Below are 123,951 nucleotides of genomic sequence, written 5' to 3'. Positions count from 1 at the left end.
TCCTATCTTTTCCAATTCCCTTTTTCATATAAACAGTTCTCAACTATTATCAGATATGTTATTGTTAGGGGGAAAAGGATGTCCTAAAGCTAATTCCATACAGGCTTTGTGGACTCCACCCCCACCCCAGGCCAAAGCCAAAGACACTGGGAACTCCAAATCCCATCACCACCAAAGGGAAGGTGGCTGGGACCTGAGGGTGGGGTTAAGCAGCCAGGTTGGTATAAAGCCAGACACGTGGGCTTTGGAAGGGTCCCCCATTTTGGCTCTCCGCCAGCTTGCAGTGACCGGCCAGCTCTGAGAGTGCCTTTGGGTTTCCAGGTCTGCGGATCGGGTAGGACGCATTAAAGACTTTATTTCCCTATTTTCTCCCTGAGTAGTACATTTTCCTTATTTCCTTTTCCCTTGTAAATAAACCTTTTATTAACCTTTTGTGTGTGCCTGTAGTGGAGTATTAAGAAGTCCCTTTTAAGCGCGCGGGTGAGGACCCACAGCCAGGAACCCGTTCAATATCGGGGCTGCCCTATAGCATTATGAGTCTTATATTTTCAAGCTGAACCATATTTATGTTCTGTTTGGTAATTACATTTATTTCTTCTATATTGATCTGTAGGTTGATTCTGAACATTTAAATTCAATAAAGAGTTTTTATAAGTATTTTATAAATTTTTTTCATAGGAGTAAATTAGTTTGATGGGATCCGTAGAGAAGATATCACCTTTTTTTTCTAATAATTTTTTTAGTGAGGTGACTTTGGTCTACATCGTTGCTTGTGTTTTGGAAGAATGGGATCCCACTTCGGGTATTGTCACCATAGGGCCCCCACTACCAGAGCACTATAGTCCACCGAAGCAAGGAGGGAGCCCAATGAATGATGGAGAAAGCTGTATTCATCTTACTGTCACGAAACTTGTGTTGTTCAAAAAGAATATTTTAAGCACAAATTTCCAGTGCACTTTTATTTTTCTGACACTGGCAATCATCCAGAATAATGCCACTGTTTATTTGGACTTCATTCTTTTTTACATTAGCTTCCTCATATACTTTTTAGTTGTTTTTCTTTCTTTCTTATTTTTTTTTTTTATAAGAAAGGCATCGTATTTTAAGATTGCCCAGTGGCTTAATCATAATATTATTTTAATTTGGGTTAAACATACTAGGTATTTATTAGAACATAAGAGATAAACTTTCTCAGTTTTTTTTTAAAAGATTTATTTATTTATTTATGCATACAAGATCTGGTGTATAAGCCAGAGGTCGGGGGGCGGTGAGAGGATTCACCAGAGACAGAGTGGGGAAGAGAAGAGGCAGATCTACTGAAATACACTGCTAAGGGGAACAGTGGGCAAGACAGGAGAGGTCTGCTTTGCCATGTGGGTAGCTCCCTGGCAAGAGATGGAACTCGTGCTGCAGTGGCTACCGGATAGCTTCAGAGTGCTAGACTTTAACCCCTTGTGCCACCAGGGAGGCTCCTCTCAGGTTTTTTGTTTTTGTTTTTTTATCTGAAGATACATCTCTCTCACTCTCAAATTGATAGGATTCACGGATATGAATTTCAGGTTAAAAATTTTTCCTCTGATTGCTTCTTGGCCTTTTGGCTAAGATGAAGTGTAAAAATTTTTCTTCGGAATTTTGAGGTCCCTATTTAGCTATCTCCTGGTATTAGATATAGCAGATGGCAAATCTGAGTCCATTGTGGTTCTCATTCCTACGTGAGAAAACTGTTTTTTGTTTTTGTTTTTGGTTTTTTTTTTTTGCTGATTTGTTTCATCTTCAAGAAGACCTTGAAACTCCCTCTTTATCTGTGAAGTTCCTAAATTTCAGAAGGATTTGTTCATGTTTTCTGCTTGATTCTCAGTAGGACTTCCAATAGAGATTCACGTCCTTCTTCACCTATGGAAGACTTTCTTCAACTTGAAAATTTATTTAATCTTTTTTTCCCCCTAAATCTATTACTAGGTAAATTTGTATACTTGGGGATTTGTCTTCTGTATGTCAGCTTTCCTTTCATATTTTCTTTTTATTGTTTGAGTATATAAATTTGTGATTTTTAAATAATTATCAGTCATAACTTCAATTTCCACAAATTTGTTTTCTATTTCCTTATTTGGGAGATATTGTAATATCATCTCAAATATTTCTGGAAATAGTATGTGACTTTCTTTCATATTGGGTCAATTTCTTTGGCCCCTTATTCTTGGTTCTTTTAGATTGTTGTGGTTCATCAGATACTGCTAAAGGTAATTATCTGCTCAGATTTATGAATAAAGAATAAGATTATTAATATATCGTACTGAAGTTAGTTTTCATTAAAATTGTGGTAATGCACTGATTTTTAAAAAATCAAGTTTAATTGAAAAATTAATGTATATCAAGACTAACAATCCTAAAACAATGAATACATTTAGAGTCCTCATTCTGGAACCTGCTCAACTGTCCACCAGAGTTAAGTTTCCTAAATTTCTCTCTAGAAAATCTCTAGGTACAGAGTCTTTCTCTCTCTCCCCTCCCTCATCTATCTATATTTTCTGCTTTTTACAAAAATCGATAATATGCTACACATGTTCTTTTTGCTTTAAAAATCAATTTATCTTGCAGAGTATTTTGCATGTGGATATACTATGCTTTTCATAGCTGTAGATGTTTACATTGAATGGATATCCTAAAATTTAGTGAACTAATCTACTCATTTAATCTTGCATTGCAAACATTATTGTACCACAAATCCTTATATAGACTTTGTGGTGCTTATTTGCAAATATATATAAAGAGGAGTTTCTGGGTTATAGAGTATGTGTATTTGAAGCATGGGTTTTAAAATTTCCTGTTAAAATTAATTTATTATATATGTAATAGGTGTATTCATTGGGAAAGATGTCCAAAGATAGCAAAAGATACAGTAAAAATGAAATCTTTTCCAAACCCTCCTTGTCATTCCTCTGCCACCACTTTAGTCTCAACTACTATTAATACATGAGAGTGTGTGTATGTGTTTTTTCTCAGTAAATTCCTAGAAGTGGGGCAGATGAATCAAAGATTTAAAAAACATTTCTTTTTAAAATGAATAAAACACTTTCTACGATAAATCTTCATGTTTTTAGCCCCGCCAGCAGGGTGCCACGAGATGCGTCCTGAGACCTCATCCTCAGCCCTCTTCACTCAATTCATGTGTTTCCAACCTCACAGCCATCTGGTGCCAAGAGTTTTTCCACAGACACACCTTTATTTTCACCAATATTAGAACAGAGTAGATTCTTGTTTTTGGTAAAGATTTATTTATTTATGCATGGAAGAACTAGGGTACAGGCCAGAGGTGTTGCGGGGGAGGGTTGAGAGGACTCACCAGAGACAGAGTGGAGAACAGAACAGGCAGATTGACTGAAAACACTGCTGAGGGGAGCAGCGGGCAAGCCAGGAGAGGTCTACTGTGCCATGTGGGTAGCAACCTGGCCATCCAAGGATCGAACTCCTGCTGCAGTGGCTGCAGACAGCTTCATAGACTGCATCTTAACCACTTGTGCCACCAGGGAGTCACCCTGATTCTTACAGTTTTATATACTTTCTACTTCTTCCTTCTAGTGTTGGAATGTAAGGCAAATGATAATAAAAGAAAATGACACTTGGCCATTTTGGTCTGTCTTCAGCACTGTGGATGGTAAATGGTATAATTAGATTTTGCATGACAACATAAAGAGGCCATCATCTATTTGGTGATGGACAGCTTTCTGTGCAGAGCAATGTCATTGCTGAAATGTTGTTTGTTTTCCTCCCTTTCATTACTGTCATTTTTGTTCAATTCCAGTGCCTTTTACAAGATTTCATTTCTCCATCTGTGGACAGTCGTGGGTATAGAGGCTTCTAATGACACAACTCTACAGAGAGGTATATACCTTTTACTTTGAGCTCTGAAAAAGTCAGAATGGTCCCATGAATGCATGCTTTTGATTTGAAGTTCTCAAACACATGCAGTTAATTTTATTAATATTCATTGAGTTTTGCTGAACAATTGGAGATTTGCATTAGTAAATAAAACAAGACTAGGTGGTAGAAGGTTAATGGGATTTTTAAAGTAGAAGATATGGGACTGAGGACCATCTGTGCCTCTCACAAACTGTGTGGCCTTAGGAAAATCAAAATATTATCTCTGTGTGTCCATTTTCTTTTTTTTTTTAAGATTTATTTATTTTATTTATTTATACAAGCACTGGGTACAGCCAGAAGCGTGGGAGGGTGAGAGAATTCACCAGAGCCAGAGCGGGGAGCAGAGCAGGCAGAAGGACCAAGGTACACTGCTGAGGGGAGCAGCGGGAGGCAGGAGAGGTCTGTGCGCCATGTGGGACCCTCCTCTGGTGGCCGGGGAGCAGCTGGGGATGGAACCAGCACTGCGGAGGCTGCAGGCAGCTTCGCAACCCAGAGCTCAACCGCTGCACCACCGGGAAGGCCCCTGTGTGTCCATTTTCTAATCTTCTAAAAGTTCACAAGATTATTGTGTGGATTTAAGAGATAATTCAAGGAAAGTGTTTTGTCAAATGCTATCAAGTGTAGGTAAACCTGTAATCATAAGGTTAGAGATGGACAGAACATATTAAAATCAGCCAGAATAATTCGCTTTCAGCATTGCACATTCTGCTGGAATTTTAGTTTCAAAAATATGTTTTTATAGCTCAGTAAATGGAAAATATGAAAGGTCATACCCTTTTACTGGTTGGGGCATCTCAGTGATTCAAATTCTTCTCGGCTTTAGCTGCCCATGGGGCAGAGCTCAAGGTAGCAATTTAGATGTAGTGGGAGACAAGGCCAGGAGGCCTGGTGGAGTCAGATTGGGAAGGGTGTGAAATGCCAATCCTAAGAAGCATGGGTCTTAGTGGTTGAGTGTCAGAGATCTATGAGGCTGTCACTTTGGGAGGATGATGGGGAATATAGAAAGGTGACAATAGACATAACAAGAGGCTGAAAAGTTATTCAAGACAAAGGATTCAGAAATAGATCCACTTAGAAGTAACTGCATAGGGCAGGGGGCAGTTTGGCATACTCCCCAGTGAGACATGGACCTCCCAAAGTTCCATAGGCAGAACTGCTGCTGTAGATACTATTTCTGTGGGTGAGGATTTGGCTAGGAAGTGAGAGGCTCACCTTTATATGGGAGTTCTATAGCCTCCTTTCATCTGTCTGATTCTGCTGTAGACTCTGTTTTGCCTGTTCACCAGGTATAAGAACAATTCAACTGTTCCAAAATGAGCTCAGCATATCCCTGAGTTTTACTCCAGAGACCTTGTGTTATCATGAACCACTCAGCAGACCCAGGAACAGGCCTAGGTCTATTCCTGAAGGGTTCAGCAAGGTCTGTAAAAAAGGAGGGAACACAATCATAGAGCATGATGGACTGGTTGAGAAAGATGCTTGGAGCATGGAGAGCTCAGAGATTCACTGCTATAGATAAACATGAAGTAGTGCTCAAGAAACACTTTACTTTCACTGAAAGTTTATTCAGATAATAAAAGATACAATCAGAGAGAAGATGCCCAACAACCTGTGCTAGATCACCTGGAGAGCTTTTAAAAAATCCTGAGTTCAGGCTATAACCCAAACCAATTAAATTCATCCCCAGTGATTTATTTCCTCCCTTCCTTCCTCTCTCCCTCCATTACTTCCTTCCTTTTTTTCTTTCTTGGGAATAAGTATAGAAAGCTAGGGAGAGACATACAAATCTATCTGAAGGAGTCATAAAAGACCCTCTGAAAAAGTACAAATCATGCAATGATCGTTTTTTAAAAATTGACATTATAATTAACAGATAGCATTATATTAGTTTCAGGTATACAGTACAATAATTTGACATTTGGGCCTCCCTAGTGGCGTAGCCGGTTTAGTGCAGTGCTGTGAAGATGTCCGCACCTTCTGGGTTCAATTCCCAGCCGGCCAGGGAGATACCTACATGGCACGGCAGACCTCTCCTTTCTTGCCCACTGCTCCCCTCAGCAGTGTATTTCAGTCAGTCTGCCTGTTCTGCTCCCCACTCTGTCTCTGATGAATCCTCTCACCCCCTGCATCTGCTCCCTGCTCTGTCTCTGGTGAATTCTCTCACCTTCCCACGCTTCTGGCCTGTACCCCAGTTCTTGTATAAATAAATAAATATTTTAAAAAATCCTTCACCTTAAAACCTTTAAAAAGTAATAATTTGATATTTGCATTTATTATGAAACAATCACCACAGTAACATCCATGACTGTACATAGTTAAATTTTTTTCCTTGTAATGAGAACTTTCAAGGTGTATTCTCTTAGTAACTTTCAGATATGCAGTATAGTAATTTTAAACTGTCACCATGTGTGGATTACATGCCCCAGGTGATTTCAATGTGCATCAATGACCAGAAACACTACAAATACCATGTAAGCACCTTAGGTGCTTACCTAAGGTGATTTGTCTCTAGAAAACTTCACTTGAAGAGTGTGTTGTGCAGATGTTCACTGCATATGAGCTTCTCACACTATCCTGCAAGGTAGTGTGAAAGGACTTGGAGATGAAAAGGAGGAGGATGGATCAGAGAAGAAGTAGAAGAGGAAAGTAAGGAACCAGGAAAACAGTTTGTCGTGGACACCAAGAAGTATGTGAATTGGTCATTGGTCATCAGTTTCAGTAACTTGGAATGAGACACTGTTAGATGGTGAGCTTGGAGAGGAAGTCAGAGGGTTGCACTGAATTTCAGTGGAGTGGTGCAGCTGGTAGTGAGACAACAAAACACCAAGACACGAGGTTGCCAGTGTAGACAAGGCAACAGGGAGGTTGTGCATGGGCCTCTCAAATGTGCTTTGATTGACTTACAGGTTACTATTCTCCACAGCAATGAAAGATGAAAAGATTACCTTTCAACAATTATGAATTGGAAGGTTTTATGTAAAACATATTTGATTTTCTTGGAAAATTGGGAGATGTGCTACCAATGGGTCTTCATTCCCTCTTGGTAACAATTGGGTGACCACCTTAGAAATAATGTACATTCTTTTGTTCACCTCACAGTCCCCTACCCCATTTGTTATCCTTCCTACCCAGCTCATTTCTCTCATTTGCATGACTTCCTTGGCCTTTGTAGGCAAGTGAATTTGGATTTGACCCAAATGTTGCTAGGTGGTTGGACAGGGGCAGTGGAAGGAGTGGCCCCGTGCACCCTTAAAAGTGTTTGGGAGGTGTCTGTGAGGAGGCCGTTTTCATGGGGCAGGGAATTGGAATAAGCGAGGGGGAAGTTGTACTAAAAGAAGAGCTTCTTGGGATTAGTCTGGAATAGGAAGAATCCAAAAGTAGGGTAGGAAAGGAGAATGCACAAAAATAGAGGGATCTCAAGGAGGAGAGGAGGGAAGATGAGAGCTTATAATTAGTCTTAGTAACATGAGTTCATCACTGTGTGTTGCCTACAGCACTAGGGACTGAGCAAAATGGAGTTCATCACTGTGTGTTGGCTACAGCACTAGGGACTGAGCAAAATGGAAAAGATTTGGAACAGTTGTTGAACAGATGAAAAGAAAACTTACAGTCAAAGGTGGGGGAATTGGCCCTGAACAGTACTAATTACATAAGGGTTTCTGATGACTGATTTAGAAACAGCTTTCCAATATTTATTTGCAGACAACTGCTTTAAAATAGAAAATTATATTTTGTAGCATTTGGAGTCATGTTATTTTAAAACCCATCTTTTAAAAAACATATAATTTCAAGGTCATTAAGGAATACAACCGTACAAATCATTAGTAGCATAATAAAGCTTAATTGTTCTTATAATGTTTACATTTTATGGTAACTCATTTTATGTTGCAAAGTTTTCTATTTCATTATTTTTCCAATGGTAGTGCCATTTTTATTAAATCATGTAAAAGAATGGTTTAAAAACACTTCTGCCAAATTATTCAAATGGGTGTGTTTCAAAGCCAATATTTCTGTTTGACTGAACCCTTTCAGATAACATAAAAACAATTTGTTTTTATTGAATGGAACAAATGTTTGCTTCTTAGGGATTTTCTTTTATATTCAGGTCTGCTTATTTTTAGAAATGGAAGACATTTTATAAGCTGAAATGATGTTGTATCAAAATTATCCTCCATCAATTTGTTTTACACCACTTATTTTTAATTGATTCTGGCAGCTCCTATGTTGCTCATGAGTAAATTTGTTTTGCTGATATAAGTATTTAGAGATTGTTGCGTAGAGCCTGGAGAGCATTACAAATCCTGAGTCTGTATTCAAGGAGACTATGACTTATAGAAAAATAGGAGGGGAAAAAAATCACATTGTTTTATTGAAGACTTAATGATTTAGGGAGAAAATTAATTTTCATACAAAGAGTGAAAATTCTGTATATATCTTTTTCTACACAGAATCATGTCACAAAATTTTGTACCATTTAGTTTTCTTCATAAGGAGGATAAACTTCCTATGATTCAGAAGGCAATGTCTTAAATAGATAAATTATATAATTGGAGGAATGTTAGATACTGGAGTTTGGAGGAGCCAATCAACTGAAACATGGACACAGGAAGTGGACACTGAGCACAGACATCGAATACGGAAATAGACATCAGCATTTTATTTTGCATAAAACTGAAAGTGGCTTGCATGTGGAGCCCAAATGGTCTTGGGACTCCCCTCCCTCCGCCACACGTTGGTGGGACCTTCATGGGGGACGAGATGGGCCTGCCTGCAGAGTGCTATTTCTCTGGCTACCTTTGTGTAGGCCTGTAGCCCAACTCACACCGCTGGGTTCAAAGAACCTAAGTGAGAGGTCTTGAGTCCATTGATTCCCCTAACAATGAAGATTGAACCAGTGGTCATCAGTGTCTCAGCACAAAACACAGAAAAATGTTCTTCCTACTGGAAGCTGGTAAGTAGGATCCAGGTAGCTACACAATATTTTCATGAGAATAGAAGTTCTTGTTTTGTGAGCCAGCAAGAATGTGAGGACTTGAAAGGAAGATTCCACTTAAACTAAGAAACTCAATTCCTTGGGATTTCCAGTGAAGTGCTGTACAGCATAAAAATTGTTTTTTAAAGATTTATTTATTTATTTATACAAGCACTGGGTACAGTCAGAAGTGCGGGAGGGTGAGAGAATTCACCAGAGCCAGAGTGGAGAAGAGAACAGGCAGAGTGACTAAGTACACTGCTGAGGGAAGCAGCGGGCGGCAGGGGAGGTCTGCATGCCATGTGGGTCCCTCGTCCGGCAGCAGCAGGGGATCGAACCAGAGCTGCAGAGTCTGCGGGCAGCTTCACAGCCCAGCGCTCAACCGCTGTGCCACCAGGGGAGGCCCTACAGCATAAAATTTTACGATTAGGGATTAATTTCTCTGTGCATAATATTCTTTCTTTTATTCCTGGGATTTATTTAAAATGAATTTGATAGCATCCTACATAAAGTCAGAAGCACCAAGCTATGTTGTATGTCAGGCAGTTTTTCACTTGTTAGAAGAGAATAAGCCCTGGGCCTCCCCGGTGGCGCAGCGGTTGAGCGCTGGGTTGCGAGGCTGCCCGCTGCCTCTGTGGCGCTGGTTCGATTCCCGGCTGCTCCCCGGCCACCGGAGGAGGGTCCCACATGGCGTGCAGACCTCTCCTGCCGCCCGCTGCTCCCCTCAGCAGTGTACTTCGGTCCTTCTGCCTGCTCTGCTCCCCGCTCTGGCTCTGGTGAATTCTCTCACCCTCCCGCGCTTCTGACTGTACCCAGTGCATGTACGAACAAACAAATAAATAAATAAATAAAACATGCCTCTATAAAAAAAAAAAAAAGAAGAGAATAAGCCCAAAGCTCATTTCTGTGCTCTGGTAAGGGAGTCATGGTATATAGTGAGGTTTTTATTCTTGCCTTGGCTGAATAGTCATCATGTGAAGATACATAATTTTGCGAATGAATTTGCTATGAAAATTTTATTTGGCAAAACATGATCTTATGAGCAGCTGAGCAGACTTATCCTGTGTCTCCTAGCCTCCAGACTAGCCCCCTTTGGTTCCTCTTCCACAGTACAACAGAAAAAGCTACTGTGTTAGACGGACATGCAGGAGAAGACTTACTACAAAGTTCATATTGGTTACGCTCGGGTATGGGCGGGGAAGGATTTGGGGAAGGCCTTCCTTAGGATGCCATTTAAGGCACTGGTAGATATTTAAAAATTGAGTAGTAAGTATATACATATTCATTTTTATTGATATTCTTTCTACTATTCAGAAATATTTAAACCTTTAAAAATATTTTATAATTTGAAATTATAAAAAAAATTTAACAAAGATTCTGGGTGACCTTTCTTCTTGACTCTCTGAAGTGTCTGTTCATTAGTTTCTAGGAGTATGAATTTAAAAGCTCTCTCTGTGCTCAGCCCACAAAGCTGTATTAGTCAATCCTCTGGTCACAAGCATTCTTACTAGACCAGTGAAACTGCTGTACAAAAGAAACTCAACTGTTTTTTTTTTTTTAAGATTTATTTATTTATACATACAAGAACTGGGGTATAGAGCAGAGGTGTGGTGGTGGGGGGAGAGAATTCACCGGAGACAGAGTGGGGAACAGAACTGGTAGATTGACTGAAATACACTGCTGAGGGGAGCAGCAGGTGAGTTAGGAAAGGTCTGCTGCATCTTGTGTCTTAACCCCTTGCGCCACCAGGGAGACTGGAAACTCAACTGTTTTTATGTCACTTCTTGATATACTTACATTCTACCAATGCTCATCAGCTTACCGATAGGTAAAGAAAGGATTGAAAGGAAAAAGAAACATGAGTTGCTCTATCTTACCTTTCCTTTCCTTTTATGCCTTTGTTTGCACTGCTTATCTTATAGAGGGAAGTAATAAATGTAAGAAAGGACATAAATGATGAAGTAATTCAGTCTTGTTTCTTAAGACATCATTGCCTCCTTTCAATTGGAAACAATTCTGGTTTAAATACAATAGAAAACATGTCAGTTCCCCCATTAATTCTGTTATAAATGTAACGTACTTAGTTACCTTGTCCTCACCTAGAATCTCACAGAGCCGCCATGTACTGTGGGTCCACGGGAGTGCTGTGCGCATGGGGCATTATAAGTGCTGTATTGCAAGTGGAGTGTATTTTTCCTCTGTTCAAGTGTGTGCCTCATGGTCCCTTTGGATTTCACTTACGAAATAGAAGTTCAAAGATGAAATGAGTAAGATTTTTGGATGGCAGCAACAGAACATTAAACCAAATGCTGGACACACAAAACCACAGGTCCTTTGTGACTGAACAGGTCTCACACACAAAACTGGGCCTTGTGATAGCCCTAGTGAGGATCCTGATTGGCTCAGTTTGGGTCATGCATCTCTAGCTTGGAGGGATGGACTGTGTTGTCTTTTATCCATTTTTTTCAATGCCCATGCATCTCAAGCTACCACTTGGTCCAGATATATGGCGTAATGTAATTGGCCAGGACTGGTTCACCTGTTTACAGCAGGGGTCCCAATCGGGGTGTTGTCAACCTCCCTAGCTGAGAGAAGTTAAGGAATGCTTCCTATGAAGACCCAACAATGGGTGGACACTGTGTTTCTGCTGCATGTGACTATACTACTGTCAGCTTCACTTTCTTCTCTTGACAGTATTTTAATCCTCAAACATCCCACACTATTTTCTCAGGGACCTTTTCATCATTCCTAGTTTATATCAGTTTCTTGCGTGACTGAACTTTTGCTATTGCTCTTCCTTCTTCTGGTAAAATATTTCCTCTTCTCCTGGAAAACTTTCACTAATTCCTTTAGCAGTCAGTTCAAATTTACTTCCTCATTGCTCATAGGACAGACCTCCCTGGAGTCTGCTCTGACTTCCTTATGCTGGATAATTGAGTAGATCATAAACATTTATAGTTCTTGGTTTGTTGATGAGTCATAGCACGATTGCTTCTACCCAAAGTGTTTTTTTTTTTGTTTATTTTTTACTTCTCCCTCTAAACTCTGGCCTCCCTAGAGGAGGGACTGTGTTGTCTTTTATCCATTTTTTTCAATGCCCAGAGTAAAGCAAATGCCTGTTGTGTAGTAGGTTCTGGGTAAGTGTTGAGTAAAACAATCAAATCTGGTATTATAAAACAGTGTTTTCAGATTTCCTTCTCTAATATTAATCTTGTACCACATAAGGGGGCTTTCATAAACGAACTCCATATTTGGAATAACACTGGGAGCATCAGAACATTTTCAGATTTGTTCTTAAGGACTATGCTGTTTTCGGAACAAGAAAAAGCCTCTGTGGTTAAAATTCTCAGAGGAAACCAATTAAATGGAAAAGTCAGAAAAATAATATTTGGGTTTCAGATAAATAATCTGAGAGTCTATTTTCTAAGCTCAAACACAGTGTCTAGGGGGCAGTATTTGAGCATGGTCTTGGACAGGTAGTGGACATTGTTTCCCACCAGGGGCAGATCAGCCTGGGCTCCAGGAACTCAGAGCTCACCATGAATAGGAGACGAGCCATACATCACCTTTGGTCTTCGTATTTGTTCTCACATAATTATGCTCTTTGTAGCAGTGCTGTCTTGGGGGTGTGGGAAAACACATGATATGATCCTGTGCTTATCTTGAGATCCCCTTCCCAGTCCTTTGTTTTTAAGTGCTTTATTCCAGCACATGTCAAGATGAAAGAAATTTTGCTTGAAATCGGCCTTTGGAAAATTTGCTCCAGGGAAGTAGCAACCAGTGGAACAATGTAGGCATTTCCTCACGTTACAGGCAGGAGTAAGCTGAGATGCTCCTCTGAAATGGAATGTGTATAATTTCTGGTTCCCAAAAAGATGACAGAAAATGGAACTGAAGTATATAGGATGAAAATAGGAATAAGCAAAATTGTATAAGAGTCAGTTCAAAACAGCAATCAGATACCCTTAAGATAATGGTATTAATTTGTGAATTAGGCTGAAGAGGAGAAACAACAAAAACAAATGTGTTAATTCAGAATTGTGAAGATTGAGATAATATTGTCATATTATCTCTATTCTGCTTAGCAACATCTTGATCCATTTATTTCTACCATATTTTAGGTTTAATTTTTAAGTCTTGACTGCTCTCCAAGGAAATCAAACCATATACATTTTATACAGTTCTACTTAACATAATTTCTCTGGATAAATCACATTACCAGCTATTATTTGCAGCTTGACAATGTATTGAAGTGCACAAATAGCTCCACATTTTTGAACTTGTTTTCTGTTGCTCCATGTGATAAAAGCAAGCTGATAAAAAAGCCTTATATAGAAACTAAAATGGAGTTTTTAATTAAGAGACTGATGGAATTACAAAGTATATAAAAATTGAGTGTATTGTTGCACCAATCTTTGGTGCATATATATACATGCTGCACCCACAAATCTAGCTCCTTGACCAAAATACTTTTTTTGTCAGTTTATAGACTTATAAAATGTTCTCTATGCATCATACCTATAAGAAAACTGCAAATTATGATTAATGTATCTTGTAAACATTATATTTGATTGGTCAGGGTGCTGTGTTATCATAGGAAAATCAATCATTTAAATCAATATTGAATTGAGATGTATGATTAGGATGTTTAAAACTCTTTGTCTCTAATCATTATTTGATGATTTTTCTAATCCTGAGAGAAGATGAATGTCGGATCAGTGAATGACATTTGATTCAGGGCATCTTGTAACTAACAGTGCCAAGGAGAAAAAGTCCACTAAAGGAGGTCATGTTATAAAGGGTAAAAGAAGGAATATGACAAAAAAATTAGAGATGCCAGAAAAAATAGCCTGTAAATTGATGAAGGTGATAAATGTGAAGTTTTCCTCTCATTTGGCAACAATAATCGATCACCTCCCACACCCATTTCAGATGAAAAAACCTAATTGGCTTTGGAGAAAATATCTGCTACATGCAGTGTCAGAAAAACAGGTACTTAGGAATACTGTTAAATTACTTAAATTAATACCTATGCATATTCAAAACCTTGAAATATCTACTATTGAATGGTCACATACATTTGAAGAAATTTGCAGCTCTTTTGGTAATGTATAGATAGTCTAAATTCAAACATAATAGAAAATTCTCATTGATGTAAAATTGACAATAACAAAAGTAAAATTTACAGCTTAATTTTTTGGTACTCATAATCAGAAAAAGAAAGGATTCTTGGAGAGTGAACTATTGATGCTCATAGGTTTATATCCACATGTAGAATACATGCAGTGAAATATTCAACATTGTTCTACTGTTATAACATTTAACATATGTATGAATGCCCATCATTCAATACAGGGGTTCTGCATCCCAGTTTGACATCCTGGAGTCTGGTATTTCTATGCTGAACTTACATAATTCAAGTCATCCATTTACTAATACAAGCAAATGTCAGCACTTGCTTTTGAAAAGGACTGATCTGTTTTACAAAATTGGTTTAAGGGGAAGGTTGAATTCTCTAATGCCACCTGGTTTTGAATGCAGAATGCTTATTCACAGATATGTTGCTAGTAGTGGGGGCTCTCTTGAAAAAGTGTTCTGTGTGCTACTGATTTTGTAGAAACACCTGGCAAAACAAAGTTAAACATGTTTCTCCAATATGTGCTTTCTTAGAGTTTATGATATTACTGAAGTGCATTAATTTAAATGTTTTCACCATGCAACTCAGGACAGCAGAATCTGACCTTGGGATGGAGAGATGTAGTTCCTGATACCAGTTTCCTTATTCGTGAAAGTCAGTGTATACCTCAGACCTAATAGACCAGGTCAGGGACCTGTTCTCAGGGGTCCAATGTGTATTTCCTACCACATAGGAGGGGCTTTGGAAGGATGAGATGACCCAGACAGGTATCCTGAATAGCACAAGGCCAGGCCTGGAAGAGGCTGGGTGAGGTGCCTGGAGGTGCTTCCTCCATATCACGTTTTGAGCTATTCTTTCAGTTTTGTAGAATTTATTCAGTGATATTTACATGCATTGTCTCTTATTTTTGACATTAACCTATCAATTGATTAATTCATGAAAGGACACAGGGTAAAGGAAACCAGAGCTTGATGTTCATGGAGGATGTGAAGGCCACAGCCTTTGGTCTGGGAAGCTTGAGGAGCTGTCCCCCGAACAGCCTTTCACTCAGTGCATCGATGTCCATGTGCCAGAGACTCAGAGTCCTCTCATCCAAAACATCATGAGATATATTTGGAGAGGCTTTCAGTTCATTGCTACCATATATGTCCCCTTTACTAAGAACTTAAATGTATTTGATGTTTCTCCAATATTATTTCAACCCTGGTGGTATAAGTGGCAGTGACTTATGTCACTGTGTTATCAGGAAGCACACCTCTTAGTTGGCCCCCGCAGTGGCCACCAAGGACAGTAGTGGGAGCCACCACCTCAGGTGCCTCCAGTCGGGGGCATTGTCTGTAGAGAATTCAAAAACAATCATAAAACGAGGTCCATCTGCCTTCTATTGTCATGCTCCAGTGGATTTAAACAATGCTAGTAATAAAATACTCCTATCTGCAGGGTCAGATGCCGCCCCCCACCAATGGCTCTATGTTGAAGACCTGTGTTGGGGAAACTAATCATACGTTATTTTTATATTTTATGCTTTCTCCTCCTAACCTCTCTCAAGGATAATTTAGTGGCTCTTATTTGGCAAAAAAGGATTATTTAAAATTAGAAATTTTATCCACAGAAATTTTAAACTGGTTTTTTCATTGAGTTGCTTCCTCTTGATTACTTTAGTGAAGGAGAAAAATGCCTGTGTAAGAAAAACCACTGGACTTTAAATATGTTAAATCCTACTTTTTTTTTGTCTTAAGGGAGGCAGTATCATATTGTATGATTTATTATAGAATGCAAAGACCTAGGTTGTAGTGGTGACTCTGAAACTGATTAACTATTAGACCTCAGGCAGGGCATTAACTCTCTGGGCCTCACTTTCTCTCTTTTTAAGTTAGGCTGGTGTATTTAAAGGTCATTATGAAAGAACTAGGCAGGTTACTTAACAACATGGTCATTTAAACTAATTATGACAAATGAAGATGATTTTTAAAAATCTGGAATAAAGGAATAATTGATCATACAGCCATCACAATCTTGCTAATTTTCAGAAAAATAAATGTGTAAGGTTTGTCAACTCTCAAATAGTAAACTCTGGGCACTTGAATGTGACCTCTCAGATTTCTAGGATTCCTATATGAGAAGAGACCCAAAAATGCTCTTGCAGGTTTTAGGAAGTAAAGGCATAGCAAAACAAAACCAAACCAAACCCCAGAAAGGCAAGATGCAATGCTTTATAATCAGCCGAAATTAGCCCACTATAAGGATTTTGCTATTCCTGCTGCCTTGGAGTTGTACTCATTGTATTTTTTAAAGTTCTCTTAGGCGGTCCCTATCTTGGAACCCTGTGGAGTATACAAAAGCATTCACAACCCATGGTGGACATAATTTAATCTGTCACCTGGGGAGTGGGTATTTTTATACATGGTCTCCAATGAGCTGTAAATGTCAACCACTTTTTCCAATGCTTGAAAAGACTGGTTATTATTATTATTATTTTTTTAATTGTGGTAATGTAGCTTTACATTATTATTTGTATTTTGGAAGTATAGGATCCTTCCCCTTCCAGTGCTGCTACTGCAGCTCTCCCGCCACCAAAGCGCCAAAATCCACAACCATCGTCCATGATGCTCCCTCCCCACTTGGTGCTCACCCTACTCCCTCCCTCTGTCCCTCCAAATATCTCAGTTCTATAGTCTGCTTTCTTTCTTTCTTTTTTTAAAGATTTATTTATTTATGATTACAAGAACTGGGGTACAGGCCAGAGGTGTGGGAGGTGAGAGGATTCACCAGAGACAGAGCAGGGAGCAGAACAGGCAGATGGACCAAAAGCACTGCTGAGGGGAGCAGCGGGTGAGACAGGAGATGTCTGCTGCACCATGTGGGTATCTCCCTGGCCTGCCAGGATCGAACTTGTGTTGCAGTGGCTGGACAGCTTCACAATGCTGCGCTCAACCCCTTGCACCACTGGGGAGGCTTTATAGCCTGCTTTCAAGGGCTAGTTTTTGAGTTTGACTTTATCTGACCCTTTGTCTGTTTTCTCTATATTCCACATATTAAGTGACACCATCTGGTATTTGTCTTTCTCCTGATTTATTTCTCTTAGCATAATCCCTTTCATTTCCACCCATGTTGCTGTGAATGGCATGAGTTTATATTTTCTGATCTCTGAGTAGTATCCACTATGAATATATGCCATATTTTCTAGATCTACTACTCTATTTTGAGGGCATTTTGGTTGTTTCCATAGTTTGGCTATTGTAAATAGTGCTGCAGTGAACATGGGAGTGTGAAAGGACTGGTTATCATTCATTCATTTATGTATTAATTAAAAACATGCTTGCCTTGTCTGTACTGACACCACTGTGGGACCTGGGATAGAGCAGGGAGCAAGTTCTGTGCCTTAAGGAAGCTGACTTCTCCCCCTTGGGAGAAACAGATGGAGTCAAAATGTGAAATGTGATATTCTGACACATTAAAAATCTTTGTATAATAAACTTCTTATTTTAAACATGGAGTATAGCAGTATGAGAGTGATGTACTTTTAAGGGTCAACAGGTCCTTCAGAGGTCAATTCGCCCTTAGAATTTTAACTTAGACTAAAGAGTCTCTCTGTCTTTCTGGTCAGAGAGTCCATATACTCCCTAGATCTGGACCTCATCATTCTCCCTAAGCCAAGCCAGTTGGAGGCTTCCATTTCTTCCATCTTCTATAGTGGCGCTTCCCAAACCTGGTTGTGCCTCAGAATCATGTAGGAAATTACTTTAAAAGAAAAAAATATTATATAAACTTACATAATATATATCCTTACATATATATTATATATAATTGCCAAATCTCCTAGACATATTAGTTTTAGAAATGAATGAGAATGACCTGGGATCTGTATTATTTATAAAGAAGTCCAGGTGATTCTTTTTTTTTTTAAGATATATTTTTATTTATTTATTCAAGCACTGGGTACAGTCAGAAGCGTGGGAGGGTAAGAGAGTTCACCAGAGCCAGAGCAGGAAACAGAACAGGCAGATAGACTGACGATACACTGCTGAGGGGAGCAGGGGGCGGCAGGAGAGGTCTGCGCTCCATGTGGGACCCTCCTCCAGTGGCCGGGGAGCAGCCGGGGATCGAACCGGTGCTGCAGAGTCTGCGGGCAGCTTTGCAACCCAGCGCTCAACCGCTGCGCCACCGGGGAGGCCCATGAAGTCCAAGTGATTCTGATGACATTTGGCACCGTTTTTCTGACCAGATTTTAGAACCATGACCAGATTAGTCTTTGTAACACAAGGGTTTCTTCAACCTGCTCTTACAAATGCTCAGGAATTTATAATGTAAGGTATAAGGTATTTGAGAAGTCTGCTTACCTTTCTAACTCCATCTTTCGTTGTTTCATTACTGGTATCTTCTGCTTTAGCTAAATGTGCTTACTCTTCTCTGGACGCAATTGGCCTTTCTGCTTCTAGGTCTTCTTTGATAATTTTCTCATGTCCTCAAGTTCTCTTTCCTCTTCTCCAAATCTCCTCCATTCCTTCAAAGACTGACTTACATCCGATTTCTGACACGAGAGCCCCCTACCCAACAACTAAGCACCCTCATTTTGGATTCTTCAATTTTTTGTTGGGTCAGGAGTTTTTTTCATGTACATTGTAGTCATTTGTGATCACAAAGTCTCGTTCAACTCTTGGGAAGGTTTCTAAGTGTCTGGCACATGTGACATGTCCCTTTGTTAATGTTTGTTAACAGTAAAGAATACTTGCCAGTGCTCTTTAGAAACTTGTGCTGCTATTTAGTATTTTAGAAGACATTTGTAAATTCAGTGAAGGTATGTACCACACCTGTCTTAATCACTGAAACCACCCACATCGCCTGGCACATAAAAGTCTATAATTATTTGTTGAACAAAGTTGGAATAGAGACTACATTATTGTCTCAAAACCTTTGGTGTTGCTTTTTGTTAATGGTTTGGTGCCTGCTATGATGAGGGCTAGAAGCTCTGCTCTCCACACCTGTGTTTTATCATTTCCTTGTTAGCACACGTTAGTTTAAGCTCTTCACTTGACACTGTGCCTGTTCTTCTCCCAGAATGAAGCTGTTTATTATGACTGCACAAGGCAAGTAAAATAACGTGAATTATCCTGTTATTACAGTAATGTATAAACCTAGAGGCTATTCCATGGTGAAACTTCCACAACTCAAAAACTCACTGGGTGCCATAAAACTGATGTTATTTGCTATCTGGGCTTATTTATTTCTATGGGGTTTAGGGCAACTTGATCTGACCCTAGGTCACTTGTGGACTTCTAGTGAGTCCTGGACCTGGGATGCGATGGTGAGGGAAATCAGACACGGTGCACTGTCATGTCCAGCATGCAGTAAATCTTTATTGTCTTAGTGCTCATTATGTACTATTTTAATTGCAGCAGGTGTAACATCAAAGCATACTATATAATGATAACACCTATGAATGATTAGTCTACTTTCTTACTATTAACTATTTACTTCAGACAGTAGGATACCAGGTGGTTAGTTCTCATGCACATAATCTTATCGCCCCCTAGCTAGAGCTTGGTAAGTTTGCTCATTATTTTTTAATTTTTTAATTTTTTTTTAAAGATTCTAGATTATTTATTTATTTTTAAAAAGATTTATTTATTTATTTATACAAGCACTGGGTACAGTCAGAAGTGCAGGAGGGTGAGAGAATTCACCAGAGCCAGAGCGGGGAGCAGCGCAGGCAGACCGATGAAATACACTGCTGAGGGGAGCAGCGGGCGGCAAGAGAGGTCTGTGCGTCATGTGGGACCCTTACCCGGTGGCCGGGGATTGAACCTGCACTGCAGAGGCTGCGGGCAGGCTTGTGAACCAGCGCTCAACCACTGCGCCACAGGGGAGGCCCCACTCATTATTTTTGTTATTCTCAGACTGTGGAGACGTAGAGGCCTGACTCCACGCAGGTCACTTTCCGGGCACTCAACACCAGGTCCTGTCACCCAGAGGTTTTCCTCCGAGACACATGTGTTTTCACATGCTTTTGGGACTCAGGTCAAGGCCCTTCTGCTCACTGCGCGGGGTCTCTCCCAACAGTCACTAACTATGTCTCTCTCTCTATTGTATTCTTCCCAATAACACTAATTTAAATTCTTCTTATTTTAATTTTGTTAATGCATCATGATTCAACTCTATCTTCATTGTTTATGGTTTTTGATAACTATTAGAAATATCTATTTTGTCTACAAGTAAACATTCCATTGATTCCAACAGTAAAGCTGTAAAAAGGAAAATGTGGCAAAGCAGTAGCCTATTCATATCTGGATTTAGAAGGCATCTTCTGCTGTCAACTCTGTAGTTGGAAATATTCTTTGTTAACAAACATACCTTGTGTTAGCAGTAGCCATATTTTGCTTACTTTCATGTAGATATTAGCTGGAAGCTGAAAACTGGTTCCTTGAGATATTTTGCATGTTTACTAAACTACACAATGAATACGGTTTGATTCTAAATGAACCTTTAAGATTCAGGTTGTTTTATCTAGTACTGAAAGAATAGATGTGGATATTTCTACTTGCAACAAGTAAAGACTTTATTGATTCATTCATTTAATATGGATAATTTTTTTATTGAGCATCTTTTATGGGTTAGATACTATAGGAACACCCAGTGTGCAAAGATGAACAAGACAGGTATATCTGTCATATGGAGGTCATAGTTCATTCAGTTGGGTAAACATTAAATGGAGGCTTATACTGCAATTAATTTAATTTTGGTTGTGGTAGTGGTATACAATGAAAATCTATTTTACAATGAGACAATATAATAAGAGCTCTCACCATAGTATGAGATGGGAGTGGTGAAGAAGGACAAGAGTGGGAAGTATTCAGAAAAGTCTTCCCCAATATGGCTGTGATTTAATATAAGACCTGAAGAAAAAAGTGAGAATTAGCAAGGCAAAGAAAGTAGTTAATGCCATCACAAAAATAAAAATAATGAACTCTGATGGAAATGACATACTTATGATAACATCTCAGTTATGGTCATCTGATCCCATATTTGTCCTGTCACTGACACTAGATCAAAAGAACTGTATGATCTGTAAGACCTGGCTAAAGGAAACTTGGAAGATCAGGAGAGGAGACAGAGATTGTCAATACTTGCAAGAAGAAAATGCCAGTTCGTTGCAAATACCACATGAGGGTAATAACTCATTCCAATAATCATTGGATAATTATATCCAAATTATAAATTATCATTTATGCTAAACAGAAGAAATGCTTTCTTTGATATATTTCTTTTTTTTTTTTTAAGATTTGTTTATTTATTTATACAAGCACTGGGTACAGTCAGAAGTGCGGGAGGGTGAGAGAATTCACCAGAGCCAGAGTAGGGAGCAGAGCAGGCAGAAGGACCGAAGTACACTGCTGAGGGGAGCAGCAGGTGGCAGGAGAGGTCTGCGCGCCATGTGGGACCCTCCTCTGGTGGCCGGGGAGCAGCCAGGAATCGAACCAGCGCTGCAGAGGCTGCGGGCAGCTTCGCAACCCAGCACTCAACCGCTGCGCCACCGGGGAGGCCCTGATATATTTCTTGACATATATAGGGTATGGCATATTTTAATATCACATATCAAATTATATCTGATATGTTATCTAGTGAAAAAATACTTTTTCAGTGTTTAATAAGGTAATGATTTCATTCTCCACATCTAAAATAATGCAAACCAGAAATGAAGATAGAAGGAAAATTAGGCAGATATGAAATGAGCAAGATGGATAAATTTGACATAAGTCATTTTATGAAAAATGTGTTTAAAATCAAGTGACATCATTTTTTCCATTTTCCCTCAGACAGTCAAATGCACATTAAGAACTGGAATCATTCTATATTGGCAATAATAATAAAAATGTTGACTGGAAGACAATATTGTCTGTTTCTCTATTTGGAGACTTTAGTATTTTGTATGACTTCAAAATACAGTTCCTATGTGGAATTTACTTATGTTTCATTCCAATTATAGACATGCCATGTGTAGGGGCCGAGAGAGAGAAGGAAACTAACTCTGTAGTTGTAGTCAGATTTTAGTTGGGGCTTTGGCCATCTGAGCCAGCCGCTTGACTGATTGAATTCAATTCTATAACAACCTTTTATTTATTTATTTATTTTGGTACATGTGGGAAAACTAAGGCTCAGAGAGCTTAACTAATTTGCTGAAGTATTTGAACCAGTATTCAAACAACATCCAAAGCCCATTGTATTTCTTCTAAATTAAAGAAAAAATATTTCTCCCCCCTAGAGAAAGAAGGTCTGATTTTCTTTATTATTTTGGATTAGTGGTTGTCTATAAAATGCTGAAAGATCTCATAAAGGGTAAACTTACATCTGGAGTGTGGTTCAAAGAGAAATTTCTTAACTACACGGTAAAATGTTTTTTAAAATAGCTGAGTGTAGAAACAGAACTGGGCTTGTTAATGAGTTTCTCATTCATATTTACTTTATAGTTTTATTTTCTTTCATTTAAAATGTAAAGATGTTTATTCCTGAAAATTAGAAGAATATATAAATGCACAAAGAAAAAAAATTCTAACATGTCAACACCCAAAGACAACCTTTTAATTATTTATTTATTGTTCATTTTTATTTATTTATTTATTTATTTATTTTTTCACTGAATCAACAACTATTTTTATTTCGTACTCAGAAAGTAGGGTGCAGTGTGTAAATACACATAGATGAATATGGCACAATTAATCTTATTTAAGAGTTTCCAGGAGCCTCCCAGGTGGCTTACGGATTAAGTCTCAGAACTAGCAGCACTAAGGCCTGAGTTCCATCCAAGGCAGGCCATATGGCGCAGCAGACTTCTCGTTTTGCGTGTTGCTCTCTTTAGCAGTGTCTTTCAGTAAAATTCACCTGTTCTGCTCCCTACTCAGTCCACATGAATCCTCTCACCTATGGCCTACACTCCAGTTCTTCTATGAAAAAAAAAGTTTCAGCCAGTTGAATAGGTCAGCGAGTTTTGCTTTTTTTTTTTTTAAATAATAAATTTTATTTTTATATTCCACATGCAATTTGCAGCAACATGGATGGCACTGGAAGGGATCATGCTCAGCGAAATAAGCCAGAAAGAAAAAGAAAAATACTGGATGGTCTCACTCATAGCAGGAATCTAGAAAACTTAAATAAGGGACCAGGAAAATGAGTAACTATAAGAAAGTGAAAATCAGAATCAACAAAAAACTATGAACCAGAGACACTTTTTGGGGGGTGGGGGGCGGGAGGGGAGGGACTGGGGTCAGAATGGGGGCGTTGCAATTGTATTGTTCATTTTTAAACAAATGTTTGCTTTGCTTTTTTTCCCCACTGCCTCAGGTGTAGTCCACATAGAATGTCCTCCACCAGTTCACCTGTGCACCATCACCTCAGTCCCCTTGCTCCTCCCTCCTTCCTTCTGATCCCCCTCCCTCCTCCTCTCCTGCAGGATGTCTCTGGTTTATAATTGTCTGTTTTTGTTTGTTGTGTTTTGTATTGTTACTTTTTTACCATGATGTCTTATTTGGTTCCCCTAAATTCCTCCTTTAAGTGAAGTCATCTGATATTTTTCTTTTTCCTTCTGATTTATTTCACTGAGCATAATTCCTTCTAGTTCCATCCATGTTGCTGCGAATGGCATTAGTTGATCTTTTTTGTTTGATGAATAATATTTCACTATGTGTATATACCACATCTTCTTGATCCAGTCATCTATTTTTGGGCATTTGAGTAAGACAACCTTTTCATTAATGTTAAAATTTTCTGTGTCTATTTTGTATGAATAGTTATTCCCAGGGATGTATTCATACAAAATATAAAATTATGTACCATTTTTCACTTAATACTATAGATAAAACTTGTAATCTCTTTCTAAAAACTAATTACTGATTGATGCATATTATTCCACTGTGTAATGTGGAAGTAAACATGTGAAATATTTACTTTGTTAATTATTATGACCCATGTTTAGAACTGTTAAGGGAAATACAAAATACAATGAGATTAAATATTTTATTTCAGTGAAAACTCTTCCAAAATAATTAATTTTCTTCAAATTTAGATATTTGTCAAAGGGGATCAATTCACTTTAAACTGTTATGTCAGGCTGTGTATCTTTCATCTAGACTTTTTGAGACTATTTTGATCCAATTCTTTAAACTTTACTGTATTTTGGACAAGTCATTGCTCATGTTTCCTGTATCTGATGATTTATTTGATAAGAAAGCTATTATTTTTTTGCTTTTAATCAGTAAATATCTGTCTTGGAAAATCTGAAGCATTGTGATCTACTTCACACACACACACACACACACACACACACACACACACACACACACACACACACACACACACAGAGTTCTATCTCTAACAGGACATTCCCTACCTTGCTGCTGAGTTCATAGAAGCAATTCTGCAATTAGATAGCTTGAGGTCAATTGTAATTCTATTACTTAGGCACTGTGCAAATTTGAGCAAGTTACTCAAATAACCTCTCACTTCCTTTTTCTTACTTTCAATGTGGGCATAATAAACATGACCTACCTTAGAGGGATTCTGTTGTAATAGTAACAGCTGACATTTATTAAGCACTTGCAGTGTACCAGCACTTTCTAAATGATTTATATGTATTGATACATTGAATCCTCACAGGAGCCTTCCGAGATAATGATCATGCTAGTCTGGTTGGGGCAAAGGGCTTGCTATGGAGAATATATGATAGAAACAAATGTTGGTTGGCACTAGATAATGCAGATCTCGAATGATTGGGTAAAGCCATTGGGTTCTATTCTTTTTAGAGGGAGTGCTTTAGAAATTCATTTTGCTATGAATGTCTGAATTCTATTCTTTAGGTTATGGATTGAACAGGATAAAAGGGCATTTGCCTAAAGAACCCAAAGTATAAGTCACCAGTCTATACTGCAGGTTCCCCAATTCTTATCTACTTAAATTTGACTTACTTATTTCTCAGAGTATGTAAGGAGGGCATTGTCTTCACAGTCTCACTAACAATCAAGTAGCTTAGTCATTGAGGAAGATTTTTATTTTGGCAGATAATTTTCCCCAATTCTCAAGTCATTCTGTGCAGACGGTTGTCTCTATAATTCCTGTAGTGTTGGTCTGGCTCCCAAAGATTTTTTTGTGGCATTTCTATTCCTTGAGAGCTCAAAAATTGAGATTTGATTGTTTTAGAAGCATAATCACCAGAGTTATAACACTTTAATCCCTTAACTATAATAAATTTTACTCATACGAATAGTTATTTGTTAGTCTACACAACACACACATGCAAAACAGATTCTCTGTTTTTCCTAAGTAATCAGAATCCCTCAGAGTTGTGCCCAGCAGTAAGTGGTCACCTTAGTCTAAAAGGTTAATTCTTTTATCAGATAAAGAAGTTTTCAAGCATCTTCCAGAACACAAATGCCTATGTAACAAAGCTGTTGGATAATGAGGGGAAACATTTTCATTAATAATATAGTGCGGGAACTACTCAGGCAATTGCAATGAGGTTATAGGGTAAGAACAAAATGCCAGAGGGATGTTGTTAATCGAAAGTCTATCTAATTTTTATTGTGTTTTGCAACAGATTTTATGTACCACCCTAGACAGAAATTAATTATATTCAGATCTGGATTTCCACAATTTATTCATGCCCTCATTTTAGCACTTTGATATCATGTAATTAATTGGTTTTATATCTGTCTTTTCCACTAGGCTTGATGATACTTGACATCGGGGGTGGGTCACTTATCTTCTGGTCCTCTGCACCTGACATAGGCTGGCACATTTCATGCTTAATAAATGCTTGATTCATGTTGAGTGAGAAAAGTCAGTATAAAGTAATGGATGTTTGCCGCCAGTCATTGGTAGCTTAAAAGAAAACAATCCTTGTTACAGAGAGTCACACTTAGAAAAGAAGTATTCCATTGGGACACGATAGCAATGACAGGGCCAAAAATGACGTGATCTATTCTCTATCACTGATAAGAAAACCCACAGAGTTTTTAGTGAAAGTGTAGTGTGAGTAACATAATAGATGAATGGATGGTCTTTCACTGATCACTGATAGAAGCCTAAGAGTGGATCTTAGGTGGATCAGGATTTGACTTCCTTTGCTAGGTAGCAAAGAGGCAGCAATCAGAGGAGAAAACAGCGGTGGCCTTGTCCCATATCTAGATTTCCTTACTCCTGCATGATACACTTTCTGTCTGACCCAGAGAAAAAGGTCACATTCCATACTGCAGTGTAGTAACGTACTTTTGTGTCTACCTGTACCCTTGATTTAGGTGCCAAAAATCTGTGCTAGGCATGATAGGCCAAGGAGAGGGAACTAGCTGTTACAGAGTACTTCAATGGACCAAAAAACAAAGTCCACAAACTTTTTGCCCTTTGATTCCATCTCCACTACCAGTTTTAATCCTGTTCACCATAGCTGCCCAACTGCTATATGCAAATCTTATGACTCCTACATTCAGATCACATCATTTAGGAAGATCTCAAAAATGCAAATCTAATCATGTCACCACCAACACCTCTTACCTGCCCACTCTTAAATTCCTTCCAGCTTTCCTAATCCAAACACTCTGGCAGCAATCCCTGCATGATGTGGCACCTGGATACCTTGACACCTCAAGTCCTACTATGCTCCCTCATCTCTAATCATTTCCTCTGGTGCATCATGCCCCCTCACCACAAGACCTTGTATAGATAGTTCCTTTTCCCTGGATTAACCCCTGCCCTAGTCCTCTTTGCTTAATTAACTTCTCATCCTTCAACAGTCAGCTCAAATGCTTCTTCCCCAGAGTGGACTACCATGCTTATTTATGTTTTCATGAAATTGTTCACTTCCTTCAAAACACATATTTCAGTTTTCAAGCACACATTTATCTAGGTGGTTATTTGATTAATGCTTACCTCTCATTTACACTCTAAATTTCATGAGTGCAGGGATCAGGTCTGTCTTTGTATCCTCGCTGACTAGCAAAGTGACAAACACACAATAAATATCTCATTCCTCAGTGAAAAATGGCAACTCTTACCATAACTCTCACTTGTAGCCTTGCAGACACTCTTCTGAAAGTATTGATGACTCATTCAATTCTTACAACCATAGTAGGTATTTCTACTACCATTAAACCAATTTTATAGATGGGGAAACTGAGACATAAAGAGATAGCACTTCTGGGATGAGTTTTATGTATGTTATATTATTTAATCCTCACACCGAAGCTATGAACTAAGTATTAATGTCTCCATTGTACGAACAAACTCATTAAGTTATAGTAGCAACCAAGATCATGAGTCTGTTTAAGTGATGAAGACAAAAGTTGAGTGTAGGTCCACTAAATACCATGCAGTTTCCTTTGTGGCAGTCTTTCTCTAAGTGTATCACAACATACTGAATGAGAAAATAAATTGAAAAAAGCTAATTATGGTAATATCAAAATAACTCATAGCTTAATGAGTACTTGCTATATGCGAGTTGCTGTGTGATATTCTTTATGGGGTTGGCTTCATTGAATCGTGACAAGGCCCATGTGGAGGAGAAGTCCCCGGGTTCTTTAGGAGCTTGGTAAAATCAGCTAGTGTGAGTACAGGGAGCAAGTAGTCCCCCAAAGAATCAGAAGATTAAAAAGCTAGCATGGTCTGCTCTTTGTGTGACTGAATGCTGGTGGCTGGATTCACTTTTGAAGCTCACGTGAGGTTATAGCAAATGAAATAGCAGGAAAGGACATTTGAACAGGAGAAAAAGCTTGTGATTTATGTGTTTTTCTCTTTTCATTTAAATAGTGCAGACACTGATTAGGATGGAAACCACGCAGGGAAACCCTGGACTGAAATGTCATTTTACTCCGGTCTCTTTAGTGATATGCAGAGTGGTTGCAAGATATGCTAAAATGGAAATTTAGTGCTACTGTATTCTGAGATGTTTTTACATGGTATTTTTTTTTTTTGTAATCTGTGCATGTAAGTTCTGTTTATTACTAAATAAGCTCTATATTCATCATTGTTGATTCAATCAAAGACTGACACACTGACATTGAAAAGATGAAGCAAGATTATATGTCACAGTAAAACAGGCAGCCTAGAAAATGAAAACTTAGAAGTAAATACTGATATCTGTGAATAAAAAAGCAATTTTCAGAGTTTACTTTACATGGTTTTTAAGGAGCCTATAATGTCTATATCTGTGTCCATTATTTCTCACGACACAACTAGTGAATGCTTGTTTAATATGGTCAGATAAGAGTGAGGTTTCATTGAGGATGTGATTCTTCTAGAAAAGCCAAGAATAACAAGAACAAAACAAATGTAACAAATTATTACCTGCTTGATTACAATACTGTTTTACTCAAAACAGGTTTCTGGTTGTGGCAATCCTAGATCAAAGGAATTCTTTTTTTTTTTCAGAGCTCTCATTTGTGGTATATGCCTTTAAATTATGGGTTAAAGATGTATCAGAACCTGAATGGAATTATCTTTTTTGAGAAATGCATGTTCGTGTTCCATATGTGATTTGAAACATGGCTATTGTCCTATAGATTCTTTCTTTTTCTCCATTAACCTCTTCTCTTTGTTTCAGAACTACCTATAAAGAAATAAAATGGAATTGTATTTTATATCAAAAATGATGGGCATTTCTTTTTTCTTTTATAGAGTTGAAAGATTTTTTTTTTCCCAGACAGAAATATTTGCTGCTACCTGTATCTTTGGGCTTTACATAGCTGATAAACAGCCCATGGATAATACAATCATAACTGCATTTCCATTATCTATCCCCGACAAATTACAGCCTGCCAATAGAACAGCCGTAGCAGAGAGCAGGCATTTGGTTTTTAAACTGTCTTCTTTTTCTTAAATCCTTAAAACAAGGCCATGATTCTTCATATTCAGTTGAAATAGAAAATGCTGAGGCTCAATGCACACAAGGAAATTGCAACCCCACTCTCTCCCTCTCCCGCCTCCTTTCATTTACTGAGACCCTTTACTGCATTGCAGTCCTGCAAAGCTCTCAGGGAGCCGGAACCATGGGCTGGGGGTGGAACTGCATGCTGAGCACCACCGCCTCTTTTATAGCCAAACCACAGAGCCTCGCTTGAGGTCATCTTTTACATTGTATTTCGATTTTATAGAGCTGCTCTCGATAAAGAGAAGACAGACACTTTGCTGAGATGTGTGCAGCATGACAGTTTTATGAGAAGAAAAGAAAACGCAAAGGTTATTCAGTTACCTGCCAGTCTCATCCAAACTGCAATTTGGAAGAGGTTTTGGGAGAAAGAAAATTTCCTGTTTCAATATGTGATGGTGAATAAGGGGAAGCTGTTTTGGACTGATTAATTTGATTAATTTTTCTTGAAGAAATTAGTGAAAGAGTTAATGTGCTAGCCATCCTGCTCTCTCAATTTTTTATTTTATTATGACTTAACATCATATTTTTACCTTGTTTCATTTTGACAAAGTACATTTATAAGATTCTACATTTCTTGGATCTCTAGGACTGTAGGGTAGGCTATTTTCCTATTTGGACCCAGAGGGAAGCCATGCCTTAGCTTATATTTCCCAGTCTACTGAAAGAGGAAAGCCCTGGTCCTGGAAAAATTTCCTGGGCATGGTCTCCACTGTATCCATGTTGGTGCAGGCAGCCCAGCAAGTTCTTCTCACCGTGTGGTGAGGGAGTTCGAGCCTCACTGGGTTCACAACAGTGGAGATCATCCACAGAAGGGTTTAATTGCCTCAGTTTCCTACTCTGAATGATTGGGATAATAAAACCTATCCTCTTCAAGTAATATGAAAATCAAATGAGATCATGCATGTAAAATACTTTCCAACACAACCATCTCTGCAAACACAAGAGGTTTTGGTCTTTGCATTATTTGTATTTAAGGAGTTGAATATGCCTCTCTTTAGTTGCCCCATCTCTCTAGCTGTATCGGGCCCTCTTATCTGGGCTGGCTCTACCGTCTCAAATTCTTCTTAGTGCCACAATTAGAAGGATTAATCAGCTATTTGGTCTGTTGTCTGTCTTTCCAACTAGGTTTCAACTCCTGGAGAGAAAGTGGCATGTCACTTCATTCCTCACTGTTTTCCTTCCATCCCAGTGCCAAGTACATAGGCATTCACCAAGTATTTAATGGAGAGACATGAGTGCTCACAAAGTTCTTGCGTTCACTAGACTTCTTTAGTTTTTCCACTTCCCCCTTCTAGTAGGGGCTCCCCTCAGGGACGGTGAAAATGAGATATTTTAGATAAATGTGAATTTTAGTCTGAAATAGCCTAATGATTTTTACATTTCACTAAAATATTCCCCAGTTCCATTATGATTTGGTTTTCTTGGCACCTACATTCCTTTTAAGAAATCAGGTCAAATACCTTTACTAAATATTTGGTTTAAAACATGCATTAAGGAGTGTTTTTGTACTTGATCATTGAAATCAAACTTCTAGCTAAAATACTTGCTTGTTTCATTGCTGACCCCTCTTTTGAACCTACCTCAAGTGAAGCCTGGATTGTTTTTAGCAGCTTACAATTAACCTCAAGTTGTGAAAGTGAGAAGAAAATGGTATGAATGTTCATTTTATTTCAATGCATGCTAAGAACTTTTGGGGATGTGTGTAATGGACCATAGTCTATAAATGTACATTTATGATCTAGTGGATTAAAGAAATATTTATCATACATAATACAAAATTATTTATGTTGAAATCTTAATAAGGTATACAACTTTTATGAACTGTGGAATTTCTGTAATGCTTTGAAAATGGTTTCTTAGTCTGTCTCATGGATTCATTATGTGACACTGCAGAGAGCTTTGTAATTATTGAGTATTGAAAACTAAAATAAGGGTCTAGTGTATAGGCTGAGAGGGTTCTCAGTGGAGGTGGGGAAATTTGGCCTAAGGAAATGATCACAAGACACACACTTTTTCCCAGAGGAAAAGAAGGTGGTCAAAGAACTAGAGACTTAATACTCAGTTTTAAAAAGTGGCAGTTATTTCACTGGGATCTGTCCCGCAGGAGCCACAACTACTTAAAAGAGTGTGGTACACAAGCAGGCTCCTGAGATGCCACCAGTGAAGAAACGAAGAAAAAGAAGGGACTCAGCACTCTCTGCGAGAAGCCCCTCAAAAGCCCCCTGTTTACTGGCCTGTTGGGCAAAGTTGCCCAGCCCCAGGAGGCAGGTGGTCCCTCTGTGTACTCACCGTGGAGAAGAAAAGGAAGAGGATGTCACTGTGGCCTCTAGTCATGTCCCCCTGACTCCAGGGTGAAGACCTCCCCAGACCCCAGATAGGGCAAGAAGGTGACTAGAGTTGGCAAGAAGCTCAAAAGACACAAGAAGGAGAATAAGGCCCAGAAGCCTGTGCCTGCTTGGCCTGGGACCCTTGATTGAATCAGGCCCTGGAGGCCTTGCTCCTGCTTACAAGCTTGCTCAGCAGAGAAGATGAGCAAGGAGCCTGCAGCCTCCTGGAAGAATGGAAGCAGGGGAGCTTCAGGGAATGCAGTGTGAAGACAAAGAAGAAAAAGAAAATCCACCTGGAGGGAGACACCCCTTCAGGGCACGCCAAACTTTCCAGGTCCATGGGGAGAGTCCTCGGAAAGGAAGTAGTAAAAAGAAGTCAAAGTCCAGGCCACAGACTATATCTCAATAGGAGCTGGCCCCAAGACCCTGGAGAAGAAGAAAATGAAGCCCAAGAAATAGAGCTGACAGGCATGGAGGTGCCAGCTCAGAAACAGAAAAAACAGGAAAGAACCCAGTAGCAGAAAAACCCTGGTGGGGTCGGGGTGTGGGTGTGGGGTGGGGTGGGGGTGGGAGTGGGGGGGTGGGCGGGGTGGGGGTGGGGGTGGGAGTGGGGTGTGGGGGTGGGGGGGTGGGGTGGGGGTGGGGGTGGGGTGGGGTGGGGTGGGGTGGGGTGGGGGTGGGGTGGGGGGTGGGGTGGAGTGGGGGTGGGGTGGGGGTGGGGGTGGGGTGGGGTGGGGGGGGGGTGGGGTGGGGGGGGGGGGGTGGGTGGGGTGGGGTGGGGTGGGGTGGGGTGGGGTGGGGTGGGGGTGGGGGTGGGGGTGGAGTGGGGGTGGGGTGGGGGTGGGGGTGGAGTGGGGGTGGGTGGGGGGTGGGGGTGGGGTGGGGGGTGGGGTGGGGGTGGGGTGGGTGGGGGGTGGGGTGGGGGGGTGGGGGTGGGGTGGGGGGTGGGGGTGAGGTGGGGGTGGGGGGAAAGGAGCAGTCTGAAAAAGAAGGGCGTGCTGGAAGAGCTCACACAGACCCGGCCAGGTAGAGGCCTTGCAGCAGACATCCTTGCTGAGTCTGGCGACTGGGCTGGTTCTGAAACCAGTCAGTGGACCGGAACCCAGTTTGGTCAGTGGGATACTGCTGGTTTGAAAATGAGAAAAAGAAACTGAAATTTCTCAGCTTACGAATGACTTTAAAAGCCTGCCCGTCTATTCAGTAACCCCCACCCGCCCCTCCCCATAATGGAAAGGCCCAACTTGGCTTTCGGTGCGCAGGTTGCTGGCACCCAGATGCCCGCCCCCCGAGGGCCATGGCCTGCTGGGAGCTGCTAGGGCGACCAGGTGCTGCCTTGACTTCCCCACCCCATGAAGTCTTTCCTATCGGCAGGGACGCTTCCAAGTCCATCAAGAATATTACACTGTTTTGTCCCCTCCAAAGGACCAGGACTGCTTTTATTTAGTTTTGTGGGTGAAAGCCACCCCACTGTTGTCTGGAGCCAGACTCCTGGGAGGCTGCAGGACAACCGCGTGGCTGTACTGGGACAAACCACGGTGAGCGGAGCTTCAGGAGCCAAGAAAACACGTGAGTGGCTGACGGCTACTGTGCTTGGTGCATACCCGGGTGAGCCCAAGTGCTTCTCTGGTATTAATGTGTTTCATCTTTGTCGTTATGAAACAGGCGCTGTTATTACCCTCGTCTTAGAGATGAGGAAACTGAGGTTCAGGGATGAAATAATAAAATCGCCCCATGTCTCCCCCTCCCCCTCCCCCCTAAAAAACCCCTAGAATAATTTGCAGCACTTTTAGTTTACTGTAAAAGGACAATAGGATGACAGTGAAATATTTTCTGAAAAATGGCTTTGGAAGTGCAAATATAAAAGCTAATATATACGATTTGTATGTGTATATGTATAATGTATAAACAGATGTGTGTAAATATATAGAACTCTGCAGTGTCCTTTTAGATTATGAAAATTTTTATGTTACATATACATTATTACATATATATATAGCATTTATAACATACATAACATAAATGATGTTATTAAACACAGTAATCAACCAGCTCTTAACACGGATAAATTTCAGAAAGCTTTTTTTTTAGTTAAATATTTCATTATGATCCCATGAGTCAGGTGGCAATTACTGTTTAATTTTTTTTTTATTTTATTTTTATGTTCCCCATAAAATTGCAACCCCCTTATTGTAAACCATAAGCAAGTGAATGGCGTTTAGTTTGTAGTTTCCAGAAATAAGGCTTTGGAGAGTTGCCTCTGCATTGGCAGAGGGGTGATGCGTTGATCCGATACCTCCTGCCCTTCTGGACCTGCCAGGCACAGAGCAAACACCACTGTCACTGTGGTCACTCTGTGTGGTGACCACACAGTATATGAAGAGCTGTAACTCAGATTCATGACAGTAAAGATATTGAGAATGATCAAAACCCACATTGTGGAATATAAGTTGAATACGTCTTATTATATTATTGGTTTAAATGCAGTTAGATGAACACAAATATCAAATACCAAGACACTCAGCTATTGAATTCTGGTTCCTCACTGGGAATTGATATCTTATAATTTAGTTTCTTTAATCACAGTAGGAACTCTTTCTGTTATGTCCTGGTTTTCATTTCTCCTCTTTGTTAGTTGTTCAGGTTCTCCAAGTCTTCTTTCTATGCCATTCTGCTCTTGTCCCATGCTTTTGTGATGGAGTCAGAGGTCTGCTGTTATCAGGGGGCTTTGTTTTCCTTTAACTCATTGCAGAAGATTTTCATGGTATTTGCAATTACTCAGAGTAGAAATTTCACTTCTTATACTTCCATCATCTGCACTCCTTTTGTGGGTCACTTCCTCTGATATTCCACATATATTTATATCCATTATTAGGTGAATATAACTTTTCTGCCTGTTTTCTCACTGGTGCATGCTTTCCATATCCATTGAAGTTTACCTAGATGTGAAAATGGAAAGGAGAGCTCTGGGTTCCTTAGTTTTTTTGCTGGAAAAAGTCATTTCGACAGTGGGTTTGAACTGACAATGGGTTTCATCATTGGGAAGTTATGAGGACACTATTACACTTTGGAAAAATGGCATCTCACTGTTTATCAAGGAATCATGTATCATATTTGCCAGTCACAAAGGCTTCAAAATTCTCCTGAGTTAAGATAGTTATTAGTTCTGTATGTAATAGCTCCATGACAATGATGAACTCAGACAGGTAAGTTCAATATTCTGCTTTGTTTTATGAATACAAATTTTTCATAGTATGTGCTTTTTAAAATGCTTACTGGTTTGGAGAATTTTATCTTAGCAATCACTGCTTCCCCTACTTTTCTGTGATATAAAATAGATGCTGATTTAAGAAACTTTGAAAGGCTGTGGTCTGAGCGAGAATATAAATATGCTGTGCTCATGTAGAAGTCCCTTTGGCTCAGTATGGGCTCTAGAACCGTAAAGTGGGCTAATGTCAGAAGTCATTTGAGAAATGTGTTCTTTTTAATTGCATGTTTATGAATAGACTCATTATAAAATGTTAGAGATTTTTCTTCACCAGCTGCCTACCTTAAATAGAAATTCAAAGGAAAATTTCCTTAAAAATTGTTTGGAAATAACTTTAAATTCACAGAAGGCTTGCAAATATAGTACAGAAGCTTTCTATATACATTTCTTCATCTAATGGTGACATGTAACCATGGTATACTTATCAAAGAAATTATTAGTTGCATAATTCTATTAAAATATAGACTTCATTTGAATTTGTCAAATTTTTCTTCTGTGAATGACATGTTTTAAAGTAATTTTTATTGAGTATAGAATTATATTATTAAAAAATAATAAAATTGTACTTTTAAGGAATTGGGCAGTCTGATATCATGTTTGGAGCTTCTCAGGGAAAATGAAAATTTTTCTATAAGGTGAAAATATAAAGACATTGAGCATGTTAATTTTGGTGTACAGAATTGATTCTTCTGACCAAAATATTTATTATACTGTATAGTGAATGTAGTATTTTTATATACATATTTTTTCAAATGAATACAAATTCATTAAAGTCAAGAGTGACTATATGAGGAAATTTCTTTAACAATTTCTCCTTTCACCCTGTAATCTGTCAATTCAGTGACTCTTTCACAAGTTTTTCCCTTAAACATAATGAATTTTGCACATTTGTGGAAAATGATTTTGGTTTTAATGAAAGCTAGACTAATACTTGTTTTTAAAGAGTACATGAAAAAGAACAGTGAATAATCTGATGAAACAAAAAATACAAAGGTATGTCGGGAAAGAGTATAACCCTCCTAGTTTTTAATTGTATTTGATGATTTTGCAATAATAATACTTTCTTTTTAAAGATTTATTTATTATTTATTTATACAAGCACTAGGTACAGTCAGAAGCATGGGAGGGTGAGAGAATTCACCAGAGCAGAGAGCAGAACAGGTAGAGTGACGAAGTACACTGTTGAGGGGAGCAGTGGGCGGCAGGAGAGGTCTGCGCACCATATGGGACCCTCACCTGGTGGCCGGGAATTGAACCGGTGCTGCGGAGGCTGTGGGCACCGCTGTGCCACCGGGGAGGCCCAATATTAATACATTTTATAAGACCACAGCTTTGTCCCTCTTTGCCCTTTTGTACTCAGTGCTTGGTATAGGCATGATATTTTGGGTCACTGACTTTTCAAAAGTTTTGTTTTCACAAACTTTTGAACATAAAGCAACTATATGCAGCATTCCAACAAAAAAAGGAAAGATGAGTTCCTAATTTTAAAAAGCTCCTAATGACTCAATACACTAGAGAGTCAGAGAAGGTGTAGTCTCTGAGGCATCAGCAGGATTTGAGACTTCGCTCTCATCTATCTTAACAAAGCAAATACTATCTAATGGTGTCTCTTTTAATGTGAAATTTAAATATTTACGTATTTAAAATACTCTCCAAAACTTAACTATAGGAGATATGGTTTTCAATAAGAGAGATTTTAAAAATTCAAATACTGGAAAGGATTCTCATAAATGTTATCAAGGTAAATGTAAGGGATGTAGATTAAGTGTGTGTCTGAACTTTTATTAACTCTGGCAAAGGAAACCTTAAAATTCAAATGACAGTTCTTCATTTGTAGATGAGATATATCAGGGAGAGCGTTACAGGAAAAACATGTTTGTCCATTGCTTCCCATAAAGTTCCATTTATGAAGGTAAATTTTAAATGGTGATGAGGAGTGTTAGGGCCAAATTCTAATTTAGGTATACCTGCTTGGCATTCAGTGATGCCACAGCAGAGAGTTTGGCTTTAAATCTATGGCTATTCCCAGAACAGTTGCCTATTTCAAAAAAAACTGTTGATGAAAGGTTGGCATATGTATTGATTATTATGTAGGTCAGTGTTGTGGAAAGATTAAAACAAATAGGTGGGAAGGAGGGGAATTCTCTTGTTCTTCCCTCCTTTGGATTGGTTTTGTTGGACTGGTTTCCCACATGGTGAGGCCACAGAGCATGGGGGGAATGCTTTCCAAGGTCTTTCAAATATATATTTTTGTCTTTATATTTGGCAGCTCTCTGTAGTCCGGAACTGCCTCTTTGAATTTGTAGCGTCTGATATCACTGTTGTTGCTGTGGTCAAGAAGACCTACTGTGTAGTGCATTGTTGCTAATAGCCAGTGGCAGTCCTATATAAGGGCTGTCTCTTTTGATTAGTGTTGTATTTATTTGGGATTAGAGGAGCAACCTATACAGTATTCTGGAGAAATTCCTTAGCTTTTCAAAGATAAGCAAGGAGGGTGTTATTCATTTAGCTACAATAAGAGCTCCTCTATGCTTCACCTAAATAAACTTGTTTATACTAGAGTAGCTATGATGTTTAATCCACAAGTAATTTAATTTGAATTACAAGTTCTTAATGATCTTAATTGATTTAATTTCATTTGCTGTTTTTTTTTTTTGGGAGTTTATTACATTTTATTTGTTTCTGGATTGTAGAGTCAAACTGGGAATTTCAGGGGTTTTCTAGGATCTGGGAGTGAACTGCTTTTTAGGTGGAGAGGGTACATTATCCCTTGGTTACCTGAGCTTGGATAACCAGACTAACCAGAGGAAAGAAAAATCATCAAATTCTGGCTGGTTGAATAGATAAGTAAAATTATAGACAATAAACACTTTCCTAGGATTGATTGTCATTCCTGCAGTATTGTTACAGGATTATATTTACAATGAAATGGAATTTAATGGCCAGTTGTTATTATTGTCCTTTACCTTCCACTTTTGTTTGCACTCTCACCCTAATCCTACCCTTTAGTAGATGCTCAAGGAATCATGAGGGAGACAGAATTTTACTATATTCAGGGAAAACAGAAAATGACAAAAGGAGGTAGGACAAAACTTGAATGTACTTTCTTGGTGTATATATCAGTTTTCTATTTTTATGTAACATTTTAAAAAAGCTTAAAACAAGAAATACGTGTTATCTCATAGTTTCTGTAAGCCAGGAATCTAGAGGTGGCTTAGCTGGAAGCCTCCGCACCAGTTTCTCTGACAAGGCTGTATTGAAAATGCTGACTGGTAATGTAGTCTCATCTGAAGACTCAGCTGGGTCTCAAGTTCATGTGTGTGGTTCTTGGTGGGAACCAGTTTTTTCTCAGTTTCTTTCCTGTGGGTGTCAGTTAATTCAACTCACAGCATGGCTCCTGACTTCTGTCAGAGTCGTTGTGGTTGAGTGACATCACCAGACCTCTGTGTCTGAGATGTACACCTGTAACATGGTGCTAATAATAGCTGCTTCATTAGGAGGATCATAAAGATGTACTTAGAATGTCTTCATGTTTCAAAAGCTTGAGTCTGTGATTCTTTTTTGACCAAACAATCTAATAATAATAAAAAAAAAGAACAGAAAATGTAAGGCTTTGGCAGAAAGAGCAACCCAATCTTTACAATTTAATGTCCTCTGATTTTTGCAGAGATGGCCCCTGCTATCAGATATGATGTCCACATTCTGGGGGTTCTTAAATAAATGTGGAATGGCTGGAAAATAATAGAAAATACAAGCAAATGTTTGGAAATCACATTCTAATAGAAGACAATTGCTTAAGATTGAGATGAAAAGGAAAATCATTGAGGATGGTTCCATCCTGCATAGAATGATAGTTTAAATTAAAAAAAAAATCTTATTCTTTCCTTGCTTTGGTTTCATTTCCACCCAATGTGGAGTGTTACTTGATAGTCGTGTATTGTGGTTTAATACAGCTCATCATCGTGTTTCTTTTCCATTGCAGCAAAGTGGGTTGAAAGCTTGAGGGATTTCTCCTGCAATAATTCCCCAGATCTCATTCCTGGTCAGCACCGTGCAGCTCATTTCCATTAAGCAGATAGTCCTCTTTTTTCTCCTTTGCTTCCAGACTCATAATTCTGTGCTTATCTGCACTGAACTTCATTTGCATTTATTAGCTGGGTAGGTACTTGAAATATCTAAAACCCTTTTATCTGCCTGCTTTGTTTCTCATTATTTGCTGTCTCTTCCAATTTAGTATTAGCTGCAAACTTGAAATGTTTCTTCTGAAACTGTTGTTCAGATTCTTTGCATACCAATATAGGCCTGGAACTGATGTCTGTTGGGATCCCAGACAGTAACCTGATTCTGCCTGGAAAAACTGTAACTTTTCACATTTTACTTTTCTAACTTGACTAAGGTTTGAACTGTGATGTAGATTTATTCATTTAGTTTTTTGTTAAATAGCTGAACCACTGAGGCGCTCCACTGTGGTATGCGGCGTGTCAAGGAACACAGCAACGAATAAGATAGGATCTGTTTGCCCTCATGAAGCACATATCCTGTTTTGTGTGGACATATGTATCATTTTACCCAGTCCTTCCAGTTTTCCTGAACTACGCTTTTTTTAATGGTGAGAAAATTTATGTTTAGAATTAGCCATCCGTACTCAGTTTCGATGACCCCAATTTTGTTGGCAACATACAGAACATCACAGTCAGCAGCCAGTTGAACACATGCCTTTTCTCCATCAGGTCTGATCAAGGTGTTGACTGTGGTCAGCTCAATATCACAGGGCTTTGTTACAGCCTGTTTGATCTGGTACTTGTTTGCCGTGATGACCACAGTGAACACACGTGTATTGCTGTCTTCTCTCTTCATGGCCAACTCAGTGGTCGTGGGGGAAACTTGACTATGGCAGACTGGTAAAGCTTGTTCCTCCTGAGAGTGCTCTTTTGAGGATATTTGGGTTGCCTTTGGATTGCCTGAAGGTGAGTGATGTAGGGATCTTTTTTTTTGTTTTTGTTTTGTGGCTGTAGATACCTACAGCAGTGCAGTGCTGTTCACTAAAGCACTGCTTTCTTGGCCTTCAGAGCTTTTACTTTTGCTTTGAGAGAGGCAGGGACTTCCTTTTTTGTTTTTGGTGCCATCTTCATGAGAAGGTCAACTGCACTTTTGAGAGTTTTGGGGACTTCATTGAATAATACATAAAATGATATGATGAAACTCAAAATTATTTTAAGTTGTTATTTACTCTAGCTCATTTATTTCCTTTCACAAAGTCCCATGGTGAAAAATTGTTCTCAGATTTTAGCAAACAAACCGCTGGTTTGTTTTTATCTTACACTGTGATTCAGGAATAGGTTTTAGCAACCTCTCTGTGTTGGGTGCCAAGTAATTTACAGGCAGTTTTGTAATCCAGCCCCAGGAAATGCACCAGATCAGTTTTTTAAATGCGAATCTCACTAGGAATGTTAGCCGTCTCTTTTGGCTTTCCTGCTTCTGCCCTACTCACAATCTCCAGCTTCCATTACTTTAAGATTCTTTCATTAACTATAAGAAAACTAAGGTAATATTTCCTGTTAAGTATTTCTTTGAACTGTCCAAGACCCTTTCTGTAACATGCAGGTTATAAGTAAATAAATAATTTATATACGTGAGCTTGAAGGGTGATTGTGTTCAGTTTGAGGCCTACTTTGAGGTCACTTATCTTTCTCAATCTGCTGTTCTGGGATGAGTTTGGACTCCATGAATAGCTGTATGAACTTGAATAAGTCACTTAAGCTTATTTAAGTTCTCTGGTTCTCATATATAACTTAAAAGAATTTGATTAGACTTGCAAATTTGTTCTCAGCACTAAAATTTTGTGTGTGCTCAAATAGATTTGTAATTGTGCCATCAATATGCCTACTTTATATCTTAGAACTTAGTTGACTTTCTAAGAGAGTCACTTATTGAATGCCTCTCAGATACGGCCTCTGATTCTGGGTTGCAGAATTGATTGACTAAACTCAGGAATGTTAGAGTCTGGTAAGTAAGACGAAGAAGACAACCAGCAGTAAGCCTCCTCAGTAATAAGGACTGAGGGAGAAGCAAGGGCAGGCTGCCAGGACTGCACAGAGGAGGGGCTGAAATGAGTCTCAGGAGCTATCGTAGATGAAAAAAGAAGGGCATGCGTAGCATTTAGAAGGGCAGTAGAGTCAGCCAGGAGGGCACTTTTGGATCCTGAAAACTGCATTCGCCAGCATTCAAAAACACGAAAGACGAGTTTCTGTTCAAGGCAGCAGTAGTAATTTTGTCCTTTTGGGGGGATGCAGGAGATGGAAGAAACTGGATATTGAAAGTTGGTGTGTGCTCTGCATTTGGACCTCATTCTAAAGGTCATGGAGGTCTATTGAAGGCATTTAAATGAAATGGGCAGATGGAAACAGATTTGAAATTTAGAAAAAGACCCCTCTTACACAGGTATGGGTGGTAAATTCTAGAAGTTAGCTAAAAAACTGGAGCAGTTTTTTCCCTACCCCCTTATATTAGGAGCAGAAGTTACCTAACATTTTGATTTGAGTGAATCAGTGAGGAATAGCAGTGCTATTCACCTTGAAAGAGTGCAGAGGAGGATCAAGTTTGTAAGAGACAAGGAAGTCTCTCTTGTAGACAGTTTCAGGATGAAGAGCTATTGGGATACTTACATTGGAATAATCCAGGTGGTTTTGAAATAAAAATTATAACTATCATTATGACACCTATTTATTGAATATGTACCAAGTGCCAGTTGCTTTAAATATATTATCTCTTTTAACTCCTGCGATAGTTCTGTTATAGTATTTATAGATGATAAAATGAAGCCTGGAAAGACTAAGCACCTTGTCTAAGGTCATATTCCTAGGAAGGGGAGGAGTTCCTGGGCTCCAGATACCACTTTTAACTCCCCATTTAAGGTTAGGAGAGAGGTCTGGGATGGACATGTATATCTGGCACATTATATTGGTTGATGACATGGGTGATGCTGGAAGACTGGGAAACACCAGTATGTAGGGATCTAGCAGCAGAAGAGGAGCTTGTGAGGGAGACTAAGAAGTAGAAGAAATAGAGGAAGGAAGAAAACTGAGAGAGATCTTACCAGGTCAGGAGCACTGGCACCACTAGACAGGTTGATGGTTATTGTTTCTCAGTGTCATCTGTTCTTCTCTGTAAAAATGCGGACATTACTGTCAAAGGTTGTCATCATATGTCAATCAAGATGGCATTATTTATCAAGCACTAAATTTGTTGTGTGGCATGTAGTAAGTGGTGGCTATTTCTATTGCTTCAAAGCAGAGTGTAATGAAAGGTGTTAAGAAGCTTTTTAAATATTTGGGAATTAGATTAGTAAGCATAGCAAATGGGGTAGAAATACAGAAAGTGGAGTCCAAGAGTTTTGATAAATATGAAAACAGCAGGGAAAAAATTCCCTCAGTCATGCATCTGCTATTAATTTTACATTAGAGGGAACAAATACCTTGGTATCAGTTTTCTTCAAAATCAATCACAGTGAATTCTGTGAATTATGAATGTCAATATAAATGAAATGAAATGTCAATCATTTTTGATTACTTGAAAATAGCATTGCATTGAAAAAGTTTCAAGGCAATTTTATCATATAGCACTTTAAAACCTGCTGTACATCAATGATAAATGAAAGGATTTGGTAAATGACAAAGGTAATTGTAGTTTAAGATTGAACTTTCTTTTGTTATAGCATTCTTTTTCTACCTCCACTTACTTCATCGTATCATTTTACAGAAGCACGAAGGTTCAGGAATTCAAAAATCAAAAGAGGTTTTCAGATTTGAGTGTCCATTTTACTCCAAGTATATAGTCCTTTACATTGAGCAGTTTCATTTACCTTCTCATAACAAATTTTCTCATCTGTGATATCTGCAGGATGTGCTTTTGGATTTGTATGTAAAACCTCCCAGGTTTAAAATCATGGCTGCTAGTTAAGAAAATTTTTAAAATTTATTTATTTATATATATCATTATTCATTTTTAAGCAATGTTTGCTTTTTTTCCCCCTCAGGTGTAGTCCCCATAGAATTTCCTCTACCAGTGCACCCGTGCACCATCACCACAGTCCCCTGTGCTCCTCCCTCCCTCCTTCTGATCCCTCTCCCTCCCCCTCTGCTTCCCTTGCAGGATATACCTGGTTTATAATTGTCTGTTTTTGTTTTGTTTTGTTATTGTTATATTTTACCCCGATGTCTTACTTGGTTCCCCTATATTCCTCCTATAAGTGAAACCATCCAATATATTTTTTTTCCTTCTGACTTATTTCACTGAACATAATCCTTCTAGCTCCATCCATGTTGCTGAATAGTAGTCCATGGTGTATATATACCACATCTTCTTGATCCAGTCATCTATTTTTGGGCATTTGGGTTATTTCCAGGTTTTACCTATTGTAAATAGTGCTGCAATAAACATAGGGGTATAGGTATTCTTTTGAATCAGTGTTTTTGTGTCCTTTGGGTAGATCCCTAGGGGTGGAATTGCTGGGTCATATGGTGGCTCCATTTTTAGTAGACTGAGGAACCTCCAGACAGCTTTCCATAGTGGTTGGACCAGTTTGCACTCCCACCAGCAGTGTAGGAGAGTTCCTTTTTCACCCCATCCTCACCAACATTTGTTGTTGCTGGTTTATTTGATATGTGCCATTCTTACCTGTGTAAGGTGGTATCTCGTTGTGGTTTTGATTTACATTTCCCTGATTATAAGGGATGTTGAACATTTTTTCATATGCTTGTTGACCATCTGCATTTCCTCTTTGGAGAAGTGTCTTTTAAGTTCTTCTGTCCATTTCTTGACTGGATTGTTTACTTTGTTTTTGTTGAGTCCTGTGAGTTCTTTGTATATCTTTGTGATCAGTCCCTTATCAGTTGTATGGAGTGCAAAGATTTTTTTCCCAATCAGTGGGGTATCTCTTTGTTTTGGTTAATGTCTCTTTTGCTGTACAGAAGATTTTCAGTTTGATTAATCCCAGGTGTTTCTCTTTTCCTTCACTTTCTTTGCTTTGGATGATGAGTCTTTAAAGATGTTACTGAGATGTATGTCTTATAGTGCTTTACCTATATTTTCTTCTATATATTTTATGGTTTCAGGTCTTATGTTAGTTAAGATAAATTTACCTGGGCCAAACAAATCATTTTTGTGGGCAGTTTGGTTCCCAGATCACCAGTTTGCAACCTGTGATTCCTATAGATTTTCAATAAAATTAAGAGATTTTAGTTAGAAAGGATTTAGAGAGCCCTCATTGTGTTATCAACCTGCAAAACTGTGCCAAGAGTACTGTATATAGATGGGCACATGAAAAATAATTTCAGACAAAAGTTTTGGTCTTAAGAGAGTTATAAACTTCTTGGAAAGATAGGACTTATACCAATGAAAAATTTAGAAGACAAGAGTTCTGGAAGAGTGGGATTATAAGGGGGTTGAGAGATTAATTTATCCAGCTGTCCTTTTTTATAGGTGAGAAATCTGAATCCCAGACGAACCCTAATAACAGGACTAGCGAGTACCAGTGCTGGATTTTGAACTCAGCTTTTGTTGTTTTTGCAGGTTATGAAAGGTTAACGTGCTTTATGTCTATTTAGTATATCTATTTATTTTTTTTTCTATAAGCAGTTTATTTATTTATTTTTTTAGGTTATTTCCTTTATTTTTTTTAATAATAAATTTTATTTTTATATTCCCCATACAATTGCACAATTGCAACCCCCTTATTTCGACCCCAATCCCTCCCCTCCCGCCCTCTACCCCCCATAGTGTGCCTCTGGTTCCTAGTTTTTTGTTGATTTTGATTTTCGCTTTCTTATAGTTATTCATTTTCCTGGTCCCTTATTTAAGTTTTCTAGATTCCTGCTATGAGTGAGACCATCCGGTATTTTTCTTTTTCTTTCTGGCTTTTTTCACTGAGCATGATCCCTTCCAGTGCCATCCATGTTGCTGCAAATTGCATGTGTTTATCTTTCTTGAATGCTGAGTAATATTCCATGGTATATATGTACCACATCTTCTTGATCCAGTCATCTATTTTTGGGCATTTGGGTTGTTTCCAAAGCTTAGCTATTGTAAATAGTGCTGCTATAAACATAGGGGTGCAGGTGCTCTTTGGGATTGATGTTTCTGTGTCCTTTGGGTAAATACCTAGGAGTGGAATTGCTGGATCATATGGAAGCTCTATGTTTAGTAGGTCCAGAAATCTCCACACAGCTCTCCATAGTGGTTGGACCAGTTTGCACTCCCACCAACAGTGCAGAAGAGTTCCTTTTTCTCCACACCCTCGCCAATATTTGTTGTTGCTAGTTTTTTTAATATGTGCCATTCTCACTGGTGTAAGATGGTATCTCATGGTAGTTTTGATTTGCATTTCCCTGATTACAAGTGATGTTGAACATTTTTTCATATGCCTGTTGGCCATTTGCGTTTCTTCTTCAGAGAAGTTTCTTTTTAGCTCTTCTGACCATTTTTTGACTGGTATTTAGTATATTAATTTAAAACCTCTCTTTTCTCTATGTTTTCCTCCAAAATTAAAGAAGTTAATTTGAAGTAGGACTGGTTGACATCACTGTATGTGATTCAGAGGAATAGGTTCACACCTCCTCAGATGGTACCATCATACCACACCCACTGTAGAGCACCCCTGTTCCTTTATCGTTTACCACTGGGCCCCCTTACCGCTTGGTTCCCCCTCTTCCTCCCCATCTAGTGGCCTCAATTCTCCAGTCATTTCTAGACTTTGTTTTGGTTTAGTTCTGTTGGTTCCTTTGTTTTGTTTCTCCAGCTTATTTCACTTAGCACAACCCTCTCCAATTCTGTCCATGTTGTAAAAAATGACAGGAGTTCATATTTTTTTTTTAGATTTATTTATTTATTTGTGCATACAAGAGCTGGGCTACAGGCCAGAGATGCAGGGGGTGAGAGGATTCACCAGAGACTGGAGTGGGGAGCAGAACAGGCAAATTGGCTGAAATACACTGCTGAGGGGAGCATCGGGCGAGACAGGAGAGGTCTGCTGTGCCATGTGGGTATCTCCCTGAATGCCTGGGGATCGAACTCATGCTGCAGAGGCTGCAGATTGCTTCGTAGTGTGATGCTTAACCCCTTGCACCACCAGGGAGGCCCAGGAGTTCATCTTTTTTAATAGTTGTGTACATACACCACGTCTTTTTAATCCACTCCTCTGTGATTGGGAACTTAGGTTATTTTCACCTTGGTTGTTGTAAACAATACTGCATAAAATATAGGGGTGCAGATATCCCTTTGAGTTAATGATTTTGGATTCTTTGGGTAGATAGCTAGATGTGGAATTTCTGGATCAATGGCAGATCTATTTTTAATATTTTGAGAAACTTCCATACTCTTTTCCACAGGGGCTGGACCAGTCTGCATTCCCACCAACAGTGTGCAATGGTTCTGTTTTCTGCATATTCCTCACCAACATATGTTGCTTTTGGTCTTTTTTGATATGAACCATTCTCACTAGCATGAGGTAGTATTCCCTTCTGGTTTTGATTTGCATTTTCATGATGGTAAGTGATGTTGAACATCTGACAACTCTAAAGAAACTCTGCAGGCAAGAAGAGACTAGAATGATATACTCAAAATACATAAAGATTAAAAATGCCAGCCAAGAACATTATATCCTGCAAGACTCTCTTTAAAGTAGGAGAGATAAAGAGGAGACTCTCTTTAAAGAGGGAGATAAAGACCTTCCCAGACAAGCAGAAACTGAAGGAGTTTGTAAACAACAGACCTCATCTACAAGAAATGTTGAAAGGTTACTACTACCTAAATCAAACTGATGAAAAACCACAAACACTTAAATAAGGAAATACATAGAAAGAAAAACTCTAAAGAGTTTTTAGGACTACTTAACTTCAGAGAGTCGAATTCTGGTTATTAATAGAGTCAAGGATAAAGAAAATAGCTCAGATCCAAAAGCAGGCTGTAATAACAGTAGCAGGGTGGAGGGCAGGAAGATTAACAATTGGGTGAGTTAGATGAAGATGTCAGGGGTTCCAAGTTGGACCACACTGGCCTCTATTAAACCAAAATCAGATTTAGTGAAGTAATTTTGCCCTCTACTGTCTTCATCTTTTCTTGATATCTACACCATGTGAGTGGATTTTCATTTATATCTCCATTAATTTATTCTTTGAATAAGTGAATATTTATTGAACACTGTTAAGTTCTGGACACAGTCCCATGGGTGGAGATAATTTTGGACATAAAAAATACACAGTCCCTTTCATTATGGAGTTCACATTCTAGTAGGAGAATTAGATGGGAGATAACTACAGACACCATTAATTATCTGGTTATGACAGTCATAAGTGCTTAAAGAAGTAGCAAGTGTTGTGAGAATCTTTAGTACTAGTAGGAGACCCAGACTGTGGAGAGTGATGAGTGAGCTGACTTCTGAAGAATAAATGGGGCTGTTGGGGTTGGAGAAGTGTTTTAGGAAGCATCTGAGGTAAGAACAAGATAGACTCATTTTAAGGACACAAAGGAAGGCAAGTACAGCTGAAACTTAGAACTAGAGTGGAGGAGTTAGGCATAAGGCTGTAAGGGAGTTTTTTATTTTTATTTTTTACATTTTTTAATTTTTATATTCCCCATACAATTGCACCCCCCTGATTTTGACCCCAATCCCTCCTTTCCCCGCCCTCCCCCCGCATAGTGTGTCTCTGGTTTATAGTTGTTTGTTGATTTAGATTTTTTTCTTTCTTATAGTTATTCTTTATCCTAGTCCCTTATTTAGCTTTTCTAGATTCCTACTATGAGTGAGACCATCTGGTATTTTTCTTTTTCTTTCCTGCTTATTTCACTGAGCATGATCCCTTCCAGCTCCATCCATGTTGGTGCAAATTACATGAGTTTATCTTTTTTGATTGCTGAGTAATATTCCATTGTGTATATGTGCCACATCTTCTTGATCCAGTCATCTATTTTTGGGCATTAGGGTTGTTTCCAAAGCTTGGCTATTGTAAATAGCGCTGCTATGAACATAGGGGTGCAGGTGCTCTTTGGAATTAATGTAAGGGAGTTTTGACACACTGTAGACCCACAGGGACTATTTGTCTGTTTTCTATGGCAACTGGAAAGCCGTTACAAGGTATTTAGCAGAGTGGTGAGTGTTTGTTGGAGGAATGAAGGACAAAATAAGTTACAGATATGGTAATTGTACTAAACAATACAGGGAGGCTGGTTTTTAATATCCTATACAATGTCTTAATTGTAGAGAATAATTTCTTTCCTTGTAGAAGTGTGTGTGTACGTGTGTACCTGTGCATGTGTGTGTGTGTATGTGTATGATATAATTTCTTATTGTTTTTGTCCCACTTGCTATAAAGTCCTCTATGAGCAAAAACAGAAGTCAAATTTATGGTTTATGAAAAATGGAATATGGTGCCACTAATCATAAGTAAGGGCCACTGTTAAAAGAAGATTTAAAAATTCTAGGAAAATGTAATAAATGTAAGAAGAATTTTTTTCAAAGTAATGACAGATTCAATTATTGAAAGTTAGTGATACATGTAAGGATTCTTAAAATTTTTCTCCAAGGCTGCCACTTTATTACAAAAATTATAAGCCATCATAATATCTGTACAGTGTTCATAATGGATGGTTGAATCATACATAGTTATAGCTAATCAAAAACCATTACAAATGTATTTACTCTCTTTAAACACTTTCATATTTCATTACAAATGGCCGATTGAACACTTCCACATCCATTACAGTATTATATTTCCATTCAATTTACTATTAAGATTTCTTGAACAGCTACGGTGTAATAATAGCTATTGTACATTATAAATATTTCAACACCTCTCTGTGGCAATCCATTTCTCATTTGCTTGCCCAAACTTATGAAGTGCTTATTAAACATTGATAAATAATATTACAGCACATAGTATAAAATATTGTTATCTTGCAAATCAGCTTATTGGTAAGCCCACAAATTGGTGATACTTTAATCTGCATTTTTCCTGTTTTAGTGCTTCATTTTAAACATGAATATTATTATGTCATTGGATAGGGGGAAAATGGATCATTTCTAGGTAAATCTTCACTAACTTAAACAATTCTCTTGTGCAGAGTTAATTACGTATTTGCCTCTTAATCTATGAGGGAGGGTGAGCAGGAGCAACAATGCTCTTTTGCATCTAGAAATTTCATAGGGGCCTCTAGGCCTATCGTGCCCAACTTTCTTTATGTTTTCTTTATTTTGAGTCTCTTGTTTGTTAGTTTGTGCTTCATCTTGTTCAATATTTCCAAAGTTAGTGGGTTGGGTCATTATGTATGAGTTGGATAGACATCTAATCTCTGTGGTAAGAAAAATCCTGGAAAAGAGAAAAATGTCTTCTATGTTATAGTTTGTAGAATTACAAAATGTTAGCATTGAAAGGATTTCAGCAATCATTTTGTCTGGTGATGGTAATTTGTGCTACACTTCTTCCTACCTTCCCCTTCCATGGCAGACATGGAAGGGGAACATGGCACTGTTTCCTAATGAACCAGGATTCATTCTGAGAATTCTGCTAGTTTACTACTAATAGAACATCAGGTGAAATCTGTCACTAGCTCTTATCATGTCTAGCATATCACTTTACAGGCAAAGAAAAGAAAGCTCTTAGGGGTACAGTGATTTGGCCAAAGATAGTAACAGAACTGGGACCAACGCCAGGTCTTCTGAAACCAGAACTGGTATTTGTCCTATCATCCCTGACACAACTTTTCTTTGCCTGTGCTTTTACCCTCCAGAGGCCCTTCCAAATGACCATCTTTAGTTTTTCATGCAATTACAGTGGTGGAGGTTAGATATCATTCTTAGTTTCTGGACCTAATTAATTGAATTTTTTAATTATTTTTTTCTTCACAGGGTTGCTGATTTTCAGAGGAGGTTGTAGATGAAATATGGATATTCAGCAATATGTGGTGGGAAAATATTTTTATGTATTATATACATGCATAACTGGTATAAAATTATATGAGATGCCAATATTACAATATTATGTTACTATTTTTTCACACTAAAGCTGCTGAATTCCAAATTCAAATTCATTTTCTAATGAGCAGCTGACTTTTTTTTAAAAGATTTATTTATTTATTTATATAAGCACTGGGTACAGTCAGAAGTGCGGGAGAATTCACAGAGCCAGAGTGGGGAGCAGAACAAGCAGACTGACGAAGTACACTGCTGAGAGGAGCAGCGAGTGCATCAGGAGAGATCTGCTCGCCATGTGGGACTCTCACCAGTGGCCGGGAATAGAACCGGTGCTGCAGAGGCTGCGGGCAGCTTTGTAGCCCAGTGCTCAACTGCTGCACCACCAGGGAGGCCATGACTTTTGTTTTTAACTAGTGAAATATTTTCAGGAAAGACAAACATGATTGTCCTGTATATTTGTAAGACAAGGGATGACAGGCCATATATAATGCCCTGAGGAAAATCTGAGCTCATAGGGAGAAAGATGTTACTTTTTCTGTAGAGGAGGGTGATAACGGGACCACTCTGATTATATTTAAATAGATATCCAGTGTAGAATTGACTTTATGGGTCCTAAGAATTGTAATGGGCCTCCTATTAAAAGTCACATTAACCCTCCATTGACTCTAATGGCTTTTGTCTATTGAGAGTTGAATTTCTTTCTTCCATATGGCACTTATTATGCTGAGGGAAAGCTAATAAGATCTCTTCCAGACCTGCTTTGCCATAAGCCTTGTTAAAATTTAAGACTAATAGGAAATGAATTGAGCTAATAAAAGATACCTTAACAGTTAAAAAATCTTGAGGAAAAAATTTGAAAAGGCCGCTGGCATCAGCATTGAATAACAACCTTAAGCCTTAGCTATAGAGCTCATAATGATCTTTTTTTTTTCTTTTATAATTTGCTTGTCCTGATGATGCATGTATATGTCCACTTTATCTTTGTTACCTTCATGATTAACTATTTGGGATAACATTCATGGGGCTAAGAAGTTGCTTGTCAGTTAGCATAAAGTGCTGGTAATTAACTTCCTAAGGCATTTCTGCTGTTGGGTAAAATATAGGCCTGATAAATTTATACCATCTCATGCTATATGACAGAAGCTCATCCATCCTCTAATTTCAAATAAGGTATCAGAAACAGGTTGAGTTTCTTGACAAATATAACTCAGAATTGACATTTATATAAGACCACTTCATTTTATAACAGTGATGACTCACTTTGAGAAGGATGTATAGTAACACATTTAGCAGGTATTTTGAGCTGACTAGGAGTGCCAATTCTTGTAATTTGACATTGTTGCCAGAGACTCTTAGGAAAGTGAAATCTAAGTTACAGAAAGCCTAGGGACTTTTAGTTGTTACTTGTGGATGCCTGGTGAGCTTAGAGAAGGGAGCGATATCATTTCTACAACTCAGAATGGGGTAGCTGGCACACACAGCATGATAGAAATTTGAGGAAAATGAGAAAAAAAAAGTTTCCCATCATTTGATCTAAAAAGAAAAAAAAAAAAACAATGCTGAATCTTTAAAAACGCAAGTTAGCAAAAGTAAACAGCAAAATTCCACCCCCATCTCTTCTCAGAATGATATATTCTAATAATACAAACAATTAAGTCTAGGTTAATATTCTTTAAAAAGTAGGTTTTCCTGTTTTTATGTGGATAACCAGGTCATTTATTGAATCACAGTACTTTTTTTTTTAAAGATTTTTAAAAATTTATTTATACAGGAACCGGGGTACAAGATAGATGTGTGGGAGGGCAAGAGGATTCACCAGAGACAGAGCGGGGAACAGAACAGGCAGAATGATGAAATACACTGCTGAGGGGAGCAGTGGGCGAGACAGGAGAGGTCTGCTGCGCTATGTGGGATTCTCGCTGGCCAGCTGGGATCGAACCCACACTGCAGAGGCTGTGGACAGCTTCACAGTGCTGCACTCAACCACCTGTGCCACCAGGGAGGCCCTGAATCACAGTACTTTTGAGGAGGCAATAATTTTAAGTTACTGAGCATTCAGTGCTGACATGAAGATGTGAACACCGGTCTTGGAATCAGGTGACCTCGTCTCAAGCCTGAATTCTGCCACTTAGCAGTAGGTAGCTTTGGACATTTTATATAATCTTCCCCATCCTCAGTTTTTCTCATCTTTAAAATGGAATCAATAACACCTGTCCTACTTCTTCCATGAGACTTGTGTGTCACATGATGCAACATCTGTGGAAGGAATTGGCCATCATAAAAATGTAGACAAATTTAACCAGAAAGGGAATATCAACTGAGTCTTAGTTTTACTTGAGGAAGTGTAGTGAGTTTCTCTGTTTCTTTTCTTCTTACCCATGTTTGTATGACCCATTGGATTTCTTCTTTTCTTTTTTTCCACTGGATTTCTAAAATGTTTCCATGAAGGGAGGCTTAGAGATTGGGAGATCTGAGGAGCAAAGTGACACCACTGTATACTCCAGATGTAATTTCAGCATTCTTCCTGGTTCTCTGGTTATTTCTTTTGTATTTATTCTTCCTTGTAAACCATGTTTTAGATGGACCCACAACACAGAAGAATCAGTAGTTGAACATGTTTAGCAAAGCGGATGGGTTGATATAACCTTTGTAGCAGTGAAAATGTTATATAATGTGGGCATATTTTCTTTTTGAGCTAAGTTATGTATTACAATCTTGCAGTCATTACAAATAATACAAATCAGGAGGAAAAGAAGACTCCATTTACAAAGTTAGCATTCTCAAATATATTGTATGTGACACCAGCATTATTGTGGTAGAAATATGGGATTTCTTCACTTCTTCAGTTAATTGTTGAGTATACATTGATGACAGCAGAGCAAAGGTGAGCAGCCTCTGTATAGCATTACCATAATGCCCCTTGTTGAAAGCGTCCTGGGGGCCAGGAACAGTGCTAGGTATTTATGTGCATCTCACATTCATTCTTCATGACAATGCTGACAAAAACTTGTGCTATTTTACAGACTAAGGAGCGAACAAAACTCAAAGAGGTTAAGCAACTTACCAAAAGACATGGCTGTTATGTAGAGATGGCAGGATATGAAACCAGGTTGGTCTGATTCCAAAGTCCAAACATTTCAAACCTCTGTACAGCATTATTTCTCTCCCCAAACTGTGAAAACCTTTTATTTATAACCCAAGATACACTTCTTACGTAACTCACTGCATGATTCCATATTTATTTCCTTTCCTCTTTAAAAATTAGACTAACTGCAAGGAGAGAATGAAGGAAGGGAGATAAAGGAAGGAAGGGAAGAAGGAAGACAGCAAAAGAAAAGCTCACTTAAATCAGTTTTTGAGGGCTTTAGTTTTTATATCTCAACAGGATGATATACTTCTGTTTTAAAAAATTATCTGTTCTCCTTCTGTAACCAATTTGTTAATCAAGTTTTGGTGACTGACTTTTGGGCATATTTCCCAGAAATTTTAAGGCAACCCTTAATAAACACTAATAAGTCTGCATACAGAAGCAACCTATTATTATTCATGGACAGTATTACGTAGAATTAAACTTTTGGAAACTGCACCAAACACATTCAGCTAGACATGAAAGTAAGCTGAATTTCCATTTGGTTTGCTTCTTGCTGAGCCTTCAAATTATAAAGTGAAGCAAAGCCAAAAGATTAATACAATGAAAACAAAGATTGGGAAATTAAATGACACGATGCAATTTTCTGCCTCATCGGGCTGGCACCAATAATATGCAAAGGAAAGTCTGCTTAGTGTTGGTTAGCTGCTGTATAAATGCAGGACAATCAGTCTCCTTCTCGCAGGAGACAATTTTCTTGAATCATATAGCCATTGACTCTTCCAATTACCAGAGACCCCACGCACATTTTGGCTTTATCTATTTTTTAAACTTCCTGCTCTGCTCTGCCATGGTATTATTATTATTAGCATTTACACAGGTACATGCTTTTACATTATCTGAAATATTTTAGAGATAGCTTTAGGGCATACATAAAAACCTGGAGCCTGCTGCCACACTCATAATTAAATAATAATAATATTTTATAAAATGGATCTTTATGGGTCATTGAAGGCCATAACGGTCTATCTTTAAATCATGCCTATCAGAGAAACATTAGCTCCAGTTTGATGTCTTCTATGTGGGTTTCTATTGGCATGCCACCCATAATGTATCATTGCTGATCATTGTCAGAGTTCATTCTAAAGTGATTGGGTGATAAGAAATGACTCTAAGTTACCCCTAATGTTATTTGAAAGTACTTTCATCACAGTTGTATTCAAAGGCTGTTGTGTCAATACTACCCAAATTCTCCAGAAGATTCAGACATTCTCTGGAGAATTAAATTGTTCATTAACTTTCAAATTTCCCTCTAACTTTGCCAGACAATATAAGCCAGTTCACCGTAATCAATCTCCTGCTAAGTGCAGAACACCATACTTTATCTGAAGAAAGTGAAATGAAGAACAGACTACCACAGGCATCCAGCACCTTGGAGAGAGATTGTTCTCTCTGGTATCATTTCTGGGTCACCTGCAGACACCAAGGAAGCCCAGAGAATTTGTGGTCTCCCATTTACTTTTCCCAGGACTAAGGCTTCCACAGAATTCTTGTTCTTCTCTCCCAAAGACAAATCCTTTCAAAAAGGAATAGTGTAAGCATGGGCATTTGCTTTCATTCTTTTAATAATAGAGGGCAAAATGTTCAAGGAAAGTGGTATTTACTATACCGGATAATCAACTGTACTTGCTTGGTGGATTTGACTTAATTATTCCATTCTAGAATTTCTGATAAATATTCATTTTTAGAAGTCAGTTTTAGACTTCCTTTTTCCTTCATATTTCTCAAGAGTTTCTGGAAATACTGATTTTGAATTTTCCATTAAAACAATCAGAATGCTTAAAAGATGTGCAAAGCCCTTTCAAATAAAGGCAAATGGAAATCAAAGCTTTTAAGTGGTCAAGCATCCAGAAATGGGAGGGGAAAGGTTGGGATGAATAATATCAAGTAGAGTAGAGTGGAGAATAAAGATCCATAATGTTGCCACATTTCATTTTCTATTTCCTTTTTGCTGTTTTCTTAAGGCAGACATTTGAATTTTAAAATGATTAGCTTGGGATTCACTCAATTTCTGCAAAAGGAGATGCCTTGTTTTGCTTTTCTGGTTGCCTCCTAATTTGTGTCTTGATTACTCCCCAAATGTGATTGGGATGGAGATAAGGATATCTGCCTTGAGTCTCTCTGATGTGGTAATTTTGAAGCAAGTTACTAAGTGTTGAAAATAATGAAGCTGAAAGATTCAGTTTCTCATCCTGGCTCTTCTCACAATGTTCTTGTCTTCTTAATAGAAATAAACCACTTTTATCCTAGGAAAATAGTTCACAAATTTTATACAAAATTCTGAAATGAATTTAGGATTCACATTATTTCACTTGAGAAAAATGTATTGAAATGTGTAAGCTCACTTTTGTGACCTTAGTGGAGTGCACAGAGACTGAAGAATTTTTTTGGTTTATTTTAAGCTTCAGATTTTTGTTGTTGCTTTTCTGGAGATAATATGGCATAAATAAATACATGGGCTCCAGAGTATGAGTGTCTTGATTTGGACAGACAAATCAAGTAGTCATCTATACCACTTGTAGCTATTGACCTTGGCTAAATTACAGCAATTCTCCATGGCTTGGTTTCTTCAGATGGGACTAATAATAGGTCATTTAGCATAATGTTGTTGTGTACAAGTTGAGTTAGTCTTTGTAAAATGCTTAGAACAGTCTCTCTCATTTCAGATATATTTCATGGTTTAAACTTCTTAAATAAAAAAATAGTTCCAGAAAAATAAAGGTTAATAAAAAGATGGTGGCAAGTCTTAATGATTAGTAACAGCTTTCTGGGATGTGAATGTCCCTTTCGATTTTTTTTTTATCCAATATTTCAGAGTTTCTTGATACTTTCATTTCTGTGGTGGAAGAAAAAGGAGGAATGAAATGCAAAAACACAACAGGCTGATTCTTAATAGAGTGTCATCTCAGATGAAGGATCATTGTGACTGCTTTGGTCTTCAATATAACCTATGGTTCTCCCACTTAATAATAAATGCATTTTGGCTTCATCTACTGTTTTGCTTCAGTTGAAAAGACACATGATCCTTGTTGCATTGTCATGAAAAAAGTTTTCATAAAATTTCAAAGAATCTAAACATTTCTATGTTGGTTTAGACTTGTACTCGCTCTATACTGTATAGAGAAGTAAAATAAAGGAAGGGTTTTGGGAAGTTTCTTAAGTTTCTAGAGCATATCTAATACTATTTTTTGGCCATTATTAGAAAACTTTTGTATGGGTGGAAATTGCTGTGAGTTTATTGACTTCGGCTGAATTTTTACTAAATGATTTTTCTCCGGTGATCTATAAATTGATCAGGATGTCCCTATTCTTAGTCCTGCTGTTGCCCTATAACACTGCAAGGTTTATTCTTTTTTTTTTTTTTAAGATTTATTTATGTATACAAGAACGGGGTACAGGCCAGAGGTGTGGGTGGTGAGAGGATTCACCAGAGACAGAGTGAGGAACGTAACAGGCAGATTGACTGAAATATACTGCTGAGGGGAGCAGCTGGCAAGTCAGGAGAGGTCTGATGCGCCATGTGGATTGCTAACTGGCTGGGGATCGAACACTTGCAGTTCACAGGTTGCGTCTTAACCCCTTGTACCACTGTAACAGGGTGGTCCCCAGGAAAGGGGGAGGTTCCAGGTTCCCTGCCCCACCCAAGGAAGGGTGGAGCTGAGCAGGAAGAGAAGCGGCAGAAGAGACTGAGGAAGAAAGTAGGATGGAGCCAGAAGGAGACCTGGAGGAGGCGCATGGAGCCTAGAGACACGTGAAGAAACTGCGCTTGTCTTTTGGTCGTGGACTGGGTGACACAGATGTGGGTGAGACCCGTGGGGAGGTGACAATGGCAGCTTTTATCTGGATGTTGATTTTGCTCTTTTCCTTCCGGGCTTGTCCGGTTGTTTGTGACCCTTTTCTGTGGGTCCCCACTGGAAGATGCTTTAGACTTGTAGCAGGCTTTGGGGCCTTGCTCTGGGCCAGTCCCATATGGATGGACTTTTACCCACGAGGGGATGGGTAACTTTGGGTGCTTCATTTAGAAACTAGACTTTTTGCCTTACCTGTGTTGTTTCCTAGTTTAATTAAAGTTCCTTCCCATTAAAGTCTCATATGTTTTGTGTTGATGCGGCGGATGGCAGAACCCATTTAGAATAGGCACGTTTGTGGGGTTTGGGCTGCCCCTCTCCCTGTCCTATAACACCACCAGGGAGGCCCTGTATGGTTTATTTTTATTGAGACATCTTCCTGCTTGTAATTTCTTGAGTTTTTTTGTTTCTATGATACTGATAGAGTTGGCAAGGGTGTTTATCCTTAAAAATGTAAAGAATTGTGTTCAGAATATAGTAGCTGATGGAGGACAAGAATAGGAAATAACAAAACAAAACTGAAAAGGAGGTACACCACAAGACCAGAAACCTGGCTTACAAGCAGATTGGGGCAGAAGAGATTAACATAGCCATTGACACAGCTATGGAAACCAAGCTCCTTAGGGGCAGACTAGTATCCTTAGGCACAGACGCCTACATTACAAAGCATAAACTCCAAGCAGGTATCCCAGGGCACATCCAAAAGTAAAGATATGGAGATTGAGCCTACATAGTGATCCAAAATTAGCAACCAACTGAAGGCTCACAAGGAGTGAGCTCCTCCCAAACAGAAGAAGCCTATGTCAGTGCAGTCTCTGCACTGGCTCGGGGCAGCAATCCCTCTGCCCACCTGTGACTATGCAGGTGCCTCTTTTACCAACTCGCTCCTGCAGGGCAGCAGCTTCCTGCCTGCCCCTGACCTGTCAAGGCCATGCAGGCCTCTTTCAGCAAACCTGTCTCTTCTGGGGCAGCTCCTCCTGCCCGCTTGTGTCTATGCAAGTGTCTTTAACTGTTTTATCCCTTCCCTAATAAACCTATTCTTTAAATATAACTACTGTCTGTCTCGTGGAGAAACTCGCGGGGAAACTCGCCATGTTCCCCTGATGGAGGACAAGAATAGAAAAAAAAAAAAACAAACTGAAAAGGAGGTGCGCCACAAGACCAGAAAGGGTGCACTGAAAGGGGAGCTCTGGTGAAACCTTTCCCAGAGTGAATCCAAGGACCTTGCACTCCAAGCCCACAGACTCCAAAAATGACAGCAGTAGCCTATAGGATTTTTTATTTATATTAAAATGTATTTTGATAACAACCCTATAGATGACACTAGTAAAATCTACACTAGTGTTTGGCATCCAGAAACATACTTTGAACTACAATTTCAAGATGCCAGGTGAGAATACTTCCTTTTCCATTTAATTCACACTCCATAGAGTTATAGAAAAAGGAGTTAACTCTGCCAGAGTAGTAATTTTCAAGTAAGTGACCCCAGGAACCACAAGATCAGAGTACCTTTAAGTTATTTGTTACTGTTTACAAAGCTTAGATTTTGTCTTAAATAAGTCCATCAGTTACTAAAGGGTTAAAGATGAGCTAGGGAAAAGGAGAGGGGAATTTGGAGGCCATTTCCTCAGGCTTTTAGCATTCCTGGCAGGTTGAGTCACACCAGTCTTTATTAAATGATGCATAATTCAGTGATAAATTGGTTTAGCTTTGCCTGTTACAAGTCAGGGCGAGGTTTTACAGGGGTCACTCTAGAGGCACTGTGGCTGTTTCATGTCATTAGTTTTCATTCAGTGCAATGTGTAACCACTCTAGCACATGTCTTTCATTAGTGGGTACAATGCACTCTTTGTGTGTGAACATCCTTAGATGGTAAAAGTCAATTTAGAGCTTTCCCACCTTCCTTTTATGTCAGTGGATTCCATCAGACCCACATGTGTGTGGAGCTAAAGGTTTTTGTGGCAGGGTTAGGCTCATTTCCCATTTGCATTGCATCCTGTCCAGCTGATCCAGACTAGAAGTGCTCTCTGAAGTTAATGGGTGTTGAGCACTGAGTAAGAATATAGTGTCAACTTGCCAAACTTCCTCCTCTCTGGAGTTGAGAAAGCTCTTATAATCCCACTTCCTTTATAAAACTTTCTTTGCTTAGTGGAAGACAGAGAGTGAATTATTTTCTTCCATTAACTCAGATCTATAACCTAGACTTTAGTTTTCTATCCTCTCTCTCCCACCTGCCCCCTAATGGTCCAAATACTACTAACCATGTATGTAGCTTTCGGTAAGGTTTCTCTGGGTGCAAGTAGCTACTTGCATGTTAATTAGTCCTGTGTGGGCATATCCATCAGGAATTACTACAAATCTACGGATTTTAAGCATTTTTAAAGAACATGTACACAAATGGAATTTTGTAAAATAGATGATCATGATTTCTATCTCACTCCTTTTTGGAATTCTATCTTCAGTTGGGATTAGATTTCTTTGAGGAAATAATGTAGCTGCAGCTCCGCAGCCTCTCTGAGCAAGTCAGTTAGTCAATCTTATGTCCTCAGTGTCTGAACCTAAATACCTAGTATAGCAGAAACTATGTGGCTTTGAGTTTGGACCAACAGAAATTCACTTCCGGGCTCACTCAGTTTTACATATGTAATATTCTGGTGTGATTAGCTGAGTCTCTGTTTTATATTCAAGTTCAAAAGTGGAGGTCATAATACTTTTCTCTCAGGGTTGTTTTAAAGATTAAATTGTTGTTTTAAATTGAACTGCAATTTCAAGATGCCAGTTGAGAATACTTCCTATGTGTATAAGAACTGGAGTTTCGCAAGAAAGGAACCTTGTCGATAAGAATGTATGTAAATATGCCCAGTTGACATTCATATGTAAATATGATAAACAGTTGACTTTCAGTCATTCATTCAATAAGTTAGTATTTTGAGTACCAGTACCAGGCACTGTTTAAGCATGGAGTATTCAGTAGTAAATAAAACACACACACACACACACACACATGCTCTTATAGTAAGATGAGGAATATACAACAGATAGTAGTATATTATGATGACCAGTAAGGTAAGTGCTATAGAGAAAAACAAAATAGGGTGAGTGGTGTGAAAATGCATGACAGTGTTAGTGTCATAAGATGGTCAGAAAAATCTTCTTTGGGGATGTGGCATTTGAACAAAGACTTGAAGTGGGTGTGAATAAACTGGGTGTACGGGGGAAGAGCATTTGAGAGAGTGGGGACAGCCGGTAGAAGCAGTGTGCTTGCATGCGTTTGGTCAGTGGGATGTGGGCACTCACAGTGGGAGATGCGGCAACAAGGCCTTTTTCACTTGGAACCTTTGGGCCATTGTGAGGACATTGGCTTTTCTGTGAAATGGAGAATAATTGGAGAGTTTTGAGTAGAGAGGTGATGTGATCTGATTTAGTATCATAATTTGAGTTCTCCTGGAAACAGGTTCTGATTGTGTGCAGTAGATTTATTTTGGAAGGCCTCCCCTGGTGGCACAGGCAGTTGAGTGCCACTTTTTGAAGCTATCTGAAGCCTCTGCAGTGCTGATTTGATCTCGGCCGGCTGGTGAGGGTCCCACATGGCGCAGCAGACCTCTCCTGTCTTGCCCGCTGCTCCCCTCAGCAGTGTATTTCGTCAGTCTGCCTGTTCTGTTCCCCGCTCTTTCCCTAGTGAATCCTCTCTCCCTCCCGTGCATCTGGCCTGTACCCCAGTTCTTGAATAAATAAATGAATAAATAAATCTTAAAAAAAAAGATTTATTTTGGAAATGTTCTCTGAAGTCACACCTCTGAGGAAGCTGGAGAGCAGAACTGACCAGAATGAGAAACTACATGTAATACAGTTATAGTGGAGACCTCAGCAGATTCACAAGAAGTCCTGGAGCTGGCACAGCCCGTAAGAGTTCATGCTTACTTGATGAATAAGGGTAAATATTTTATACCCTTACATGGACCAGTTATTGTTTAGAAACCACTGGCAGCCAAATGTCAGTTTCTGAGCTAGTGTAAGGTTCCATCCTAAAAGGGGCATCTGTGTGTACCCCATAGCATCCACTGCCCTTAGGTGTTTTTGTTTTTAAGACACATGGGATGACTTCTCAAAGTTTATTGAGCCAAATTTAAGAGAATTTCCAGAAAGCCTGTGCACCTGTACATTGGATTCTTATATCTTCAAACAAGATCAGGGTATCCAAATTCCTTTATGTACTTGAACACACTCAGGTATATCCAGAAACGTTTAGAAGGTGTTATTGGGAGAAAAAATTTTCCTCTACCAATTTAGGTCTAGATATCGGTGGGGGGGATATCAGACAATTTATTAGACAGGAGGAACCTTTACTCTACATGTAAGTGGGAACATGCTATAAGGAAGGAGTGGCTCTGTGAACAGCCAGGGGGTAATGTTTTATATACCACCTCAATGAGATGGATAGGAGACCTATCAGTACGGATGTTTCTGATAGGTCTTAATCACACAATTCCTTGGGTACACCTGATGCCAAGGCAGGCTCCTCCCCTACAGAAGTCTCCCTTGGAGAGGGTAATTCAAAGCAGATGAATTCTCAGAGAGGTCTGCTTTACTCATCAAAGGGAAGTTCAGAGAAGGCCATTTTCTGCTCTTGTTTTTTTTTTCCTATTTCTCAGTTTAAAGTAGACTTTATGCCATTCTGGTGAGGTTAGTTGCTTCCTTTCTGTTTGAAACTAGGGCATGGAGTTTTGCAGGAAAGGAACCTTATGTATTGCTGTGCTGAAAATCAGATGTGGCACTCAGACTTCCTGGCCTTAGGACCTGTAGGGGCAGGACTGGACACGGGGCAGGTTTTCTGATCCCATGCAGACCGGGTAAAGGAGGAGTCAGAGTCCTCAGTGGTTTTGCAGGTTTTTATTGGGGTTCAGCGGGTACGTGGCAGGCAGGGGTGCTGGGGGGCCGGGAGGCTGGCAGTCCTCCCAGCCCCCAGCAAATCTTCACTCTATCTGGGCTCTCTGGCGTTCTCTGCTTCTGCTTCGGGCTTCTTCTCTTTCAGCTTCTACTGGTGTCCTCGTGCCACCACCCTTAAAAGCACAGTCTTAGCACAGGTGTACCCACTTCAGGTGCCCGCCATCAGGCATGCATTCAGGATCACAGGGTTCCCTCATCTATCCTGATGGCGGGAGGGCAGAAAAGCCTGATTTTTTTACCTTACCCTACAGGACCCAGCTGGGTTCCGAATCTCATACAAAGTAGTTGCCACTGTAGGCACCCAGCTCCTTGGGACTAAGAGGTCTGCAACCCAATGAGACCTGGCAGCTGTCCCTGGACTCAGGATAGACAGCCACAGAAGGCTGGGACAGGTCAGGACAGTTTGATAAAAACTTAGGTTTATATCAAAACTGTGCTGTGGCTATGTTGAGAACATGTGGAAAGGGTGAAAGGAAGATGACTAGTTTGTAGGGTGTTACAAAAACCTGGGAGAAGGAAGATGCTGACTTGGGTGAGGGTGATAGCAGTGGAGTAGATGGGATGGTAAAAGATTCTGTATCTTAGCTGTCAGTACCAGGCTCACACCAGCAGAGGGACCTGGGGTGGTGTTCGCTTCCGCCCAAGGATGAGTCAGCGGAGTCTGATGCAACAGTAACCAGATGTTGCAAAAGCCACCTAAAGCGCAGGCGCAGGCTTTCCTATAATATAGCCCCTCCCCTCGGTAATAAAGTGAGTTCCTGCTTCCAGCCAAGTGAATGCACGCGTCTTTTCATCCCCAGCCCCTCCGCCGTGTTCCTGAACCCCGTCGGCCTGCGGGACGGACCGACAAGTGGTGCCCAGTGTGGGGCACGAGTACGAGGGATCCTCTGAGGGACCGATCAACCAGTAAGGTAAGGATTAGGTAAGTGATCGGCATCATGGGCAATACCATGTCCAAGGGCCAACTTGTTAGAGCCCTACAACTTCTGCTTAAACATTATGGAACTCCCATTAAGGTTCAGACCCTTCATAATCTAGTCTCAGTCCTCGCAAATACCAGCAAATGGTTCCTTCAGCAGGACACGGTTTCTGTACAAAACTGGGAAAAGGTCAAAGCGGACCTCCTTCTTCACAGGGACCTTTACGGACCCCAAACTATTCCCCCCCGTATTTTTTCTCTGTGGCAGTTAGTCCATGATGCCCTTAGTGACGGGGGAGCAGCTGCTTGTGAACTAGTGGCTGAGGCATTGCGCTCCGCGGCTCAGTCCGAAAGCGAAAAGCCTGCCACATACTCAGCCACAGCAAGCTCAGCCACGGAAACCCCCCCTTCTCAATCCTCAAAACTGGGGGGAGATTCCTCTTCAGACGAGGGGGATGTGGAGGACAATACAGACCATCCACCTCCCTATGATAGACCACCCCCATCAACCAAAAATCGGCGGTATCCCTCCCCCCACACTCTCCCCTCTGCCCCTCCACTCAACTCCCATGGCTCTGACCCAGACCTTCCTGGGCTTATACAGTCCCTAACTTCTGTTCTTTCGAGATTTGTACCCTCCAACTCTGAAAATTCTCGGGAATCCCTTCTGGCCGGCCTGGTCTCGGTTGTTCAAAATGCTCAGGGACAGGCGTTCCGGCAACATTCGGCACTGCCTTTCCGAGACCTCAAGCTCTTAAAAGAATCTATCAAAGACTATGGACTTCAGAGCCCTTTTGTTCACCAAATGTTAGACACCTTTGAAACCTTTATTATGACACCCAATGACTGGAAGGACACTTTCCGCGCGGTTTTGAGCCCGGGGGATTATCTTTTGTGGAAGGGTCAGTTTACGGAACTCTGTGACCAGTATGCTCAAACCAATCTTCAAAGAGGTTTTCCCCAACAAACTAAAGAAATGTTAACCGGGGAGGGTCCCCATTATAGTACTAACCAGCAACAATGTTTGTATAATCCTGCTGTTTTTGCGCAAGTGGCCTTGGCAGCAAAATCGGCTTGGAAGGCACTGGGATCCAGGGGACAGCCTCACCAATCCCTTACAAAAATCCTCCAGGGCCCCTCAGAGCCATTTGCTGACTTTGTAGCTCGCCTTCTAACAGCCGCCTCTCGAATTATGGGTGAGGGCGAGCCTACCTCTATACTAGTCAAACAATTGGCGTTTGAAAATGCTAACAAATGGTGCCAGGAGGCCATTCGCCCATGGAAGGATAAACAGGATATTTCTGGGTACATACGCTTGTGTAAGGATATTGACGGGGCTACCGTTACAGGCACCATCATGGCGGCGGCTCTGCAGCCGTCAGCCCAGCACGCCACACGCAGTGGTACCTGTTTTGGGTGTGGTCAAACAGGCCATTTCCGCAATGAATGCCCCTCCTGCCCTAATAGTTCCACTTCCAGGCCACAGCGGGGTGCCCTTACACGTCCACGATCTCCCGGTCCCTGTCCTCGTTGCAAAAAGGGCCTCCATTGGGCTAATGAATGCCGTTCAAAATTTGATGTAACTGGCTCACCCATAACTCCTTTTCGTCAGTCAAACTCGAGGGGGACTCCAAGGCCCCAGGCCCCCCTCTCTCAGGGGCCGTACAATCAAGTTCCACCTCCAGTTTCTTATCACCTTCCTCAGAATTACATGGCGAGCCAAACCCACCTTCCTACACTGCCATCTTACCAGGGTGCTAACCCACGAGGTCTTATTCCTAATCACATTTGGCAAATGGATGTCACTCACATTCCTCATTTTGGACGCCAATCCTTTGTCCATGTCTCCATTGATACTCACTCACACCTCCTCTTTGCATCCCCTCATTCGGGGGAGGCGACCAAGGATGTTATCTCACATTTGTGGCAGGCCCTTGCGTACATGGGACGGCCTCGTGTTATCAAGACAGACAACGGCCTGGCTTATGCTAGCCGATCCTTTGCCTCCTTTTGCTCTGACCATAATATCACTCACATTACAGGTATTCCTTATAATCCTCAGGGACAAGCTCTCGTAGAACATGCCCATCAACACTTAAAAAATCAAATACAAAAACAATCTAATTCCACCCCACCAGACCCTCACATTCGCCTGTCCAGGGCTTTGTTTACTATTAATTTTGCCTCCTTGGACACCCAAACTAAATTAACAAGAGCGGAGGTCCATTGGCAAACACAGGCCAACCATTCTATCCGCTCAGTTGTTTGGAAAGAGCCCCACTCCCTTCAATGGCAACCACCAGCTCCGGTCCTCGCCGAGGCGCCCGGATCCCTTTGTATCTTTCCTCCAGGTCAACCTCAGCCTCGTTGGATCCCTCTTCGGCTGACTTGCTTACTTCATAGTCTTCCCTCTGATCCGCCCAACGAAGAGGCCCTCTCCAAACCTTCTGAAAATGATCCTGCACCTGCTACTACTCTTCCACCTCCAACTGCAAGCACCCCCCCTCCTTTGCAACATGATTCATTGGACAATAGTAAATAATCCCCCTTTCCTTCTGCCGGTTTCCAGAAAGGGGGGTCTTCTCCCGTCATTCTTGTCTACCAGTTCCACCACTGGACTCCCTTCTATAGTATCTTTCAATCTATCATTCAACAATCAATCCTCCCTCAATTGTAGCTGTCACCTTTCCTCTTGTTGGTCCAGAACCCTCAGCAATTCCTTTGTTGTCATGCGTTTCCTTAAGGTCATTATGCCTGTCCATGTGTCTGAGTCTACTTCTCAGGTAATCATCCGAAATCGACAAGCAGGTCTGGCATTAGTTGTTGCCGCCTTGATCTCCGTCTTCTCGATGCTGGCAGCTGCGGCCGTGGTGGTTGGCGGCCTAGATCTATCCAACTTCGTACTCAACGCAGATACCATCAACCTTCTCTCAGAAAGAGTCTCCAGCGCCTTTCTCACACAAAATTCCATCAACAATCATCTCGCAGTCGGACTACTCCAGAGTCTCCAGCACCTTTCTCACACAAAATTCCATCAACAACCATCTCACAGTCGGACTACTCCAGTTGAATCAACAAGTTTCCTTAATACAGGAAGAAATTGACTTATTGACTTTAACTGCTCATGTTCCTTGTATTCCTACCTATGCCTTCACGTGTGTTACACCTGCCATCCTTTCCAACTATTCCTTTCAAGTTCATACCCTTAATGCCTACCTGCGTGGCCCGTGGAACCAAATCTTTCTCAATTTTACTGCACAATTGGCTAATCAAATTCTAACCATTAACAACATCCGTGCTTCTGTATATAATCCTGATCAGGCCCTCTCCTGGCTTTCAAAGGCCTGGGGACTGACAAAATCCTTGGGGGAAGCAATATCACTCCTAGGTACAGTCCTCTTCTGCCTGGAAATCATTTTCTACATCCTGTGGTGCCAGTGGAATAGATGAAAAATCTGCGAGTAGCTCTCTAAAACGTGCGCTATTCTCCATTACAGCCCACTGAAAATCCCAGGGTGTGGATAAACATTGCCCTTGACCACCTGTAGGCCAATGACGGGTAAGATGGTGGTGTACCCGTAGCAACCTAAGACAGCTCCACTACCTTACCTAGGATCCTGGTAGTGGGTGGCTATGACGGGTAAGCACGTGCGTACGACTGCCACAACCTAAGACAGGCCTGGTGTGTGTCCCCCCCATCAATAAAGTAAAAACGGGGGAGCTGTCAATACCGGGCTCACACCAGCAGGGGTTCCTGGGGTGGTGTTCGCTTCCGCCCAAGGATGAGTCAGCTGAGTCTGATGCAACAGTAACGGGATGTTGCAAAAGCCATGTAAAGCGCATGCGCAGGCTTTCCTATATATAGCCCCTCCCCTCGGTAATAAAGTTAGTTCCTTCTTCCAGCCAAGTGAGTGCACGTGTCTTTTCATCCCCAGCCCCTCCGCCGTGTTCCTGAACCCCGTCGACCTGCGGGACGGACTGACACTTAGCAGTCTGGTTTTGAATGGAATGGTAAAGGATATGTTGATGAATTGCAATGTAGGCTGTGAAAATAAGAAAGGAATCAAGGATACTTTCAAGATTTTTGACCTGAACAACTGGAAAGAGAAATTTACTAAGTGTTGGTAGGCGAGTGAGGAAGACTATGAGAGAAGCAGGATTGCTTAAAGGGGGGGGGGTGGTCAGTTGATCAATTTTAGACATGTTGAGCAGAGATGCCTTGTAGATGTCTAAGTGGGTATGTTGAGTAGGAATTTGAATATAAATTTTGATCAGGAGAGTTATTTTTTGAATCCTTGGCATGTACATGGTATTTAAGACTTTAACAGTGGATGAGGTCACCAAATGCAGTAAATGCATAAGAGAATTTCTAAGGACGATCCTTTGTCCATCTTTATGATTAGAATAAGCTCTTTCCTTAGACAAAGAAGACTGGCTCTTCTTCTTCCCCCAACAAGTTGCATTGGTTGCTTTACTGAGATTTTGTAGTAGATAAAGTAGTGGTTCCCCAAAGTTGTCCATGCCCTAATCTCTAGAATCTGTGACTATGTTGGCTTATGCGGCAAAAACAACTTTGTAGATGTGATTAAATTAAAGAATTTAAGATGAAGATTACTCTGGATAATACAGGTACATAAAATCGTAAGGATTCTTATAAGAGGAAGCAAGAGGATCTGCGTCACAGCAGATGTGATGGAAACAGGTTAAGAAATGTTCTTTGAAGATGGAGGAAGGAGCCACAAGGCAAGGAATGCAGGCAGCCTCTTATTATACCTGTCCATCCATCCATTCATTCTTCTACCCACCCATCCATCCATCCATCCACCCACCCACCCACCCACCCACCCACCCACCCATCCACCCATCTATCCATCCATCCTTCTCTCCCTGGTAAATATAAAGGCAAGGAAACATTATCCCCTAGAGTCTTCAGGGGGAATGCAATTATGAAAACACCTTGAATAAAATCCATTATAATCTCCAGAACTGTAAGGTGATAAAGTTGTGTTGTTTTACATGTGGTAATTTATCACAGCAGTAGGAAATTATTAAACTAAATACAATTGCCCCGTAGTGGCTAACTTGTGTGTTGGAGAACTAGGAATAGGTAAATTCTTAGGCTCTAAAACACTGATGTTTGATTGTAATGAGAATTCCTTTCAATTATTCTACCTATCCATCCATCCATCCATTCATTTATCTACCCACCCATCCATCCATCCATCCACCCTCCCACCCACCCACCCATCCACCCATCTGTCCATCCATCCTTCTCTCCCTGGTAAATATAAAAAATCCATAAAATATTATAAATCACCCAGTTCTTTTACCACTTTTTAAACATGAGGTTTATAACATACTGGCTAAAGGTCTCTACTTCGTACTTCCTATGTCTTAATTTTTTAGTTTGTTTTTATTTGTTTTATTGTTATTTTTATTTTACTTCTCAAGTTAAGTATTTCACCATCTGTGTAGAGTATGCTACAATGACCACTGAAAGTCTAGTTCCCACTCTCTTTTAAAGATTCATTTCACAATTAAGGGTGCAGGTGGATAAATATCTACAAGAAAGAGAAGTTTCAATAAGCTATTTTGTGTTTCCATTTGGAAGCTAGAGATCTACGAAAACAAACAAAAAAACCAGTGGTATAATGCAGTCCAAGTCTGAAGGTCTAAGAACCAGGAACATTGAGGGCAAGGAAGATAGATGTCCCAGTTTAAACAATCAGGCAGAAAGGGCCCAGTTCTTCATTCTGCCTTTTGTTTTAATCAGGCTCTCAATGGATTGGATGATGCCCATCCAGGCTGAGGAAGGCAGTGACCATCCAGACTGGGGAGGGCAAACTGCTTTACTGAGTCCATTGATTTAAATGCTAATTTCAACCTGAACCACCCTGGCAGACACACCCAAAATAATGTTTAGCCAAAATCTGGGCACGCCGTGAGCCAGTCAGGTTGACACATATAACTAACTGTTAAAATATATGAGCCGGTGTTTGGAACATAGTAAACACTGATGATACTTACCCTTATCCTTCTATAACCACTGGGTTAAGAATTAGAAACAGCAACACCTGATGGAGAATCTTCCTTGTTTATGTCCCTGTGCTCCCTTGTTTTAATAATCTGTTTATCAAGCCATCAGTATTCTGCTGCCAAAAGAATTTATAAGCCAATTAACCCTGGTGGCCAGACATTTCCAGCAGCAAAACATTGTCCTACATGTCACAGCCGGTGCAGGGAAGGAAGAGTGCATGGCCTCCAGAGGCACATTATCTGTCAGCCCCTTTACCATAAAATGTGCTATGGCTGTGAAACATACCTTGGTTATATTTTTATTTTATAGCACCCTGCATTGACCATTTTGCAGAAATAATGATGATCTCCTTATCAGCTCATCTGCTGCCAGTCAGTAATTTATCTGAAAGGATTCTTGCAGCATCAATATACAGTACAGGTCTAGGTGAGGCATCGGCTGTAATAACAGTGGCCACAGTGCAGCAGACAGGATTTAATGTACCCATAGCTTATACCAGACAAATGGATGCTAAGCAGTGTTTGCTTTTTTCTGGAAGGGAAAACATCTGGAACTATGTGTAAATTGTTCCCAGGAGAAAACATACCTTTGAATTTCTATACAAATTTGAATGCTGATGTTCCTTTGGAAGTCTGGCTTGTATATGTATTTAAACCCATGCTTTTGTTTGTTTATGTCTTAAGAATGATTCTCCATAAAAATGGAGCCTGGCATAATATAATCAGGTATATTTAGTAACTTCTACCTCTGTAACCCAGGCTAAATGGTTAAATTGCTCTCAGACCTAAAAGAACACAAAAGAAACAAACTTACCTTGTTACAGAGGCAACTTCAAAGAAAAGGGAAGGAACATTGTAGAGCATTGAATGGCCTCCATTTTCCCTGCCCCTACTTACATGCAGCCACCTTGGATTCCAATCCCTGTATGCCATGCTGAAAAGGGGAGTTATAGGGAACAAGGACGAGCTGAGTGGACTATCTATCACTAAAGTCAGGTACATCCTGACATCCGTGGCCTGACTTGTTCTCTGGTACTGCTGGGAAGGAGACATGGAAGATGTGTGGAGGGGAGATATGTAGAGAAACTTGGAAGAGACCTGGTCTTGGCAGAGACAATGGCAGTCATTGTCGTATTTTCATGGTGGATTATTTACACAATTTGAATTCTGATCTTTCCTTTTGTCCCAAGACCTGCCTTACCACCTTCCTATGGGTCCCCACCAGAAACTGCCTGAGATTTGTGGTAAGCTGCCATTACTCAGTGGCTCCTTTACCACTTCTCTGTCCCTGGCCCCACCCTTCTTTCAAGTTTCCTAATACAGGCACTTAGGAAAAGAATTCAAATATGTTACTTGAATCTTGATTTTCATTAGGAAATTGATCAGCTGTTCTGTCTCATACTCCATGGTTACCTTTTGTTCTCCTTTGGATCTGTTTTCAAGTCTAGAAGAAGCAGTGGAATTATGAATTGTAATAGGGAAATTTAAAGAATGGTCTTTTACTGTCAAAGCAAAGGATAGTGACTTTAAAGCACTTGTCAGTGTTTGGGTATGAATCACACAAAACACGTCCACTTGGAGACTGTAGTGCAAATGCAATGAATAAGGAAGCTGGGTTTCTTTTGGGACAAATCTTGGCTGCATTTACCATATGAATGGATGGAGTTTCCTGCACTCCAAGGAGACTGCGACTTATTTCTGGACTTCTATATGCATGAGTCTCATGGTGAAAAGAAAGTTTCCAGAAATGGGACTCTGGGGAAGTAATAATTATTTCTTTATGCTGCCGAGACTTGAGTGAATGTTCAGCAGTCTTTGTTTCAATTCATAACTTAGTAGAAAAAGTTTTAAGGCAGCTTTTGTTCAGTTGTGAATATAGTTACATATTCAACTGGAAATAGCAGTATAAATAATTTACTTTTGAATATTTTGTAATTAGCAGGAACATAAATACTGGAGCAAGGGTTTCACTCAGAGAATTTCCATTGGGTTTCATGCTTTTATTAATTTTTTCCTCTGATACAATTAAACACTCTTAAATATACTCAAGCATATGTGCATGTGTAAACAAATGCTCACATAGGTAGGAGTATCATATGCTATGTCCAACCTCAAAAAGGCTGACAAATTAATGAACAGGACGGCCCTGTCATGAATCCTAACTGTTTTCTGATGAGATAAACAATGGCTCTTAATTAGAAGCTAAAATTTTTAATTAAGATGATTCTGCAGTAATTATCTCAGTTGTCTGCTTCAGTGGATTTTAATGAAAAAGATTGATTAGTTATAAAGCTCATAGCATAATTAAACATTCAGGGTTGCACTGGCCACTGAGGTGAAAGTAATGTGATTAAACCCTAAAGTACATTCCTTAACAAAGTATTTTAGACAGTCAAATCTAGTGCAGTGTCACTAAGCTTCATTTTTATGAATAACTTCAACATCCCAAGGAAAGGACAGGCTCAGCCACACTGGTTCATTTACACAGTAGTATTTATTGAGTTCTTATTATTTAGATGTGCTGTAGAGATGTAGTAGCATGTAGTGATGTAGAGCATGGTCTTTGGTATTAGATGTACTTGGTGAAAGTGCAAGTTCCTTTATTTAGCAGACTTGGGATATTGGGAAGCTCCAGAATAACCTCTCAGCACATTGGTTGTCTCATCTCTAAAAGAGGATAAAAAAGACTTCTTTGAATGGTTTTGAACTTGAAAATGAGCAAACACATGTTTGGCCCATGGTACTGTGCCTGGTATTATGTAGTTCCATCAATAGGAGCTATGGTTATATAGATTTTATTTTGAAGCTGTTTCAGAAGTTTCTTTGATTCAGTCAGTAAATATAGTTGTAGAGACTCCCACAGGTTTTTCAAAATGAAAATTTTGAGCAAACAGAGGAAAAAAGGATATCGATAGGTAATATTGAGGACTTAACAGTATGATGATATTATTCATTTTCTTTGCAACAGTAATGAACAGATATCAGAAATTCAATAAAGTGAATATTTTCTAACTGGAGGATCCTCTCTCTCCTCTCTCTCGTGCTCATTGCCTTGGTAACACACTCCTCTTCCTGGAAATACAGAGTAATGGCTTCTCAAATTGCTTCATTTTCTTATTTGCTTTAGAATGCTATGTTCATTGAATAAATTTCTGGACCTACCAGGATCAATTCACATTATCTCCACCAGTCTCTGTTGACCAAAAATACTGTTTGCTATGAAATTGGTGTGAATTAAGAAAGTATACATAGTGTTGGATGAATTAATCCAATCTAGTTTCACAGACATGCCCTAACTTTATAATCCTACTTTCGTTGACACCGAGCTGTGATCATCTGGACTAATCACTGACAGACAAAATCAGCATGGTCCCGACTAGGCATGAGTTAAGAGGAAATGCACAATAATTCAAGGAGACTGAAATTAATCAACTACTTCTTAGAGAACAGAGTGAGTTGCAGGTAATTTAACTGACTAAGGTGGCTAAATTTCTTTGCCAATGAGATGCTAAGGCATCCTTGAATATTGCTATTACAAGCATTGCATTTGAAGCCAGAGAGACCTGGCTTTAAAATATAGAGTATTGATTTACTGGTAGTATAGTCTTGTGGAAGATACTATTTCTGTATCTTCTACTGATCAGAATAGTAATGTCTCTGATATCTATATATTTATTAGTTTTATGGAACAGATGCCAGAATCAAATGTAACAGTTGATGTGGAAATTGCAAGTTATACAAAACATGATACATTCATTTGCCAAATTATCTAACAACTGATAGACCTGTTGTGCCAAGTAGTAGAAATTCAAACATGAATAACAGATAACCAGACCTTCAGTTTAAGATGTATAAGTTGACATAAGATTATTATTAAGTATGGTAAGTGTGGGGCTAAAAGAATGCTTGGAATGTTTTGAAAGCCCAGAGAAACATTCAATCCATGGCATGCTTTCTGGAGAGACTGACACTTGATCTGAGTTCTGAAAGATAAAGATATTAGTTCAGGGAAAACATAGCAAGGGTATTCCAGACAGAGGAAATTGGTTCAGTAAAGTCTTGAAGGTATGCATGAGGGAGCATGGTGTATAGCAACCACTTTGGAAGGTCCGGAGCATAATGAATCCCCTTCCAGGCAAAAAGAGTGATAGACAAGTGGCAGGCATGAAAACTTGGATATTATCCTGAAAGTTTTGGTTTCATAAAGGAGTATAGCCAGGTGCATGCTATGATCAGATTTTTATTTTAGAAATCTTATTTTGGGATTTTGGGAACACTGTGGAGGCAGATTAGAAGGGAGAGACTGGTAAGAGGGAAAATTGCTAGAAACTTCTTTTCTCTCTTCCCTCCCCTCCCCTCCCCTCCCCTCTCCTCTTTCCTGACATATGCCAAGAAGCTTATAATGTGCTGACAAAAAAAGTTACATAAGATGTGATTCCTGTCCTCAGGAGGCTTATAAAATATTGTGTTATGAATGTACAGGCAAATAATCATTCATAGGGCTATGTGGTAAGTGCATGGTTGAGGCAGTTAGGAGTCAGCATGGGAGAAGTGATGAAGAGCTGAACTAAAATTGTGGCAGTAAAGTTGGATAGATTTGAGAGGGAGAGAAAGTAAAGTTATAAATGGCAGGACTTTTATAAATGGACAAGTAATTATATATCAAATTAGTTGAATGAATCTAGACCAGAGAATGGGAAGATTTTCCTCTTGGGCATTCTGAACCAGCCAACTCATTGTGTACATTGTAAGCCCATTCATAATTTTATAACAGTCCCACTACACATGAAGTTGAGATAAATAAGGGATCCTTGTGCCATTAGGGAATGACAGGGAGATAAGGACTATGTGTTGACTAGTTTATTTAATTTATCAACGAAAAAAAGTACTTCCTGCTTTTTTGCAGAAAACCAAACTATCAAATGTATAGCAGTCTTGAAGAAACCTTTTTTTTAAAAAAAAAAATTTATGCATACAAGAACTGGGGTACAGGCCAGAGGTGTGTGGGTGCAGAATGAGAGGATTCACCAGAGACAGAGTGGGGAACAGAATAGGTAGGTGGATTGACTGAAATACACTGCTGAGGGGAACAGTGGGTGAGACAGGAGAGGTCTGCTGTGCCATGTGGGTCACCTCCTTGGCCGGAGATCGAACTCGTGCTGCAGTGGCTGGGGATTGCTTCATAGTGCTGCATCTTAAACTTTTGTACCATCAGGGAGGCCCCTGTCTTGAAGAAACCTTTGAGGATTCAGTTCCATTGGGAAGGTTGGCTACCCCCAAGACCATGGTCCTCTGAGGGGTTGATAGAAGGAACACAGAGCAGCTGGCAGAAGGGAAAACCCCTGAGTTCCAGCCCCAGTCTTATGGGCATTGCAGAGATAAAAGGGATCTTTTACCCTTTATTTTCTTTTCCTTTATTACAGCATGGGTATTTAGAAATGAAAAGATGCCACCTTCACATTCTTGCCTATTTCAGTTCTTTTCTTTTCCCCCCTTTTAAATAGAAGTTTCAGGGCCTCCCCAGTAGCGCAGCGGTTGAGCACTGGGCTGTGAAGGTGCCCACAGCCTCTGCAGAGCCGGTTCCATCCCCAGCCGCCACCGCCACCGGGGAGGGTCCCACATGGCGCGCAGACCTCTCCTGCCACCTGCTGCTCCCCTCAGCAGTCCTCCGTCTGTCTGCCTGTTCTGCTCCCCTCTCTGGCTCTGGTGAATTCTCTCACCCTCCCTTGCTTCTGACTGTACCCAGTGCTTGTATAAATCAATCAATCAATCAATCAATCAATCAATCTTAAATAGAAGTTTCAGTGGCCAGCTCATTAGTTTTCTTTCACAATTGTATATTCAGTGTGTTGATAGTGATTAGATGACCATTTAGTCTTTAGGTTTCAGAATAACAAAAAGTTGGTGTGGATAAATTCCTAGAAGAGAAAAGGATATCTCCTAGAGACTGGGGTTTTAAAAATTGGCAGGCAGCTTCTGAAATTCTGGCAAATTTATCTTTGGGTGTAGTTGGCTAAGCTTGACATTAGGTTGCAATCATACTGGAGAGTATTTGAGATTGTGCACATGGTGGTTGGATTATATAAGAAGAAGGGCACTCTTTTAACCTTTAGATGCAATATGAGTGATCACAGCTTTTACCAGGCATATTATATGTACAATCTGAAATAAATCATGCTATATCTAATCAGCTAGGAAAATCTATGAGGAGATTTGACTGTGAAGGAACAGGCCTAAGATGGTAGAGTTAGCCATGCTGCAAGGAAGGTCTGCTCAGCCTTTTCCTTGCATGCTGGTGATCACCTGGGCCAAACACCCTGCTTCCTACTCTTTTGTCTATTATCTGATGTAGGCTTCCTGTGAGGGAAGACCATGGTAAACATCCGTGCTTCTTATCAGGGTGTTAGCTAATGCTAGTGGTAGTCATGAAAGTTACTGTCTTACACAAATCTTTTAGAGTGAATGGTGATTCTTCATTTAAATTTTTGAACCATAAGAGACATAGTTTAGGAGACAAAAATTATGATCAGGATGGGAAAAGATCAGAGATAAAAGCTCTATAATTTGTCCATTATTAAACTAGTTACTTTTTATGTTAATCTGGAAAAAAAATGAAGGCTCACAACTTGGTCATTTCTTCTCATCAGAATATTTTATATGAATTTCATATCACTTATTTTTCAAAACAAAATATCCAGTTTATTGTCCTCTTCCTATACACATTAGCAAATGGGATGGCAGATGGGAAGTAAGTGATGGTTTCACATTAGTGTCTAATTGGAATGGAGGTTTTAATTTATTAATATAAAAGATCACTTGTTTGTAATTATACAGTACAGAAGCAGATTTGTGTTTTATTAATGTTCAGAAATGAGGATTAATTCATAAACATACATCTACCTTTGAAATTTGTCTTTATTTCCCATTAGTCTGTGAATTCCCTAAGGATATTGTCTTTTTTACTATGTCCATAGTAGGCATTCAATAATTTGTGTAGAAACAAATTACTTTATGTTTTAATGATGTGTTTATTATAGGATCACACTTATGGGGCTAAGAATGGACATTCAAATTCTTTACATAGTTTGTAAGTAATCTGTTGTCTAGTTGTTGATAATATCATGAGATATGAATTTATTTTTTTTACACCTGGTTCCTTTTTATTTACTTCAGCATTTTAGCATTAAATGTATTTTAATAACTAATATACTTAAATATACTTTATTTTTGATAGTCTTTATAGATACATTTATAACTTTCAAGAATTTTGATCATTCATGGTTAGAGTAAACATTTTTGTTGTCATGAATTTTTATGTACTTGTACCGAATAGGTGAATTTAGTCTATTCATATACAACAACTTAAAAGAGCAGCTTCTGAGAGAAATTAATAAGTTTATTTACCTTCTTTCATTGATCATAGTTTTCTCCCATCAGCCTAATCTATGACGAAGAGAAAAAGCAGCTCAATTCCCGTGGGGGTCAGCGAACCTCGCCCAGGAGTGCAATAACTTTCTTGTTTATCAGAAACTTGGCCTGGCTCTCCTTCTCTTTATTGCACCAATTCCTTTCACTATTGGTTCCAAGAACTCAGAACATTAATAAGGACGTTGGAGGGCAGGATTACTTACTTAGTGGTTAGATATGAGCATAGAAGCCTGACAGTTCAGTTTTAATCCCTGTCCCACCACTCACTAACAGTATAACTGGGAAAATTATGGAGTCTTTCTAAATTTTTTTAAGATTTATTTATTTATACATACAAGAACTGGGGTACAGGCAGAGTTTTGGGGGGGGGTGAGAGGATTCACCAGAGACAGAGTGGGGAACAGAACAGGCAGATTGACCGAAGTACACTGCTGAGGGGAGCAGTGGGCAAGTCAGGAGAGGTCTGCTGCGCCATGTGGGTTGCTTCCCGGCTGGGGATCTAACTTGTGCTGCAGAAGCTTCGGACACTTTCATTGGTTGTGTCTTAACCCCTTGTGCCACCAGGGAGGCCCCTGTACCTTTACATTTAAGGCCCTTACAATATACTTCTCAAATACTTCTAGTATGGTTGATAGTCCTGAAATAGTTCTTAAATTTTGCCACTGAAGCACAACACTCTAAAAAAGGAAATGCAAATGCATAGGTTGTGCCATTTTTTCAGGCTTTTGTTTCATTTTGACAGAGATCAAAGTCAAGGAGGGAGGGGGCTGTAGGTGTTCAGATGCTGTGATGGGCCTCCTGTCATCTCAGAGTGCTCCACTTGCCTTGGCTGCACCTCAAGGCCAGTGAGAGCAGTAAGATCTCGCCATTAACTATTAGCTTCAGACAAGAGAAAAAGTAGCTCTTGGGTTGAGTGTGGGGTGGAGAGAATATTACTGGGTGGCACTGAAATAGCATTGCACACATATGTTTCATAGAACTTTTGAAAATATGATGTTTCAGCTAGTTAAGTTCTTTGGCAAGAAGTCCAGATGTACTATGTGCAAACAAAGTCTCTGTGATTGGCACGTTCGGGATATTTTTCTTACAGAATATTTCAAGAGCCTTCAGGAAATTGTAGTGTTCTATTTTTTTTTTTTTTAAATAGAGGCATGTTTTTTTTTATTTGTTTGTTTGTTTGTTTGTTTGTTTGTGTTTTGTTTATACACGCACTGGGTACAGTCAGAAGCGCGGGAGGGTGAGAGAATTCACCAGAGCCAGAGCGGGGAGCAGAGCAGGCAGAAGGACCGAAGTACACTGCTGAGGGGAGCAGCGGGCGGCAGGAGAGGTCTGCGCGCCGTGTGGGACCCTCCTCCGGTGGCCGGGGAGCAGCCGGGGATTGAACCGGTGCCGCAAAGGCTGCGGGCAGCTTCGCAACCCAGCACTCTACCGCTGCGCCACCGGGGAGGCCCAAATTGTAGTGTTCTAAACCATTTATACAAGTGTTGTGAAACACATATCGTATCCATCATTATCTAAAATTATCCTAATGTTAGTTACTGTTTTTGATGTGGTTCTTTATGTGTTTGTCTTTTTCTTTTAACTAGATTGTGCATTGGAAGAGAGCCAGACTTTTACAACTGCTAGATTCCTAGTGCCTAAAACGGGGCTTCATTTAATAAAAATGTTTATTGGCTGTGAGATGTAATTACTTATTTTGTCTGAATACTAGAGTGAGGGATGCATTGCCTATAATGCAGACAGAAGCACAGGGTTCACTTACAAAACCATCCATTTATGTCCTATTGAAAGAAATTCATGGTGACCTATGGACATACCCTTAAGAAAATCTTTAGAAAGTATTATTTTTCTTGAAATATATTTGCGATAGCCAAGTTTAGAGCTTGGAAATTTTGGTATTAGAGGAAACATGAGAACAATGACTTAGAAGGAAGCAATTTTTGAGATGAGCAGGTAGCCATGCTCAGATACATAGTGCAGAAGGTAAGTGTCTAAGAAGGAAATTCCCGGGAAGTGGGAGAGGAAGAGGGAAGCAAGAGAATCGGCTGAATCTGAGTGGAACCTTCCATGTGGGGAACAATGGAAAAGCAATTTCCAGAATCACTGTGATTGAGAATGTTGACCATGTAGGCAAGAAATTTAATTTTGATTTTGAAGGCAATGCAAAGTCAAGGGGAACTTTAGAAATGTAAAGTCATTATAGCAGGGGATTGCTTTGCAGGTAATAGTTGGAACTGAATTTAAAAGTGAGGGAAAGAGTGTGATTATCATTTTAGAAAATATGTTTTTTATAGGGGAGGACCACATTAACTTGTATTGCAAAGTTAGCTTATTATTTCAATTCTGGTATACTACCCAAAATGGAAAGAATTGCTTCCATAAGAAATATGAAATGGCTGTGTTGGGTAAGCCATAAATATTAAATCCAGGAAGCAGGAATTGGCCATTTTCAATATTTGTAATGAAAAATATAACTGTTTCTATATTTTTCCCAATCTTAATAAACCTTTACTAACTTCTCTTTAAAATATTTTTTCACATTTACTTTCCTTTGCAAATTTTCAATTCCTGCATAAGCCCAAAAGTATTTGATTTAAGTTTCTCTGGGGCATAATTTGAAAAAAGGAATCAAATACAACTGCTTTTTGGCAATGTACTGTTTTTCCCTCTGATAGTTTTGTATTATCCCCTTTTTATATTGAATTTCTTTTTAGCTCAGTGATTGAGTATGGAAACTGAACCCAGAAAGAAAATCATAAGAGGCCAATAAGTTTATATGTTATAAATATAATGATTTGCAGTGAACCAACAAATAGGCTTTTGATTATTTAACATTTTCCAGTATTTACCAGTGGACTAAGAGCTGCCATTTAATGAGTGTCTATATATGATGTCTTTGCATACATCTTTTCCAATTTCTTAGCCACTGTTTGAGCTAGTACCCCTGGACTCAGTGATTTTTTTTTTTAATTGAGGCAATGTTTGCTACCAAGTCACCCCTAGATGACTTTGTTCTCACGCCTTCTCTTTCCCCTTCCTCCTCTGGATGCTTTAGCCCTATAGTCAACTTTAAGGGTTGGTTTTTAAATTTGTTTTTATCTGACCCTTTGTTTGGTTTCTCTGTATTCTCTCAAGTTCATCCAGCTAGGTCTTGAAACTTCTCCACCTTTGGATTCACATTCTCTGTACCAGGACAGATTGCCTTCTATCATAACTGTTGTTCTACTTGATTTGTTTTCTAAAGGTTCCTTCTATCTGGAATCTTATAATGGCAGCTGGGTTATCTTCTGGTCTGAGCCCTTCCTGTAATGGATGAAAGAATAGTAGTCTGGAAAGGTTAAACGACTGTCTAAATGTCACCTGGAGACAGCCCTCCAAATGAAACTGATGTTTTCTTACTTTCTGTCTTGGTTTCTTTTGTCTCTACACCATTTAAAATTGGTTGAAAATAATGCAATAGTTAGGATTGTAATTTTTTTCTTGAAATAATAAATCAGTGTAAATCTTACAAACTACCAGCATTGTTTGAAGACTGTTAAAAGAGGTCACTATGCGCAGTTCTGCATCCTAATCACAGAGGCATAGATTCAATATGCAGCTGAGACCAGGCACTCACCCTCAGGGTCTCAGCAGTGGCCTCCACAAGGTAGAAAATGCAGGGAAATAATCAACTTTAGAAGATATGTACAGTGTTCTCACTGTTCTCACTGACATTTGAGGATATATTTAGTGATTAGCTCTGTTCTTTTACAGAATTTTGAACTACTCCTCATTAAGGCTGTAACAGTTGCTTCCAAATTAAGCAACCACTGAATGACGCTTAGAATGAGAGTGGCCAATGCACTAAAAAGCAGGTCTTTGTAAAGGAGATTGAACTATTATACACATTATCTTGGCCTACTTTTACAGCTGCATGTTATACATGTACAGAGATGTAAAAATAAATGTTCAACAAAAATTTCAAGTAATATTTTGTGTAATAATGTTTTGTGTCATATGACTTAATGTGACCTATGACATAATGACTTTTAATACTGAATGTGGTGTTGGTAAAATGCTATTGCTAAAGAATGCTTTGAAAACGGTTAAATGTGGAACCTGTAAGAAAGAGAACTAAGGAGGATATTGATTAGTAACTCTTAGGAAATATCGCTATCATCATATTTCTGTTCCATACTGGCATATTTTTCATTTTGTTTTAATGTAATTCATAACTGTTCTTCCTAGTAGCTCAGAACACAGAAAATTAGAATAGAGTCAGTTGACATGCCATTGTGGTCAACCCAGGCCATCCTGGGGTAAAGGGCAAAGCAGGCATCATCGGAGTGAGTTCTCTGACCCATAGCAATGACATGGCAGTGACCTTGCATTCCAAGTTACTTGGAGCATACAGAGAAGTCAATGTCTGTCCAGGCCAGCCAGGGATAAACACAGTGCATGACACTCAGAGGAGGCTTAGCAAAGACAAAGACGAGAGAAATGAATTCATGCCCAATTTGAAAAGCGATTTTTCTTGTAGCATTGATTAAAGAATTGTTTTCAATAGTTCTGTGGCTAGAATGAGTCAAAAATGCATACCCGCTACACACTGCAAAATTTTTCTTCCTTCCTTCCTCTTTCCTTGCCCCCTCTCTTTTCTTCTTTCTTTAAGTCATAAGTAAGTATTTTTACACTCTGGGTTCAGTCCTCCGCAGCAAGCCTTTTGGCCAATAACTGGCATGGTTAAAGAGCCCCTGCAGAAAAGGTGAGAGGTAGATGGATACCTGTCCGATCCCTACTTGATTATTTAGGTAAAGATTCTAATGTCTGCAGTAGCAATCCAAAGTTGCCAATGACCTAAACACATTTTAGATCTGAGTGTGTGGCACATTATTATACAAATAGTTTAAATTTCTGTGACAAGGAGGGGATACAGGACACCTTTATCTTTTTCATTATACTGGGAGAAATATCTTAATTTCTTAATAGTGCCTCATTTTCCCTCAGTCATTCTTATTTTTATGTTCACATCTAAATTTACATTTTCATTATAGAGGATTATGTAGACTATGTATCTATATATATAAATATCTACATATATATCTTGCTGTACATAACTGTTATAGTTATTACGGTTTTGATTTTGGATTGCCTTCAAATATTATATGTAATTTTAAAAATGTATTATGTTGCTCCTAAAAGTTTCACTGTAATCAAAGAAAGAAACAGTATTTGTCCTGTAGGTACAAAAAATTTAATATTCTAGTAGCTACATATGCTTTGAAAATAGGACAGAAGATCTAAATAGAAAACATTTGGATGTGTTGCAGAGTGCTGTGTCTCCAACCCATCTGCTCTTGCTCTTCCTGGGCTCTCAGACGTCTCTCCAGAGACATTTCCCAGGTTCCCTTGAGACAGAGAGTGGCCATGAGACTAAGTTCTTCCTTAAACAGACTTGAAGGAGATGTGTGCAGATTCTCTCCCACTGACTTAAAAAGATATTGCCTGCCCTTGACTGCTATTATTTCTCATTCATGCAAGATAGAATCTAGATGTAGCTGTTGCCCAATTTCAGCTTCTAATGAAGACTTGGAAATATTTTCAAATTTCCCACAGATGTTAATATTTGGGGTTCAAGATGAGAACTCAATTTCCTAGGAATTATTGGGAATTCTACAATCACAATTTATTCCATATTTTTAATTGCACTTTATGTGTTTTTAAACATGAGTGATCATAATAATGAATAATGAATATTTCAAAAAAACTTTAAGATTACAGTAAAAGTTTCAGAGATTTTCTGTTAAAGAAGATATAATGATAAAACATGATCTATTATTACTATGAACCAGTATATTATGGTGTAGGGTAAATGGTTTTCAGGCTTTTCTGCCCTCCCACCATTAAGATTGCCCTGCCTCATGGGGCACCTGCAGTTGTTTCATTGTTGTAAGCTGTCTTGTTTACTTCAGTGGGCCATGGGAGGAGTATTGAGATAGTCACCTGAGAGAAGCAGAAGCAGAAGTAGGACAAGAGGCAGGAGCAGAGAAAAGGGGAGAAAGAAGCCAGAGAAGCCCAGTGTGAAGACTTGCAAGGGGCTAGGAGGCCTGGTGGCCTCCTGGCCACCCCCCTCCCCACACACCCCTCCCTGCCTGTTGGGTACCTGGTTGCTGCTGTACATGTAAAAACTTAATAAAAACCTGAGAAACCCACTGAGGGCTCCAGGACTCTCCTTTACCCATCTGCGGGATCATAGATGAACCTGCTCTGTGCTCATCCTGCCCCTACATTTGGGAAGATCATATACTCAGTAACATATAGATACACCTTTACCTAATATAGACATTTGGTAACAGAAAATATTAAAAGAAAAGATCATTTACACATATAAACTCCAAATGATTATCATAAAAATAAAAGTATCACAAATATTTAGTATTTAAAAATTATTCTTAAACTGATATTTCAAAACATACAAAATATTATTAACCGATTTATCTGATAGTTTTGTTCTTTCTTTTGTGGTAAATAAAAGTCTTGCTTTTTGTTTTTTTTTTTTTTTTTTTTTCTATTTCTTCACTTTTATTATTTTTATTTTTTTTTTAATATTAATTTTATTTTTATATTCCCCCATACAATTGCAAACGCCCCATTCTGACCCCAATCCTTCCCCTCCCGCCCCCCACCCCCCAACAAGTGTCTCTGGTTCATAGTTTTTTGTTGATTTTGATTTTCACTTTCTTATATTCATTTTCCTGGTCCCTTATTTAAGTTTTCTAGATTCCTGCTATGAGTGAGACCATCCGGTATTTTTCTTTTTCTTTTTGGCTTATTTCGCTGAGCATGATCCCTTCCAGTGCCATCCATGTTGCTGCAAATTGCATGTGTTTATCTTTTTTGAATGCTGAGTAATATTCCATGGTATATATGTACCACATCTTCTTGATCCAGTCATCTATTTTTGGGCATTTGGGTTGTTTCCAAAGCTTAGCTATTGTAAACAGTGCTGCTATAAACATAGGAGTGCAGGTGCTCTTTGGAATTGATGTGTCTGTGTCCTTTGGGTAAATACCTAGGAGTGGAATTGCTGGATCATATGGAAGCTCTGTGTTTAGTAGGTCCAGAAATCTCCACACAGCTCTCCATAGTGGTTGGACCAGTTTGCACTCCCACCAACAGTGCACAAGAGTTCCTTTTTCTCCACATCCTCGCCAACATTTGTTGTTGCTAGTTTTTTTAATATGTGCCATTCTCACTGGTGTGAGATGGTATCTCATGGTAGTTTTGATTTGCATTTCCCTGATTACAAGTGATGTTGAACATTTTTTCATATGTCTGTTGGCCATTTGCATTTCCTCTTCAGAGAAGTTTCTTTTTAGCTCTTCTGCCCATTTTTTGTAAAAGTCTTGCTTTTTGTTTTGTGCTGTTGTAGAAAATCTCTTTCATTTTGTATTGCTATTACTTGGATTGTTAAAAATGAGTTTGAAAAAAGTCTCTAAGTTGGTTGTTAGGGTACATGTAGCATCACATAAACTCATTTCTTTCTTTAATGATAAAAATATATGACCTGTTTGTCCTGGGTTTGGTTTTGTTTTGAAAGCAAATTGTTTTTTCTATTCTGATTTTATATATGTTTCTGATTTAATGTTGGAGTACTCAGCAACAACATTCATAGGCCTTATGTCATTAGACCCATTCTGCAGATGTGAAATTGAAACTGATAGTTATGAAATTTCAAGGTGTGGAGTATTTGGCAGATTGTGATTTTTGGATAAATAGGTGAATATGTTAAGTTAGGAAGCTGGGAAACATAACTCAGTGCGCAGAACAATTCTTTTACTCACTGCAAAGGTAGTGAAAAATATCACAAACTAGAAAATGAGGTGAATGGCTCTTGATATTTTAGATTCTTTATTGTCTTTCACCTCTGGATCCCGTGAATTTTTAAAGCACACAGTTAGTAAAGAAATAAAAAATCATTTCGTGCAACAAAAGTTCAAGGTAGTTTAGATGAAAACGGGAAATAGAACTGTGACAAACTATAACTGAATTTTAAATGAATATGAGACTATTATGAAGCAATATTGATGTCCTGAATCCTAAGTTCTGTATTAAGGTCATAGTAATGGTTTAGTGTTTTATGAGCCTGTGTGGTGTTAGCGACATCATCTCTTTAATCTAAACTTTGCCTCAAGCAAAAATAAATCTTAATGTTGTAAACTGTATGGTAACATAACTGCCTTGCTCCATAGAGATCATTTTTTCCCCTAAATGTCACTAAGATCTTGCTGTGGCTAAAACGAAAAAAAAAAAAAAGAAATACCCATTTCTATTTTTTTAAGTGGCAAATATTTCCAAAGAAAAACTTATGAACAGAAGCTTTTTTAAAATTTTTGTCTTAGCATTAAATCATTTTGCAATTATGTGTATAAAAAAGTCAAGTTAAATGCATATGACTATGCATATTTAGGTCATAATTGCTAGATTGTTAATTAATATTTGGATGTTACATTTCTATATTTTAGAAAGGAAGTTTAGAATTTAGCCAGCAGGATAGACCAGAGATAGGCTCAGCATTACTGGGAAAAAGTCAAGGCTGAAGGAAAGTGAGCAGCTCCTTGAGGTCATGGTTTACAGCAGACATTAAGGAACTGGTTCTTCCAAAGCTCTGCTAGAAGAGATTTCAAACAGATATGACCCAGGAAAGTCTCGGGGTGGAAAAAAAAAAAGGTTCAAGTGGTTCTTTCAACTGTATGAAAGAAAAAAAATGTTAAGGAAGCCGAATTCACTAAAGGGTTTTTCCCTTTCCTTATTGAGGTAACATGGGTTTATAACACTGTACAACGCAAGTACAGCGTGAAGGGAGTAAGTTCTTACCTCCATCACCTCATACTATAAAAGCATCTATACTTCTTTACCTCTGGCCATCAGTCCTGTCTCCCTTTGTTCCCTTCTCCCTTTGTTCCCACCTCTCCTTCCCCCTCTAGCAAGGGCTTGGGTTTTTGATTATAGTTAGAATTTTATATTTCATTTGGCCCTTGATCTGAACCACATGATTTTTAATTGGAAATATGTGTGCTAAATAACATGAATTACATCTTCACGAGGAATTATAGCCCTGTAGGAAAAAGTTCAATTATATGAACAGTAAATTTTATTCCTTGTTCTTCTCTACACACCTGAAGAAGCTCTGTGCACTGGATCTAAGCTTTTGTGAACAGATATTGTAATTCGCTGAGTGACAACTATTGAAATTGCAGGCATAGGTGGGATTCTTCTTCCAATTAGATAGGAGACCTTAGACCTTTCAGTTTTGTGAAAAACCGTAATTGTGATGGGAAGACATTTCTAATCTTGCTATCTTAATTGTCAGTATTCTTTCCAGCTCTAATCTTTTCCTTACTAGGGAAAGATTTATTTCTAACTATTAAATTCCTAGTTATTAGATTTTAATTATAATAAAAATTTCAGGTTCATGTTTAGTAGTATATGGGGTAATAGTATTCTTCCTTTATATCTTATATTAAAGAAAATATGATTAATGTTAATTAATTTTAATATTAAACTAGTAAAATACACAAAAATGAAAATTGTTAGGTACTTATGATAGTAAACCAAGAGGTTTAATATTTGAAAACTTTAGAAATACTTTGCATTTCATATTATAATGTGAGACATGCCAGAGAGGCAGTCCTGGGAGAAAATAATTACACTTAACTATTAGGAAGTAACATCTATACTGCACCTTTTTGGAAGATGACACTGAAAAAATCTGGACGGGGTAAGGATGTTCAGTAAAGCTTATTGAAAAGGAAGATCTCAAGATCCAGAAGTTGGCAGTGTCTTTTTAGCAATATGCTAAAAAGGATGAGGGACAGAGGTCCAGAGAATGGGTAGGCACACCTGTGAGGAAGGCACTGGTGCTGTGGGGCTGTGATAATTTCTGAAGTCTTACAATGACTATATGTGTTTGGAGATTAGCCATCTCTTTTGTTGGGTCTGTCTGTTAGGATCCTGACAGACATGAGAACACCCCAATCAGGATGACTCAAGGAAGCTTATATTCTAAGACACTGTTATAAAGGCATAAGCTGTGTGTCAGAAAATCACAAGATGGGGGCCTCCCCTGGTGGCGCAGCGGTTGAACGCTAGGCTGTGAATCTTCCCGTAGCCTCTGCAGGCCAGTTTGATCCCTGGCCACTGGCGAGGGTTCCACATGGCGCACAGAGCTCTCCTGCCGTGTCCCTCTACCTGTTCAGTTCCCCGCTCTGGTGAATTCTCTCACCCTTCCGTGCTTCTGACTATACCCAGTGCTTGTATAAATAAATAAATAAATCTTTTTTTTTTTTTTTTTTTTTTTTTTAAAGAAAATCACGAGATGGTGCAAATGCCCAGAGCTAGCAGTGAAAATTTCATTGCTCCTAGGCTTGAAGGGTAGAAGGGAGGGGACTTTTATCAGAACCTGGAAGGAGAGAGATATGTGGATCAAGGTGGCTTGAGCAATGCAGTGACTTCTGTAGGGGGTCCTTGCTAGATAGAGGCAACTTCAGGAGAAGGCACACGAGGATGAATACCCTAACCTGTTGTCCTCCATCCCTCTGATTTCCTGATAGGGCTTCCCAATTAGAAGTCAGAAGTCCTAAGACCTATTGATACAATTCATAGCATTTAGCTTATATGAAGAAGGGCAGAGGAGCAAATGGAAGGTACTTAGCAGAATCACAGTACAGTAGTTCCTCCCTTATCTGTTGTTTCACTTTCATGCTTTCAGTAAACCACAGTCTGAAAATATTATGTGCAATGAGATATTTTGAGAGAAAGTGGGAGAGAGAGATCACATTCATGTAAGGTTTATTATAGTATATTGTATAGTTACTCTATTTTGGTATTGATTGCTATTGTGAGCTCCTTACTGTGCCTAATTTATAAATGAGACATTATCATAGATTTGTGTTTAAGAAAAAACATAGTATATATATCTGTATATCTATGTACATTGTTATACTGCCCTTGGTTTCAGGCTTCCTCTGGGGTTCTTGGAATGATCCCTTGTGGACGAGGGACGACTATTCTATTGTGATTCTATGTATCATACAAAGTTTTGCTGTTTTCTTCTCCAGTTTCACTGATGTGAGAAATAGAATGTTATGGGTGGAGGACATGAGTAATCTGGCCACTGGAAAGAAAAATCTCCTCTGAATACCTGTAAATAGATGGTATAATTTAGTTATGAGTTTGAGAAGTCTGAATCATCTGAATGAATTTTGTCAGTTGTATAGATCTCATAAAGCTGAGGTCAGATCATAGTTAATTTACTAGGACTTCCGAGTGCTCTCAGAAGACTGCTCATTGAGTCTTTTCTTGGAGACACTCAAATCTTAACATGGACCTCTTCCAAAATATAATAGGGTCAACTTGATAGTTGTTACTTCATATTTCTCCTCATAAAATGTCAGACTGAGTCTAGTTCTGTTTTGGAATTTTTAGTATTCTTTGCTCTAGGTGGTTAATAAAGCAAGCCCCCCAAAATAAAGATAATAAATGATATATCTTTGAACTATAGTTTCCTGAATCCATAAAACATGAAATTACTTCATAGATTTTCCAATATGCCTCCAAAAATTCAGAATATGAATTGACTTTTATTATGGCACTCTAAATGAGAAATTGAATAAAGAGCCTATTTCTTCATGAAATACTTTCATAACCTTGTACTCTCTTTTAATGACATCATTGTACATTAAAATGTTTGGAAGACCCTCAGTGCCCTCTGACTGAAGTATGCATTGGAGGTATCATTCTCAATATTGATTCAACTCATATAAATTATTTCCTTGTCAGCAAAACTCTTTTTTTTACTGTTAGAAGTTTAATTATGGGTAGATTTTCAAAAGAATCTGCTGCTATTAGTTTATAAAAATTAAATAAAAAACTCCACAGAATTTGAATCTTGACTTTTAGCCTCATGAATATTGTTCATAATACATAGGAGAATACAGGAAGGAATTAATACATTCACTTAACATTTACTGATTGCTCACCGTATGTGTGATGCTGTACTGAGAACTGGGGATAGAGAGATAAAATCATAATCTGTGCCCTCCTTGAGCTCAGAGTCTGGTGAAATAGAGAGATGAAGAGGCAGCCATAGCACACTATGACTAGAGGCCTAACTATTTTGGGTGTAGGGATCTCTTTCCTCTTTTGAAATTCTAGTAACATGAATGCTAGGTGTTTTTGTTTTAGTCCTAAAGTTTCCTGAGGCTTTTGCTCATTTTTCCCCCAAAATATTTTCTCTCTGTTCAGAAAGGGTAACTAATGTTCTATTTTCAAGTTCACTATTTTTCCCTCTTCATTCTACCTAGCCAATTGAGTTTTAAAAATTTGATTACTATGTTTTTAATTCTAAAATTTCTATTGGGCAATTCTTTATTTACCCCTTTTGTTGAAAATTTTTCTTTGCTGAGAGTTCTATTTTTTCATTGTTTCAAGTGTTTTTGTAATTGCTCATTGAAACATTTTTGTGATAGCTACTTTAAAATCCTTGTGAAAGAATGTCAACATATGTGACTAAGTATTGGCATCTGTTGATTATCTTTTCTCATTCAAGTTGAGATTTTTCCTGGTTCTTGGTATGATGAATGAGTTTTGATTGTGTCCTGAACATTTTCTATTAAAAGTCTGTAGATCTTATATTAATCTTATATTTTAGGAAACTTCTCTGACATCATGCCAGTGAGGGAAGGGACCACTGACTCATTACTGCCGAGAAAGGTAGAAGTGTAGGTTCCTTGAGAAGTGTTAGTTTTCTTTGACACCCTGGGGAGGAGGGATTAGAGGTTCCTAATTACTGTCAGGTGGGTGTGGGAGTTCAGATTCCACATAGGTCAGCACTGACATCACCTAGCTGGGAGGAAAAGGATGTCTCATTGCTCCTGTCTAGTTAGCCTCCATTGACACCATCATATGGATCCTCATTACTGTCGAAGAGTCATATCTGTGTCATTAGTTGGGGGTGGAGGTTTAGGCTTCCCATGTGGCCTCCGATGCACCATGGGGATGAACCTTATTATTGCTCAATGTGGATAAACGTCTTAGCTTCCAAATTTGCCTTCTATGATATGGTGATGCTAGAAGGTGAGGCTATCCACTTTGTTTTGCTGGCAGGGCTATGTGTGGGGTTTCTGTGTTTTCCACCTGGACTGTAGTTGGATTTGGGCTCTTGGTATTTAAACATTTCCTATTTTGCTAGCTTTCCCTTTCCTTCCTTTAATTGAGGACATGATTTTTGTAGGGGGATTCCATTTGCCTGTACCATTGGTGTTTCTGAGATTTTGCCTTCTCTAGCTGCAAGCCTAGGATCTTTAAGGCAAAAAGAAAACCCAGGGAACTCACCATTGTGTCATTCCTTGGGTCCCAAGGCCCCTATCCCATCCTCCTTCTCCTTTGTTTCTTTCAAAGTCTTCTTATTTTTGTTTCATGTACAATAACCAGGGTTTTTAGCTGTACCATAGAAGGTGGAATAAAGAGAAATAATGGATGACATGGTGATTTGTCCACTAGGTTCAGCCATGCATGAAGATGATCTTAGACTGTTCAGTTATGAAGGCCAATAAATCCCCTTTTGTTTGTTAAACCACTTTGAATAGGGTTTCTGTCATTGTCACCAGGGTTCCTTGAGTAAGAAAAGAGTTCTAGAGCAAAAGGAGGGCATGAGACTAGAACCTTCTTGCACTAGAATACAGGTCTTATTGAGTCAGCCCTTGGGCTGAATTACACCTTTGTTTTCTCTCCGATGAACTTTATTTTTACAATTTCTCTTTGTATTTATGAGAGTCAAAAATTACTAGTTACACTCTGGGCTTTCCTAACCACAAGAATAACCATTTCTATTATGAATCAGTTAAATAAGGATGGTAGAAAGTAAAAGGTACTCCCTGGCAGCTTTTAGTTAGGATACATGCTTGTGTCTGCCACTAAATGATATGAATGACTTAGGACAAATCATTTGCTTGCTTTGTGCCTCAGTTTCTATTTTTGTGAATTGAAGCGATGGACTCTAGATACTTTCCAAGATTTGTACTAGTCTCAAAAATTTTTTTTTTTAAAGATTTATTTATTTATGTATACAAGAACTTGGGTATAGGCCAGAGGCACGGGGGTGAGAGTATTCACCAGAGACAGAGTTGGGAACAGAACAGGCAGACTGTCTGAAATGCACTGCTGATGGAAGCAGCGGGTGAGTCAGGAGAGGTCTGCTGCGCCATGTAGGTTGCTCCCTGGCTGGGGATCGAACTCGTGCTGCAGTGGCTGCGGACAGCTTCATAGGTTGTGTCCTAACCCCTTGCACCACCAGGGAGGCCCTAGGTCTCAAAATTTCTGTGCCTATTAATGAGAATAGAAGAAAGTGAGGCAAAAATAGTTTATACTTGATCTTTTTGCGAATTAGTGTAAAATACTAGAAAATTAAGGCTGACATTATTTATTGTGACTTACCTTCAGTTGGAATGAAAGAAAAGGTTATTATTGTGCTAATATCAATGGAAGGTGACATCTTCTTACTGAGCAGCAGTTTGATCACAACAAAGAAAATAAGGAAACAGGAGGTATCTTGGCCATCTAAGTTCTCGATTGTGTAGTGCTGGCAAACGAAGGTTAAGAGCTGTCAAATGCATTGCTCTCTGAGCCAAAGTTTAAAAAATGATGCCAGAGACAATGTTCATTTAAATAATTTAATGCAGAGAAGAAAATGATCAAGGCAGAATGCTGCATAGATATATCCTATGCTATAATTATTCACAGCAGTAATAGCCTCAAAAATAGAGTTGCAGATTTTCTTTATTTTGTGTGCTTTTTAAAATGACTTAATTTTTTAGAGCAGTTTTAGATGCACAGAAAAATCGAGTGCAAAATACAGAGATTTCTCATTTACCCTTTGCCCCACATATGCATAGCCTCCCTCACTAACAACATTGTCTACCAGAGAGGTTCATTTGTTACAATCGATGAACTTTCCTTGACACATCGTAATCACTGCTTACATTAGGATTCACTTTTGGTGTTCATCATTATATAGGACTTTGGACAAATGTACAATAACATATATATCCATATTCTATTATATGCACACCCTTGAAAACCCTCTGTGTTTTTCTAATTTATCCTTCTCCCTTGCACCTCCTGGAAACCAGTGATCTTTTTACTATCATAGTTTTACCTTTTCCAGAATATCATGTAGTTGGAATGATATAGTATATAGCCTTTACACTTAGTAATTTTTTCTTTCATTTAATAATACACAATTGTTTCCTCCTTGTCTCATCATGACTTGATAGCTCACTTCTTTTTAGCACGAAACAGTATTTCATTGTTTAGATGTACATACTTTATTCATTCACTTACTGAAGGACATCTTGGTTACTTCCAGTTTTTTAAAATTATGGGCAAAGATGCTATAAACACCCATGTGTAGGTTTTTGTATAGATGTAAGTTTTTAACTTATTTGAATAAATATTAAGGAGTATGATTGCTGGTTTAAATGGCAAGAGTATGTTTAATTTTGTAAAAAACTGTCAAACTATCTTTCAAAGTGGCTGTACCATTTTATGTCCCCATAAGCCATGAATGAGAGTTCCTGTTGCTCCACATCCTTACCAGCACTTGGTATTGGTCAGTGTTCTGGGTTTTGATTATTCTAATCAGTGTTTAGAGGTATCTCATTGTTATTTAAATTTATAGTTCCCTTATGACATATGCTTATTTGCTTTCTGTTTATTTTCTTTGATGAGTGAGGTATCTGTTCAGGTTTTTGACCCCATTTAAAATTTCTTTTTTCAGTTGTTAAATTTAGGAGTGCTTTGTATATTTTGGATAACAGTCCCTTGTTAGATGTGTCTCTTGCAAATATTTTCTCACACTCTTTGGCTTGTATTGTCATTGCTTTGATGTGATGTTCTTTTATCTGTTCTCTTTGTCATCAATTCAGTCTTGTCAACTTGCTCATGTGGTTCTCTTACAAGCATTGAATATGGACCAGAGATGGAAGGAAATACTGGTGAAGGAATTTCAGAAGAATATAGTCTCATCCCTTTTGTGTAATTCCTCAGGGCAGAGCTAGGAAAATGTGAGGAAGACAGGTATTGCTTGTTCACATGGCATCCCCATGTGCAGGCTGGTCCTGTGCATAATACTATAAACCAGCATTCTGTCTTAAGTCAAGGAATGAATTTAGAATTTAGAAAATAATGCATTTTATTATGTTTATTTTCTTTCATTTCAAAGATAGGTGTGGATCCCCCAACCCCTCTTGTTCTAGGGATGTAGTCTTTGTGCCCAGAGTTGCTACTAGTCAAGCTAAAATGTGGAGTCAGGCAGGAAGTCTCTCACCAGGATAAAAGTCTTGGTATGAGGATCTCTGCTGAAGACAGCAGGCAGACATTATGGTCAGATTAACATAACCAGCTAGAGCACCTTGGCAGGAAGTTAAGTGTAAACAGAGACTAGAGATAGGATGTTTGATCAGCAGCAACAATGGAGCCCCCAGGCAACAGCCCCATTCACTCCCCTCTAGCTTGTGTCAGACTATTATGCATATCCAATACACATCCTCACTATGCACATTCCTCCACACATTCCTCCACATGCTTGCCACCTTCCCTGAATGTGATGCCAAATAAATGTGAGACTGGCTATGAGGAAGGTACTGCATCTCTGGAGAAGTGAGTCGCTCTGGGTCACTCTCACTACTTGGTCTTTGAGTTGTTTTTCATCCATCCTGTATCTTGCCACTCCCAATGCTACTGCCCCTCGAGGCAACAGATAGGAAGGAAGTTCTGAAATTCATGGAATTTAAAATGAATCAAGTGGGCTTACTTTGAATTTGTGGTGAAGTACATTGTTATTGTTGTAGTTAAGCCAGTTCACTCTAGCTTATCAATTAACTTTTCAAAGGAAGGAATTAATTTTGAGTTAAGGAAAAATAAAACAGCAATTTTTCTGTACAGAAATAAGCCAGGGTAGTTATATCAGACCCAGGCAGCTTTGAATTGTTTCCTTAGATGCTATTCCTTGTGGCTACCCAATATGGTTGGCAAGATGCTCATTTCAGTTACAGAAATTCTTAAACTAAACACTCACCTGTTCCTTCTCTGCCTTGTCAACAAGCTGTCATTTGAGATGGAATGGTGCAGGCTGTTTTATTTTTTTAAAATTGCAATAAAATAAAGCTGTTCATTCAAAAGAGTTAACAATAATTTAATTATTTTATGTCTTGGTCTTTAAAAATAAGATTGGCTTTTATGGCAATTATTGAATTGAACAGACATGTAAATGTGATGGCTAATGCAGCAACGATTTGTATTTTAAGTTATTTTCTCCTTATAATTATGGATTTGAGTGACAAGATTGCTAGTATCACAATTGCCAATATGTTTTAGAAGGAAAGGCTCAACAGGATAAGTGCTCCCAAGTGTCCTAAAGTATATTAGATGCTTTTTAGCTTTATTAGAATAAGTAACTATATAATATGATTTATATTTTATTTTTTCTTCCCAGAGACTAGTACAGAGTGGTGTGTGAATAGGAAGCAATTTGTTGAGAAGAATTCCATATAAATCATAACATCCATTTTCTTGTACTGTGATAATATTCTTTCTTTGGACAACTCTGATTGATTTGAGAATGCATGGCCCTTTTCTTCTCATTGTCATTCCACCTTTTGCACTGACATGGGTGGCTTATGGCATCTCTGTCAATGTCATTAAAAAATGCTTTCCTTTTACACACAGGAAACTGGAGCAAAAATGAAGCTAGTGGAGCTAAAACAGAGATGGGATTAGTGAATTTTTAAGAAAGTCACAGGTTATGTTACAGGGCAAACCCCAATATAAAAATGGGGTTGCCTGACTGTGGGTCCTCACGCACGTGCTTAAAAGGGACTTATTAATGCTAAACTGCAGACATACACAAAAGGTTGATTAAAGGTTTATTTACAAGGGAAGGGGAACTGGGGAAATGAATAACTCAGGGAGAAAAAGATGGAGCTAAGTTTGTAAATGCGTTTTACCTGTTCCGCTGACCTGGAATCCCAATGACCAGACAAGCTAGCATGCCTAGGGGCCAAAAAGGGGTGACCCTCGGTCACATGGCCAGTTAAATACTCAAACCCTGAGCCTAGGTGTTTAACTCCGCCCTTGGGTCCTTGCAATCTTCCCTTTGGTGATCATGGGATTTGTAGTTCCCAGTGTCATGGGGGTGGAGTCCACAAAGCCCCTATGGAGTTTGTTAAGGACATCCTTTCCCCCTATCAATTCGGCTAACTGAAGTTATTAGTTTATGTTGAAATAAGTCTTCTGGGACCTCAGCAAGGGCATTCAAACTATTTTTGATTTCAGCATTATTTGAGAGGATTTACATATCCCTTTTCAGTTTAAATAGATAATGAAGGAGGTACCTATGTTGTCAAACAGGTTTTAACATCTTCGCTTATTAAAAAAGATATTTCATCACCTGAAATGCTTCCTCAAAATAGCTATATACTATAATGAAAGAGGAGTATATTGTATAGACTATACAGATGTACAATATACAGAGGAGTATATTGTATAGACTGTACAGAAGGCAGAGGAGCACAGAGGTGATTCAAGTAGGGTAAGAAAGCAACTTTAGATGGGACAGTAAAAAAAAAAAAAATTATAGAAGAAATTAAAAAGGCAACTGACTATAGAAAAGGTTAGGGTCCTCTTCTCTTAGCCATGGAACCAGGACTGTGCCAAGCCCTGTGGGTCATTTGTCTCAGTAGGAGCAAACATTCAGCTATCAACAACTGTGATAGTAAAAGGAGGAATTGTAACAGGGTGGTCCCCAGGAAAGGGGGAGGTTCCCTGTCCCACCCAAAAGAGGGTGGAGCTGAGCAGGAAGAAGAGAAGCAGCAAAAGAGACTGAGGAAGGAAGCAGGATGGAGCAAGGAAACCTGGAGGAGGCACATGGAGCCTAGAGACACGTGAAGAAACTGCGCTTGTCTTTTGGTCGTGGACTGGGTGACACAGATGTGGGTGAGACCCGTGGGGAGGTGACAATGGCAGCTTTTATCTTGATGTTGATTTTACTCTTTTCCTTCCGGGCTTGTCCAGTTGTTTGTGACCCTTTTCTGTGGGTCCCCACTGGAAGATGCTTTAGACTTGTGGCAGGCCTTGGGGCCTTGCTCTGGGCCAATCCCATTTGGATGGACTTTTACCCACGAGGGGATGGGTAAATTTGGGTGCTTGATTTAGAAACTAGATTCTTTGCCCTACCTGTATTGTTTCCCAGTTTTATTAAAGTTCCTTTTCATTAAAGTCTCCTATGTTTTGTGTTGATGCGGCGGATGGCAGAACCCATTTAGAATAGGCAGGTTTGCGGGGCTTGGGCTGCCCCTCTCCCTGTCCTATAACAATAGGACTAGTAGCTTCTAGAAAGAAGAGTGAAAGCCCAAAGCAACTAGAGGTTTTTGGGGTCAGAGAGCTGGAAAAAAATGGTGTGATTGAAAAAGTAGACAGTTGATATGGAGTCAAGGGTAATTCTATCCCATGAGCCTTACTTGAAAGGAAGAAAAAAAGCATGAACATTTGCAGGTGAATTGAATGAATTTTTAGGCTAAATTTTTTTCTCTGTCCATCCTCTTACTGCTGGGTAGTTGTAAGAAAACTTGTCTGTTATCTCTGATCCGACTAGGAATGCTAGATATCATCACTTGGCAATGTTCTAGGAGTTTCTTGGAGAAAATTCAGGAAATATATCATTTTATATGGAGTATGTATTATATACTCATTTTATTTCTTTTCTTTTTTTAAAGTTTTTTTTTTTTGCTTTCTGTTTTTCACTTTTTAAAAAAGATTTATTTATTTATGTATACAAGAACTGGGGTGTAAGCCAGAGGTGCAGGGGGTGAGAGGATCCACCAGAGAAAGTGGGGAGCAGACCAGGCAGATCTACCGAAATACACTGCTGAAGGAAACAGTGGGTGAGACAGGAGAGGTCTTCTGCACCATGTGCACTGGGTGATCAAATTTATGCTTCAGTGGCTGGTGATAGCGCTGTGTCTTTAACCCCTGCACCACCACGGAGGCCTGATATTAATTTTATTTCTAAATTAGAATCTTTACTGACCTTATCCCAAATGTACAAATAACAAGATTATACTTTGAACATCTTTCTTTTTGGGAAAAATTAAATGTGTATTTATATACCACAAACTTATCTTTGCAAAATTTTGCCAATATATTCCTGAGTGGAAGACTGACAACGGTGGGCAATTGTTTAAAATTGCCACACTGTATTAATTTATTTTTTTATTTTTTTTTTTTTATAGAGGCATGCTTTATTTGTTTGCTGGTTTGTTTGTTTGTTTGTTTTGTTTATACATGCACTGGGTACAGTCAGAAGCACGGGAGGGTGAGAGAATTCACCAGAGCGGGGAGCAGAGCAGGCAGAAGGACCGAAGTACACTGCTGAGGGGAGCAGCGGGCGGCAGGAGAGGTCTGCACGCCATGTGGGACCCTCCTCTGGTGGCCGGGGAGCAGCCGGGGATCGAACCGGCGCCGCAGAGGCCGCGGGCAGCTTCGCAACCCAGCGCTCAACCGCTGCGCCACCAGGGAGGCCCACACTGTATTAATTTAAAAGAGAAAGTGAGGTTAAATTATACCAGGGTGACTCCACTGAAGAAACACCTAGGTTAAAATTTTACTGGAACAGGAAAGAACAAACTTGGTTGTTTCTTGAGAAATATTTGAGCCATTTTGCCACCAGCAGATTTGGAAACTGGAATTTTAGACAGGCAAGAAATAGAATAGCGGAATATCTATCTGCCTTTCTTTCTCATTCCATGGTCTTTAGAGCCCTTTCACATATTATTTATACCACTCAGGGGATGAAATAAAGAGAAAGTAATGAATGTATACTGGTCTGTGACTAAAGTGAGATTTTCAAACAACCTGGGTGATAATGTATCTAAGGTATTCTTTAGTCTCAAGTGATAGATAATAGAGTACTAATAGTGCACAGTTGGGTTAAAGTTATGAGATTAATCCTCTAGTTAAATATAAAAATAAATTTCATCACATTGCATTCATGCTCCTGTTTTTCTAAGGTGAAATGGAAAGACAACATGAATACATCAGATATTCCAAATCTAACTATTTGGTCATTGCTATCATTCACTAGCTCATGTTGTGTTTTTTTCTTCTTCTGCATTATTTGATCAAAATGTCTGATTTGTATATATCTTTAATCCCCAAATAGCTTGATGTAGATAGTAATATAATTGAATAAAGGGTTTTCATAAGTTTTATTAAATTGTACCAGTATACACTTTTAGGAAATCACTTATGTCTGTCCTTCCCCAAACTTCCACTAACCCCATGAAAACAGTACCTGGTAACTTACAGATATTGACACTCAGAGCAAATAGCAGGGAAGCAGTGTCAGTTCATTAAAAAAAAAGCAAATGCATTTCTAAGCATTTGTTCTCATAGGCAAAAGTCTAAAACAGGAATTGCAAGTACTTTAGGAGCATAGGAGATAAGGTAATTGTATTAATTCTAATGTTTTACAGTAATAGCAATGCAATAAATATTTTACTTTTAATTCTGCTCTGAGAAAAACAGCAGCACAAGCATATGATAAGTAGCAGCTGATCCTGATCTCAGTAGAGGGCAGACAACAGTTGGGGCCAAGCTTTGAGAAGAAGGACATTGGCTGCTCTGTTCTACAGCTGGTGCCACAGGGAACGTTGATTCAATGCTGTCCGATCTCCCAATTTTAAAAAAGGGATCATGAATTTGTATTTTTATGTAAAACATTTTGTATTTTACACAACGGCAATATAAAAACATTTAAAATATGTTTGAACATTGCATAGTTAGTGCTTGGGAGGACAGAATAAGCACATCTTCAACCAGACTTAGCCCATGTCTGCCAGTTTGCAAAATCTGGTTTATATGTTAGTTATTCTCGAAACTATTTCTTCTGTCCTAAGCAGCAGCCTTATATATAAATGTGCTGACTGAGTGTTTTTTGTTTGTATATCCCTTAAACTAATATTTTCAAAACAGCACTTATGCCCTAAAATGCAATATGACCTTGCTCTTCTATTGCTTAAATGTGTTCTAGTGAGACGGATCCTCACCCATAGGATGGAGTAGAAACTGACCCCCATAGGTAGACAAAGTCCATTGCTCCCTGCTCCTGCCTACCTCTCCAGTACCATGTCTCACACTCCCTAGCTTGCATTCTATTAATATGAAAATCTTGCTTTTCTGCCCTTTCCATCATCGTCAGTGACTCTGTCTTTGCTCATGTTGTTTACCCTTTCTGCATTTTCCTCTCCCTCTTCCTAGTGTGATATGTGCTCACCTGTTCTTTAGAACTCTGCTTAGACCTGATGTTCTATAGGCAACTTTCTCCTAGGCTCTAGGGATATTTTATCATACTTGTCATCCACTAGGCAGGAATGCCCCAAAGACCAGGAACCTCACATTATTATCTTAGATTTCTGAGTTCCCTGCAGCATTCCTGGCCTAAGGAAGGCAAGCAAATCATGTTTGAAATGAACTGAATAGCAGTAGCCTCAGGGGAAGCAACAGCAGAGTGGATCAACATGTTCAGAAAGGTGCAGAAGAAATTCAGCTGAAGAATTTAGACATTGGGGGCCAGGTGCTGCTCCCCTCCTACCCACATCAGAGGGGCACATGTAGTCAGGCAATTGGTTGGTTGATTGAAAAAAATGTTAATAGCTTTGGTTGAAAAAAGAAAAAGTCTTCCCCAACTGACTTGACATTTCTCCTCAAGAGACTTCAAGGAAGGTGTGTGCTGGACCTGAAAGCTACCTGGTTAAGTGTTTAGTTCCTTGTGAGCTTCTGCCACGAGACTTTGATTGGCATCTAGAGGAAGCAATTCTTAACACTTTTCATAGGTTAAAGGCTCGCTTAGGGTGTTAATGTGCTACTCTCCAAGGTGCTGTTATCTCTTAATCCTATTGTCCTCATTCACCGTTTACTCTTTGGACAAAGTCTTAATGATGCCCTGAAGATGCCTTGAAAAACTCTCAGGTATGGGATGATAAACAGGTTTCACCCCACATGACAATTCTGTGTATGCCAATTCTATGAATGATAGCGACACCCATAGGATACAGTAAACCTAAGTCTCTGCCAGGTGGCCTGTTCACAAGGAGTCCACAGCCTAGCTGCAGAAAACAGGTGGAGAGCAGTTATAGAAAATAATTACCATGACATAGCAGGGATGGAAGAAGGCTCTTGGCCAAATTCTAGAGAAGCTACTCAATACAGTCTCTGACAATATGAAACCTGCACAAGAATGTAAGTCAGTGCACCACTTCCTTCATCAGGGAAGTCTTGCCACAAAAAGTGTCAATGGAGTTAAGCAATGTGTGTGTGGTTGTGTGTGGTGAAGAAGCCAGTGTGCATTCAAGCGCAAGGTCTGTTGCTCTGGGCATGTGGGTAATAAATAGTTTGCTGACAGGATCTTGGAGTGACTTTGTTCTAGACAAGAAGGGGGCAAAATGAGATTTGGTTAGAAACACAGTCTTTGTTGTTAGACAGATTCAGGTTTGTAAACTTGAGAGTTACTTAAACTCTAAGTCTCAGTTTTTACTCTATAAATGAGATAATAGTACTTGCTTTATAAATTTGTGTGAGAAATGAGAAAATGAGTTTTCCCCTCTTATTCATGAAGTCAATGATACGATTTTGTCTAACTCTTCCTAGGAACTTGGGCATATAGGTATATACTTATTTCTCTTTGACCTTTAGCCCGAGTCTATTGTCTGTTATTGGGGTAAAATGGCTTCAGACTAGAATTCCTCAGTCACAGAAGCATGTCAGTTCCTTAATAAGAGTTTCTATAATTAATATTTATGTTTAGATTTAGTGCCCTGGAAGAAACCACTTAAATCTATAACAGGATATTTATTCTTATAATAGAATATTAGTCCTATTACCTTGTACCATAATTTCCTTCAAAATAGTTTTGCATTATTTCTAATTTTCAATCCATAATTTAACAAAGTGAATTAAAATCTAAGAATTCTGCCTATATCTAATATGTGTGATCTGAAAATATTAAAAGAAACCAAAGCTGGCTCAGAAACATTCAGTTATTTTTAATTATCCTTTGTATATGTGAATAAAAACTTTGTCATGCTTGCCTATATAGAATAATGGAGGGAAAGGGCGTGAAGAAAAGGAAAAAAGCAGTAACATTTTTGAGGGTTTACTACTTGCTAGAAAATTGAATATAGTTCATCATATTTCATCCTTCAATGGAGTATTGCTATTTTAAAAATGAAGAAACTGGGAGTCAATGAATTCACATGAGGTGTTACTTAATACAAAGAGTACCAAGATGGCAGGGATGTTGTTTATTGCCTAGACATAGAATTAAATGAGCTTTTAGGAAATTATGCTGAATTCATTCAAGGGACATTGAGTACCTGTAGCAAGGAAGGTACTAAACCAGACACTAGAAGTATGTGCAGTTAGGACTCGGTGGGGTGGAGGGGACATGCATACATATCTCAAATGTAAATTTATTGTCAAAGAAATAATTCCTTAGTGCATCACAATTGTTCATTTCTGTTTGTATCAATAGATAAAAATCATTGGAGCAGTTATTATAGGTGTTGTTCTTTGTGAAATTTCAATAATCTTAAATCTTCAAATTTCCTCACCATACCTTTTATAGTGCAATAAATACATCCCTATTATAGCTCATATCAGATGTGCTCCTAAGTGGACTGTGTTGTCCTTGAAGGATGGTCATGTTTCATTATCTGTAGTGCCTAGAAACTCAGCCCATGGTTTAAAACTTAATAGGTGTTCAATAAATACTTGTGGAATGGTTTAAGGTGTTACTGGAACAAGCAATTTTTAAAAGTCAACAAATAACTAGTCTTCATATAAATTGTAATCAGATTCCAATTTAAAAACTTCTCAATTGCCATTTGTGCTTAGATATTAGATATTATAGGTTGTCAACAACCTATAATCATTGTGTAGAAATTTTAACAATGAAAGACTATTTTTTTTATTATATGCAGATGTTGGCTAGTATAGTTCACTGATTATTAGCAATGTATTTCCTTTTTTCAAAATTAAATTTACATCATTGTAATTTTCACCTTTGTTTCCTCTTTTTTTCAGTTTTATTGTTTATTTTTTATGATAGTTCTATTGAGGTAACATTTACTTATAACATTGTATATGACTTAGCACCTTTGATTTTATTAGGAAACCAAAGGTTACACTCAGAGATATAAAGAAAACCTTCCTTTGTTTTACTTTTTTTATATTTGAAAGCCCTCCTTTGACCTCCTGAGTACTTTGAGTACTTCCAATACTTAACCCCTTGGGCTCATGTATTTAAATAAAGCTGAAGAACTTAACTCTTCTCCCTCCCACCCCCCCACCCCCGGACTAAATTATGTTATATAATAGATTTTAGAATCAATGTTTTTTTTTAAATGATGGAGCATATTAACTGTAAATAAAGCTAGCATACTATATCTGAATAATCCTTATTTAAGTAAGTCTGATCTTGCTATTTTGAGAGCAAAACTGAGATTTAAATTTATTTCCCAGGTCTTCCTGGAGTGTCTTTGGTTTTTTTTTTTACTTCTGAATAGCATTACCAGTATACAATTATATAGCTGCTCTTTATGGGTTGATATTTTTAATAGGCTGAAGACCTGAACTCTAATTTCATTGTAATAGTGGTTGCATACTTATTACTGGTTTTTGTTTTTTTCTTTTTGTAGCTAACATTGAGTCATTATTTTATGCTAAGTGCTGAGGCAGGTACATAAGTTCATTCATCATGCCCAATATTAATGCAGAAAAATAAGTACAATCATTATCCCCACTCTGCTGATGAAAGAATTGAAGTTAAGGAGGTTTTGTTGTTTGCCTAGTTTGCATAGCTAGTGAGAGGCAGATCTAGGACCATATCCCTGTGTAACTGAATGTAGGGTCTGAGATCTTACTCTCCATGCTGTACTATGCACCGTGAATGAATTATGGTAGCTGCTCTCTAAGATAGGAGAGGATTCTAATGCCATGGCTTTACAAAGATGATTCGATTTTTTATGTTTAGCTGAAAAGTAGAGTGTGATATTGTTCTGTTTGATTCAATTTATACTTTGACTTATTAAAAATATTTGTATAGATTCTTTTTCTCTGGAAATAGTGTTTTAGAAAGATATTTAGCAAAAAAAAAAAAAAAAAACATTGGTTTTTGTATCAGATGAGATGCTTTCAAGTGTAAATAACAAGTTTATAACAGAATGATTTAAAAATAAAGATATTATCTCACATAAGTGGAAGCCCCAATGTGTAAAGTGGTTACAAGGTTGAAAAACCGAACAGCTCTACATCATCAAAAATCCAGATTTGTCCTTCTTCCTGCTCTGTTATCCTTGTGTTGGCACTTATCCCCAGAATTTTTAAATTCTTGCTTTCTTTTCATATTTTTTAAATTGTAGTAATAGATTCTACATGAAGTAAGATCATACATTAGTTATTTTTCTCTGACTTATTTACCTTAGGATGGTACCCTCAATATCTATCCATGTTGTTGCGAATGACAAGATTTCATTTGTTTAAGTAATTGTTCATTGAAAATATTTACTATGTTTTCTTCACCCATTCACCCACTTATGGGCACTTAGGTTGTTTCCTTATCCTGACTGTTATAAATAATGCTGCAGTGAACACTGGGTACAGATATGTTTGTGAGTCGGTGTTTTCATTTTCCGTGTCTTTATACCCCAAAGTGGTATTACTGGATTATCTGGTAATTTCATTTCCAATTTCTAAAGGAAACTTCATACTGTTTTCCATAGTGGCTGCACCAATTTACACTCCCACAAACAATGCACAAGTATTTCATTTTTTCACATCCTTACCTTTTTGATTATGTCATTCTATTAGGTATGAGGTTACTGTTTCATGTGCCTTTGATTTGTATTTCCCTGATGATTAGTGATATTGAGCATCTTATCATGTACTGATTGACTGTGTCTTCTTTGGAAAATGTTCACAAATACCTTCAGTAAAATTATTTTAAAATTAAGTTGTTTTTATTGAAGTGTTTTTTAATTTTGGTTCACAGCACTGTATATGTTTTAGGGATATAGGTTCACAACTCTTTAAGTGTTTGTTATTACACTACCTCTACCACCAAAGCACCAATAATCCTCCACCATGGTCCATTTGGCCCCCTTTACACCTTACTTCCTACTTCTCACCCTCTCCTTCTGTTAGCCTCAGTTTTGCATTAAAATTTCAAGGGTTTGTTTTGGTTTCATTTTTTCAGTTCCTCTGCATTGTTTCTTTATATTCCACATATGAATACAATCATCTGGTATTTGTCTTTCTCTTTTTGACTTATGTAGCATAACCTTCTCCATTTCCATCCATGTTATTGTAAATTGCACTTGTAAATTTTCATCTATTTTTTTTAAAGCTGAGTAGTATCCATTGTGTATTTTGCCATATCTTTCACCACTCATTTGTTGTTGCCTATCTTCTGCCCATTTTTAATCAGATTTTAAAAAATTATTGAATTGTATGAGTTCTTTATATATTTTGGATATTAACCCCTTATTGAATATGTGATTTGCAAATATTAACACCATTTTGTCGGTTGCCTTTTCATTTTGTTGATGATTTCCTTTCCTGTGGAGTTTTTTCATTTGTTGTAGTCCTGCTTATTTTTTTATTTTGTTGTCTTTGCTTTTGGAGCTAGATCCAAAAACTACTCTCTAAGACTTACGTCAAGGAGCTTTGTTACCTATATTTTATTCCTGAAGTTTTATTGTTTGGGGTCTTACATTCAAGCCTTTAATCCATTTTGAGTTGATATTTGTGAATGATGTAATAATGGTTTAGGTTTATTCTTTTGCATGTGGCTGCCAATTTTTCCAAAATAATTTATTGAAGAGACTGTCCTTTCCCTATGGTATATTCTTGACTCTTTTGATGTAAATTAATTGAGCATACATTCATGGAATTATTTCTGGGCTCTCTATTTTGTTTTATTGAGCTAGGTGTTTTTATGCCAATACCAGACTGGTTTGATTACTATATCTTTGTAAAGTGATATTTCTCTTCTTTTTTTTTTTAAAGATTTATTTATTTATTTTATACAAGAACTGGGGTACAGGCTAGAAGTGTGGGAGGGCGAGAGGATTCACCAGAGATAGAGCAGGGAGCAGAACAGGCAGATGGACCGAAGACACTGCAGAGGGGAGCAGCGGGAGAGACAGGAGAGGTCTGCTGTGCCATGTGGGTTTCTCCTTGGTCAGCTGGGAATCGCACAGTGCTGTGCTCAACCCACTGTGCCACCGGGGAGGCCCCAATACTTCTATTCTTGTTTTATTTTGTCAGGATTGCTTTGTCTGCTTGAGGTCTTTGGTGGGTCCATATAAATTTTAGCATTGTTTTTTAGGTATTTCTGTAAAAAATAGGTTGAATTGTATTAGGTATTTTCTGTATTAAGTATTTCTGTAAAAAATACCATTGGATTTTTGATAGGGATTGCATTGACTCTATAGGTTACTTTGAGTAGTATTGATTTTTCAACTATATTAATTCTTCCAACCCAAGAGCACAGACTGTCTTTCCAATTATTTGTGAGTTTGATTTCTTTCATCAGTGTCTTGTGGTCTTCAGTATATAATTCTATTACCTCCTTGGTTAAATTTATTTCTAGGTTTTTCTGGGAGGTGGGGGTTGAAATTGTAAATGGAATTGTTTTCTTGATTTCTCTTTATGATAGTTTGTGATTAATGTGTAGACACACCAGATTTTTGTATATTGTCTTTGTATCCTGCCATTTTATTAAATTTATTTGCTAGTTCTAATAGTTTTTGGTGGAGTTCTTAAGGTTTTTATAAATAATATTGTGTCATCTGCAAACGGTGATATATTTGCTTTTTCTCTTTCCAGTTTGGATGCCTTTATCTTTTTTCTTGCCTAATTGCTCTGTGTAGGACTTCTAATACTATGTTGAATGAAAGTACTGAGGGTGGATATCTTTGTCTTATTTTTATCCTAGAGGAAAATTTTCCTCTAGGAAAATTGTCCGCTTTTCACCATTGAATATAATGTTAGCTAAGGTATCTTGCTTTGTAAGTAAGGAAAAATTTCCTCAGATATCCCTCAACATATGCCTTTGTTGTCACTTTTTTTTTTGTTGTTGCTACAATTGTACCATTTAACCATCAGCCATTGGCAGAAAAAAAAAAGAGAAATAGTCATTTACTGGTTTAGATTAATTAATCTTTATTCCTCATCATGATCACCACCCAGAAATGGAAAGAAGTCTTAGTTCTTCTAAGCCACATGAGCAAAAATGAACAAGAGTATCAGTCAGTTACTAATTCACAAATAAGTGTGTATGTATTTGGGATTGGAGTACCTATGGCTTTTGGGTAATAACAAATAATATCTGAAATAATTTTCTCTCACTAGAAAGAGATTTCTGACGGAGATTTCATTTTAAGAAAAGATGTTCATATATACTGAAGTCTGACACCCAGTCTTGAACAATCATTTTTATATGACTATAAGTTTCTAAATAATTATTAGTGACAGTTTGGTTAGAATGAGAACCAGAACAAGGATCATCAAAGATTCTGTTACCAGCAGTCGACAGTGACTGACACATTTTAAATAAAGCCCTTTGTTTTCACTTTCATTCCTGACAAGTAGCCTGTCATTGGAGTCTATGTGGATGATCTTCTGGACATATCTACCTGCAGGTCATGGGGAAAAATGATGAATGGAAGTCTTTGTCATTCACCTCTCCACTCATGAAATCAGTAAATAGGGAATTAGTAATAGTTCCCCTAGTTTAGCTTATTATTTTGTATGTTTTGGGATTTTTGCAAGTTTATTCTCTGTCACCACCAATATTGAAAAGTCAATGTGATAGATTGAAAACCTCAAGCAAAATCTTTCAGGCAGTGTGGATATGAGTTTTGTAAGATATTTTTCATCCCATGGATACGTGTTGTTAGTTGTTGAAGATAATACTATCTGCTGCATACCAAAAGGACTATCAAATTAGAAAAAAATGAGCTTTGCTTCAGAAAAGTTAGTCAGCAATAACCAATTACTTTTACAAACAAACTTGTGAAATTAATGCAGGATGATGTAGTTTCTTTTACCCCAGCCACTACAGGGTAATCTGATAGAATTTTAAACATACTTCTGATTTAAATTATGTATTAATTGGCTTAGGCATCAAGTTGAAAGGCCTGGCACTAATGATAAAGCCAGGTAAGCAGTCTGATTAATGAACAAAGCTGGGAAGAATTTGCTATAGGAGCTGAAGCACTTTGTCTACTAGCACTGATCATCATAATTTATTATGGGACAATTCTTCCATGACCCTGAGTCACAGCAGTTATTCCTTTTTAAAGAATATATTGATTCACATATTTAAAAAGATTACCTAGGGAAATGTTTATTTTAAATAAAAAAAATATACTCCCTTTAGTATGAAAATCAAGAATGGGAAAAATCATATGTGTTGTGTAATGATATATGTGTTCATATTTGAAAACTTGATTTCAATTAGAACAATAGATGCTGCATCAGGTCACTGTTACATACAATGTTAAAGTGTTGGAAAACATTCCATTATTCTTGTAACTAAACTAAATCCTATTGTTTAATTGTGAATGAGATCATGACAAAAGTGAAGGAACCCAAGGATGTTTAAAAGGAGCTCACGGTAGACAGAACTGGAAGAAAAAGATGTTTATGAAAGCTGTTTTTAGTCTAATTGTATGGATAAGTATAGTATGTAATGTAAACACTTTAAATATATATTCCTGGCCTCATGCTCCCCACTTTTCTTGTTAGTTTTGTTATACTTTTCCCCCTAACAGTTTCTCTATCTTATCTGATATAGAGACATACTTCAGACATTCTTCAGTTGTGTCCATTACAACTTTTTAGAGTTGTGTGTGTGTGTTTTTTTTTTTTAAAGATTTATTTATTTTAACAAGAGCTGGGGTACAGGCCAGAGATGCGGAGAGAGAGAGGATTCACCAGAGACAGAGTGGGGAGCAGAACAGGCAGACTGACTGAAATACACTGCTGAGGGGAGCAATAGGCGAGACAGGAGAGATCTGCCACACCATGTGGGTTTTTCCTTGGCCGGCTGGGAATTGAACCCGTGCCGCAGAGACAAAAGACAGCTTCACAGTGCTGCGCCCAACCCACTGCACCATCCGGGAGGTCCCACTCAAGTATCTTCTTTGACCACAATGGTATCAATCTAGAAATCAACCACAAAAGAAAGTGGAACAAACCTCTAATATGTGGAGACCACAACATACTACTGAATAACAATTGGCTTAACAGGAAATCAACAGATAAATTAAAATATACCTGGAGACAATTTAAAATGAAGACAAGAGCTACTGGCACCTATGGGATCTAACAAAAGCTGCCCTAAGAGGAAACTACATAGCAATACAGGCACACATCAAGAAAAATATTTTGACTAAATAATCTAATCTTACACCTTAAGGAACTAGAAAAAGAAGATAGAAAAATATAGATTTATATATGCTTCTGAAAATTGCTTTTTCCCTTCAGATACCAGACAACTTCCCATATCAGTTCATAGTAATGACCTTAGCCTCCATCCCCCCACCCTCACCCCACCCCCATGCCTTATATAATCTTTCTCTTAACCTCAGAGTCCTCATGGTGTTTATGTCGACTAGTTTTTGTAAATATTTTATCTTATCAAATCATTAGCTATGTTAATTTGCTTTTGTCATTCTGTGCCAATACCATGTTGTTTTTAGTACTTTTGCTTTATAGTAAAATTTGAAGTCAGGTACTGTGATGCCTACATTTGTCTCCTTTTTTTCTCAGGATTGCTTTTACTATTAGGGGCCTTTTTTGATTCCATTTAAATTTCAGTATTTTTTGTTCGATTTCTTTGAAAAATATCACAGGTATTGTGAAGGGCATTACACTAAAATTTTACATTATTTTAGGCATCATAGTCATTTTAATTATATTGTTTCTCCCCCATGCATGAGCATGGGATATACTTCCATCTCTTTATGTTGCCATGTAAGTCCTTTAATAACATTTTGTAATTCTCATTGTATAGGTCCTTCACCTCCTTAGTTAGGTTAATTTTAAAGTATTTAATTCTGTTTGAAGCAATTAAGTGGAGTTGTTTTCTTGAGTACTTTTCCTTCTTGTTTGTATATAAAAAAGATGGATTTTTGTATGTTGACTTTGTTAACTTGCCCCTTTGCTGTGCTATTTATTGTTTATAATTAGCTTATTGGTAGAGTATTTAGGATTGTCTATATATGATAACATATTGTCTGCAAACAGTGATAGTTTCACTTCTTTTCCTGTATGGATTCCTCCCTTTATTTACTGTTTTTGTCTGATAGTTCTGGCCCAAACCTCTTACTGAGTTAAGCAGAAGTGGTGACAGTGGACATCCTGTCTCTGATCTTAAGGGAAAAGTATTGTTTTTCAGCATTAAATATTATATTGGCTGTTGGTTTGTTATATTTTGAAGTAGGTTCCTTTGGTCCCATCTTCTTTGGTTTTTATCATAGTTAGGTTCTGAAGTTTATCTAATGTTTTATCTGCATCTATTGATATTATCATATGGATTTTTATTTTTACTTTTATTAACATGATGTATTACATTATTGATTTATGTCTATTAAACCATTCTTGCATCACTGAGTTTAAATATTACTTGATCATGATGTGTAATTCTCATGTATTGTTTAATTCATTTTGCTCTATTTTGTTGAAGATATTTGCATCAGTGTTCATTAGGAATATTGGTCTGTAATTTCCTTTTTTTCTGTTATTTTTTTAAAGATTTATTTATTTATTTATACAAGCACTGGGTATGGTCAGAAGTGCGGGAGGGTGAGAGAATTCACCAGAGCCAGAGTGGGGAACAGAACAGGCAGACTGACGAAATACATTGCTGAGGGGAGCAGTGGGCACAGCAGGAGAAGTCTGCATGCCATGTGGGACCCTCGCCAGCGGCTGGGGATCGAACCGGTGCTGTAGAGGCTGCAGGCAGCTTTGCAGCCCAGCGCTCAACCGCTTTGCCACCAGAGGAGGCCCTTTTCTGTTATCTTTATCTGATATTGGCATTGGGGTAATGCTGGCATCATAAAATGTATTAGGGAACATTTCTCTTATTCTATTTTTAAACACAATTTGCTCAAGGTGGCCAATTATTCTTATTTAAAGATTTGATAAAATTAATTAAAAAAATATGGTCCTGGGTTTTTGTTTTGGGGAAGAGATTTTATTGCTGTTTTAATTTTCATGCTTGTGAACAATTTGTTGGTTTCTGGCAGTTGTTTTCCAGGGTGTTTGTTCTTGTGGTTAACAGGTGTTAAAACTCTGGTTATGAAAGTGCTCATTCCTTTTCTTGATAACCTGGGGGGATGGGTGTGGTGGCAGGTTTTCTGAATATCCTGGCCTTGGACTTCAAGTAGCAGCCTCCTCTATGTGGAGTCACAGATGACCTGATCGGGTTATCCCTGCTGGTTCAAGTTCCAGTTGCTGTACATTGGGAGCTTTGGTCTTAAGCCAGTCTGTCTTGGACACCAACTCTGTGCATCACCTTATCTAGTCCAGGGCTAAGTCACCAAAGTCCTTGATATTGGTTCATGCCCCCACGTCAACAACTCAGGGGTTTCCCACAGCAACCATCTCTCCTTCTTATGGTTCATATTAGCCCAGTATCATTGTAAACACACTTCAGGTGAAGTTTTTCTTCCTTTCTTCTGGAGTGTTGCTCCTGATTACTGTAACTATAGTCGTCCATTTTTCTTCCACAAGTCATTGACATTTTTCTGCTGCAAACTATTTGTACGTATATGGAGAAGATAAGCACAGCATCTTCACTCTGCCACCATCTTGCTGGATGGATTTTTAGTAATTGAAGATATTCTTGGAAAGAATGAGTATGAATTAAGAAGCCAGTGAAAAAAGGGAAGGATGTTCTCACCAAGAGAAAGAATTGCAGTGGTTCAATAAAGCAGGAGGATGGAGTATGCTAAAGAAATCGTGAACCAGGTTATATTAGTCACTCAGGCTACTTTTTAATTCTTATGTGATCTTTCCTCAGTGCCTGAACAGTGAGCATGTGAGTGTACACAGGTGCACACACACGAGAGTTGTGGGGGACAGGTGAGGAGAGAAGAAGAGGTGGAGAAGAAGGAGAGGGGAGAGTAGGGAAGAGGAGAAGAAAGGAGAGGGAAGAGTTTTCCTTTTTGTAGTAGGACTCATCATATCAGATGAGGAATAAAGCCTTAAACCATAATTACCTCCTAAAAATTCTATATCCAAATATAATCATACAGGGGTTTAGGGACTGCATGTTTGAATTTGGGGAGACACAATTCATAATTCATAGCTCATGCTTTGGCAATGATTTTTAACTTTAGGCAAGAGGAGTCTGTTTTATGGAGAGTTAATGATGATGATAACAGGGACATTATAATGATGATATAACAAATTTAAATAGCTGTACCTTATTGAATTCTTTTCATGTGGCAGATGCTGGTTTAAGTGGTTTGCATTGTTAATTTTGTTTTGTGAATTCTCCTAATACTTTTTGAGGTAGATGTATTGTGATCCTGTTTTGTAGAATGATGAACCTAAGCTATAGAGACTTGCCCAAGAGCCCTGTCCAAAGATCAGGTTTGAATCTAAAAGAAGCCATGTTGATAGCATCATTCATTTATTCATTCAGTACATATTATCTCAAGTTGTATGACATTGCTGAGTTACTAATAGACCATTATGGACTTTAAGAGCGAATATTAGAGTAGCAATAGTAGGGAAATAAGCAATTATATGTGTATATTTATAGCTTTTGATAATACAAGCAACATATGAAGAATGGCTTTACAAGAAGAGTGAACAGGTGAGGGAGACCAATTATAAGATTATGGCAAGAAAAAGTAACAGATAAATGACCAGAACTTAGAGTAGAGAATGAGCTAGTAGAGAGGGCACAGGCAAACAGTGAAAACTTGATACAGACTTTACAAACAAAATTTGTAAGATTTCTGGTCCCGTGAAATTCAGGGGGTAGCATGAAGATAAGACAGAGCCTTGTCTGGTTCATATTTATATTCAACTATGATAACATCTGTGTCACAGGAGAAAGGTTTTATCTGTAACCTAGCTCAAATGGATTATATTTTGATCAAGGCTAAACCATGTCTCCTATTTTAATATTAAAGCTATCCTAGTTTTATTGCTCGGTATTCTGCCCTTTTTATTCAATTTGTTTCAGTTACTCTTCTCATCATTAGAATAACCTGTATTGGTATTAAGTAGTCAAATCTTTATTACAAAGAAAGTAGGGAAGTTGTGTGTTTTAAATTCATTTTTGGATGTCTCATTTGCTCTCAACATTTAACATTACATAATTTCCTAAGTATATAGGTTATACTCAGCATCTTTTTTTTATTTAAATATTTTATTTTATATAATTCTTACATCTTTTTTCATTTTTGCACAATATATACATTTTCATTTTGGTTATATTCCCCATACAATTGCACCCGCCCCCCTTATTTTGACTCTAGTCCTTCCTTTCTCCACCCACCCCCCCGCCCCATGTGTCTCTGGTTTATAGTTGCTTGTTATTTTGATTTTTACTTTGTGTTGATTAGTCTTTTTCCTGGTCTCTTATTTAGGTTTTCTAGATTCCTACTATGAGTGAGACCATCCGATATTTTTCTTTTTCTTTCTGACTTATTTCGCTGAGCATGATCCCTTCTAGCTCCATCCATGTTACTGCAAACTGCATGTGTTTATCTTTTTTGATTGCTGTATACTCAGCATCTTGAGTGCAGTGGTATTATTTAGGTCTGCCATTGATAAACCAAACATTTAAGTCCTACATTCAACTAGAAAAAAAAAATGGAAGAACAAAATATTCTAAAACAAAAGTAAGCTCCACTCATCTCTGTGTTTTATAAATACAGAGGGTCAAGAAGACATTATATACCATACTTTTAGAGAACAAAAGACAAGAAATACAGGATGTCCTTGATACTGAATAGTACATGTCCTCCCCTGCAATTTATTGTTCATAAAATGGACATTGGACATGGATCTTACGTTTGATGGCATCATAGAATTAAAGAAAGACATTAACCCCAATAGCTTTGACTCCTGACTCCCACTATTTAAATGATGAATCTGGCATAGCAGTTCCTATATTGACAATTAAAGCCCCTCTCATCAGAACTGATGACATGGTAACTGAGTATCAGTGTGGGGGGTGTGGAGTGGGAGGAGGAGGGGGAGAAGAGAAGAAGGAAGATGGTAGGGATGAGGATGACACATTTCTGGCTACAACAGTGTTGCCCTTCAGTGAGATGAGCATTTTTGGAGGGGAATTAGGTGTGTGGGGGCAAATGGTCAACTCAGTTTCAGACTATAGGGGGGTGAGCTTTCTGCAGAACAGCGGAAGGCAATTGGATATGTATGCTTGAAAATCAGGAGAGAAATCTGGACGGAAACAGATTGGGGTATTTTTAGTATGTAAAGGAACAGTTAAAGCTGCATTTTGGTGGAGATGGATGAGACTGTCTATATGCCACATGTAAGTGATACCATGTGGTATTTGTCTTTCACCATGTGCCTATTTTGCTTAGCATAATACCTTTTAGCTCCATGCTGAAATGGCATGAGTTTATCTTTTTTGATCCTGAATAGTATTCCATTGTGTACACATACCACATCTTCTTGATCCATTCATCTGTTTGGGGCATGTAAGTTGTTTCCATATCTTGGCTATTGTAAATAGTGCTGCTATAAACATAGGAATGCAGGTTTCTTTTTCAGGTAGTGTTTTTGTATTTTTTGGAGTAGATACCTAGGAGGTTAATTTCTTGGTTATATGGCAGATCCATTTTTAGTCCTTTGAGAAACATCCACACTATTTCCATAAAGGCTGGACCAGTCTACATTCTTGTGGGGTAAATGTTAAAGGAGTTACCACTCCAGAAAAATTAAGCAGTGCAAGTTTTATGTTGCTGTTAAAAGTCATCTCAAAGCAGCAATGGTAATAACTAAATATAAACACAATTCCTATTAGCCTTAGTCAATTAGCCTAATTAGTTAAATTCACAGTGCTAAGTATAAATCCTGTGAATCCTGTACTCAGCCTCATGCTGTATATAAATGACATATATATATATATATATGCACATGCATATATGTATATAAATACACAAACATAATCAGAATGTCAAAACTTTTAAACATGTAGTAGTACTTAAAAATTCAGTTTTAATGGAATTTGGAATTTTCTTTACTTTTTACTAAAAAAAATCAGACTAGGTGTATAGTGATGTTTGTTGCTGGTCGTTAATTTTGCATACTACTGCCTTTTAGATTCAGTGTCTTCTAAGATATCACCAGGTTTCAAAAATTAATAAAAAGTTGTCAAAACACTAAGTCTGTATCATGACCATTATCTTAGCCTCAAATTGAATTCTAAACTGGCATCCTGCTCAAATGGCTCTTCTGTGAGCATTTTGTTAATTAGAAGGGACCCTTTTCTGGCCTCTGCTTTTGGTTGGTAATACTCTCTTTGGGAAAGAGCTATAACTCATAGTATAATCTACTAAGGCCCACAATTTCTTGAGTAATTCAGGCCGTCCTTTCCAAAGCATAAGGTCAGGGAATAAATCACCATAGAATGTCATGAGTGACACCAGCTAGAATATTTTCAAAAAAGAATTTGGCATCAAACAGATATACAAAGGCAGACATTAAACCTAGACACAGCGATATCTAACAATCATGTCATGAAGGAAAACTTAAATTACTCATGAATAAAAGCATTTGCTTTGCAGTGACATTAATATTAACCCCTTTTCTTTATGAGTAGATATTGCTATCATAAATTGCTAAAGTCATATTTTTAGAATCTTTAAGGAATACAGTGATGGCGCCTTACAGGGTGGCAGCATTGGGATGGAGGAAAGACAACTCAAATCCAAGAAGAGAGAGAGAGAGAGACAGACAGACAGACAGACACACCTCAAGGAGAATAGCGCCTATTTCCAGGACTATCTCACATTTTTTGGGGATCAGGCTTGGGGAAGGTAGGCAAGTACATGGAGGAATGTGTGGAGGAATGTGTGTGGTAGGGATGCGGATTGGATTCATAATTGTCTGGCAAAAGCTAGAGGAGAGTGAATAGGGGCTGTTGCCTGGGGGGCTCCATTGTTGCTGCTTATCAAAATATCCATCTCTACTCCCTGTTTACACTTAACTTCCTGTCAAGGTGCTCTAGCTAGTTTTGCTAATCTGGCCATGATCTATCTGTTGTTTTCATCAGATACTGGTTTTTCCAGTATGTTCCTCATACCAAGACTTTTGTTCTGTTGACAAAATACATTTTAGCTTGACCAGCAGGAACTCTGGGTGTCTAGACAGTATTCTGAGAACAAGGGGGGCTAGGGAATCTAGACAGTGATTTAGCAATTTGGGGTCAGTATGATTCTGTGTGTTCTGGCCTAATTTCTAATTCCTGGGACTTTGTGCATGTTCTTTGTAAAATGTACCACATTAGCTAGTGAATGCTGACCTTGACTTAGTCTTGCCTGAAGAACTCTGGCTTCACATAGTTCTTCTGACTTTTTTGATAAGTGAAAACAAATGAGAAAACCTTGCAATACAACTTGCTTTGGATGGCCATATATTTTGAAACTTGCTAAGGCTGGTATCAAGAAGACAGGAAGCTAAATCAGCCCTGCTCAGCATGACACTTATGAAGAAAGACTACTTGTTCCAGAAATAAAGCTAAATTTACTTATGCCAGAAAAATCTACCTTGGGAGCAGAGTCATAAGGGCAGAACTGTTTCAGAACAGGGAAGGACTATTTCCAGTATCAAAGAAACTCTGATGTTCTTTTTTTAAGATTTGGTTCCGCTTATAATGTTACGCAGAAGGTTTCAGTTTATGGTGAGGAAAACGACTGTTTGAAATGCATTATATTTTTAGCTAAACTCTTCCATGAATTTAACTGGTATGTATTGATAAGGTGGTAATGATTTCTTAAACCAATGACTAAGTTGGGTTTTGTTTTCGTTTATATTGACTTCAATATAATGGATTTACCTGACCAGTGATTTTCATTTAATTTGAATTATTCTTAATATATTGGTTAGATTGGCTACTAGAAAAGCAAGAATAGTTCCATTCACAAAGAAAAGCATAGCTTTTATAAAAGATGGTTTCATAATGGATGAAGATTGAACCTGTTGAAATTCTGCTATCTCTATATAGTATTAGAAAAACAAGTCATTCTTTTCTTTTAATTATGTAGCTTCTTGGATGGAGCTTTGGGATATAAAATATTTGGAGCTTAAGAGAACACACAGCAGCTTGAGTCAGTATTGTCAAATGAATGCACAAATGAATAACAATAAAACCACATAATGAAAAGTTTTTCCCCTCATTTAATTCTAATATGCTCTAACACAAGTGTGTAACTGGGAGTCTTTTCACATGTAATTAAACTATTGAGAGACAAAAAAAATTAGAGTAAACTGAAGGCCAGGGAAGGACAGATAAATGAATACTAAATTCCACAGAGCTTTTTATCAGCTTACCACTATTCTCTCTGTAGTTTGATAAGATGAAAAACCTTCTAGTACTTGAAGGTCTGGTGAAAGACTGCATATAACTGAATAAACATCTCATTAATTATGGAAGTAACATTTTTATTTTTCAGAATGTAGTTCATACTTTTAAAGAATGCAAAAGTAATTTTTAACACTTGAAAGACAGTTACCTGCAGCCTTTCTGGTGTTTTCCAATCTGCCCTACATTGTTAAGTGAAGCCACTTTTACTAACAGGATTGATATCACATCAATTTGCTCTTTCTCTGTGCAGAATCTTTTCACAAAGTTATTTAAAGACATGTCTGTACCACCCCCAAAGTGCCAAACTGTTCCACGAATGACAATCCTCTGCCATTAGGAGAATTGTCTTATGTAATGTAATTACATGTAGCAAGATGTAATGCAAGGTTAATCTTTGTACTTTCTTGTACATGACCCTTCCTTTATTATGTTCTGGGTATTCCATTGTCCTGAGAAGAGAAAGATTTATTACAGAGATGCTAAGAGGAGATTTATAACAGCAGCAATACTTTTGAAAGCAAAGTCTTTTGATTTGGTACAAATTTTGTTGGGAAAAGAAAAGAATCTTGAAAATTAAAAATTCTAAATCTCAGTTGATGTTCTCCAATGCCCTGAGATTCACTGAGTACTGCATAATTCACTGGCATTTATTTATTAGTATCTCTGGGGGGGTCTCTATATTGGGGTCTCTGTATCTGGGGTCAGAGTGGAGTTTCTTGGTGTACAGAAAGACTGAAGATGGCCATGGAACAAAAAGTCTCTAGCACTTTTTGAAGGTGAGAAAACTTACCCCGTATTTAAATACTAATACTAGCCTTTTCCTTAGTGTTCTAAAGTTATGTTCTCTGAAGGATATCTTAACATAATAATAAATACATCCCGGGCCTCCCCGGTGGTGCAGCCGTTGAGCGCTGGGTTGCGAAGCTGCCCGCAGCCTCTGCAGCGCCGGTTCGATCCCCGGCTGCTCCCCGGCCACCTGAGGAGGGTCCCGCATGGCACACAGACCTCTCCTGCCACCCGCTGCTCCCCTCAGCAGTGTTCTTTGGTCCTTCTGCCTGCTCTGCTACCCGCTCTGGCTCTGGTGAATTCTCTCACCCTCCAGCACTTCTGACTGTACCCAGTGCTTGTGTAAATAAATAAAAATAAATCTTTAAAAAAAATAAATAAATGCATCCCATTTAGGACATAAACCTTCCATTGTAAAGGAATTGTCAATCCTATAAAAGGATGAAATACTTAGTGCCCAAGGAGAAGTCATGTTAGAGTCATAGACCTACAAGGGACTTTGGAGGTCACGTCTACATTCTGCCCTGCAGCAGGCAGAATCTTGCTATGCCATGACATTTGTCATCTGCTCTCTCCTGAATGGCTTTGTTGTCGGTTTTGGAGTCAGTGGGTTTGGAGGGCGGGGTACTTGGGTTCATTCACTCTGGGAAAGGTTTCACCAGAGCTACCCTTTCAGCAGCACATGGCATGTTTCTCGGTGAGTTTCTCCATGAGACAGAGACGTTAGTTATATTTAAAGAGCAGGTTTATTAGGGAAAGTGGACAGAAGAATAAAAGACACTTGCCTATGCAAGATTAGACACAAGTGGGCAGGAAGAGCTGCCCTGAAAGGGACAGGTTTGTTAAGAGAGGCCTGCAAGGTTGCAGGTGGGCAGCCTTGAGGAGGGCTGCCTCCGCCGAAGAGGTCAGTTAGGAGAAGCCCTGGCATGGTACAGCTTACAGGCAGGAGGGAGGCTGCTGCCCTGCAGAGGGAGAGAGTTGGTGAAAATAGGCACCTGCATAGTCACAGGTGGGCAGTGGAATTGTTGCCCGGAGCTGTGCAGAGACTGCACTGATACGGTCTTTCTTCTGTTTGGGAGGGACTCACTCCTTTGAGGCTTTGGTTTGTTGTTGATTTTGGATAACTATGCAGAATCTGAAAGGGACTGAATGGAGATTCCACAATGGGCTCAATTTCCATATCTTTACCCTTGGGCTTGTGCTCTAGACACTCCCTACTGCAGTCTGTAGGGTCTTGGGTCTTAAGCTTTGTAATCTGGGCATTTGGTGCCTAAGGATCTTGGTTTCCATAGCTGTGTCAATGGTTATGCTAATCTCTTCTACTCCTACCTCCAGCTTCTGGCATTTTGTGAGCCAGGTTTCTGGTCTTGTGCGCCTCCTTTTCAGTTTTTCTATTCCTGTCTTCCATCACCTTCACCAGTGGAGAGCTGCTCACTCATGTGCCTGTCTTTTATGTTAATACTTCTGGTGGCTAAGATGATCACAGTTCTACTGAAGTTCCACTACTAGTTTTACATCCTGTATACTTTTATGTTGGGAATAAAACATAAGGCATGATTGACTTGAAGATCCCATTTATTAGACAACCAAAGAAAGGAAAATCTATGTCTCTCTCTCTCTCTATGGATTTTACTGGACATTATCAATTTTAGTTGGATTTGGGTGGAATTCATTGCATTCATTATGGTACCTTATTAACAACTAAAAATCTATCTGTGAGAAAGAGCCAAAAATTGTTAGTGTCTTTTCTATTGATGTAGAAACTGGAGCAGAAAATGTTAAGTAACTTTCTCAGTTTCACACAATTAATGGTAGAATTAGCAGAAGGTGGGAGAGAACATTTGTAGTGAAGTAAGGGATAAGAAGTGAGATTAAGAAAGTATGTTTTTAAAAATCTGGCTAAGTAAATCACAGTGTAACTGTACTTTGATAATGTGGAGTATGTTTAGTTGAAACATTAGAGAAAGTGCTTCATAAGACAAGTTCTTTGAATAAATAAGCTTGTATCACCAGCCAAAATTCTTTAAAAAAAATAAAAAAGAACAGAGTGCATGTAGTTAGAATTCCTTGGATGGCAGGAGTTTTAACTGCATGTGGCCCAGAGATGTTTCTGAGGATACAACTGGCAAAGTCAGCCCTCAAATAGGACAACTATAAATTCAAAGATGGTTGGAGTCCCATTGAGAAGAGAGGATGATGTAGTTGGGCCATTGGGTATTTGGGAGAGAAGGGGAGGACTTGAGTTCTTTCTTAGGGAGACTCTGTTCTTAGCAACTTGCATAGATGAGAGGGGTTGGGCTGTCTCATTGCACCATCTCCCTACTAAGGGGTTATAGGAAAGGGAAGAACTTGTCAACCTCTGGGATCCTGAGGTATCAGGAGATAATAGCTTTATTCTTTCCCCGGACATCCCTGAGTTCTATATCTCATTGGCTCTAGTCAGATTTCCAGCCTTGGGAGGGCATCTGGGCATTGAGCTTCTGGGGCCTCAGAACTGGGGTGCCAGTAGATACTGCTGTGCTTTGAAGAAGGAATAGATGGAGCTCAGCCATGGGGCTTTGAGGAGGGAAAAGAAAGCTCTGAGACTCAGATGACATCTAGACCTTGAGCTAGATTTTTCTCACAGTGCCTTAGGTCCTAGATAAAGGTGAAGCTAGAGGCAAAGAATGATTTGAAACATCAAGCCCAAGTGTGGACTCTCTACCATTTAGGGCCTCTGCACCTGTGTGTATATGGCCTCTCTGCACCTGTGTGTGTGTGTGTAAAAGTATTGGATAAGGCACTCCTGCATGACTGCCTTAACACAATAGCCCACATCACGAGGCAGCTGGAAGGCAACCTAACTAGGCTATGTGGGAGTAGCTCAGAAATTACACCAAGCACTTGTATGGGAAATTCTCCCTGTATAGGTGCTGACATGTCCCTTCTTGTTCTCCATAAAGTTGATTACCCTTTGTCTCCCCTGGACCCTGCTCCTCCAGCCATTGTCACATAATCAGTCAAGCTTGTTCATTACTGCTAATAAATAGCAAGAGGGCTGCTCACTGAGCAGCAGAGTCTTGCCTTGCCAGCCTGCTCCATGACTCATCCCTCAAATGTGTCCCCAGAAGCATGCTGGCACGTTCCGACCACCAGACCAAAGCACCAGGCAGAGATTACATTGAGGGCAGAGCTAAGAGAACAAAGAGATGCCCAAACAATAAGTTCAGGAGGGAGCACAGTGAGAGATGTCATGGACAATTTGATTAGGTGATTTGGTGGCCATGAAAAGTATTCTTTGCGGCAGGCTGTGCCTCCCATGCTGTCTCTTGACAAGGTCTGGGCATTGGGGGAGACTCCTGAGAAGCAGGGAGTTCCTGTGCTCCCCCGAAGAGGGAAAGTTGTACTTCCCAGAAGAAGGAAGTTCTTGCACTTCCCAAAGAAGATCTGAACTAGGGAGTCTCCATGGCAATGCCTGCTAATGTTCTCCTCTTTGTTCTTGGTTAATGCTGAAGTAAGTTAGTTATTAACTGGCATGTGAAAACCTAATTCGGACCCAGGTGACAATTGGCTTACTGTTCTTACGCATGAACTATCACAAAAGAGTAAAAAATTGTTTGTTTTTTTTTTTTATTTATTTTTTTTTTAATTTTATAGAGGCATGTTTATTTATATTTATTTATTTGTTTGTTTTGTTTATACATGCACTGGGTACAGTCAGAAGCACGGGAGGGTGAGAGAATTCACCAGAGCCAGAGCGGGGAGCAGAGCAGGCAGAAGGACCGAAGTACACTGCTGAGGGGAGCAGCGGGTGGCAGGAGAGGTCTGCGCGCCATGTGGGACCCTCCTCTGGTGGCCGGGGAGCAGCCGGGGATCGAACCGGCGCTGCAGAGGCTGCGGGCAGGTTCGCAACCCAGCGCTCAACCACTGCGCCACTGGGGAGGCCCAGAAGTAAAAAATTGTTTAAGGTATAATTAGGAAAGAAGTGTTTTGGCCCTGAGAACTATGGAGAACAAGCTGCCCTGAACCAGCTGTGCTTGGAAACCATAGCTTAATCTGGGAGGTACCTTTTTGTGGCAACAATGCATTTCCTGGTGTATGAGGTCAATAATTCGCAGGCTGTGTGGGGGTTAGGAATTTCTAGTTAAGAGTTAGACTTCAGTAGAACTTACATAGATCTGATGAATTGTTTTAAACCACTTTGAAGTAATAAATATATTAACCAAGTTAATTGAGTGCTAGGAAATTGATTGATTGTAGTAATTGAATATAGAATAGGAACTTTACACCCATGTTTGTAATTGGGTAAATTTAAATGTTGCCAAATGTTATACTGTTGATCATGCTGGTAAATGAGCTGTACCTAGGAAACTAATTGTTCTTAGGTTACAAAAAAATGGCCTACAGGTGTAAGGCCAAGGGAGTCTTTACATGATCATGAGAAAATATGTATTGTCTTTGCTCTGCTTCAATGCTTACGCTGATGTAATCCCACTGCTCTCCTTAAGGTATAAATAAAGACCCACTGAGACCCTCAGGAGGAGATACTTGCACAAACTAAAGTGTTTGTGTCTTCCTCACTCCTACCTCGCTCCACTTCCCCTCAGTCCTCTGAGAGAAAACTTTCACCGACTCCGTCCTCTCCTTTCTGAGATCCCTGACACGACTCCTAGCTGGGGCTGGTCTCCATCAATTCTTCCAGCACTGGTTCTCAACAATGGTCACTTTGCTTCCAGGGGCATTTGGCAATGTTGGGAGGCATTTTTTGGTTGTCACAACTGAGGATACAGTGAGTACAACTAGTATCTAGTGAGTAAAGGTCAAGGATGCTGCTGAACAACCTATAGTGCACTTGATGGCCTCCCACAACAAGGAATTTTCTGATCTAAAGTGTCAACAGGCCCAAGCTGAGCATTCCTATAGTTACATAAAGGCTGGGAGAATCACATTTGTTACACGTTGTCTTCTTTGAGGCCTCTTGCTGATCATTGCTTCCTAAACCGAATTTTGGATTATGTCACATGGCCTGCAACTGCTAAGATGGGCTGGATGTTCCAAGATGGTGGTGCCAGTGTCTTGCCAGCTCGAGATGATCCTGACTATTATCCCTGCTCCAGTTGAAGTTGGGAATGCCTCAGTTTATTCCCAGGTTTACCTGTTTATGTCCAGTGCTCATTGGCTGGCCATTGATTCTCCTCTTGGCCATCTTAATAACTTTCTGGCCTGTGCTTTACCTCTTCCTGAAATGGCAGTCTACTATCTCAGAGCTGACATTCCTTCTCTTTCTATGTGAGGACTGAGGTCCCTCAGGAATGTCCTTACTCAAGGCCAAATCATCAACAGTCTTCGGTTCTTTCAGAAGCACGCTGAGGGTCAGGCCTCTGAATTTCATGTTTTCTCATTTACTTTCTCTTCTGCATGAAAGAACTACTAAGGTTTATAATTAATTTCTTCTCTCTGAAAATTCTCAAAACTTCATTTGCCTAACTTTTTATGAAATGTTTGTATTTAGACCATACTGTGAAAACAGATATGTATTTTAAAAGCCCATTGAAAGTCACAATGGAATGGGGCCTCCCTGGTGGTGCAAGGGGTTAAGATGCAACCTGTGAAGCTGTCCGCAGCCACTGCAGCATGAGTTCGATCCCTGGCTGGCCAGGGAGCAACCCACATGGCGCAGCAGAGCTCTTCTGACTAGCCCACAGCTCCCCTCAGCAGGTATTTCAGTCATTCTGCCTGTTCTGTTCCCTACTCTGTCTCTGATGAATCTTCTCACCCCCACACCTCTGGCTGTACCCCACCTCTTGTAAGCATAAATAAATAAATCTTTAAAAAAAAAAAAAGAAAGTCACAATGAAAAATCAGAATTTCCTGTGGAGAAGAGATACTGCCATTTTCATAAGAAATGGAGAAAACATCATGCAGAGTTGGTAGCAAGGGGTCTGCAGTGGTGACCCACAGGCTGATGTGGACCTTATGAAGTGTTCTCACCTCACTGGGGAGGGTGTGCCAATACATAGCCTTCTCTTCTGCTTGCGGAAAGACATCACACAGTTTTCTGGCTTAGTTCTTTGCTTGGAAGGCAGGAGGGCTTCAAAACTGGGAACAAATCATTGATGCTCTTAGAAGGAGAAGGTGATTTGGGGAGGATTAAGGTGGAAACAAAAGATAACAGGTCTGCCATCCAGTGGGCAGATTTAGGGTAAGAAATCTATATTTGTGTTTTGGATTTTTTTCTCACTTAGAGTGTCTGTTTCTGAGAGAGAGGTGTTAACTATGCAAAATTTCTAATATTGCTAAGTACATACAGAAAGATAATCCTTTCACACTTAGGTCAAGAAGCTAGGACACCAGGGTGTTCCAAAGGCTGGAGTCAGAGGTCATGGCAGACCCTCCTCTGAATCCTGTCAAAAGAAGGGTGTTCAGTCAAGTCTGGGTCCTTATGCTAATTTGCATATTCCATTCATTCTCTCAAGTTTGAGGAATTACAACTGTACTTCCTCCTAATCTCAATAAACAGCAACAGATTTTTTTTTCCTAGCGAATATTTGACATTGCAGGGGAGGTCAGGTTTCACAGGCCTTACTCTGTTTCCTTCATGTGCCTGTTTTTTCATAGATGCTTCAAGTTATGAATAGGCTATGTTTCAGGAGTTCATGTTTTTGTTGTAATTTCTTAACTGGACCATCCTGTTAATGGGCTTCAGGGGCCACCACTGATGTCTCTCAGAACATGAGCAAAATCTTGCCTAGTTGTGCAGATCACTTTTTTGGGTCAAGGGAGTCTACCATTCACATGGAATTCTGAAAGGAAGCTTTGACTCATCAATGTTAGAAACATTGTTTGGTAATCAGCTGTTTGGAGCTTTTAATGTGTGAGTCAGAAATGGATTCTGCCTCAAGAAGCTTACAGCCTAGCAAGGGCAATAAGACATACATATAAATAGCTCTAAAGGTTTGACAAAATGTTCTGGACATTCTGAGAAAAGGAGGTGACTTTGGGCATCAAAACAGTTTAATGTTTTTTAAAGAATGAATCAGGGGAATATAATAGAGCAGATTAAGCGAGCGACTTTAAATAGCTAAGGAAGGGACCCATTTTATATGTAAGGCATTTCCAAGTTAGTTAATTGCAAGGCTTTGCCTTAATGATATGATAATAGCCAGATTATGTTTATGACTATAAATATGTGCTGTTTCTCCATCAAATAGGAAAACCTAAATAAAATAGGGTATAATGATTTCACTGTCCCTCCTGTTAGACTGCATCTCTATCATTTGTTAAGAATGCATTCATAGACATGGAACTTCATTTCTTAGCACTGCATCAGGATATGCTCCGATAAATTCATATTTGGACAATGAAAGGCACAGTTTTTCCCACTGCACACCTGGAAGTTGGCGTGAGGCCCAATGTTCCTGCCTTCCCCAAGTCAGTCTCTACCCATCCCACATGTTAATTCATGTCGTGTACAGTCTAGCCCGAGTGACATTCTCTGACCACTAGATGGCGCTCCTGCATAGGCGAGCCAACCCTGATTTACCTCTGGCGGGGCTGGGCTTAGGGATCTTCCTCAGCCCCAGAAAGTGATGGCTGTGCCTGATAAATGAGCTCCTGAAGGAGGCAGAA

At 38.9% G+C, this 123,951-nt stretch overlaps 1 protein-coding gene and 1 pseudogene across 1 annotated transcript; one reads left to right on the top strand and one right to left on the bottom strand.

Moving 5' to 3' along the window:
* The first annotated feature begins 3,847 nt into the window (after positions 1-3,847).
* Positions 3,848-64,904, top strand: LOC129146496 (endogenous retrovirus group K member 8 Gag polyprotein-like). Its single transcript, XM_054699058.1, has 2 exons — positions 3,848-3,882; positions 62,239-64,904. The coding sequence occupies exon 2, from the start codon at positions 62,377-62,379 to the stop codon at positions 64,897-64,899; it is 2,523 nt and encodes an 840-aa protein (XP_054555033.1). The 5' UTR covers positions 3,848-3,882; positions 62,239-62,376; the 3' UTR covers positions 64,900-64,904.
* Positions 32,274-39,656, bottom strand: LOC119251495 (60S ribosomal protein L23a-like; annotated as a pseudogene).
* Positions 64,905-123,951: the final 59,047 nt, after the last annotated feature.

The sequence above is a fragment of the Talpa occidentalis genome, unplaced genomic scaffold (assembly GCF_014898055.3).
Source record: "Talpa occidentalis isolate TD23 unplaced genomic scaffold, MPIMG_talOcc4v2.1 talOcc4.2, whole genome shotgun sequence".
In the NCBI taxonomy this organism is placed as follows: domain Eukaryota; kingdom Metazoa; phylum Chordata; class Mammalia; order Eulipotyphla; family Talpidae; genus Talpa; species Talpa occidentalis.
The sequence above is the reverse complement of the archived record's forward strand: the minus strand, read 5'-3'. Positions and strand labels throughout refer to the sequence as shown.

Excerpts from the sequence above, each read along its gene's own strand:
- LOC129146496 (XM_054699058.1), top strand. The coding sequence starts at position 62,377 with ATGGGCAATACCATGTCCAAGGGCCAACTTGTTAGAGCCCTACAACTT.